This window comes from Agelaius phoeniceus, chromosome 11 (genome assembly GCF_051311805.1).
Source record: "Agelaius phoeniceus isolate bAgePho1 chromosome 11, bAgePho1.hap1, whole genome shotgun sequence".
Lineage (NCBI taxonomy): Eukaryota > Metazoa > Chordata > Aves > Passeriformes > Icteridae > Agelaius > Agelaius phoeniceus.
The window spans coordinates 16395618-16534827 of record NC_135275.1 but is presented as its reverse complement, the minus strand read 5'-3'; the positions used below and the strand labels follow the sequence as shown (position 1 = coordinate 16534827).

Sequence of the window (139210 nt, the reverse complement as noted above, 5' to 3'; positions counted from 1 at the left end):
GGGTTGGTACAAATTTCAGCAATAAATGCAAATGCAGCTTCCAAACCCTTTTGATTTTTCATATGGGCTCCAGAAGTCCAGTACACTTTGAGGCACGTGATTGAAAAAGAAAAAAGAAGTTGGGGTTTTTTTCTGCTTAGCCCAGTTGGAGTATGATTAACCATTTCTGACAAACCCACTGAGCTTGAGGGATGGAGCTACAAGTCTGTAAAATCTTGCTCCTTTGCCATCTGGCCCTGCTGATTCCCCTCTCTGTGCCTGCTGCCCATGGAAGCGGGGCCCGTGTGCTGACGTTGCTTTTGCGTCTCCAGAGCTGCTGAAGGTGACACCCCCTAAAGCTCAGGGTCAGTGTCAGTGGCTCCCAGGTCCCCTGGGGTCACCTGCAGTGTCCCTGGTTTGGCCAGGCTGGAAGCATTTTCTGGGCTCCTCCAGACAGCTGTGCTGCCAGAGCCAGCCCGGCACGCTGTCATTGTTGCTCACAAAAATAATTAAATCTAGATTGCTATGGTCTATTGCTACCACAAGTTTCTTCTGTAAAATATCTCTTTTTTCCCCCTTTTTTTTCTCCAGAAAGTCCTTGGCAAAACCCACCCAGTGTTACCATGGGATGGGCTGGTGCTAACCCCCATTGCAAAGCCAAGGTTTGCATCACATACTTGGCCATGGCTGGTGTGATGGTGGGAGCACAGCATCCTTCACATCCATCCTCCCCAGCAGACATGGGGGGCCCCTAAGGTCCCTGCATCACCTGAAACACCCCAGCATGACAACATGGCCCAAAAACCACTAGAGCTGTGCAGGGGAGCTTCTAGCACACCTAAGGCTTGTTTTTCAGGAAGTCAAAGGCCACACAGCCTTAAACCCAGCAGACACATCATAATGAGATGAGCAAAGCCTCTGCAGAAAAATCAGAAGTGTCAAGTTAGAAATATTCAGCAGCACCTTGTCTGGAAATTATCATCCACAGATAATCCCACATTTCCTAAAGGCCCAAGTGACTCTGGCATAGCCCAAAGCACCCTGGCTTTGAAAACCTAGTTGCTTATGAAGTGAGGGGCAGCATTGCTGAGAGGAGGGTTAATAAATTACCTCAGTTTGGTAAAGACCAACTGCTCCTGAGAAACAGACACCCGTTTACCCTCACAATTTAATACCCCAAAAGTCCATGCCTGTGCAGTAGGGGGCTGGCAGCACCCACCTGGCACTGCTGCTGTGCCCCCTCCCCCCTCCCCAGCCCTCCTGGGCTTTGAACTGCCCTGGTATCTCATGAACTTTGCTCTTTCAGGCTAAAAAAAAGCTCCCAGTTCCTTGCATTTACATACAATTGTGCTATTCTTGAAATCTAGGCTGTCCTCGTTCTCCTGAAGATCATTTGCCACCTATTAGATGACCATCCTCCATGTCCAGAAAAAGCTCATTAACTTAGAGCAATTCCAGAGGATTTTATTTTTAAGTTTATCCTTTTTTTCTTTTTTTCTTTTTTTTTTTTATGCAATACACTTTTAACCTAGATCCTTGAAACTATTTAGGAATTCAGATCCGGTTTGAGTACAAAGGGGAGTCACTGGAGAGCTGGGGCCCCTTTCCAAAAGCATCCACAAGTTTGTCAGAATCTCTGAGGAGGGAAGAAAAATTTAAAAGTTCAAATGATTTGAATTTGCTGCCTCTGCCCATCAACAATGGACTCCAGTGTTGTGCTATGTGTTAAAGCATCAGCTTCATCTGCAGCCAGGCTTCATCCTCAGCAGGGAGGAGCAGAGGAAGCCAGGTCACAGGATTTACCACCTGTGGGACACTGGCCCTTAGAGCAGGGACCAAAGGCAGCTCCACCTTTCTGCTTCTTCACTTCTTATTAAGCACTCAGCAAATTACCAGTTTCCTTGTTCTAGGCAAACCCAGTCAGTTGCTAAAGCATTCTCAGGAGAGTTTTCCCCTTGTAAAAGCAAATATTTATATCTGCTGTGCTCTTAGAGGCTCTGGATATGATCAACTCTTAAGGCAAGATTTAGCTGAAAGAGATGATTTATTAAAATGGATAAACAAAGCCCTGTGAAGCGAGTTAAATCAGTCTAAATAAAGCATTAAACTCTGAAGAGCACACATCAGATCCCAGTATATATCTGTAGGTACATATATCCCATGTAATTCCTGCAGTCAAAGCTCAGCCTCTGCACTGGGATCCCAAATGCACACCCAGGAGAAAGGCAGCCCTGAGCCAGGCCATGGGTACCTCAGCCCATGCCCTGCTCTCTACCAAAGCCAGCCAGGCAACCACTGCCACCCAAACACAGGGACCCCTTGGCTTCCAGCCCTGCCTGTGCCCCGTGCCTCAGTTTCCCCATCTCCAAACCTCCACCACAATCATGCTTTGAACAACAAGAAATTTAAAATCTGGAGTGAAGGAGGCTGGCAAAGGAGTTGTGATTTAAACCAGTGGCTCAGGGCTTGAGCCAGCTTTGTTGGCACTGCATGCCAGCAATTTCTATCAGAGTTGTTTCCTCCCTTAGATCTTTGCTGCTATAGAGCTTTAGCTCTATAAAACTTGGGGTTTTTTCTTCTTTTCTGTAAGTTGGGCCTTAATTGTCAATTATCTGCTCATGAGAATGCTTTCATGGCTGATGCTGGAGCAGACTCAAGCAGTTTTTATTCTGGTACTTGGATTAATTAGCTTTATTGGAAGAGGGAGGCAGGGCAGGGATTCATTCTCGCTGCTCATCACATATTCATTATTTACATTTTTCAGTATCCCAAGTAACTTGGCACAGAAAACAAATAAATGAAGACTGAAACATACACAAAACATCTGGAGCTGCTGCAATTCTGTAATTATCACTGCTCATTCACATTGCACAGAGTGCCTGTTGGAAAGGCCATTCATGTATTGGCCCAATGGAGATTTTTCCTGTCAGAGGCTTCCAATGAGCCCCCCCATCCTCCTGCCCCATCTGCCTGGCTTAGGTCTGACCTTGACTCCCCACCAAAAGCCAAAGCAGCAAAATTGCTCCTTGTTGGGAGCAGCAACCTCTGGAGCTCCTGGCCCAGGTGAGTAAACACAGCTGGGCACATCAGGGCTGCTGAATAATTTATGTGATGACTCTTCAAAATAGTAAATCCTGCTTCTTCAATCCCTCATCATGTGCCTGCTGAGCAGTTTGGGAATATTTAGGAAGTTTTACTAAATTCATAGATTCCTGTAGCAAACAGCTTTAAAATGTTGAGTGAAACACTTGCATCTCACACTGCTTTCTGTTCATGTGACCACAGGGGAGCAAAGGGGAGCCAGGGAGAGTCACTGCAAAATCCTTGAGGCTTAGATGAAAATTTTCAAGATTTTGGTCCAATGATGCGATGCTGCCCTGTGCCCCCCCTGCTGCTCTACACTGCTCTCACCCACCACTGAGGAGTTACATTAAAACTTCATCCTTGGGTAACACATGAGTGAAATGGCAATGTTTTTATATGCCAGGAAGGCCAGGCCTCAGCACAGCAGCCTTTGAATGTGGGGAACATCAATGAGACCTTCCAAAAATGGTGATGTGGCCCCAGCCTGGGATGGAGATGGCTCAGCTGGGAGCACTGGTGGGGTCTGCCAGCCTGAAGGGAAAGGAAAAGGAAAAAAGGGAAAGGCAAAAGGGCAAAATAAATGGGAAAGAGGAAAGCAGAAAGGCAAGGGAGAAGAGGAAGTGAAAGGGGAAGGGGAGAAGCTTTCTCCTCGCTGGGCACACAGCAAGGCAGCCCCTGGGAAGGAGCCCTAGAGCAGCCTCCTCTCCCAACACTTGGCCTTCCAGCAGTTCATTTTGGAATTCACAGTGCTGGGAATAAATGTGCCTGGCTTCACAACCTGGCCCAGTTGTGACAGTAGAGGGTTTTGCTCAGAGGAGGCAAATCTTTGCATATTTATGAAGATAATTGTTTACGGCAAAAGATACAAAGAGGAGAAGTTGATTTGGGATGCACAGAGAACTGGAGCAAACAAGCCTGGCTCCCCACAGGGCTTCATGCAGCCCCAGAGATCCCTGCCTTTAATGCTCCTGGATTGTTAACAGCTGGGAGAGGGTGGGGAGAGCTTTTCTAGGGGGAAAAAGGCAAAAATCTCCCAGTTTCACTTTCATAATTTGGAGTTTCAAACCAATGTTTATGACAATGTCATAATTGCTGAGCATCCACTGGGCTCAGGGAATAAAATTCCTTTTATTCATCTCCAATGTCAGGATTTGCAAGTGCAAGAGATTTTCAAGAGCTTGTCTCAGTCCCTGTTTGTATGCAAATCATGTTGTAACATTTCTTAGACTAAAAGACCTGATTTTTGCTGTCATCAGTCAAAGCATCTGTCAGCCTTGTCAGAAAAGAAAGACTTTGATTCTTTCAGGTCAAAACAACCCAAAATTATTGCTAGAATATTGAGATTGGTTTAAGACATGAAGATTACAATGAAAATTGCTCAATCCTCATTTTTCCTTTCAATGAAATTTAAATTTTGATTTTATTTCCATGTGCAATGCATTTTTTTTTTCCAGGTGACAGTTTTAAAATCAGAGTTCAGTGCAATATTCCAGACCTCCATAATTGGGCAGGGAGCAGTATTGGATTCAATCACATGTACAGGAGAAAACTGGGATGAGGAATGAAACAAGCTAAAGAATGGGCAAAAATAATAGAAAATTGAGTAGGAGTTTGTGCTGAGGCTTGAAGGCAGCAAGTGAGGCTCCAAGATCAAACACTTCCAGAGATGCTGTAAGCACCAAGTGCTTGGGAATAGGGTCCTCTCCAGGAGGTAAATCCTCTGTCCAGAGAGGATTGTGCCATTGTCCCTGCACATGTGGACCCCAGAAGATTGAGGTTTTGCTCATTATAAAAACAAAAAAGGGCTGCTTCAGCTGACCACTGTGACCACCCAAGCAAGCAGCCTCTGCCTGGCACTGAGCATCCACCTCCAGCACAGAAAACAGATGGATTTTCATTTACAGAGGCACAAGGCTCTCTCTCACCTGCCATACACACACAGACATCACAGCCTCCACCATTTATATGAGGAACTGTGAAGAAATAACATGTTATAAGAACAGCATGGATATATCCCTCAAGCTCTGAATGATAAGGCAGTAATCATTTCACCAAAGTGAAGAAAGATTTCCCAGCACTCTTTCCTAAAGATAAGCATGTTCTGGGATCAGCATGATACCCTCTCCCCACCAGCATGCACGTTTTCCCAGAGAAGTGATGCTCCCAAAAGCCACCACATTAACCTATAGGCAGAACAGCCAGTTCCAAATCAGCTGCAGATGTGCTTCCATCTAGCAGCCCTGATAAACACCTTGCCTGTATTTTCATACTGCATTATTTATTCATAGAACCCTGGGAATTGAGGAGCCTTGGGAGCAGTGGGAGGACACTACATACCCACAAAATAATATTTCCCTCTCACTGATGCATTACCATCACTTTCCCAGCACAGGACTGTGCAAATGGATTGCCCACCAGCATCTTCCCAGGCCTCTGCCCACCTGCAGAGCACACACTTCTTATTCTTCTCACAACGCAGCACAAGGCACAAGGGGCATTTTCTCAATTTAACCTTAACCTGATTGCTAATTTCCTCCCCCAGTCTGTGTGTATTTCAGAAGCCTGAATTTCTGAGGTTTGTGGCTGGCTACCTATCCTATCTATCTATCTATCTATCTATCTATCTATCTATCTATCTATCTATCTATCTCTATCTATCTATCTATCTATCTATCTATCTCTCTCTCTATCATCTATCTATCTATCCTATCAAATGCCACTTGCACAAGCAAGTTTGAACCTTTGGATGGGCAAGCACTTGAGCATGAATGTGAACGGTCACTCCTGGGTGTGCAAACATGACTCTGCAAGCACAGAATCTTAGAATGGTTTGGGCTGTAAAGGACCCCAAAGATCATCCAGCTCCACTTCCCCTGCCAGGGAACACCTCCCACCATAGGTCCACATGGCCCATCCCACCCACACACAGCTAGGATGAACAGACAGCTGCAATCATGGGATAATATTTTGGTGCCACAGAATTTTGCCCTTCTAAATTAAGCACATGAAGTGAGTAGCTGGTATAAAGTACAGCTGGATGTGTGGTGGTGGTGATTATAAACTCCAATTTAAAATGGGAGGAAAAAAGCCCAATGGCTTTCCTTGACTTCCCCCACATTTCCAAGGTCAGTCACCCAGTCCTGAATACCAGGAGGGAAATGCGAACACCTCTCCAACTGTTTTTGGAAAACTGAAACATTTAATGCCAAGGCCATTTGGTCCTTGTCTCCAACTTTGAGCTAAAAATATACTGATTTCTAAAAGGCTGAGGTGAGAAAAGAAAAGAGCATTTAAAGTTCTTTGGGGGAAAAGAAAAGAAAAAGAAAAGGAGATACAAATTCCTGTGAGATTTTTACCTATTTCATGCCACAGCTTCAATCCCATAATTAGGTCTCCTGTCACTTCACTTGATGCTCTGTCCCATTTATCTGCAACTTCTTGACCCTGTTTTCATATCTGGTAATATTTTTTTTCCATTACCATTCTCAAAAGAAGACAAAAAAAAAGGATTCTTGACCTTCATTCTGATAAGTGAAATATGTAAGAACTGTTTTAACTTTCAAAGGAGGTGATCATTGTGTCAGGGCAGGATATTTATAAAGTAGAATATATATATATATATATATATATATATATATATATGTATGCAGATGTATAGAGATAGATGATAGACAGATAGATAAATAGATAGATAGGAGAGGGCAGCACAGGGTGCAAGTCTGATTTTTTGGGCAAACCAAAAATGCAGGCAATGGCTGCAGTGAAAAGCTGGGGCACAGAGGGCACCTGCTTATCTTGAAATTAAATCTCAGTCAGAATTTATTAACAGTGAAGGACCTTCCTGCCTGTGAAATGGTACATGCTTCCAGGCAAATCCAGGCAGTGAAACCATGTTCCCAAATGCCAGATCTCAGAATAGATGAGCCTGATGTCAACTGCATCACCCTTTTATCTGTTTATTAAGTGAAGACAGAATATCTGTTGCAGAAAAGCAAGCCAAGCCACCTGCTGCCAAAGAGCCACCTTCCCTCTGCCACAGACAAATGTCTTCACAGCTAATTTATGCTCAGACTGTACTTCAAGTCACACTGTGCTTGCCAGATTTTGAAAGACCAGATTTCTCACTGCTACAACACAACCCCAAAAGGAGTTACCTCCTCCTCTGGGTATGAACACCCAGTGACAGCCACAGCTCCCTTGGAGCAACTCCTGGCCAGGTCAGTGAGAAAACCAGAGAGAACCTGCAAAAGGCTGAGCCAGGATTTTGGGACAGAGATCTGGCGTGGCAAACCCCTCCTGTGGCCGATCTCCTTTTGCAAATGTGCATCTCAAACATGTCTGTACTGCTCCCAACAGCTTCACCACCCTGGTGATGGGTCCTGCTCCAGCCACCAGCACCTGGCTTTGATCCCTCCCTGCAGCACAAGTGCCCAGGCTGAGGCTGCTGTTCCTCCCACCCCAGTGTCAGGCTGTGTGGCCATGTCCCCCAGGAGGGATGAGCCAGCAGCAGCAGGAGCACTTCACCTGGCTTACAATCAGTCCTGGCATCTCCATGGCAACTCCAGCAGATGCTGTATCCCTAATGGCTCCCAAGGAACCGCTGCACTCTCACAAGCAGCAGTTGCAATCAACTTCTGTCCTGGTCATCTCCAAGGGAGCAAGAGGATAATGCAGAAGAAATTATTAAGAGGCACTGAAAGCACTTTGAACAGTGTAATTGCCTCAACAATTCCTCTGGATTACAATTAGTCTGTTCCTTAAAATGCACAATATTTCTCTCAGCTTTTGTTCTGCTGCTGCTGCTCACTGCTGCCCTGTGCATATCAATGGAGGAGGCAGAATGGGACTGTCTCCGTTTCGAGACAAATTTCAGGAGGAAATGCCCTGGAGTGAGCATTTCCTCAAAGGAGAAAGGGCTTCAATATCTCTCTCGGCTGCTTCCCTCACACGGTGATGGTGGGCACAGCCAGGAGAGGGATGGAGAAGGAGCTGCCCTAACAACTCACAGGGACAGCTGGTCTTGGTGCCCCTCTGGATGGCAAAAGGGGCTGCAGCCCCTTGGAGCAGCAAGGTGGAATGACAGAGTGGGCTTCCCCGAGGCAACAAGCAAGGGGCAGCAGAAAGTCTGCAGCTGTAGCCAGGCTGAGGGACCTCCTGGCAGGCAGGGGGTGAAACAGCTCCAGGGTAGCAAAAAAACCCACAGCAACAGTAGGGGCACAGCAGGGACTGGGCAGCAGCAGCCCAGCTCCCAAACATGGCAGGGAAAGAGAGACCCCTTGGGATTTCTCACCAGCTGATCCCTGAGGGTGAGGGCAGCTCCAGGTGGGAAAACAAGGATGTTCCTGAGTCCTGGCAGGGCACACACTGGCTCTGGGCTTCCCTACAGCACAGCAGCAAAAGCAGCCAAGGTGGCAAGTTCAGTCACAGTGCTGAAGCAAAAAAAGAAATATAACCACCACAAAGAAGCAGGCAAAGCCCACAGGAAGAGCAGGATCCCTGGTTAGAGGTACCAGCCACGTGTGTCCAGGGGAACAGAACACTCAAAGGAAGGGCTGCCTCTCACCTGCACCCAGCTCCCTCCAGGAACCCCAGCTCAGCTCCCATTTATTGCAACAGCCCCAGAGCCAGGCAGGATGGGGGCTGAGGTGGGGACGGCAGCACCCTGAGCACTAACAAAACAAAACAGATCACAAATCCCCAAAATTGTATGGGATAATAAACCATCCCCAAGATGGGGACTGAGTGGGATGTGCCATGCTCAAATGGGGTTACTCTACCAGGACGAGGTTTGACCATCAGAACATGATGGATCCCAAATGCAAGCATGGAAAATCCAAAATCATTACCCTACTGTGCCTTTCAACTTCAGCATGTCAGGGGGAGAAGTGTCTGAAAACCTACTGGAGAGTTTTTGCAGTAAAAACACTAAAATCAGACTCATTGTAAGGCATAAAAGAGTCCTGACTTAAATTCTGCATGAAAGGCTCAGTTCTGCCCACAAGAGCACCTCAAATCCCCAACCAATGTGCATTTTTCCAAAAATCTTTCATAGGTGGATGATCATACTGCAGCAACACCTGAGGGATTTTATCTTTTCAGCTAAGTGAAAAGTGTATTTTTTTTCTCATGCAAACCTGCTGGGCAGCTCTCCCCACGGGCCACAATGACACAGGAGTTTGCACCCAGTACTGGGGCAGGAATACACCTGACCCCAGCCAGGCACCCCCAAGTGATGTCCCCCCTCAGTGCTGGGGTGCACCCCTGAGGATCACTGGGCAGGATTTAGCTATCCATCCTGCTCAGGAGCCAAAGGGCATTTCTGTCTCATGGCCCACATCTTACTCACCCCCAGGCTCTGTGGTGGGAGTTCTCCCTGCCAGTTCCTCCAGCTCCACACACCAGGATTTCAGAAAAAGCAAATTACGCTGGTTTTAGGGTTAACATGTTTGCACTCATATTCCAAGACTTGCTTTCACATCTATAACTCATTTTCTAGCATCTTCAAGCAAATTTCACACTGTTGGAAAAATGTCAAGGGTTTAATCTGATATGTGTGATACTTACTGATGCCACTAGGGAGGGAGATGATCGTATCTTCCACTTCCCATCATGTTTCTTGCAGGAGTGAAAACATGTCAGGAGAATTCACTGGGTTTCACTATACTTGGTACATGCAAATGAACACAAATCAAACTCTCTGAGGAGCACAGACAAATAACTTTGCATATAAAGAGACCCAAGCTTATGTGACAGAAAGCTTATCTGTTTTTTCCAGTTGCATGAGACACTCTGAGGAAATGTGGCTTTGCCAATGAGCCTTGCCATGGCTGTGACCTGCATCAGAGAGCAGGACCTGAAGCCTAGGACCAGCCTCCTGCAAGCCTCATGCTTGGCTTCAACTGGATTAAGAGAGGAATAAATATTATAGCAAGGAAAAGATGAAAACTAATGAATACATTGATACTGAGATTTTTGCTCAGATTGGTGTATTCCCTGCAATATCAGCAGGAAAAGATTCCTTCAAATCTGCAGGAATTCCAGAGAGGGCTTCCACACGCAGCAGAGAAGTCAGTGGCAATCTTGTGCCACACAACAAAACAAACAGAAGAAAGCAAGCAGGAATGAATGTTCTTTCTCTTCTGAATTGGTTTGAAACCCAGAGTTTAAAACAAAGTGGCTGCAGACTGGAAGTTAATGGTTTGCAGAGCTGTGGTGGGGCTGGGGCTGCCATGGGGTCTCAGAGAGGGGTGGCAGGGCTGATTTGGGCACAGTTGCCCTGTGTTCTGGCCATGGTTACTGGATGAGCAGCCAGCCCACAGAGCCATGCAGGAGAGTTTGTGCCACGAGGGCTTCGTGCCATGAAAACAGCTGAAGGATCTCAGCGTGCCCAGTGCCAGAGGAAGCAGGGACATGCCACAGGCTGCAGCCCTGGCTGCTCACACTGTGCTCAGGCAGCTGGGCTTGCACCACTTCACATCCCAGCAGAATGGAATGGCTCCAGGTAAGCCCTTTGCTGTGGCAAGTCCTTTTCTCTACTGAGAAAATAAATGCTCTATTTTAAACCTTGGTATTTTGCAAACAGAGGGGAAAAAAAAAGATTTAATATTTGAGTTTTGGTCTTAGCCTGACCACCTGCAAACCCAGGGCAGGGCAGGAGGTCGGGACAGGCACCAGTACCAAATGGTGGGGAGGACACCCATCACTGGATGGAGGGGACCAGGCACGTCAAATGTCACCCAGCCTGTCCAATCCAATCTCCACATTGCTGCTGGCAGCCCGCGTGGGCCTGTGGATTAAATTCAGCTATCACTAATGCATGGCATTACACTGATGCCCAAATATCAATCAATATTATTGACTTCAGTAAATTCTCCTCTGAGCTTATAACTGTAATTTAATTTTGCCCAGACCAAATTAGAAAAAGCAGGCTGCATGAAAGCAATATTCCTACGGCTTCATTTCGGAAAGACATTTGGATCTCAGAAATAGGACTTGAAGTGTTTGTAGCAAGGAATATGCTTAATTAGATTCATGTCTGAGAAGTCCCCAGCTGTTCTGCAGACAAACAGAAATATCTGAAATTTCTTCCAGCTCTATGGAGACCAGAGATTGGCTCCTCTCCCTGTTGCCCCAGTCTGAGAGATTCGCACTTATGATTATTATCTGGTGCTGTTTCAGACAATACAAGATGCCACACAATCTCTGAGCACAGAGCAAATATTCCAGCATTTGTTTCATGATTACTTCCACCCTGTTCACTTCAGCATCTGAAATATTCTTTGCTTCTTTTTTTTTTTATGTGAAAGGCTTTCTGGAAGTTGGACGTAACATACATTCATTATGAAATGAAAATACCTCATGTGTTCGGGATGGAAAAAAAATCCCTAGCTTTCAAGAAAGCTTTGTGAGCTTATTAAAAACAAGAGTGCTCACTATGCATGTTATTCTGCCAAATGAAAAATTCCGTCCTTGCTTCTCAGGCTTGTAAGCTGCTTTGTGTGCTCAAGACATCTCTTTCCAGTGTCCAGCACATTTTCATCATTAGTCCAACTTGGAATAAAATATTTGCTGCCTTGTACCAACAGAAGGGACTGCAGGGCAGCCACACTTTGGCTCCATCTTCTTTGGTGGAAAGGGATTCTGGAAAAGTCACCAGTGACAATGCCCATGCAGCCCTCAGACTTTGGGAGCAGCCCCCGTGCCACAGGGAACCTTCATACCCAAACCATGCATCTGGGGAGAGGCTGAAACAGGAACTGTGTGCCAAAACCACAGCAGGCCATAAACACCACAGCTCGAGAAGAGGCATGACTGCCTCCAAAATCCACATCCCTGGGGCACTGTGGCAAGTCCAACCACACAGGGAAAGATGCAAGTCTGGGAGCTTCAGTTCCAGATGCAATTTCCAGGCCCACCTCACCAGCCTGCTTACCTTCCCCTTCTCTTCCTTGTCTCCCCAATACTCACTCCAGCCCTTTTTTTAGGGGTCCCAGCCCCACTCCTGGCTAATGCTTTGAGACAAATCTGTGGGGCTTGGTGGGGGCTGGTCAATGTACAGGTTGGTCCTCCACTCCTTCTTTTCTCTAATTTCTTCTACTGCTTGTACTTCCCCATAGCCCATCCAACAACTCAGGCTGAGCTGGGAGGAGGTGTGGATAGACACTGTCAAATCAGGCAAGCAGCCTCTCACTGCCCATGGAGGAGCCCAGCTGGGCATCCTGGCACAAGCAGCTGCCAGGCTGCTGGGTACAGCCCTGAGCATGGGGCATTTTGGGAATAGAGCTCTTACCAAGGTTGTTCCAAGGAGCTGGGGCTGGATACACAGCAGAGCATGGGGACAGGAGAACATCAAACACCAGTGATCCTCAGGAAAGGGAGGTTAACCCCTTACAGCCAAGAGGGTGTCTCTGGTGAGGCACATCAGACAAGGAACATTGCCTCAAAGCCTGCTGCAGTTGGGCTGGATCTCACAGTGAGCAATCCACAGAGCAAGGATCAGACTGACAAAATGCATCCATGCAGATCACCTCCAGCAGCCAGTGGAACAAGTCATGGAACTTAGCCAGCAATTCACCCCATATGACTGCAAAACCCTGCATTTCATCTGACTAAGGATGAACAAACATTGCAGGAGCTTTGAAGAGCTGCTCTCAGTAACCAGCAGCCACATTCATTATCCCATGGCCACCTGAAATGGGAGCTCTCAGTCTCCCTTGCCACACTACAAGCCAAGTTAGTCCATTGGTCAGTGGTGCCATTTGGGTGGGCAGGTTGGTAATTTGGGACTATTCAGTACTGAATCACTCACAGCTCATGTGCTGTGGAGGATCACACTCTCTCTGCTGCAAGAGCTCTCTTTCCCCTAGTTCTTCATTCCCATTTATCTTACAAACAATTAAGACTCTTTAAGAAGATAATCAGTTTGGACTTTGAAGCTTTTTTCTCTGATCTGTGTTTTTTTCCTTTAAAAATAACTTCAAATATTGTGGCATTCTGGATGTTTTCTGTTTCAGTAACAAGCTGCTAATTGTAATTAATTTTATCATGTGGAAATTCAAAAATCTTCTCTGGATGCATTCCTTTGAATTTAGTTAAAAGGTACTTTTTGAGCTGACAATCACTTTGACTGTAGCTTGTGAGAAAGAATCAAATTTTAAACTTACAGGAAAAGCTCATTTTACTGCAGGGCTGAGAATCCACTGTCCCAGAGCTCACTGGCATTGAGAGGTGCTAGTGAGAGCCAGAGCAAATATTTCTCTGGGCTTTCACTTTCAAGCAGTATGTTTTAGATTACACTTAAGTGGATTCAGGAGAGGAAACTGGGGGTGGTGAGTGGAAAGGATGCAAGTAGGTAAGAATGAAAGGAGGCAGCACATGGAAAATTGGAAGGAAACAGTCAACTAAAGAAAAAAAAAGATGCACAAAAGGGGTGAGGAGGTACTGGCAGGATTGAGAGTAGATCATACAGAAAGCTCAGTTACACGTACCAGACTGAATAGATAAGGATAATAAGGAAATGTATAAGGCTAATATATCAAAGGATTGCTGCTGGGCACTTCAAAAATTGCTGTGAGTCACTAGAGGTGGGATGGAGAAAACAGGAAAAGAAGAATGAGCAAGAGAAAAACACCAAAATGATAATAACATTAAAAGATATTGAAATATATATTGAACAGTATACAGTTCAAAATATTAAAAGTATATTATTTTCATGTTTGAACAACTGTGCAGGAAGAAAGTGGCATCCTGTGTCCAGGAGGGAGGATGTGGCCAAACAGAGGCTGTGCCCAGCAGGGAGCTGGTGTTGGAGGATGGGGACAGGAGGCAGCCAGGGCTCAGGTCCTGCACAAACCCACTGTGCCCACCCTCCTCCTCCTCTTCCATCCTACCAGGAACCAAACCTGGCTCCACTGCACTGTGGGACAGGGGTTACCTTGCACCAGGTGAAGCTAATCCTTTGTGTGAGTCCTTCTGTGGACATTGTGTCTTCTTCCACCATCTTCCACCAGCCAGAATATGCTTCTCCTTTTGAGGATGGGATGTCTCTGCCCTCCAGATCATTACCATGGCAAATAGGCAGGATGCAACATATATTAGAGCAACCTGCAGAACCCAAGCAGTGCTAGTGGGATATAGAGAAGTTATGGAAATAAAAAATTGGTATTAAACATGAACTTCTGCACTCAGAGTCTCAAGTGGGCAAGAGCAATGGCTGCTTTGCAAAACAGCAACGGAGGGCAAGGCTGCCTCTAACTCTGGGGATAATTGTCATGGAAACTACAAGTAAAGTAGCACAAAATAGAAGTAGGTATGAAAAAGGTAGCTGAAAATAGCTGCTCTGAAATATTCCTTTGCAAAGGTTCTAGACATTAAAAGGCAACTGAATAAACAGCTTAGTAATTTTAGATGTTCTTGGAAAATGGATTTTAAAGGGAAAAATGGGGCAAACCACAGAACTGTGGCTCAGGGAACACTCCAGGAAAAAAAAATCTCTGAGAGAAAAATGAGTGCAAGTATGACTCCTACAAGATTTACAATACACATACATACAGATGTACAGACAGACAGATAAACTAATGCATATGTGTGTGATCACATAGAGCACAGAGTCCATATTTTTAAGTACATAGAGTGTGCATACATATATAGGAGTATATACAATATATATACACTATGGGGAAAAAAATACTGAAAAGCAAAGGCAGCACAAATGAAATCCTTCCTGCATCCAACTGAAGATGAGAGGGCTTCTCAGAGGTTAACTTGACTGAAGCCCAAGGCCTTGAGCAGGAAAGCAAGTTGTCTGATGAGTTGGACCAGTGTCTAAATGGCATCTGCCCAAGGATGGCTGTGACCAGAAAACACACAGAGAGGGTGAGATCCAGCACCCGACAGCAGAATGGATTTGTGCCAGAGAGCCTCCAGCCAACGGGGAGGCAGCGGCAATTCCCAGCAAGCAGAGATGGCCACAAACCAGACACCTTCAACTCTGCTCAAAAAAGCAGCAAACTGCATTTCACAAAGTGCCTTTTCCTTGCTCCAAGGAACACCTCCCTGTGCCAGACGGATGGTGGCACATCCAGGGATATTCTTCCAGCCAAAATTGCCAGTACAAGGAGCTGCAAGCACAGGGGAAGGAGCAGGGGTGCCAGTCCAGAGAGTGGAGCAGCAGGAACAGCCTCGTGGAATGGTGCTGGGAATGACAGGGCAGGATTCAGTGTGGACACAGAGGACAGCAAGTGAGATGTGGAGGTACTGTCATGCAGGCCACACTAGAAAAACATTAAAGGGTGGTTTATGCACCTGAGAGGAATGGATTGTGTTGTAACAGAGAAAAGGTTAGCTGGAAGAAGCTAAGAGAAGCAGCAGAATATATGTTACATCACTCAGCAGTACTTGCTGCTGGCTGGGACCAGGATAATCCCACCCCAATTCTTGTGCCACACTGGAATAAACAGTGAATTAACCAGGAATAACTCTGCAACAGCAAATTCTATATATGCCCTAGTAAGTGCCAAGCAGTGTGTTTGAGCAGGCAAAGACAAAAAGAGTTCAAGGTGAGTACCAGAGGTGTTCTGGGGCTCTGTTTGGGGCTGCTGGTGCTGTTGTTTGTTTGTTTGCCTTGTTATACACCTGCACACTAGGACTGTTATTCCTTTTCCTATATCTTTGCCTGAAAGTCCCTTAATTTCAAAGTTATAGTGATTTGGAGGGAAGAGGGTCATATTTTCCATTTCAAGGGAGGTTCCCACCTTCCTTGGCAAACACCTGTCTTTCAAACCAAGACAGTTTGTCATATCCACACCATGTAAAATATAATGATCAGTAACTCAAGTGACACCCCAAAAGGAGGCAAGAGCAGAATCATTTCATTCATTCACCAGAGGTGATTGCTACTCCCAAGTGCAAGGAACTGGGAAAAAAAAAGGTTCAGAGAGCAAAAGATGAGGAGAGGAAGGTCAAGGGAGAGGTGAAAGGAGAATGGAAATGGAGAGAAAAGTAATCCTAGCTAAGAGGCAATTCTAATCAGCCACAGAGAGAGAGAATTCAACACGGCCCCAGCTGCAGAGCAGTGTGCTGTGGGGACAGGAGGAAAACCGCACAGCAGCAGGGGCTGGATGCTGCAGCCAGTCAGGGCTTTACAGGGCACAAACCAGGTATTTATGAAATACCATGAGGGACAGGTTTCTTTACTTCTAAGAGGTTGAAACATAGAAAGATACCAAAAGGAATTAATTACATGGGATTTTTTACTCAGTAATGTCAAGTCGCAGCTCAGGAAGATTAAATATGCAACCAGAAGTCACCTACATTGACGTAATGCCACTAATAACAGTAGCATTTATAGAGGGCTAAATCACACTTCCCTTGCTTAAGGCCTTTCTCTCTGACCTTTGAAGGCTTGATCTCAAGAAATGATGTAAATCATCCGGAGAGTTTTCTTCACCTCTACCGGGTGAAGGATATTCCTACTCAGTGAAAGCAGAGTTAGTCTTGCAAATAAAAGAAAGAAATACACTGGAGGTATTTATCTTTCAGGGCACCCGAGTTCTCTGGTTCCCAAAGTCACTCTGTGCAATGGCAAAGCTCCTTCCATCAGTTGAGGAGGATCCTCTAGCACTGCACAGACTCTCAATTCCAGATGGTTTGAATTTTCTGCTCACTTATTAAAACCAACATAAAAGCCCCTAAAGTAACAATCCAGCTATTTTGACCAAAACTGGTTTCTCAGGCTAGCAACTTGCCCATTAGTAAAAGCAAAACATTTAGGGAGATCAGTGCCTGGGCACGAGAGCACAGCACTGTGTGTACCCTGAAATCCCACTCACTCTGGGACTCAAAGGTGTGCTCAAGAGAAGAAAACAAGCACCTTCCACAGTTAAATTGGTGTTCAAACCAACGGGCATTTTGCAGGTACTTTCCAAGTATTCAACTGTTTGCAGAAACAGTCAGAGCTAAATTCCCACATATTTTAGGGAAATGCCTTGTCCTGTGAACTTATCAAGATGTTCAGACTGTGGTCACTTCAACACTGGGTTTATTTTAGAACACAACACAATATTAAATCATCACACTATTGTTTGTGTCAAACACCCTCTGCCTTAATTAATAGATGTGTGCTTGGTTTGCTGTGAGATCTCAATAGAAATTGCACAACACTTCTCAGCCAAGTGCTTTTCCTTGCATGACGTGAAAATCATTTGTGTTATAAAGAGTGAAAAAAAATCCCAAACAAAAAACCCCAGGCTGTGTGTTTGAAAAGAAGCTGTGGAAAATACATCAATATTTGCAATTACAGTGGCAGCTGCTGTTATGTGAGCAGTCAGGGATGAAGGCTGCTTTTCCATGGATCCCATACCCCTTCTCCCCACTCTGCCCCATCCCCACTACACTGACACTCCCAGCTCTTCCTTCCTCTGCTCCTCACTCCTGTGTATTTCCCATCCCTCCATGCACCCTGCAACAGCCACACAGCAATCTTCCCGGCTGGTCACATTCCCTAAACAGCAGCTGAGCAGAAGGCACAGGAATCCCCTCACTGCAGGATGAGGGCAGGATGGTGTGGGTTAGCAGAATGGCTGATCCTCCCGGTTTGGATCTGCCCTGCCTGATCTCCTGTAACTTCGAGGAATTGGATGTCACTGAGAGCTCATGACACTGATCAGATTTGGTTCAAGCTCACCAAGGGCTTCAAAGGCATTAGAGCACAGAAACACAGGCTGATGGCAGAGGGTGTAATCACATGAGACTATTGCTTGAGAAAAAGAGGCTTAAAAAAATCATCTAAGGACAAAAGTCGCTCTGGAACCACAGGGAAGGCTGAGACACTGAGCTAAGGAGGAAGAAAATGGAGTAGCTTCCCAAGTGACTGAAAGATTTCAAATTCTTTGCTCTTCATTTCAAATTAAGTCAGTAAACTGATAACTATCACATCAACCCACCAACAACCTGAAGATTTTAACAAGCTTTTTGCCACCAGCACATATAAACCCCAGTGTATTCCAAACAGATGGTTTATTTAAAGATCACATTATATGTACTACAATCAATATCCAGATTATGCAGGGCTGCTGAAAGGAAAAAGATATCATTTTAGGCATGTAAAACCCCTCCAGTTTGGACAGAGGCTGGGCAAGAGTAATCAGCTTCTTAAAAATATAATGAAAAAGCTGAAGTGTGTGTAATTACCAGTGAGAGGCATTGTAGCAAAGTAGATAAAGTTAATTATACAGTGCAGGAGCGTTTTCCATTGATGTGGTAGTAATCATAGTCAACAGAGAAGTGCCCAACAGAAGGATCTATATACAATAGAAGTAACCATGGGGTGAAAGTGTACAGCACAAATTACCTAAAAAACAAAGGCAGACACTGACACATAGCTGGAGCCACCAAATTAATGCAGATTTGTGGATTTCTACACATAATAGGATACCTTAAACAGCAGCACACCTTACCTTGTGCATGGTACCCCCTTTAAAACTGTCACATCAGTCTGGAGGAGGTATCAATATTTGTGCTCCATGTGGGCCAGATCCAGCACCGGCCTGTGATAATATTGACACCATTTATCATGAGAAATACTAGGTGCTGTTGCTTTGTGTATGAAACAAATACATCAGTGGGTTGGTCTAGAGTATCTGTTTTCTGAAACTCAATTGATACTTAGGAGACAAGATGCAACAAACAGACCTCACTTGAATTCAGGCTCGCAGGCTGCCATTCCCGTGGACCCTCCTTTCTGCATTGTAACAGGCAAGCTGGAACACTGGATCTGAAACAAAAGGCTCAAGCATAAAACATTTGTGTGTGTTTCTATTTACACATCTCCATCAATGTCATTTCAGTGTCTCTTGCTTTGATGATGGGACAGACACTGAGCAGGATTTCACTTCCCTGTGCCAGCAGCGCTCTCTCCCACTCCCCATTCCAGCCATTTCCCCCAGGAGCTGTCACTTGCTGCATGTCTGCACCAAATCCACTGGGTTCTCACCTGCTCAGAAAGAGCCTCTCCCCTGAGATTTCCTGAGGCAATGGTGTTGAATATATCCAGCCCCAGGCAGCAGTATGCCATCACCCTTCCCTGCACCCAGGGCTGCCAGAGGTGTGGAGCAAAGGAAGAGGCTCCTGCACTGCCCCTACCTGTCAGTTTGATTTCTCATGGCCATTACACATTAATAGCTTTTCAGATCTCTAAGTACCGATGCAGGAGCCCTCTCTTCCCAGGGTAATAAACTCCCCAACATGTCTGTTTATTGGAATACCCTGACTCTAATGCTGCAAAAGAGTTAATTTGGACACTATATAAAATGCTGTCCTTCAAAACAAGGATTTACTGATTTGAAAATGTGCAAGGGAAGAAAAGACACTAATTGCTATGAAACAAATACTTGGCTGATCAGATGCAATTGGTAACAAAGAAAGGCTGACAAAAGAATATCAGAGAGGTTCAAGAGATACAGAAATCCCACTCCAAGGCATTTTTCTAGCTGTTTTTATGCTGGTGCCAGGGCTTGTTTAACACCAGCCAGCCTGTGGAGCTGCACTAGCAGAGAGCTTGACCCTGTGCTTTTCACTCCCTGCTGACACAGACCACAGTTTCTGAGAGCCAGACTTCCTGAGACAACAGCCATACCTATGCCAACAATAATTACCTAGGAAAACAGGCAGCTTCTAGGAGCTTATTCAGAAGAAATCAATGCCTAACACTTGTATGCTTATACAGTGCCACTGTGAGTATTGCTGTCAACACTTCCACTACTGAAGGGTGAAGAATGAAGCCAGATGTGATTCAAGTGCCATCTTTTCCCAAGTTCAGTTAAACCAGCCCTGCAAATGAAACAAATGCACTGGCCTTGAAGATGCCTGAGGATGACAGCAAGGAATGAAAGCGTAATTGGTATTGCTGAGGTGAGCCTGCAGCTCACAGCATGGTGGCTGCACACAAAGAGCTTTTTGTTAGAGCATGGACAGGTCCAACAGCTCCCAGGGCCCTTCATGCCTTCTGCAATGGGAATTAAAGGCACTCACAGCACTTGGGTCCAATCCTGGCTCCTGCTGCAGATCCTGATCTGCTGGCAGAGGATGCTCACAGTGCCAGGGTGGTCCCTGTCTCTGAAGCCTGGGAGAGCCAGGTAGGGGTGCAGGACCTCCTTGGAGAGGAAAGGGGAGCACTCTGTGACCTGCTGCTGGAAAGTGCCACACACCCTGAGTGATGGGAGCTTTTCCCTTTATGGGCTGGGAGAGAGGAGCCCCTGCACTCAGCAGGGCTGGACAAGCACAGGGATCAGTGACAGACAATTCCCTGGCTCCCTGGATGACACTGGCAAGCAAAATACTCATAAGGGGTATGTTATACATCCCTGCCAGCAGCAAAGTGGTGCCTGGTCTGCAAACCAGGCAGTGGCTGCAGAGGGGACACAGCAAGTTTTGGTTGGTCTGTGGCCCTGCAGAAGGCTGGCACTCCCCAAAGATTTCAGTCAACACTCAGCAATAGCAGGGCTTCACTTGGCACCCTGAGCAGGGAAAACAGCCCAGCAAAGCACTCAGAAGGCAGAGACACCGCGCAGTTCCTGCTCTGAAACACTGGCACCTTGTGGCAGCTCAGCCCCACGCGGACACGCTGTGTCTGACTGTCCTGCTGGACATCGGGGTGGCCTCGGCACGGCTCCAAGAGCCAGGACACAAGCAGGAGCAGCATGACATAGATGCATAAAAAGCCACCTTGCTCTGGGTAACATTTAGTAACTAACAGCTGGGGGAAGGAGGAGATCTGGAAATCTGAACTTGCACTTCCAGCCCTGTTTGTGCCCTCCCACAGCTACAAAAAAGGAGGGTGGCATCACTTGGCATGCCCATGATCTCTGTCTGGGGCACTGACCACACAAGATGTGTCCAAGGCAGGAAACTGCAAGGACTAAACAAAGCTCTTGATGGATGTGAGCATCACCAGGGCAGCACGGGGTCTGGACCCCTCTTGCAGCACATCCACACTGTCACTCTTCAAGAAAGAGGTACCAGGCCATCACAAGGCTCCTCACTGCCTGATGTATCTTCTAAGGAAGGAAACAATCATTTTAGATCCCTTTTTGGAAAAAAAAAAAAATTATTTGGATCCTTTTGAATCTGTAAGACCCCATTAACTGATGGTTACCACAAAGCCTTATTTCACCATTTAAATATTTGAGATATAAGTATTCTCCTGAGGTTTTTTTTTCACATTAAGTAGTGAATGTCACATGTACCCAGCTCGTTTTCTCCCTGTTATGGCTGAAATACACGTAAATATGAAAATATAGGCAAATATTTACAGGCAATAAATGCTGTGTGGGGTAATTAACTAGTGTTTCATATGGTAACAAACCAAAACACGACATTTTCAGTAATAACTAAACCCAGGAAAATTAAAACTCAGTTCCCTTACTCTTCTCACACCTAGCAGCTTATTTTTTAGCTAATTAAAAAGTGGCAAATCCAGAAATGGGAGAATGAAGAAATTTTTCTCCCACAGTACATAATGAATCTGTGGCTTTACTGCCACAATAAGCTGGGGATTCCAAATCCAGCGAGGCTGACAGGGTGTGGGTGTTTCTGTGGACAGCGAGAATGGCCAGAGCTATAATGGTTACGAATGATGTGAATTTTGGAAGAGGGCAGACCTCCAGCTGTGGCTGCAAACCAATCTTTATTAGGGATTAGGAAAAGAGCTATGGTGACAGCCAGGTTATCTGCTTACAAGGGAGCTGCACATACTTTCCACCTTCCACCCGTTGCTGAAGGGACTGTCTGCAATAACTCTGTGTTGGAGCTGGTTCAATTTTTTCCGTCTTCAATTTTTGTGAGCTAATCCCAGCTCAGCCACTCACACAAGCCACATTCACCCATGTGTGCAATGCCTGAGCACTTGGAACATCAGCCTTACTTAGCAGAAAAAACCCCAACCATCCTTTTCTTCCCAAACAAGGCATGCAAAGAATAAACAGCATTCCTTAGCTCCAGAGCACGCTGCCTAAGGAATAGAGCTGGGGACAAGATGCAGGGGAAAAAAAAAAACCAACCATGCAAGATGTCTAAAAGTGTCTGTCATAAATAAAACTAATTAATAGGCCTCTGAGCAAATGCAAAGGCCAAGAGGCAAAGAACATAAACACTGCTGCAAGAGATCAGCGTGCTGTTCCCTGCAAAGCATCACAGGCACCGCTCCTTGCGCAATCGATACAAAAGTGATTGTGGCTCCAAAAGAGGAAGAGAAGACAAAGGAAAAACTGACTGCTCCTAAAGAAACAAAGGGACTGCCCAACTTAAAACACAGTTTTTCCTTTATTTATGCTAAAATACTATAACTACAAGCCAATAAATGAAAGGGGGGTGGGGGGGGGAAGTCAAAATCAGTATAAAAAATACTAGCACTTATCAAAAACACAGCAGGAAACTGTTTCTTCCAGCCATCTCCTCAATAATTCATGCCCAATATACAGAAGCCAAGCTTGGGAACACACAGTGCCAAAACAGTCAAGGGAACTGTTTCTCCCATCACCCAGATGCAAAGCACAACTCCAAAATAGAGGCACTGGCCAAAAGCACTGTACTTAAACCCCAGTTCTGACAAATAACACCAAAACGTGTCTGGAGGAGCTCAGCTGTACAGCAAGCATGGTCCAGGAGGTTGGGTAGGATCCTCCATACCACAGGATAGCCCTGGGCACCCAAAAATGCCCTTTGCAGGACCCAAGCACCCTGTGCCTGCCCAACCAGCCAGCTGTGTTCCACTCCAAAAGCACCAGCTCTGTTTTTATCTTATTGCCAGCTTCCAAGAGAATACAGTGGGTGATATAAATAGAGTTGTAAGGACGAAAAAAGGGTTTGACTTCAACTGGGGATGAACCTCAAGGGCTCCACACACAGGGCCATGGAGGCACAGGCAATGCCCCCATCTGTAACATATGGCACAGACAATTTGTGGGCAGCCCTGGTGAGGAGGGAGAGCAGGGCAGGGCCAGGACCAGTGGGGACACGTGGGGACCAGCCAGCCCTTCTGCCACCATCTCCACTTGATGTTCCCAAGGGAGGGAACGTGCTCCAGCACTGATAGTGTTGGCTGTGTGAGGTCAGGAAAGACAAAATCAAAGATATTTAATAAACAGATGGAGAAGCGTCAAGAAAGGCAAAATGAGAAGTAGATGAACACATGCCAGAGTCAGGTATGACTTCCACACCATCCTGGATGAACTACACCTGAAACAAGGGCCATTTAGAGCCCCCATTATTTACTTTCTACTTGTTCTGAGCCACAAGCTCTGGTGTAACATATTCGAGCTCCTTTCTGAAACTACAGAGGCTACAAACCCACTTTTTCCTGTGACTCCTTCGGGGCCCGTGTCCTTCCCCTGTGCTCAAACACCAGACAGGCCCTTCCTAGGCCTGCTCAGCCTTGAGAAGAGACAACTGAGAGGGCTCCTCATCAATGTCTGCCAGTGTCTGCAGGAAGGGTGCCAAGAAGATGAGCCAGGCTCTGCTCAGTGGTGCCAAGCAATAGGACAAGTGACAACTGGGCACAAAGTGACGCACAGGAGGTTCCACCTGAAAATGAGGAAAAACTTTCCTGTGCAGTGATTGCACACAGGAACAGCTTGTCCAGAGGGGCTGTGGAGTCTCCCTCACTGGAAACATTCCAGAATCACCTGAACACAACCCTGCACCATGTGCTCTGGGATCACAGAATCATAGAATGATTTTATGGTTTTGGCTGGAAGGGCATTTTGAAGATCACCCAGTTCCAACCCTTGCCACTAGACCAGGAGCCCCTTCCAGCCTGGCTTTGGACACTTCCAGGGATGGGGCCGCCACTTTCTCTGGGTGACCTGTGGCTGTGACTGCGATTTAGCAGCTGTTTCTGTGTTTGTTTGTGTCCCCATGTCGCTTTCTGTGTTTGTTTGTGTCCCCACATCGCCGTGTCCGTACCAGGCCCGTCCCGCCGCTCTCCGCCAGGGGCCGCCCCGCTCCGCCCGCCGCCGGGTTCCTCCGGGCCGCCAGGGGGCGCCGCGCGGCGGAAGCGCGGGGCCGCTTCCGCCGGTCGCGGCTGAGTCACTGGGCCGCGCCGCCTGCCGCTGCCCAGCGCCGCCCGTCCTGCCGAGCCCCGGCCCCGCGGCCCCCGTCCCGCCGCCGCCATGCCGCTGGAGAACCTGGAGGAGGAGGGGCTGCCCAAGAACCCCGACCTCCGCATCGCCCAGCTCCGCTTCCTGCTCAGCCTGCGGCCCCGCGCGCCCGACCCCGCCGCGCGCGACGAGCTGATGGCGGCGGTGCGGCTGCACAGTGAGTGGGGCCCGGGGGAAGGCTCTGTGTGTGGGGGGGGGGGTTTGTCTGTCTGTCTGTCTGTCCGCCGGCCCCGGCTCCCACCGTGTGTCTGTGGAGCAGTCGTGTGACCGTCCGTGCTCATCGATCTGGTTATGTACACGTTCCCCCTCAGTCCGGCGTCGCTCGGACTCCCCCGTGGCAGGCCAAGGGCCCCGTGCCCAGCTCCGAGCGCTCTTCCGTCCTGCTGGGACTGCCAGAGCTGGGAGCTGAGCACTGCGGGCTGCTGTGCTCACAGCGGGATAATCACAGAACATCCTGAGCTGGAAGGGACCCACAAGGATCATCAAAGTCCAACTCTTGGTCTTGCCCAGGATGCTCCACTCTGCCTGAGAGCATTGTCCGAGTGCTCCATGAGCTCTGCCCTGGGGAGCCTGTTCAGTGCCCAACCACCCTCTGGGGCAGGAACCTTCTCCTGATATCCAACTGAAACCTCCCCTGGCACAGCTCCATGCTGTTTACTCAGGCCCTGTCAGGGGTTTCCAGAATGCAGAGGTCAGCACCTGACCCTTCACTTTGTCTCATGAGGAAGTTTTCGATAACTTTGAGATCTCCCCTCAGTCTTCTCTAGGCTGAACACACCACATTCCCTCAGCTTCTCCTTATACATCCCCTCCAGACCCTTCATTATCTTCATGTCCCTCCTTTGGATGCCTTTTAACAGTTTGAGGTCTTTCTGGTATTGTGGTGCCCAAAACTGCCCCCAGAACTCGAAGTGAGGCCACCCCAGTGCAAGATAGAGAAAGTGCGAATGAGGTCAGTGAAAGGAAGGCCTGCAGAAGCAGGGGCTGTGCTGTGTCTGGATTCAGCAGGTAGCTGGTCACTCAAGGGACATCTCTGGCATTGACAGTCCTGTTGTCCTTTTAGGAACAAACACACTCTCGTTGCAGCAGTGAACAGCAGAACCCTTCCTGATTCTCTTTCAGACATGGCTCCATACTATGAAGCCCTGTGCAAGTCTCTTGAGTGGCAGATGGACACAGATCTGCTGAACAAAATGAAGAAAGCCAATGAGGAGGAGCTGAAACGTCTTGACAACGAATTAGAGGATGCAGAAAAGATCTTGGGGGAGAGCGAAATCCGGGATGCAATGATGGCCAAGGCCGAGTACCTGTGCAGGATTGGGGACAAGGTTGGTGACAGCAGAGGCTTTATGGACTCCTAGAAAACACTGCATGGGAACCCTGCTAGCTGGGCAGGTCCCAGTGAGCACTGGGGGACTTGCAGAGCATTTTCTCTATGGCACAGCTCACACATGGCTGGCAGGTAGGGGAGGGTCTTACTGAAGTGTAAATTATCTAGAAACAAAACAGTCCTTGAAAGAAAAGTTTTTTCTTGGCAATGAGAAAAGTTTGCAGACACCATTATTTACTTTCCTTACACCTTTAGACTTTTCCAAGCTATTTAGATTGTGCAGCTGAATTTCAAGTTACAGAGTAGATTTTCATATTCTTTTGCTTTTAAAGATACACGAGGAACAGCTTTTCTAACTTGATTTAAACTTGCATACGTTAAGATTATTCAGAATGCATAATGTCAAAGTCACAACTACCAGTGGGAGACAGCACATGTTCTTACAACAGGTATTTTGTGAATGTTCTGGGTGCTTTTAACATTCTTACAGTAGCAAATTCTGTTTTGCCAGGAGGGAGCTCTGACTGCGTTCCGCAAGACTTACGACAAAACTGTGGCCTTGGGACATCGCCTGGATATCGTGTTCTATCTGCTCAGGATTGGCTTGTTTTACATGGACAATGACCTCATCACTAGGAACATTGAAAAGGCAAAAAGGTACTGCTGGGGTTGTCTGAGTGCACTAAAGCATTTTTGAAACAAGCTGTAAAAAAAGAAATGGAAGAGAAATACTTTTTTGTCCAGAAATGACTGGGACCGGTTGTGAGAAAGAGTCAGAGTGATGGGTGGGTGTTACTTTGTTTTAGAACACTTCCTGCTCCTGGATTTTTTTTATGGGGGCAAGAGAAAGGTTAAGATTTTGTGGTATCTGTTTTCTAGCAGCTGGCTCAATTCGTGAGCTGGCTCAGATCCTTGTCCAGCTCCCACTCCCACTTGGGGTGTGACTACTCCCAGTGGCACCGAGCTGGCTTTGTAAAGAGGGAGCTTTTCCTCTCAAAGCAAGAGTGGCATGGTGTGTTTTGGTGCCACTGGTAGCTTCAGTGTCTCTGTGCTCCCAATGTTTTGAACCTCAGCATTTCCTGTAAAAAGCTGTGGTTCCAGTCTCTGCTGCTGCCATGAGACACCAAGGCAGAGGAGGTTCCCACTTCCCTTGTTCCTTGGGCAGGGTTATTTTGTGTTGCCTTCTCAGCAATTTTGTCTCATCCCTGCCCTTCTTACAGCCACACCAGTTTTGTGCACATCCTTAAAAAGAGGCAACCTGAGTCTTTTTTTCTATGCTGCAGCTTTGATTTTAGCAGCAAAGGCAGTGGAAATCTGTTGCCACAGTCCAGGCTGACAGTAATATTTACCCACACATCCACAGAGACTGTTGTCACAGCTGAAGAGGCTGTAAACTTTTCCTTTCAGCTGAAACTTGCACTGTGTAAAAGCCTCTGGCCTCTCCTGTCCCAAGGAAGCCACTTTCCTACACCAACAGGTGTACAAAGCCTGGGCTGTTTCAGCAAGCTCTAACATAAACCAAGTTATTACCTCTCTAATCTCATGGTATCAGTTGATTTGTACTTGTTTCATATAACTTATTACATGACACATTTGCATAAGTAAATATTCTTTGTTCTATTTTAAGTCTAATAGAAGAAGGAGGAGACTGGGACAGAAGAAACCGTCTCAAGGTGTACCAGGGCCTTTACTGTGTAGCCATTAGGGACTTCAAACAAGCAGCAGAGCTGTTCCTCGATACAGTTTCCACGTTTACCTCCTATGAACTGATGGATTACAAAACCTTTGTCACATACACTGTCTATGTCAGCATGATTGCCCTGGACAGGCCTGACCTGAGGGAGAAGGTAAGGAGACCATGTGGAAGCACTGCTGCAAACTGACAGAGCCTTAACCTGTTCATCTCGAGGCTGAAGGGGATGGTGGTTAAAGATGTGTGTTTGTTTCAGGTGATTAAAGGAGCAGAGATCCTGGAGGCCTTGCACAGTTTGCCAGCTGTACGGCAGTATCTGTTCTCTCTCTATGAATGTCGATATGCAGCCTTTTTCCAGTCCCTAGGTAAGGCTGGCTTGTGTACCTCAACACTGCTTCAGATCATACACAACTTTTGTGGAGTAGCTACAGTCTAAAACTAGAGCTATGTGCAGAAAAAAACAAACTATAGAGATTTTTTCAACAGTAACCTAAAATTTTCTGCTTTGGTTTTTCAACCAAAGACAAATTTCTCATCCAATGAGCCTTGTGAAAGATTATATCTGATTATGTGAAAAAGCACTTTGAAAATGGCTATGAACCACCATCTTACCTGAAGAGCCAGATCAGGAAAGATTTGAAAGATTTCTGTGTAAAAGGGTGACACCAAAGAAGAGCTCTTCAGAAAACCCTAATTCTTTCCTGTTCTCAGACTGCTGGTTTTTCTTCTGTGAGAGAATACAAAAAAATGAGATATTTAGAAAAAGCAAGGAAGAACCCTTGATTTTGTGGAAGACTAGGCCTGATGAGACTGAGTTAAAGGGCAGCATCTTCCTATTGCCAGCCTCATCCCAAGCTGAGAACCGATGCTGTCAGGAAAAAAAAAATCACTTCAGTGCTTGGAAATCCTTGTAACTAATTTAAGAGCTAGTAGCAGAAAATCCATGTTGTGTCTTCCACAGTGTGGGTAACAATGTTTCTTCAAGGAGTTACATACCGAGTCTGCTTGTTACCCAGCTCTGCAGGCAGCAGGTGCAGCTCTTGCCTGCAGCAAGGTGGTCTCTCCCCCCTGAAAGAAGGGCGCTGTGCATTTTACAGGCTCCCATTAGCTCTGCCACAATATTGTTTGCATGCTCTTACACTCCTGGTTGCAGAACTGATAGAGATGACATGAATTTACTTCTCTTAGTGCAGAATCCCTTTCATATCCTGAGGAGTGCAAGAGTACAACATAGTTATGGTCACACTTACTAACTGGTGCCGTGTGTTTTATTTACTAAATAAACATTAACTAAAATATGACATTTCTTAGAAGTTACTGACTTCTTTATTTTGCTCCTTTCTTTTTGTTTTCAGCTATTGTAGAGCAAGAGATGAAGAAAGACTGGCTGTTTGCACCTCACTACCGATACTACGTACGGGAAATGCGGATCCACGCCTACAGCCAGCTCCTCGAGTCCTACCGCTCCCTGACGTTAGGGTACATGGCAGAAGCCTTTGGAGTCAGTGTAGAATTCATAGATCAGTAAGTTCTTTGCCCTTTCCAGTTCACAGACATCTCCATTTATACCTTTTAAATATTTATGGTGATCTTATTGCGAGTAAAAATCTTTGTTCACTTGTATTCTAAATATGCCAAGTTATGTTTCTATGGAAGAGTGTGAGAAACGGGTATTTTATTAATGACTTTGTTGTTCTTTATATTGCTCTATTTATTGACTTCAATGTGCTATGGAACTGTAGATTTTAGACAGCTTAGTTCACAGCTGTGCAAAAACTGAGCTGTTCCAACTTTGAAGATCTGCACATTTTTTGTACTCTGCCAGTCTCCCTCTCTCATTTTGCTTGGTTTCTGTTATGTGGACAGGATCTGATGTTTTTCACTTAAATCAAACAACTGCTGTCCCAATTTGAAATTATTTTCTAGAATAAAACCAGCAGTTTTAGATTATGATAAGAACTAAGTGGTGAGTGAAGTGAGAAACTGTCTTTTACTCTGTGTACATGAAGCACATTATTTTCAAATGCCTTCACAAGAGTTATTCTTGTTTCAGAGAGGTTTCAGATTTTCTAACATAGAAAACTTAAAGAAATATGAAAGTGCTTTAAATATTCAGAAATTAGTGTTTCAAGATAAACCAAATACCATTTAATTCAAAACTAATTTTTTAAAAGTCATACTAATGCTTATGTTTCCTGTAATTTATTATGAGTTGTAACTTACCTTACTCTTGAACGCAGGAATATTTTCTTCTACCATCAGTTCTGTAGACCACCAGTTGATTAAACAAAACAATAATAATAAAATTTTAAAAAATTAAATATCATTGAGATACTTTTCTAATTAATTGACTGGCATGAAGATATTTACCTCAGGATAAATTCTAAATAGCCACTCTGCATTACTGCTGCCTTTGGATTTGAAGAGTAGTTGATACAAAGCTCAGTGATAAGTTTCACTAACTCAAGTGCAGCACTTTGGCCTGAGGAGAAGGAACTAAGAGGTTTTGTGTTCAGGTCACTAAAAGGATTATTTTTGGGTGCAATGTCCAAGCCTTAATAAGATGAGGATGCATAAGACACCTGATGAAGATCCATAGGCTGTTGCTTCAGAAATACAGTGTGGTATAACAGCAGTTTCAGTGCTCTTAGGTCTACAAGTCCCTGGTGAAACAGGATTTAACTAACTTTTTTTTCTTTATTTAGGGAGCTTTCAAGATTTATTGCAGCTGGGCGATTGCACTGCAAAATAGACAAAGTAAATGAGATTGTAGAAACGAACAGGTATGTAACAATCCTGGAGGTTGTTTTTAACAGTCCAGTTGAATTCTATATATTTTGATGACATTTACTACAGAAATGTTTAATGCTTTGGTATAAATCATGTTCTCAGTTCTAACCTCCTGTTTTTTCCTCCCATAATTCCTAGGCCTGATAGCAAGAATTGGCAGTACCAAGAAACCATCAAGAAAGGAGATTTGCTGCTAAACAGAATTCAGAAACTTTCCCGAGTAATTAATATGTAATTTTTTTAATGCAAGGGAATGCAAAATTTAGATGTTTAAAACATTTTGGAAGTAACCTATAAATATATTGCATAACTTGGTATACTGTAGGGAAAAAAATAACTAGCAAGAAAGGTAGTGTTTTTACTTTCCATTTCATTATGTACACACTGTTCTGTTCTGGTGTATGGAACCCAGTTCATTTATTAAATGTATGATACCGTTGGTGATCTCTTGTAATGGACTTTGTTCCTTTCCTTGCCTGTACACCCAGTGTTCCATGTTGAACAGCAAAGCAGGCTCACAGCCTGTGAACACAGAGAGCTCATGGCCACTTCATGCTTGCTGTTTTAAGACTTTCTTATTGGAATCAGGGGTGAAAATAATCAGTTGCATAATAGTAAAGTGGCTAAAAATTTTAGTGAAGAGTGCACCCCGTCCATACAGGAGGGAGTCTTGCAATGAAGTGATTACAGCTTAAGGGAGAAGGAATTAGGATGCAAGTGATTGGGGTGAAGCAGTGATGCAACCACAGAAACTACAGGACTAAAACTTTGGGAACAACTGGAACAGAAGTAGTCTCTCTCTTTAAACTATTTTTTTGCAGGCTGTTGAAAAGGAAGCCAGCATGTGAGCAAAGCATTACATTTGTAATTATTGCCTGAGTTAGATCTGCAGATGTCAGTGATGGTGGGAGCTGTGTAGGGACTATGCAGACTGACAGAGCTGATCAGGTACTGCAGGGGTCACAGTTCCTTTCCTCCCAGCTGCTGAGGAGTGAATGTCTCACTAGGCTGCTGCCATGCTGATGACACATGGTTCCTGTCGTGGCAGAGCCTCCAGCAGCAGCTGCTTACCCTGCTGGCCTGCCTCGAGGGGTTTTCTCCCTCCTCCCAAAGAAGTCTGTGAGTGAGTTCTGTGAGCTTTTGATGCCACTGCATTTGGAACATTTACTGCCTGCATGCATTGCAGCTTCAGGGCTGGAAGGAACCCCAGCAGGTAGGTGTACCAGAGAGCAATCCTAGCATTTGGAAACTACTGTGCCACAGACAGGACAGCTTGGAATTTCCCCTGCCCACCCCTCTCATTGCAAGGTCATAGAGGGTCTCCTGTCCTGGAATCGCTGCTGCCTGCCTGAGGTTGGAGCCCTTGGTGCTGAGAGGCCATTCTATTCTCTGATGAACTTTTCTGAAACCCAAAATACAACCTCATGATTTTGGGGTTTTTTAGTACTTACTGGAAGCTGTTTTGGTTGTTTCCCCCTCCAAGCAGCAGCTATTTAGCCAGAGTTTAAAGATTTACATTTCAGATAGTACTAATTAGAAGAAAATTCTGATCTTTCTTCAGAGTAATAAACAAGAACTCTAGTTTACCATGTGTTCAGCTCTGAGTCTCTGTTTTTTGTGTTCACACAGATACCATTTCCTATTAAGTTTTAATTGATAAAACCCAATATTCATATTTTTCAGACCTGCAATAACCTCTTGTTTTTCTCCATCTGTTCCATGCCAGATAAGTAGAGCTAGCTAGGAAGGCTTTAATCAGTCTGACTTTTGGGAATATCTCCACCTTCCATAAGGTGCAAGTGTGAAGCCTATCAGAAAACCATACTGTCTTCATGCCTTCACTGACTTGAGGAATTTCTGTTTGGTGCATAAATAAATTTTCCTTTCCAGCATATTTATACATGACATGGCCTTAATTACCTGCATCAAAGTTTCCATTCAGCATATGTATTGCCATGTATTTCTTTAACTGTAAACTAAAGGGAATAGAAACCTACTCAAGAAAAATCAGGCTAACAGAGGCTTCATGCATTCCAGAGAAATCTTGCTGCTCTCTTAGTGTAGGTAAGAGCAGCAGAAAAAAAATGGAAATCCCTACTCTGTGTGGAAAATAAAAGCATTGCTAAAGCATTGTTTTAGTGCTCTAAGATACTTGCAGAGCTATCAACCATTTTATCTTAACTGTGGCCATCATCCTGTGGGAGCCAAGCACTTCAGAATCTGGTGTTCTCTGCTCAGGTGGGTGAAAAATAACATTCCAAATAAAAGTACACAATCCTACTACAGCAAAACCCCCCCTTTAAAGAAGATCCCAACTTGCCTGCACATTTCCTGGTGCCAGCCTACATCCTGTAAAAGAGGATCCAGGGAGAGCTTGGAGATTTTCTGGACAAAGATTTTTGTGCCACAGCCTGGTAGGAAAGAGTCACAGCAATTTTAGCTGAACCTTTTAAGGCTTTGTGCATCAGTCAGCCTGCAGGCCATGCCAGATAGTGGCAGGATAAAATTCTGGGAAAGGTGAAAGGCAGCACCTCCTGAAGCCCACAGCTGGAGGCACACGCTTTAGCCAGCGTGGCTGTTCACATTGTTCTCCTGAAAAAGAAAAAAAAGCAATCTGATACACAGGTATTCCAAAGAGCAGGAATGCTGAGGGGTCCAGGGTGGTCAGACCTTGAGCTGATCAAGGGCATAATTTTGTCTATTCTGTTGTTTTAAAATGCCTTCTTCCATCTCTATGTCAAATCAGAAGCATTAGAATTTCTACTTCCTGAAGTAATTTCAAGTTGATTTTTACTGTCCCGTGATCATGTTAGTTTTATATTCTGGTCTCATAGTTTCCCTTTATTTAACTCTAATTGTGAGCAGCACTCCAGACATAGGCCTTCATGCCTTGCTTTTGACACCTTTCCATGGATTTATAGTCCACATGCCAAAGTTGTACATTCTCTCTTGTAATTTAAGCTTGGGCAGTTCCTTGAGCTAATGCCATTCTCCAATTTCGCTTTGCAAGGCTGACTTGACCCTCTCTACAAGGTAGCCAGAACCAGACAGAGATTTCAAGCCACAGCTCGAACTTCTCTCTGCAATTCATTCCCTGCATTAATGGTGGGAAAGCAGGTGGGAAGGGCAGGAGATGGGGTGGTTTAGGATTTGTTAGTAAAGCTCTGATAAAAAGCAGTGGAAATGTCATTTCTGTGCAGTTTCTGGCTCACCTGCCAACACCTCTGGTGCTTCTCTTGCTGAACACCGGGCTCCAGAGCTCAAGGTCCAGCCTTGCAGGCCCGGGACAGGGCACTGGCTTTAGGAAAAAGTCACCTGTCATGGACAGGAAAGGACTCAGGTGAAGGGACCTAAACTGCAAAATGGAGGACAAAAAACTCCCAGCACTGTCAGAGACCACCAAACCCAAGCAGCAACACAGTCCCTGCGGATGCTGAAGAAAACTTTTTTGTATCAATTTGGGCACAAATACCAACACCAGCTATTTCTCATAGGCTTAGACAAAGCTTTTTAACTGCATTTCTCAGGCTGTTTTTCCTCCTTGGCAATAAAGTTTCAATCCACATTAGTTTGAACAAGTTCCTTAAAGGTTTTTGAAGTTTGTTGGGTCAGAAAAACCCCAAGCATATGCCACTTATCCATGACAAAGCTCCCATGCTGCTTGTTAGGAACGAATCCAGCGGCTAACACAGCTCTGAGCCAACGCACTGAAAAAAACATCCAGTCAAAATAAAAAGTCCCACGGTGGATCCTGCAAGCCACATGCATTTGATTATTTGTTGCAGCAGAACGTGATAATAATGCACCAACCGGAATTTGCATTTTAAAGAGCCAGGGCAAGCAAACCCTCCTTTGGGTTGCTTTGGTAGTCGGTGTAAACAAGGCGCCCACGGAGCGGCGCTCCGGCCTTCGCAGAGCCGGAGGGCAGGCGGCCAACTCCGCAGCCCTGATCCCGAGCTGCACAGCGCAGCCAGGGCCGGGCTGCAGCCTTTGAGCCCAACACTGCTCCGCCAGGGAGAGCAAACAGCTCCCAGGACGCATCTCCCCAGCTTTGATACTAAATGCAAAGGGCACTGACAAGATGTACAGATACACAAACCCTACACGCAGGGAACCTCTGACCCTGGGCTTTCATTGCATGCATTGGCAGTTTCCTACATCACCAAGTTACTGTCCCAAATATAAACTGGAGTATTTTCCTATGAGGCAGTAACTGATGGGAGGGAAACTTTTCCACCCGGTTCAGGGACATCTGTGCTTACTGGGTTCCACTTCAGCACCTGGTCAGAACTATTTTTCATCACTAACTCCTTTAGTGAGTGGAGTCACCAGAAGAGAGAACCCAAGGAGCAGCTCTGCTCTGCCCCTGGCATGGGGGGCACTGGCACCGCGCTGCACCAAATGCAGCAAAGGAAGGGGAGAGGGAGAATGTTCCAATTCCACAGAGCTCCAACAGCTCAGGGTTCTACAGGGCGAATGCACCTTTTTTCCCTTTCTTAACCTTGCCAGTTTTAGAGGACACTGAACCCTGTATGAAATGCAGTAAAATGCAGAGTTATTCCTTCAGTGTTGGAGCAGTCAGAGTCACGAACCTGCCTGAACATGATGCCAAGCACAGAGCCCTGCACTCCCACGCGCTCCGGGCTGTGGTCACTGGTACAGCTCTGCAGAACCAGCTGCAGCGCCAGCAGCTCGTGCAGGATGGCACAGGTGCTAAAAATTGATACTGGGAAGAAAAAGGATTTGCAAGAAGGGAAGACAAAAAAAGAAATTAAAATACTTAGTAGCACAAAAAGTAAACTTAGAACTACTAAAGGTGCTTTTTATAAAAAGACAAAGAAGAACTTTCCTGTTGTCTGAACCCTGTTTGTACCTTGCAGCATTTATCCTAAATATTATGAAAAACTTGTTTTAAGAGGGGAAAAAACCCAAACCAAAACAAAATAGACAGAATAAAGGAAGCTTTGCCACAGATGTCACTCTGAAGTCCTGTCCCAGTAACAGGAGCTTTACTGGTTTTACAAACTGCTCTGAAATCGCCCACGACACACGAGTCCAGAGTCACGTGCAGAGAAAAGCTCTGCAGGAGTGTTTCACCTGCTGAATCCACACACTGGAACTTCAAACTGTGAAAACACAGAAGATACTTTTTAGGAGGAAAAAAAATCCAGGAAACATGACGACTCAACATAACCACATCTGGGGCTGTGAAGGCTGCTGCTCATTATTCTGATTAGAAAATAATATTAAGTGTGAACCCTAAGTAACAGAAGATCCTTTGCACAGAAGGAAAATGCTGCAGAAGTGACAAAGGCACTGCTCAAAACCAGGTACCAGCCCCCTGTAGGATGGGAAGCTCTGAACCTCCAGGGCTGACTCACGATGCTGAGGGACAGTGACAGAATTTGACCACATCCAATTCTCTGAAATTAGTTCACATAGGCACCAATACAGATAATGTTTTCCTTTAATAGCGAAGGATTTTATAATGAAGCAGAAACATATAATATATTCCATGCAACCAACCTCATTTATTGAAAAGTCCTAATTTTATTGCCTTGTTTAGTAACATGTTTGTTCAACAAACTAATCTTTTTCATGAAGCAAAGCACAACTTTTTCTTATAAATAGTATAAATTATTTTATTTACAGAAACTTGTTACAAAACAAATAGACTATATATTTATTTTTCTTTTAAATATCCAAAGTAATTTTTCTATCCCATGACATTTGTTCATGTACTATACAGCAGCCAACACAGAGTTCAGCTGATCAGATGCTCTTGATTATGTATACAAATTATCAAACTATTCACACATTTTACACAGGAGATTGCTTTTAGAACCAGGCTCAACACCGAGCAAGATGCTTCCAAGGCCTACATTCACATTGACATTATGTAGTGCTCATTTCAAAATTATCTTTAAAACATAAAATATCTCGCACAAAAGGTAAAAATGATTATTTTCTGCTGAACAGTGAAACATTTAAGAATCTTTCTAAGCCCAATTCCCTCCTCCAGGACAGAATGAGTAAAAGACGAGAGATTCCTTGGCAAGAGAACTCTTACAGGAAGACAACTGCCTTAGAAATGTCATTTGGAAATCACATCTTTATTTTTTTCATGGTTTTAAGAGGTACTTACTAGGGGTTTTTTCTTTGTTTTGGAATACCAACAATTTGGAACATTTTCTAAATTATTTGACTAACGAATATTGCTCCCCCCCTTCCCAAAATAAGACAATTAAATAAACTGCTGGTTAAAACCATATTTCAAACCCTTGGCATTATACTAAATATGAGTTATCAATGGGATTGTTCCAACAGAAGGTATTCAAATTAAAAGATTTTACAAAAGCTACCAGCATAATTTGCTTTCTTTTGTGTACCCATCTCATTAATTTCAGATATATAGATATATGCATGTGTGTGTATATACACACACACACACATATATATTATATATAGGTGGAAAAAGCAAGCTCCAAAATTTCAACTGAACATTCAAGTCTTTTAAGGAGAAGCTGTCTAAACAGTCCAAGCTTAAAACTAGTTATATCAGGCACTTTCAGTTTTTCCGTTAGTTTTAAACCACATGAGACCCACACGGATGCGCACGCACACACACGCACACGAACACTAAAAAAAGAGAAGCAGTGTGTCACTTAGCTATGGATCTGCTGGGAGTCAGGCAACTGAGAAGCAATCAATGCCACATCAACCACGAGGGCTCTGGGCTCGGCCATCCTCGGCGTGGATCCACCCACTCCCAGGACAGGGAAAAGGGACACAGCTTTCACAAAACGGAGGCATCCCTTACATTGCAAAGTAGGCATGTTAACTATTGGCTTGGCAGTGAACCACTTCAAATTATAAAAAGGTATTTGCTTTTTTTTTTTTTAATTAATTAATAAATAAATACTAGATGATCTCAATTGTACCAAAACTGGATATAAGAAAAAAAGACCTGTGCAAAAATACATATTTAAATATGTACAATCAATTAACAAAATATGTCTTCTGAAATAGGGATACTTCAATATTTATAATAGAACAAGAAATTCCAAAATAAAGATACAAAAGTATGTTTTTTTTTCTTGTATAATTCTTTGTTCATCATTGCAGCAATTTTTTAGGTTAAGAAAACTGCAGGAGTCATAACGAGAAGTTGGAAAGACTATAAAAACTGTATCTCTTAAATTAATACCAAAATCTGTCTAGAAACAACCCAGCCACTGCAAATTCAATTTTGCAAGGAAAATTAATTTTAAGCTTCCTTAATTATTTACAGCAAGAGCTATGTGACAATAAAAGCTTCAGGAACAATGTTCTGCTTACAACCAAGATCTAGAACATAATATTTAGAGCAGGTCTAGGGCAGGCAGAATTTATGCTCGGACTCTTTGCTCCAGTGGCTCAAGCCCACATGGTGCAGGAGGCTGCACCCACTGGCTCTGGAGGAGCAGCCATCAGGAATTCACTTTGTACACATCTGCATGCTACTGAAGGAGCACAAATTTGCCATTTTGCTTTCAGATCAACAGAACCTTAAAAACCAGAGGACAGTTCAATCACAAACTCGCCAGCGCCCAATCTTACCAAATTTCTGTTTCCTTTACCTTTGTTTCTACCAGGAGTCAAATTGCACTTGTGACTGATGCTATCCTGAAGTGGAAGCTCTGCCCCAGGGACTTTCATCAGAGCATGGATTTCTCTCCAAACGTGCAGGATTTATTACACTTGGATTTCTTTTTGTAGCATTTCACTTTGGTTCCTTTTATTAAACCAATTGCAGTTCTAACAATCCTTTCAACAGGGCATCCTATTAAATACGAATCCTTTTTGTTCCTGAAAAGTTGTCTACTGTTTTTTTTTTTTTAAAGTTTGCATAATAAGTCTCTAGTACATTGCTTTCTCAGTGTGATCTTTTGTATCAATTCAAAGCTAAAGTGTCTGCATAGAGGCTTCTTGTTGTTTTGCTGTATAACAATGATTTCATAGGAAGTTCAGGAGAAACTGAAAGCATTGTTAGGTAAACAACTAAGCAACTGCTACTCAGAGTGGCTTTGGATTCCCTGATGTACTTACTACTTGCCACCAGAACGGGGAGAAGGCTGGGCTACGTGAACAGCTGGACAGGCTCAGATTGTCTCTTCTCAGCAATAGCTGATGCCCCTTTAAGGCAGAAAATAAAAATCTTCTTTGTTAGGATTTCATCTTCCTTTGCTTTGCCCCCTTAATAAAGTTTAGTCAGTTTTGAGCCTTTACCTGATGTTTAAAAACTTAACAAAAACATCCAGATGAGTCAAACCATAATACAATGAGCCCTTTGGCGGAATTAATTTTTGAGGTGTTTTAAGCAAGACAAAATACTTCATAAAAATTGGCTGGGTTATACAAAACTGTAAAGCCCCCCATGCTCATAAAGCCTGGGTGGGCCTGGGACGACTGTGATGCACAAACCAGTGCTTCACAGTGAACTCTGCTGTCAAATTGGCATTTATTCCAGAATTTTGACTAAAACCAAAAAAATCTTACTGAGTGGTAGAAGACATCACACATCAAGAATTTTGTTACACAAACAAGGCAGAAAGAAACTGACTTTTATGGTTGTTAAAAAAGATTTAAATATTTTAAAAACTCATTTTTAAAAGGGCTGATTTTATCTGCTGGAAGAGGAAGACAAATCCAGCCTAATTTCATCAATACAGTTCTTCTTTTAAAAAAAACAAAGGCCTGTGGTATACAGTATAGGTCAATAAATAGGTTCTTTGGGCATAGAGTTTTAGAGGTTATTTGCCTTTGTCTGTTTGATATTTTTGGAATTTTTTAAGAACAAAATTAACTTTTCTTCCACAATAAAATCTCATTCAAAAGAATAGAAAATAGGTTTTGTATCACACAAATACGGCATTTTTATACTTGTTTTCTGAGCAGTGGCCTCAAACAAGTTTTTCTGGTTTTGTTGGGTTTGTTTTGTTTTAAACTCCTGATAGCTTCTTATCCCAAATTACCTGCAAAAGGCTGGGCAAAACAGACTATTTTTTGAATTGTGCTATTTTTTATATTCCATTAAAGGAACATTGCTATAAAAAACACTAAAGCCATATTCCCTTCTTGAGGGCTTCTTTCCATTGTGCCTCACACATTTTTCCCCTTGTCACGGGGTCCTCTCCATTGAGGGTGTCTGTCTGGTTAGCTATCACCTACAAAAGACACCATCAGTATAAAAATAAGTCCACAGTAATGTTTATTTCCCCCCAGAAAACATTCGTTTGCCCAGCCAAACTATGTCAAATAGTGGCAAGATGATGTACTCCTGTAAGGAAAATCTCACAGATTTGTAGCAAACAGTCCAGACCACTGTTAACACTGATAAGAGCAATTATGTGGCTGAACTTCATCCAGTGTCCATTTCTAGTATATTCACTGCTACAGACATGGCTTCAGGGAAATTCCTTGTTTAAGTGACAGTCCAGTAGATTTCCACACCTGAGGACCATGGGAAGTGGGGAAAACTCAAGGCATCTTGGAGTCCAGAAATCCAGATGGAGGTTTTGCTTGTAGTGAAAACTGTCCAGTTTGTTTCTCACCTCGGTGCCTTCAGCTATCAGGGACGGGCCTTTGGCTTGGGGGCAAGAAAAGAGAGAACCATCAGTGCAGGCACTGAAAACAAACTAATTTTGTGGCTAACAAGAGCAAATTTGAGGGAAAATCTCAGGCACAAAGCAACCTTGATAACCTGAGGTTGGTCTCTCTGAGACTTGAAAATCCTCAGCTAAACCTCTTCCAAGCTGTAATGGTTTCAAGCATGCTTTCCTTCTTAGTTCACTCAAATCATATTTCTTTTTTACTTATATTGCCTAGTTGAAATAGTAATTATTAGGTAAGTCCAAAAATAAATTCAGCCATCTGAAGGCTTTTTTTCTTAAGTAAACACACAAAAAGGTGAAAATCTTCCTCTGTGGCTGAAACTGAAAATTAAGAAACCACTCTCAAAAAGTTCTTACCGACCTCCTGGCTCTCCAGCTACAGTGATTTCAGTTTTTAGCAGCAGAGAAAACAAAGTTTCTTGGATTTTTGATCCTGAATACACTACTTTTCCAGCGAGATTTGTTTAAAAAAAAAAATCAAAACCCCAAACTAATTTTTAAAATGAGATCTTACATACTCATGAGATCTGCTTCCTTTATAGCATATCTATTTGCCTTACCCACTAAAAAGGTTTATTATCTGATTTATTACATTTAATCTCATTATTACTAAGAAGTTAGTCAATGACATCTTGGGATAATAGGCTTATTTTATCACAGTATCACAGTTCTGTTATCAGCATCATTATGTTCCACTTTGTAGAATGTTTATTCCTGACACAGAAACAAGGAGTCAGGCTGAGGCACACAGCTCAGTTCCATGGCAGGCTGGCAAGATTCTTTTTTAAAATTATGGTTTAAAAATAAGAGGAATTAATTTTATCTGAAAGCAATTCACAGGCAACAGCATCTAAGGAATTTGAAATATCCCATTTAAGGTTTTTCTTTCCTAAAGTAAAGCTTTCTTATTTAGAACATTTATAAAAGTCTTGAATAAATGTACCATAAAAACACTCAAAATGAGTACTGGACAAAAAGAAGAACTACCTTTTACTCGAGCAGGACCTGGAACTGGCTATCTATTTAATATTAAAGAGAAGACATGAATTATAAGCATGTGAGGAGGCATTTCATGCTGGCTTAGTTTGAGACAAGATTTCCTACCTGATGAAACAGAGAATTGTTCATCAGTCCTTGCGTCCCTGGGATTGCACCAGTGTGTTTTGCATGAACATTGTTCACCGATGTCAATTTGGCAACTTTGTTTGATTTGCTGCTGCTGCTGTTGATGCTGCTTGAACCAGGTGAGCACTTTCTTTTCTTTCCTATTAATTTGTCAAGGGAAGTATGTGAATGTGAAAAACTGCTGTGTGAATTTACAGTCAGCTCACTGGACTGATGAACAAAGGGCCCTAAGGAGAGCGTGGAGTCGCTGCTGTTCATCATCACACTCATTCTCTTTATGGATTCTGCAGGGCTCCCAGTTGGAGGACCCCTCCCTGATTGGTCATGTTTGAGGCTAACAGAGTTAGCTTTGCTAGTCATACAGTTGAGGCCAACGCTGTGGGACGAAGCTGTCACTGAGGGATGATAGGAGGTCCCAGAGTTTCCAGAGTTAACCACACAGTTTTTTCTAAAGGACTCTGTGGAATGAGAAGGTGCGAGCAGTGCGGAACTGTTTTTACGCTTCTTTCCTGAGCCGCCGCTGCTACTGACGCTGCCGGTGCTGTTACAGGTGCCACTGCCAGCAGGAGATTCCTTAGGTTTAAAAGATTTGCTGGATTTCATTTTCTGAGGTTTGCTGGCCATAGGTGAAGGTACAGAGGAAAGCACTGTAGGTGTTGAAGGGGAAGAAGACACTTGTCTTGATTGCATACTGCAGACGGGATCCACGGCGCCCAGAGCAGCGGGGTTGGCGTTGAGCGTTGTCCCGTGGGATGGTACCGATTTGCTGCTCAGGGACACGCAGGAAGGAGACACCAACGCTGGCGATGACATAACCGTGGTGGGCAAGAGGAACCCTGCTGCACTGACACCGTGCTGAGAAGCAGGCAGCAGGTTTGTCCGATGTGGGGCACGGACTGATGCTGTGGTACTGGATGCTGGAGGAATTTTCCTACAGGTGAACAAAAAAACAAAGATAAAACCCCACATAGTCACATTCTTCAGACTAATACCCACATATCCTAATAATGCTACCTTAAAATGATTGTATCTTGGGGTTGATTAATGCCTCTGATTATGTTAAACTGATAGTTAATTGTTGCAAAAAATCTAAAGCACAGACCATTAACCTTCAGTCTGAACACAAGATTACTTTCTTTAACTAGAATCACAAGGTTCCATGTACTCCTACAACCACCAAGAAGAATCAGAACTCTTTCACTTCTACTCACTTCCACATCTGCGAATTAAGATGCTTCTCCAACATGAAGTCAAGTGCACATCGAATATGGTTCCACCGCTTGTCAAAGACGTAATAACCTCTTCCAATTTGCTGACTACCAAATGTGCAAAACTGAAAAGACATGATTTTTATTGGTGTTTTCTACTTTCAGTGACAACTCTCTGAATAACAATTTGTTTATGATAAATATGCTTTTAGATGTTTAAGTAGAAGATAAAAAAAATAAATTAAGAGTTTTTATGTCTATGGTCCAACAACAATTTTAAATTTTTGGCCTTGGTATATAGAGATAATTTCCTTGTCTTCTGATACTCCCATACTTAATTGAAGAAGTCAAATTTGATTTTAATCAAATCCTTTGATTAAACAGAGAAGGTTAGCAGTATGTCTGTTTATGTATAAACATTATACACAGGGACACATATTTATGTAACATCTACTTCTGAGGATCTACCAGCTACCAGCTAGAAGTCTGTTTCTGAAAGGAATATAATTTGACATCCAGGGCAATAAATTTGATTTTAGTTACACTAACTAACCTTTGTAAAAATTTAAATATTAAAATACCTTACTGCTATCTTTAACATGATGTTGGTAACTTGAGTAAAAAATGTATGTGGGTGTGGACAGGAAAGTCCAATAAGAAAATTGCACCAAAAAGACACTGTTTACTTATTCCAAAACCACAGCCCTTTAGAGCAGTTAGCAATTTCAACTTTAGTATTCTGGCATTTTGTTTTCTTTTAGACTGGGGAAGTGAGCTATGAACACATTTTTTTAGCATGTTTATTTTGCAACTAGTTAAACCTTCTCTGCCTACTAGGCCACAAAATAATTTTCTCAAAATATAGGGAGGGGGAAAAAAAAGAAAAAAGAAAGAAAAAAAGTATCACACACCTCACACAAAACCACCCCTAAAACCCCAAAGTAACTTGTTTACACAATTAGAGGCAGAGACAGACTGAGGTTAACTTTGCAAACGTACAGCGGCTGGTTGAGGATGATGACCTGAATAATGACAATCCAGTTTTTCAACAGGCTCTTCTTTTTCATCACATTCTCCCTCATCACTGGATAACCGAGATGCTGGCTCAGCTGCAGGCAAGGGAGGGTGTGGGGACTCGTGGACAGAAGGAGACTCGCTGGGGGCATTTCCACTGTGCTGGGCTGGACAGCCTGGAGGCCTGGCAAGGCAAGCAGTAACCAGGTGTTATTGAACCCAGTACAGTTAAAAATTCCACCCTTTAAGTGCTTATTATTACTGAGAGAAAGAAATCTGCATTAACAGATCCCTGGTGTTGCCCACGGTCTTGCAACCTGCCAAGGGCAAGCACAGAGTATGGTGGTACCCCTGGAAAAGCAGCGTTGCCCAATTGTTGCTCAACTGCTTCCACTGATTGCAAGTCAGCTTTTACTACTTCAAACAGTAGTTTTACTACTCCCTCCTCACCAGGAGTTGCCCTCAGCAGGTAATTGCTAATTGCAGACAGGCACCAGGCCTGCAGCAAACACACTGCCCCATCCAACAGATCCATATCGCTCCCTCATCAAGCTCCCAGTGTTCATTTCATACCACTGCATCTGCAGATTTTCCTTACCTTGGAAGACTGGGGGGGTGAGGTTTGGGTTTATTAGGTAATAAAGGCTTTGATTCTGTAAGAGTAACTCCATGAGAATTTTGGTGCAGCTCCTGGGAAGTTTTAGTAGGTGAGGGATGTGGTTCCCTGAGAGGGGGCATCTGCTGATGATGATCCGAATGTCGAAGAAGTTCCTTTTCCCTGGTTTTGCTTTTGTGCTCAGCTAACAACACATCAAATCGTTTTCTTCGACCCTGTACAGCCCTCCGCTGGGTTAAGGAATGTGTCTGCAGAACCAGGAATAAATCATTAATCCCAGGCTATGACATTTGTGGAAGTCAAACACTCAAAACATGTGTCAAGAGCTCCAAAACAGAGAAAATCATTACAGTCCTGGTTTAGTAAACAAATGGAAATACGACTTAGAAAACAAACTTTAAAATTGCTTGGTGGATGATTATATCCTTGTCTGATACAGAATAACAAACCCAGCAATTTGGTAAAAGGCTTCTTTCAAACTTCTTTTTAAAAACCAAACTGCCAAATTTTTAATAAGGTTAAGACTAGAACCAAAAATCTTTTTTTACATTGATATTTCAACTGCCAACTCCTGCAAAACCAAGAAGAGAAAATATTTACTTCCACTTCAAAAACTATTCAACAAAATAATGTTTAAAATCAGACTTTAATGGGAGACCTGAAAAATATTTAGAAAAGTACTGTGCTGCCTCCTATAAACTAATATATTCCTTGAAAACTAATGTAATCAAATAGATATTGAGGAATTCAAAACATCCAGCAGAATCCAGAGTCAGGGAGGACTCAAAGTTCTTTGAGTGTCCTGAACACTACAGACAGTAAGATGTGTATGTGTATAAATGGCACCAATTCTAAGTAAGGTGAAGTAAATGGAAGCTATTTTTTCTGAATTGTTTAAGTCAACATAATACCTTTTTAATATGGCACAAAGGGTTTGATTTGGTTCTTTTTAGTAGGTAAAAAATTTTGTCACATAATTCAGACACAAATAGCAATTCCAAAAATTATTTTATGAGTAGTATATTCTAAAGACTTCCTGAGAAATTATTTTACTCTTTCTTTTTCACTTTTGATTTGCCTATTTCTCTTGTAAAATCTTGCAGCTTTTCCCTCCTCTATTAGCAAAACAATTTCCTCCCCACTGTAATTCCAAAAGGGCAATGTGTTCAAGTTCAGTTCCTCTGGGTCATTAGTGCCAGCTTCATGTACCTTTGTTCTGTAGGTGGTTTATTTACCAGACCTTTCCTAAACTGAGGGTAGAGCTGCTCTGCAGGAAAGCACCAAAATATTACACAAGTGCAGGGGATCTGGATTCTTGGTTCCTTGGGAGCAAGTGACAGCCCTCTGTCCCCCAAGGGTTTTGGAGCCAGAGGAAACATTTTGTCAGACTGAAAGTTTTTATGATTGTTTAATTTAGAGTTTGACCTCTAGGTGTGCTCCATGGCTCTTTCAGGAGCTGGCTGCAGCAGTACAACCAGCAGCATTAGCATTTACACAAATTCCTACCAAGAACCTGCTGCAGACTGCTGGGGGGAGAGGAAAGAGTGTGAGAAGGGAAGAGCTTGAATTATTTAAATCCTGCATAAGCAATATTTTCAATGCTTATGAGGAATTTTAAAATTCATGATCTACAACTGGAAGGTTGCTCCCAAAAAGAGAAACACACTGCCCCTGCTACCTACATGTAGAGTGACACAGTTTGTTCCATGTCAACATCCATGTTTAAAGGGTTTATACAAAAATACAAATCTCCAGGTTACTTTGAGAAATGCTTTCTGAATAAATAATTAACTGAACTTCAAAACCAATTTCTTCTTGGTTCTGAGCAATATGTTTTGAGAGGTACCACTTACAGTGGTAATTACCAACAGCAAAAATTTGCAGTTCTCCGTTTTCTATCATGTTCCTCAAGAATTTGAATAAAAACTTTAGATAATCTTATCCTGATTCAGTTATCCTACCTTGCATGTTAAAGACCTAGTACAAGGTTTCCTGGTTTCCACATCAATGACACCACAGTATATATCAGGATCAAATTCTCTCTCTGTCAAAGACACAGTATTGAAAAGTTAGCAAAAGACATTTTGAAATATTAACATTTAGTTTCATCATAGAAATTAATCATATTGGAAACTTCTAAAATATGACACAGGCAAATGTACAAATAAAAATGCACAATAAAATTGTACAAATGAATTTTTCTACACACTCAGCAAGCTTATGGTGTGCTGAAATACAGATCTCAAGTCCACAAACACCTGTAAGCATCCTCAAAGGAGGATGTGACACTCCCTGTTAGGAGCAGAGATCACCATTATGAATTGTGACAAACAAATGGTGGGATTTTGTTTGTTGGCTTTGGCGTCAAGAACTTCTCTACCATTCTATTAACACTTAAAGTAATTGTGGTAAAAGATATAAAGAGCAGACTGGGTTTGCATTTTTCAGTTTATCAGGTGCTAGTTTTCTGTGTACATTTGGACCTTCCATATAGAAAGAAGGAAACTGAAACTAAAATCTTTGGAGATAGTAAGAATGTAATTTTAAAACTGTCGGCATTTGAGACAGGCATTTGAGATCTGTACAGGTTTCTGAAAGGAAACATCAATTTCAAGGTGTTTGCATCCTTAAAGTGTCTGCCAAATTATAGATTTAAATTATAATATTTAAAAACTCTTACTACAATTTACAGTATTACAGGAGTTTTAATTTACTTCTGGAACTTATTTCCATATACATATTTCTACTAAAAGGAATATAACTAATAATAATTTTAAAAAATTACCTGACAATCTTTTATGTAAAAATTTCCTATTATTCGTATTTTCTTCAGGTTTCTTTTCCAAAAATGGAGGCACAGAGAGAAGACCTTTACCATTCAGTATCTGTCCAGGGGAAGGCAAGGGTGGCTTTGGTATTGAGGGACAATTAAGGCCAGTCTTTATTGAGGAACTCACAGTAGTAGAACAAGTTGGACCAACAGCAGCTTTCAGTTGGGCACCATCTATCTTTGGATGAATCTTTTCCACTTTGACAGATGGAGTCATACTGTTATTTATGAAAAAAAAGAGAGAAAAATTGGAAAAAAAATAAGCTAAAATATGTTATCATTTAACAACACTCTGATCTATTCCCAATATAAATGCAAACCTACCTCCTACTATCTTTCTAATTTTCACATTTCTTATGATATCCATAATCTCTCCTGTCCTTTTTTCCCTGACGCTTCAGAGTGTCCAGGGACTTCAGAAACCATTATTTCCATTCATGGACAGAGAGCATCACTGCAAACTGTCCAAAGCAACTGCAATGGACCCATTATGCCCAGTGAGAAATGCACCATTCTGTAGCAGTAAATTTTACCAGCATTGCTGTCATCTCACATGTGGAGGTTGAAAACCACCTGAATCAGAGCTAAAACTCCCTTATGATCAAAGTATGCAGATTACATCAAAGAATTAGGAGCCTCTAGTAAAATGACCTTTATTCATGATGATTTAAGATGCAGCTTTGCAAGAGTTCTTCCTCAGCACAGATACGAGCATTAACTATAACCTTTGACTAAGCTGTGGGAAAAGATCCGGAGGAGTTTAAAATTATTATCTTCTAAACCAAAAACACTCTGAAACAAAAGGAAACTTTCTTGACATTGCAGTGTCTATGCAAGTAACGACATTTAACTCTCTTTCAAAGGCACACTCACATTTTGTCATGGGGAGCTTTGCTGTGCTGTACCGAATGCAGTAACCTGTTGTTTCCGCTGATCTGCAGCTTGTCTTTGGGTGATTTCAACAACTTGGAATTTGATGATGATGCACTAGTACCTCCACTGGATGAACGACTGCTCCCACTTCCACTGCTACCTTTGTTTTTTGAAGGGAAAGATGAAATGAGGGAAAATACTGAAGAGGAGGGAGGAGTCAAAGGCGGCTTGCTGGAGGAGCTGTGTCTTCTTTCTGAAAGAGTGAAAAGGGGTTTTAAGCTCCCATATAGAAAGAATTTGTAAATACTTCATGTCATTTACTCCATTAGCATTTTTCTTGTATTGTCTTGGGAGGTTCCTGCCACACACAGAGCATAGAGGATTCAAGCCTTTCTGTAATCCATGAGGTTCCACTCAAGGCTGGTCTCCAGAGGGTTACCAGAATCTCTTTGAGCTTTGGGAGCTGCACATCTCAGCCAGTAAAGCTTAGCTTTCCCTCCATCTCAAACAATCAGCTCTGGACCTCAGACACACAAACCCAAGAGAACCCTGTCCTTAGGCCAGGGAAGCCAAAATATCACATTCCCTTAAAGGATAAGAATTATCTGTAAGTATGTCTCCCAATCACCAAAATTATATTGAATCCTACATTTTCACTTTTACTTCATGACAAACTTCTGGTATGCTCTACCAGACCTCCAGTATGAAGCACCTCTGGGAACATCAGCTCAAATACTGACCTACACTGGGCTGGTTTTTGTTTGGTTGGGTTTTCCCCTCTTGTTTCTATTTAGCAGCAGCATCAAAAGCAGCAACAGATACTCTTCTACAAAAACCTGAGTATCTGAATTAAGAGAGGTCAGATTCCATTACTGGACGTGTTTTTTAATTAACACCAAACCATGAAAACTTCTATGTTGCTAGCACCAGTTCAGGTAAAAGTGTCTATTGTAAGGGTAGTTCTTTAGAAGCATGAACTCTCAGAACACCTGGCAGCTCCCAGCTCTGCCTACACAGACACAGTGATGGACCCTGTGCTCGCTGACACATGGACACCTGTGATTCCTCGAGGATCTGTGTCATCAATACCTTCTTAAAAGACACTTCTGGCAATCAAGTAAATGAAAACCACAGATCTAAGAGACACAAGAAAGAGGTCTGTCAGGAGAATGCAAAGGCAGTGGTAACACCTCTTTTGCAGCCAAGTATTGTTAGAGGTGCCCAAATCCACCACAGATCAATCTCAGGATCACCTTACAGATTTTGACTCAGTGAACTGTGGAAGCAGCAGGCTACTCATGAAGCTACAAATAGAGCCAAGAGTGACAGCCAAGTCCAGTGCAACCTGTGCAGAAGCCTGTGACACTCTGGGAAATGTAAATTAGTACATCTGTGTTCTATGACCTATTTGGAAGTAGCACTTGAAATGTGTTCATTAGCTTAGAAAAATTAAAATAATGAATTAATACAGAGCTTGGACTAAGAAAGAAACGGAACCAACTCCTGTGTGTTTCTCTGTTTAACTGCAACAATGGGTGCAAACTACCTAACAAATCTTCTGCAAAATACTCATCATTTCTGGATTGGTAATTACCAAGAAGTGGAGAACTCAAGTGTGAAATGCCCGACAAAAATAACAAACAAATTCAGTAACTTATCATCCATCTCAAGGAACAACTGCTTTAAAATTGTAGTATTTAAAACAATTAGTTATCAAAATCATCCACTCAGTTTTCTAGAACAGCTGCCACTGAAGAGACTGTAAATGAAATATTTTAGCATATTTATGCTCTAGTAAATGCCTGTGCTTCTAGTATGACGCAGTGCTTATTGCCAAATGGCTTTTTATAGCAATGGCAAGAATCCCTGAGCAGCTCTGTTCAGTTACTATTTGAGGACTATTAGAGTTCAGTGATGCTACACCCTGTGACATAATGAGAAATCTTACTCAATGCTCTTCCACATTCTGTATATTTAGAAAATTCAAAATCCAAATGCTTATGACAGTTACAAAAAATCTCAAACAAGCCAGTGGATGACTAATGCAATCCTTGGGAGTTTGTTATGATGACGTTGTCTTTCTGAAGGAAGTGAGAGCATTACTTTCTTGAAAAAAAACCTAGCAGATGAAAAGAAGAAGGGACTAGAATAAAACTGACAACCTCCTTGCATTCCATCAATTAGGAAGAAACTAGACAAAATAGTAATCCCAGCTAATTTCTCTTCTGGCAACTGCAAACTGAGATGCTACTGCTATTTGCACAAATGTTCATTCTACAGGCTCAACCAAGTGAGTTTAATAGAAAGTGGTTTAAATTGGTGGTAACAAAAAAAATAAGCTAAGAGAACTAAGGCTGATCACACACAAGTTTACAGTCTACCTGTCAGAGAGGATTTCCATATACAGACACACCCAGAAAAAAAATCCATCAAATTAACATTTTTAGAATTCTGGGACAATTTCTGAAAGAGATATTGTAACACTGCAGGGCTCTGAAATCTTCACTTATCACTTCTGTGCATAACCACAACTTATGTTGTCTATCAACAAAACAAGAAGAATTTTCAGCTCATTTTTCATAACCTGGCTAGGCCTACTTTTTTTGTTGACATACATACAAACAGAGGTAGGGCTGCTACTACAATTTGCTTATATTTAATGTTTTAGTCTTTTTATAACATTCATGGTTTTAAATGAAATCTACTTAAGAACTGCTTTGCAAACCATGTGAAGAGCACTGAAGTCTCATCTTAATAGAGAAAACTAATATTATTTTTGAAACCAGACGTGTTAAGAATTGCATATTTGATCTCATGAATATAGTCACAGACAGATTGCCACAGTTTTTACTGGAAAAATGACTACACAAACTGTCACTGAATAATCAAGACCACCATGCTTTTGATGCTAAGCATATTACAATAATAAATTCTACTAATCTTCTGCCAATTTAACATAGTTCCCATTTGTCATTAATTCTGTCTCAGCCCGAAAACATTTAAAAATATAACTATCTCCAGGTGTTCAGTTTTCAAATTTTAAAGGCTCCAATCACATCCCTTTCCTTCACATAACTCTTAAGAGGAAAACAATTTTTTAATGTCATGATTGCTTATATAGCAGATCAAAGTGATAGTCCCATTTCTGTGCCTGTGTATGATGATTCTAAATCCTAAAATTTAGGGGAAATAGGGGTTTTATTGTTGTTGTTGCTTGGGTTTTTATGTTGGTGGTTTGTTTTTTTTGTTTGTTTGTTTGGTTGGTTGGTTGGGGTTTTTTTGTTTGTTTTGCTTTTTAAATATCAGAAAAAAGTAAGTTTTGGCTTTGGACAAAGAACCCAAAAGTCTTCCTTGATGCCACAGCACTGGAAAGAATCTGATCTAAAATGACAGCTGTGTTTAACACTAAACTTTAATAGGCAAACTCCTTCTTAAACACCTTTGCATTTCTACAACAGGTTTGTGACACTGTGGAGAAGGGCTGGGCAGAGTTAGAAAGCTGTGAAGAGAGATGGCATCCCATGTCTCTGCTCCATGACCAGGATAACTGTTAACTATCAAGCTGGAAAAACACAGCATCTCTGTGCTATAGCTGAGCAAGTATTATATATGCATCAAGGCAAAGGACACAGGACTTCCTGATAAAATAGATATTGATAATATAGATCTCTTCCAGAGCTTAAAAAAGGCTTTACCTGGCCCTTAGTCTGGTTACCAATTTTCTTGGGTTTACAAATCCTATTTTGCATTGTCTATTTCCTACTAAACATGTAGCAATCTCTGACAAAGTGCAAAAAAGTAACCTAGAAGGGGCAGGAAAAAGAAAAAAGATGGAAAAAAAAGGAGAGAGAGAGAGAAAGCTTCTTATTGTGTTTGGCTACTACTGCTTACTCTTCTATCAATGAGTAAACAGTTGGACTTACTGTGATTCATAACTTATTGCTATATTAAAAGACAATATCCTTTTATAAAAAAATATATTTTTCATAAAATGCCACTTTCTTTGCCGCATGCTTACAAAAAAAATTAAGAAAAAATTAATTTAAGAGCAACAATAATCTTAAAAATTTAAGACATTCATCCCAGGTTTATACTTATTTCAGAAAAGCCAGCAAGTATTTTGTGCTGTTCATTCTCTCTGGGCATCAATTAATAGCTTTGGGCAGCAAATACAAGATGTACAGATCAAGTTTCATAAACCCATTTTTTTTATACCGACTCCTTACATAAGTACTGGGCAAAAAGTCAAAGTGCCCTGTGTCAGTGCTGGTGCAGCTGCAGTACAAAGCACACCCAGGAGCATACACATGAGTTTGGTTCAGCTAGACATGCTGGAACTTCAGTGAACATTCAGAAAAAGAGTTAACACACATTAAGAGTATTGTGTAGAGTAAGTGTTAGAGTATACTTCTCCAACTATAGGATTAGATGTGCATATTGAAACAAAGCATTAAAAAAGCTTTATGCTTAAGTAATTGTTATTTCATGTCTGTATCACAAAGTGTAAGCACAATAATCATGAAACTTAAACTTGTCCTTTTCTCTAGCATACTGAGCTACTGTGTGTCTTGTCGTCTGAGAAATTTAGACAGGCATATTAAAACAAACATCTTCTACCTGAGGATAAAAAACTTATTTTCTGTCAGTAAGAGTATTTCATCCCTAGAATAATGGAGACCCAGTTGGAGAGCTAATTGCCTTTCTCCAGCAAACTCAGATCCATGACATGACAGCAGAGCACAGACACTGCTATGGAAGGGCACCTCAACATAGCTCCAGATTTTACTCAGCAAGCAACTAAAATCTCCTTTGCAGCTCTAGTCCTCTAGTCTAGCTCTGATCTCACCATGACAAAGATAAAAAAAAAAAAAATTAGGTCCATGAGGATTTTGCAGGAGAAACTGGGAACTAAAACAATCACAGGCATAGCAGGCAAATTACTCCTCCTTTGCTGCCACCCTGGCAGTGTGCAGCTGCTTGGTCTGTGCAGGAGCTTGATCTGCTGCTCACTCACTTATTGCTGCTTCATTATCCTGCTCTAATCACGGGACCTAGATACCAAGGATTCTGCCTTAATCTTCCCCTGATGTCCCTTTAATCATGCCATCAATTCTGTGCACACTCTAAGTCAGGATGAGGTCACTCCAACTGTGTGGTGTTTGATCTTACACATTCAGTTGAACAGAGAGGAGCTGAACAAAGCCATCTTCACTTCAGCAAGGTTACAAACCAGAATATTGATGGAGCCCAAGCAACCAGGATGACAGACCAACAAGGCCTGACAGGCACCAGTGCTTCTGTCGTGTCCTGAGATGCTTTGTCTCACTGTTTCATAAAAAACCATTGGTTTGCATCTGGCAGCTGATATTACTGGTTTATCAGTGTTAGCAAAACCACAAGAAGAAACCAAGTGACAGTCATGTATGCTTGTAGCACTAAGAAACAGCCATATATAATATCTTTTAAACAGATAATGGCCAAGCAATACTGAGGCAACCTTATGTCTTGCACTTCCTCACTTGAGAAATACTCAGCACAGTAAGTTTATAATTTTCCTATACATTTATTTTGGAGAACTAAAATCTACTCACAAGTGATCACTGTGCAAAGTATGTTCAATAAAGGTGTGTTGAATTATGCATAAACAGGGTCAGTTTTTTGCTGCCATTGAAGAAAAGAGAGGGAGAAATGGAAAGTGATCATCCTCACTAGTAAGATTCTGAATGCCAACTTCAGTACTTTGAAATATTTCAAAGAGGAGATAATTATGTAACTATAATTTAGGCTACATTATGATTTTGATGGTATAACTACAGCACAGCCAGGATGGGTTTTAATTTCTCTAGTAACACACAATACCTGGGCAGGAATGCTGTCTCCTCTATGGTACCTGCTGCAAAACAGCTCCAAACCCAGCACACCTCCCCTGAGAGCCAAGATTGCCACCACAGGAAAGAGTGAGGAGCAGATTGCAAACACAGTTATTAGGAATATAACAATAAATTAATGTATTTAAATAAATAACCTTCAAGTATCTCCCTTTCCCAACTGCTGCCCCTCCACAACCAGTTTTCTCGGTTTTCCTTATTTGTTACTAATCCTTTCAAAACCCCCTTGTATTCAGCACACAAATGGTTCTGTAATCAATTTCCACAGGATTTAAAATTCCTCTGTAAAATACATGGGTTTTCCCCTGAAGCACCAAGCACAGTGCCATCCCAAGTCTGCAGACAGCCTGGGCTTTTCTGTGTTGTGTAGTGGCAAACTGGAATTAAGGACACTCCCATCAGCTTCGCTTGAGCTATTCAGAGTCCCCTCAGACCAGTAAAACTCTTCAGAACAGGGTGGGAAAACTGAGAGAAGCAGGACACTAAATTATTCATGGAGCAGAACCACAAGCAAAAATGGAGCCAGGGAGACCTGGCTGTTGGAACATTTCCCCTCATCACCCAGAGAAGGATGTTCACCTCATCCTCCTCCTTGCTCAGGCAAACCCAAATCCAAGGGCTTTAACATCCAAGACCAAACTTCTGGTACAGTTCCCCAATGAACTTGCCAAGAAGTGTGGTCAGTAACTGTCCTATAAATCTGTTAGGCACTGAAATACAAATATGGCAAAGTTATTATGGAAGGGCAGTAGAGTGTCTCAGATGGTAATGGGGCCATGGAGAGATTACAACATCCACACTATGAACACTAATCTCTGTAGCCTGTTAATGACACAACAATACCTGTCTGATTATAAGGCAGGTATTGAGTAAGTAATTCTTCCACTATTAAAAAAAAATAATTCTTCTTTGAAATAAACTTCAGAAGAGCCACAGTGCTGACAAACAAGAGCATCAAACAGACAGGGGTAAGCAGTACAGATCAGCAGTGCCTCAAGATGCACTGGGGGTCAGCTTTGACACTCTGGGTCAGCTTTCTCCAAAATACAAGACAACAGTTTTCCAGCTGCTTATGGTTACCCTGAATGACAATAAAGAAAAGCTTCAGTTTTTCAAAAAAAGGTATAAAGCAAATTCAAAATAAATACCTCATCCCAACATTATTCCAAAGTTTTTATTAAACTTTGGTAAACAAAAGATTAATAAAGAATGGTGCGTTAAAATATGCAAATAAAAAAGGGATGAACCACCAGCTAATTTCTGCTTTTCTCCTAATTTCTGCTTTTCTTGCTCTCAGCCCACTCTCTACCCAGAAATTAGATTTATATCTCTAACACCACGTTCTTCCTCTTCAGCAGCAACAATGTTCCTGAGAGGACCTTATCACATAATATAATACTGTCATGACTTCAGATGAGCTCACCTATCCAAATGCCTGCCTGGCTTTCATCTTCCCAATGCTTCTATTCACACCAGATTGGGAATTAAATGTTTTCCCCTGTAGCTATTTCTTTACACCTATGTTGACTGTCAGACTTAGTTCTGCTACAAAAGAAAAGGTGCTGACAATGAAAACTTGCTTAACAGCTGTTAGTGACCCAAAATACAAAGGGGGCTACAGCTAACTCGAAGTTCTGAAGATGGGTATAAAAGAAAGGCCTTGAAATGGAAAGCTCTCCACACAAAAGAGATCAACAAGAGGGAATTGACTTTGAGCGTGGAAATGGGAGGAAATATCACAGGGTGTACACAAAAATAGTGATGTCAGCTAAGGAAATCACATTCTTTGATTTTGTCACTAAGAAACTAGAGGATAAAAAGACACTGAGCACAAATATTTTTCTTATGTACTGCATGACTAACTAGTGACATCCACTGCCATGATACAAGAGCTTTGTAAGATTAAAAACTAAAATATAAACACGTACACAGCTATTTGAACTGGCCAACCTCAAAGCCCCTCTCTGCTGATGGAAGTGAGGACGGAGCTCCGGGGCTCTCTCTGATGTCACACCCATGTCTCATCTGTCACACCTACAGATGTGCAAACCCATGTGCTTCCCTTTGGCAAAGAGGGCACTCCACACTGAGGGGCAGTGCCCACCTGCAGGAAAAACTCAAGATATGAGAACAGCATGGGGTTCTGCCTGCACTGCTAGCACCCCTCTTTCTGTTCTGAGGTTTTAAGCACGAAATGTTTAACTCTTTCACAATGGAAAAGGATGATGGGAAGCGAAGCAGTGGTATTGTAATATTTTTCAAATTTCCAAAATTTGAAATCTCTTGAAATGTAACCATGCAATTTGCAATATCAATAGAAAGCAAATAACTTGGTTTCTTCTTTTAAGTCAAATCCTTACATTACTTTACCCCAATTAAATGCATAGACATGGGAACATTAGTATTTAGTATCTGTGGTTTAGGATTTAGTATTAATTTCTAAGTTTTACCCAATTTTTAGGCATTAGCAAGTTTCGAAGGATAAAAAAATACCACTGCTACTTATTTCATTATCACTGATCAATCAAAATTGGCATTAAACAACTGTTTTCATGTGTAAAAACACTGGCCACGTTAAACTTTACACTAATTAAAAATTTACTGCAGCAAAATCCTAGGGAAATCACTAATACAGTCAAATGAGGGCACAGGCCTACTGTGCCTGCACAATAGTGTCTTTCAAATTAAATATTACCAGCCTTTTCACACTTCCTTTTGAAAGAATGGAGCAATGCTGTGATTAGGATGTGCTAACTAAAATGTTTGTGCAGTTTAACCTTTTAAATGAAAAACATGACTGCACTTTACACATGCAGGCTGTGCCTGCGTTTCCCATTTCCTCCGGAGCCCAGACCCTCCTGCCCACAGCCAGCCATCCGCAGAGTGTAACACCAGCGTGTTTGCCCTCTGATTTACGAATTACACGGGCGAGCACGCCCAGGAAAACAAGCTAAAATGAACACACTCTTACTAGTTTATTTAATTAACATTTTGATTAACAGCTGCCAATTTATCTAAGCGGCTGACGGGACTGCAATCGGCTGTCTAATGTTTGATTGCTATTTTTTTTTCTCTTGCGAGTCTCCCCATCTGAGCTGTGGCTTTTGGGGATTTTCAGGTTTCCGCGGGGAGCGAACTCAAAGCAGCAGCGTCTGGCGCTGTGTGGCACTGCCTCTGCCCGGCCTGCAGCCCTAAGGATCAGAGCTCCGGGGTTTGTCCCTGTCCGTGGCCAGCTCGCTGCCCGCCCGCTTTTGGAGCCGTGCCAGACGGCTCCGGTGACATTTCAGAAGGGCTCACGGGGCCGCTTGCAGTGTTTAATCCCTCGCTGTGGGATTTTCCACGCCGTGCACAGAGCTCGCCGAGGCCCGCGGCTCCGCAGGCAGCGCCGCCGGCCGCAGCCGGGCTGGCCACGGGAGCTCCGGGCTGGCCTCGGGCACCCCCTGGCCACGGGAGCTCCGGGCTGGCCTCGGGCACCCCGCGGCCACCAGTGCCCCCAGACCTCTGCCCAGCCCCGGCTTCACCCCAAACTTGCTGCCAGCCGCTCTGGGGGTGGCTCCGGCGCTGGTCAGACACAGCCAGGCCCAGGCTCTGTGGATGCTCCTGTGATTCCCACCGAGAGCTGCCAGGCCTTGCCAGCGGCTCCAGGACAATTTCTCCAGAAACGTGCCTGTCACCAGCCACCCCACCGCGGGTAACACGGCCCAGCCTGGGGACACACGGAGCTGCAGCTCCCTGGGGTATCCCTGCTCCGAGGGACACACAGTCCCTGCACCCTGGCAGAGACTCCTGCTGTGCTGTTCCAGCAGCAAAAATTCACTATTTACTGGCCTGAACTTCCAGATGGGTCTCCATGTCCCAAGTCTCCATGCTCTGAGGTCTGACTGTCAAGGTCTGATTTCCACCCAAGCCAGGACATGGACAGTAAAATCTAATTTTTACCAAATGATTAATTTCTGGACCATTTCCTAAGAAATCACTTATAAAAATTACAGCATATCTGCTGACAAAAGGAATAGGGAAAACCAGTTTGTGGCTTTTGCTCTTATTTTAAGTAACCATAATCAAAGCTGAAATTTTTGGTCTTCCCTCACTTATCAAATTACACACAAATTCATTTTTAAAACCAAGCAAATTACTTTTTCACTAAAATAAGAAGTTTGCCAAGAAGAGAGGCAGCTGGCTTGTACAACACCTTTGTGTATTAGCATCAGTGTGTTATAACACTACTTTTCATCATTAAGAAGGTTTAAACAGAAGAAGGGAGTACCATTTCAGCAGACCGGGCTTTGTTATGGTTGGGGGTTTTTTTTCTTTATTTAAAGAAACTTGCAGAAACCTGGAGGTTACTGCTCCTATTACCAAGCTTAGAAATTAATACTAAATCCTAAACCACAGATACTAAATGCGAACGTTCCCATGTTTATGCACTCAGAATACTAGACAACAACCAGCTCCTCTGTGGCTACCAATTTCAAGAAGTTGACAGTTCATGTCACCTACCCATTAATTGTTAATGACAACTGAGAAATACAAAGACACTTCCTTGGATTATGCTGTTTTTAAAACACTACTCCTTCCACCACTAAAATTAGTACCAGAGGCATGTATGTTTTTAAAGGATTTGTTTCTACCATACACCCTTCTACTTCACACCCATAATTAAAACTGGATAAGTCCCCAACAGATTTTAGTGGTTCACAAAATTCTTGACTTCAAAATACTATGTGGGGAACCAGCACTGATGTATTTGTTAGAAACTAGGATTTTTACTCTTTGATTTGACTCATTCTTATTTTAGGGACAAGAGGGCAAGTAAGATTTATTTTGTTGCTTGTTCCACAAATAAACTGACCAAGATCAGGCAATGTAATTCCCACATGGAACAATGCAGAAAGCTGTCTTCCTTCTGGGTAAGAGTGAGGACAAAGAACCCAACTGCTAAGAAACCCCAGCAGCTGGGCATCAAGGCAGGAGCTGGAATGGAAGGGAGAGGCATAACGGGACACTCACACAGGGAGAGCAGCCTGGGCCCATGGGAAGGCACACAATGGCACAGAGAATACAATGGGATTTTTTGCCTGCCTATGTTATAGCAGGAGGATATATGCCAACTGCCTCAATCCAGGCATTTTTACCTACTATTTTCCAATGTCTAAAGGCTTCTGAGTAACACTAAGCAGTAAATATTCACAAGGTTTCACCTTGAGATGGATTGTGCATGTGGCACAGTGAAATTATGTGCTGCCAGCGTACTGTGACAAATGCAAAAGTAATTTTACTTAACGTAGTAAAAGCAACCCATTATGTAAGGCAATGAAATTATTAAGTTCTTTTCCTGGTACTAAATATTGCAAGAGGTTTTATTTTCTAACAACAACACTTGAAGCCATTGAAAAAAAAAATCTCCAAAACATCAACAGCATTAGATTCAATATAAACACTCATACCATCAGTTAATACCTGAGTTCAGAAGGCTAAAATGAGCCCTGCAAGCTGTGATAATGCACTGTGCAGATCCATACACAAAGAACACCCACCTGCACACGCCGCTCGCTCCCAGGGAACGAGGCTGCAGAAAGGAGACTCCTGCTCTGGCATCAGGACAGTGCAGGAGGGAGAGAAGCAGTTTGATATCAATCACTGCAGAGAACCCAATTTCCAGGTCTTTGGAGTTACACGATCACCCAAGAAGGACAACTTGAACTGTGCCAAAACCATTGCAATGGAAGAAAGTTTGCTTCCTACCACTCCAGATAAAAAACAGCATCAACCCCCTCCTTTTTTTAATTTTCTCACTGAACACATGAAACACAAAAAGGTATTTATATAATTTGTGATGCTATCACTACACACACACATACAGTAGCTCCCTTTTATGAATGAGTACTGCAGAATGTCAAGGAACTGAAAACAAACAAACAAGAAAAAAACTGGGGGAGTGGAGAGAATCCAGAAGTTGAAGTATCCTGTGCATTTTGCATTGCCAGGAAAAGTGATTTTAAGAATAAAAATATTCCAGCCAATCTTTTACTTGCATTACATTTCTTGTCTGGTTTTGTAAACTGAGATAAATGCAGGTCTATCATATCTCCTTCCACTTGTCTACATTACAGTGTTCTGTATGTCAAAATTAGGCTGATTGTAGTAAAATTGAAGAGCTGGATTTGAGATAGTGCCCTCCCACCCCCTGCTGGGAGATGTTCTGAAGATACTGGTGTTTATCATTAACAATAAAAGCAGCATTCAGACAGCAAAGGTAGGACTTCTTGGTACTGTTACAGAAGGAAAGCAGGAAGATCTTTGCTGGCTGGACACCATGAGCACATTCCAGCCCAGTCGTGCACATGTCTTATTAAACTGGCCAGCAAAAAAAAAAAAAAAAAAAAAAAAAAAAAAAAAAAAAAAAAAAAAAAAAAAAGTAAAACACGACATGAAACCTGAAGCTCTGTCTATGCACAGAACAGGAGGTGGTGCAATGGGAGAGTGATGGCAAAACACACAGGACAAAGCCACAGACAACCAGGCTTCACTGTCTTCACCACATATTAAGACTCACTTATCCTTTCTCAAAATTCAGCAAACTCAGGCACTGGTTTCACAACCACTTTAAACTGGCTGCTGCGAGCTAATACTGCCACAGGCAAAAAGCATTCCTGCCCTCTCCCCAGCCCTGACCACTCAGTCTGAGCCTCTGCACCATCTGCTCTGTCCACAACAAAGAGCAGAGCCATCCGCTCAAAGGCCTGACAGTGTCACAGAGCAAATGCCTGCCTGTGCCAAAGCTGGCAGTGAACGGAGCGAGGACTAGCGAGAATTAAACTGTGACTTGATCCCAGGGAGAGGGCAGCAGGCGCAAGAACTGGGCACAAAAACCAACTGGGTTGTGAGCTGCAGTAATGATAACTTTGCCAGTTCCTAGAAGCGTTGAGGGGTACATAGAAAAAAATCAGACTCCCAAGGAATTTCATCTGATTGATATCAACAGTGCATAAGCTGGGCTTGCTTACACTGCAGCCTGCTTATGTTTACATTTAGTACTGTCTAAGATGATTTTGTTGTAAATATTTTGCTTTAAAGAGATTGTTTGGTTACTGGCTACTATTATTATTCTTCCTGGAAGGAAGAGAATAATGGGCTTTGAGCCAACATCAAACATCTTAAAGTTGATCAATTGAGGACTCCAGCATTGTTACTTGGAAAATCAACTTTGCTGCTGTGGGGGGGTGCATGGAAAGAACACTTTGATTTGCTACATGACACCACACAGTCAGCCTTAGCAAAAGAGCAGCAAAATCACAAAAAAAGTAATGCTACTGCCTTGTATTTGGAAAAGAGGGCTCTGAAGTACCAGCATGAATTAAATTCCCAGAACCTCCAGAACCACATGGCAATGGATTTTGAAATACATAGATTTTTTTCACTAGCAGCTGAAGTGTTTTACATACTGCAGAACAAAACAAATATACTGGGCAAGATTACTGGTTTTGATGTTTTCTTTTCCAAGTGAGCAAGCTTAGAAGTTCCTCAGGTTTCAGAAAACTGGAGTGAGTCCAAAATAAAATAGATGACTGAGTACAGAGGAACAACTTGACAGGCTTGTTGGTGCACAATCAAGTGACAGCATTTTATGCCTTAGTATCAACTCCACTTACACAACATGCTTGTTTACACCAGAAAAACAAAATATAACTGCTACTCATGCAGCACATGTGCACACATAGAATAAAGGTTTCTAGACACAATTATGTCATTTCCAGGGACTAAAATTAGGAAAGGACATCGAGTCCATTAGATTTCAAGTGTACAGCCACAGCTATTGTGAATCTCTGCCACCTGGACAACTGGGACAGGGCAGAGGAAATAGCAAAGAGTCCAGGAGCTCTGCAGGGCTTTCACCACATCCTAACTATCTGCCAACTCCAGCCTTCCTAGATATGTTCTTGTAATCACAGAAAAAGAAGATAAGCATGGCCCTAAAGGTCGGTGCCCATCCTCAGTCTGAGTAGAGACGAATCCCACAGAGATACAAACTTGGCACTGACCAGTTCCTACATGTCCTTCTCAGTCTGTGGCAAGCAAGATGTGAGCATCAAGCCTTGCAATACCACACACATGTATAAGTTCATATAATTTCTATGGCTATTAAAGCAGTCCCAGGTATTTTTAGAAGCTAGTTGGTGGATTGCTTCGTGACCCACAGAATGACCTTTGGTCAAATAGTACATGTCACTGTGATGGGAGGGGACTGAACTGTGGCAGTTTTAAAACCTTTCCTCTGACCTTAGAGGACAGGAGAGAGCCAGTGTGGCATCTTTCCAGGCATATACATGGTTACATGTGGCTTGTCAGAGGCTGCAAGCCAAAATGAAAATGAAGAAAATGAGTGCTAGCTAGTCCCATGCCAATGATGAGCAGGGCCAGAGCTTTCACAGAGTACTATAGGGCTTCTCATTATACTCTAGAAAAGTGAAGGAAGTAAAAACGATTTACTTCATGAAGCCCACCCTAATACAGTAGAAAACCAAAATGCTTAAGAACTCAGGTGACAACTTCAGCCATGCAGTAACAAAAGAAACACAGCCAATTTTCCTCTTAGCAAGAAGAGCCATGAATTCCATGTGAGTACCATATGTACCATCACACAGTGATGAACAGCTCTTAAAACTCCCAGTGTACATCACATAAAAATGACAGCTCCAACCCAGCTCTACTGATAATCTACAAACATCGGAAAGTTTTAGGCTCAAGGTAGAAGGGTGCCCTGAAAGGGGAACAAACACCTTCTATCTAATGCACAGAATTCACCACAATGCTCCACAGAAACCAGGGCTTTTCCAAGAGCCAGACATGACAAACAGGTTCTTTGCAACCAGTAGGGTCAGACACGGAGGACACAGCACAAAACCACTCCTGGCCTGGCAGAGGGAGAAAATCCTGTGTGGTGAAAACGTGGGAAGGTGATCTGGCTAAAAGAAAACACTTCCTTTTGGAAAGCTACTTCATATAGAATGGTGAATTAAAGGTTTTGTGACAATCTTGCCAAACAACAAGGAAAAACTCAGTTATGTAGGAACTGCTTCAGCCCTGCAGGAGCCTGGTCTAATTGCATCCTTTACAAAGCAGTGCAGAGGGAGAGTGTCATACCAACCTGGGCAACTTGTTATCAGGGGAAGAGAGAACAGAAAATAGGACAAGAATCTCTTGACAGTGGTCCTTCTTTCTCTAATGCAACTTGGTGAAACAAAACAGGATTGCTGCCTCTGTGGCCAGCAGCACTCTGACACAGCAGAACTTGCATAAGGCACAAATGTTTTTCGTATATTTTTTTGGTATTGTTGAAAAGATTAATCTGCTTCCCAGCTGCACAATAACTGCTGGAATATATACACAAATTAGAGTAAAAATAATTATTTTCTATACAAACACTACATTACATATTTGTTTCATCAATAGGAGATAATAAGGTTTGGAAGTATTTTGGCTGCTACTGCCTGAGGTAACTAATGAAGGCCTATTAGACAATAATATTATCACAAACTTACATAAAATTACATATAATATTTATCTATTCCTGTTTATTTTCTACATTTAAAAAAGATGTTTTTAATTGATCCATACTGTTATGGAGCTCTCACAGAGTTGGATAATGCAAGAGCTAATCAAAGACTGCTACTGAAAAGCTGTTTGAATATTTGTTACAGGTAGACACGACACACCACTTAGAAATCTGAATTGCCTTCCAGGCCATTTACATTATTTGGATATAATTATTTAGTGTTAAACTGAATTAAGCCTAATGAGAAGCTTAAAAAGGTGGCATTAATTGTATTATTTTGAAAGTGAATTTCACCCTGCAGTTATTTATTAACTTTAAAAAAAGCCATGTGGTTATTGATTGCTCTGCATCAATAAACTTACAGGTTTCATTGTATAGAAAGCGTTATACACTCCCTCTTCTGGTTATATCTTAAAAACACAGTTTCTGGACTTAAAGTGTATCATATGTTAGTTTTTAAGTGTATCATATTGCTTGGAAGAAAAAAACCCTCAAGGAAGTATCACGTTTCTTTTTAAAAAGTCAGCAAACTGGTGATCAAAAGCAAATAAATAACAGGTGAAAACTACTTGACATAATGCCCAACTAAAGTAAGTAGCAGCTACTTTTTAGCTGTGTCTAAAACCAAAATGTTATAGATTTCTTTTAATTTGGTAAGAAAAGTATTGTCCCAAGTCTTTCTGAAAGCTTGACTCGTGCCTAATGCCTGCTTACCATTCAGCGCACTATTGCTGTAGGTGAGAATGTAGATTTTAAAATCCTGCCTATTTTTCCAGAGGTGGCGGTTGAAGTTCCTGCAAAACATTGTTTTTATGTTGGTCCAGCAGGGATAACTTTTTTCCACCTAGTACACTACACCTCACCTTCCCTGGGGGGGCATTCTTCTAATAGCAAAAGCTGCTGAAGGCTACACATACATCCTACTGTCTAAAAAATATTATTCACAGTATGGAAAATGAGAATTGTGGAATAACATTAAGAAGTCCAATCAGAAACAGTAAAAGCAATGCAAAGCTAAAAGATGAACTAAGTGCACACACATGCATGTATCCATCTCTTCCCTTGATGCTCAGTGCCTGATAAAGCCAGGAGATGTGTCTCAAGAAGGACACATTCTTGTGGCCCTCACCCCCCACCAAAATGTGCAAAATCCAAGAACATCACAGCATTACACAAACCACATTAATAGTATTGCTGCCAAAACATTGAGAGAGGAAAAACTTGTGAAAAAGCTTTTGTTTGTTTTGCCCTGTTTAGCCTCTCCTCCTTTCTACCACTTTTACCCCTTGTTACAGAGAAATAAAACCACCACTGTACCTACTTCATTCTCGCTCTTCCAAGGTCATTTTGTCCTGCCTTCCTTATTTATCTTCCTCCTTATTGTCTTCATCTCTTTCTTTTTACATGTATTTTACTCAAGTTCTTTGTTTTACATTTCCCTTTTTAGCTATTCCCCAGTGTCCTCTCTTTCCCCTCCTCGGACACACACAGACTGCAAACCACTTAATTCCAGCTGTGCTGAGGCAGCCCTGCCAAAGCTGGGCACCACTGCCCCAGGCAGGTACTGCAGAGCCAGCTGTACTGGGTGCACTGGTACCTTCACAAGAAGCAATGTAAATGATGGTTACTGATGGGATTTCCTATCTGTCCTATGAAGTTGTGCTTGCAGAGAAAAAGAGACCATCCCAAACACAGCAGTTGTTCAAGAGTCAGATGCTGGGATGAGAGGGTACTGTCTGTTCAACTGGAAACTATGTACTTCCATTGGGGGGGGGAAAGGCAGAAAACCAACCAGAAATTATTTTCTTCATGACAGTTCAATACTCAAAACAATTTTATAAGCTTCCCAGAATACTCCTCCCTGGAATCACAAAGTGCTGTGGTATTCACTGAGGTTTGCAGTTCTTGGAATAATCTACACAGTTCATGAGAACACACTTCTCCCCAAAAAACAAATGAGAAAGTCCTTATAAATAATTCATCTGCATGTGGTTAGCTTTTGAAATTAAACTACTACTAACCCCACCCTCCAACACCAAGTTTGTATCTCCATGGCTCTGACACATTCCCATCTCTCCAGAATGGCAGAAATTAGTCTTTTTTTTTTTACTTCAACTTGGGCTTCTTCTGCCTCCCCAGCTCTTACACAGGTTGCAGCTCTGTTCTCCTGCACCCAGCTTAGGGCAGTGTGCCAGAGCCTGCATGCCCATGGCCTGCCCTCAGTGTGTGCCACCTCCCCTGGCTGAGCTCCAGCCTGGAGGAGTGGCTTAGGCGGTAGAAAGAACCCTTTTAGCTGAGAAGGAAACCTTCCAAGGATGTGGATCACGTAAGCTGATGCAGAGTGGCCTTCCCTGACCCTGCAGAAAGTCAGGAATGATGGCTGGGAGAGCTGTGTCCTGCTCGTGACATTTCCTCTCACAAAATGAGTTCTGAGTGATGAAACTCAGCCTTGATTCTAGATCAGTTAAGTCCTCTCATTGTCATTTTTTTGTCACTAAACCAGTCATTTTTAATTGTAGACCTGATGCAACTATCCCACCTGGCTACCTTCAAAGTGAAGCTGTAGTCATATACACTCAATAACAACTTTTTATTGGAATTACTTGTTCTCTTTGGATCTTATTCAAATCTATTGATCAACATGCTTTCTCCCCCTTGCTGAACTAGTGTTTCTGTGATAGTGAACATGGCATTGCTTCTTCTTTTCCCACCAAAATAAATATTTATTTTTCTTTCTTTCCACTTGTTCTTCCCCATCACCATTTATTTTGAAAAGAGAGCAGTCAGTCCCAGTGCCCAAACAAATACCCAGCAAGGAGATCACTATAAAAGAGCAGGGTTCTCATGAAACCCTTGCATAATTTTGTATGTTAGACTAGTTTTAAGTATTTTAACATTTCAGTAGGAATAGAAAAACTATACTCTCTCTTCAGCCAATATTAACCCAAAAGGATTTTTGCATCTAGATCTGCTATGGCAAAACAGCATAAAATTAATTTCACATTAACCAAAGGTAAGACGAGCCTAAAGCACATCAAGCACTTGAAGTTTGTAGTATTTTAGCGCACACATTGCTGTCGAGAGAATAACATAACTTACATGGTAAGCAGTAAACTGAATAATCAGTATCTCCTAAATCTGAAGCTGAATGTCACCTTTTTTCTTAGCTGATACTTAAAAATAGCTTTATATCTTCAACCAGAGCTTGACAAACTCATGTACCCACAAAAAAGGAGGAAGTTGTACTAGAAAACTGCCATCAATTTCTCCAACAGACTCCCTGTGCTTTCAGGCAATAAACAAAGACCACAGCCATTCTGTGTACAAAAATAATCTTCTGCATGTGAACAGTGTGTGATGATACAAGTAACCACAGAACTGAACTCCACCACTCTGTAAAATCTGCATGTCACATTTGGTATTCAGCTAATGGCTTGGGGGTGCACATTTCAAAGCTCAAAGTATGTTTACTGAGTTTCTTTCCACGTTATTATAATTTCTTATTTAATTATGCATTATTTAAAAATGACTAAATAGCCAGCTGAAACTTTTCCTTCTGAAACGAATCCTGTGCTGACCTCTGAGCACATTCCCTGCTATATGCCAAGATGATTCTTGCAAAAGCTACAGAATTTCACAAATTTCTACTAAGAAATTAAGCTAGTTGTTGCTGGACCCACAGATTAAGATCCAGCTGCTGGAACTTGGACTGTGTGGAGGACTGTGCATTTAAACAGAAGCTGCCAATGATAATTTGTTAAAACTATACATTAACTGGAGCAATAATATGCCAAATGCCACCTGTGCATGTTTGGCAATATGCTTAGCAGATTGCTCCAGCACAGCTGTGACATACCACAGAATATTCAGGTTTATTTTGGCTGTTACACTTCTACAGAAGATCACTGATACCCAAGAAAATTCTTATGATTTATAAAAAACCTTTTTGCACTGCTTTAAAAAGACTTTAGTGAACAGTGGACATTAATTACTGAAACAAATTGCTTGCTGCCAAAAGTATGCAGGCCACAATGAAGACTTATCCCTCCAAAATGAGGATGAGCTCAAGCAATCTCCCACGAGAAAAAAAACCACACACTCAAAAAAAATATCCCAAACCAACCCAAAAACCAAGCAACAACAACGCAGTCCTCAGGTCCAATGGCTTTGGAACAAGATTCAGTACATTCCTTTCTTTTCTTATCAGCTTCAAACGCTGCCTTGTACAGACACTTTGACTTTGTAATCCATGAATTCATGCTAAACATACTCTCTTATTCTACTCTAAACAAGCAATACATGCACAACAACTTAAAAACATTAAATATTGACAGATTTTTCAGAACAATTAGCTGCTGCCAAATTTAACAAAAATACAGTAGGACAAATTTATACTCAATTCATAGTGTGAGAAGAACCCAAACATGTAACACTGCAGGGACTGTAATACTTAAGTTATGTATGATACACATCCAAAATACATCAGCACACCAACAGAGATAGTTAACAGATCATTTTTCTCAATTAAAATCACAAGTATCCCGTGCTCTCTCTGAATCCAGGCACTTAACACCAACACAAAAAAAAATCCTTTAGGACTCTCAAAGTGGAGACCTATAAATGAAAGGTGGGTGTGGGCCCTGGCTGAGGGAGGAAGGGCCTCGGTTACACAATCAGATGAAGGAGAATCATAAAAGGCAACAGACTCAGAGGATGGTCCCAAGTAACCAGCAAACATCTCTTTCTCTACTGCCAGGATCTGCCCTCCAAGTAAAAGGTTGTGTGATGCTCTATTCCAATTCCACAACTTCCTAGAAACCACAACAGATGATGGGCATATCTGTACAGTAACCCTGCTTCTGATTCATACACTTCAGGTTTAAACCTGCACTGATTGGAAACCAAAATGTTTAAGCAATTCCCCATCAGCTTTCAGGACAGCAGCAGCAGGCAAAGCTCCCGGTTGTTGCTCACCTTTGCCACTGTGCCAAACCCATGGAAGTTAATCAAAACACTTGGCATAGCTTTTTAATGACTCAACAGCCCAACACACTATCATCATCTCTTTCCAACATGTACTGTATTCACGGTTTTCACAATCACTACATGAGTCACAGGCACTCTCAGTGTAAGTTTTACAGGTAGCCTTCATTATTACTGCTGAGAGTTTAACCCTACTTTGTATTCATGGAAACTAAGGCACAGAGAGGGAAAAAAAAACAGGCAAAGTTAGAAGGAAGAAACCCCACAGATGTCTATGCTGATGCTACTTTCACACTGCTGAGCTCTCTCCTAGCCACAGAGCAGCCCAGCCAGGGCAGAGAAGCAGCTCTCATTAGCCAGGAGGCTGATAACCACAGGGAGATGAGATAAACCCGTGGAACAGCTGAAATGCCAACAAAAGGTCACACAGCCTGAAAACCACGGCACTTCAGGGCTTCCACGAACAACCTGAAATAACTGTCACAATGGCTTCCTCAAAGAGCAGCCTTTGGGGGCAGCACAAGAACTGTATCTACCATGTCTTGGGGGAGGAAAGAACAGAAATCAAAGGGAGACAGGCACAGCCCACTGTCCTGAGGAGTGAGACAGCTGGCACACCATCACCCAGGGTGTAGAGAAATACTCCTGCAGAAAAACACTTTCTGGGAATGGGTCATCAAGATAAGTGATCCCAGGTGCTTCACCCACAAGACTCAGTGCCTGAACATTTTATCTTTTTTCCATCTTTCGCCTCTGAACTGATCTTGACTCATCTAAGGAAGATGCTGATACCATGAAAGTGCAGCCATTCACAAAGCAGCAGCAGGAACAGGAGCAATAAAAGGGCTGCAATCACTCGCCTGACCCCCACAATGAAAACAGCTGTGATCTGACAGAACAGAGGATTTCTCTTGAAACAACTTTTCCTTGGCTAGCTTGCTCCTGCCCCACCATGTCCCCAGCAGTGCTGCCACCCTAAGCCAAGGGCTTTATAAAGCCATTGGACTGCACTGCCAGTTACTGTACACAGGCTGGAAGGAACACCACAAGCTGACTTCAGATATCTCATTATATTGGATTGCTCTTAAAAACAAACCTGCACGTGGTGTTATGCATACCAGCTTTACAAATCAAGCATAGTACACATATCAACACCACTGAATAAATTATTAAAATGGAAATTCATAGCCCAGACATATGCTTGGATTGCCTAAACAAGTAGAATTTTATTTTACATTAGTATCTCTTCTAGTCAAATGCATGAAATAGAAAAGAATCAGTTAGATAAACAAATCTGTCATTTGTATCAATAAAGTATTTTACTAAAAAGGTTATATATTCTAATTAATAAGAATATTAACATTTAAATTATTTCTGACTACTTATGGTCCAGAGAAAAAAGCCAGCATATGTCCTGCAAAGCACTTTCAGCCTACCTAGTTAAGTAGTTTATCACAAATATGCTTTGGAAGAAATTAATTAGCTCATTAGGTTTAACTAATAGTTTATTTAGCTTTCCTTTGACAAAAGCGACATTTTAACAGATCATATTCTACTACTTCAGAAAACAAAATTTCACATGACAAATTTCAAAGAACACCAAGTACAGCAACACACACCACCAGGAGCTATAGAATATTTTAACAGATGAATACTTCTCTGGCAACAATTAAAAATAAAAGATCCTAAGAACATAACAGAAAGATACATTGATGGACTGCAACTTTTCAGAATTTTTCAATTCCTGAAATCATACCATCAATAAAAAATTTAATTCAGGGTGAACTGACTGTGGTGAATCCAAAGAGTGCTTTACCTTCTTGTTATCATGATAACACACTTTTTGTTTTAAAATAACCATGTTTTAAGGACTTCAGCGATTTCCTTCTCCTGAGCTATACTGTTTAAAAAAATAGATAATTGTCTGGTAATCAATCACCTGCCATATTTATCAGCTTTCATATTTAATTTTCTAAATTAAGGGACAGCTGTGAAAGGATTTAAAAAATGGGAAGGCTGATAGAAGGCTTTGAGAACTAGTGCTACACAAAAATCACCAAGTCAGCCTTCTTACCTTTCTGAGGCTATTAGATTGGCAAACTAAGGTCCCTTAATGACATTCACCCCACCCAAGCCTGTTTTTCTCATCAGAATGACCCCGCCTGTTTCCTCTGCACGCCACAGCCCACGCCAAGACTCTTCATTGTTCAGAACAAGCTTAAGAAACACTAAGAATAACCTCATCATTTCTATCCACTCCTTCTGCACTTCACCTGAAGTATGAATCTGCCACTGATGTAAGGCTTGTATTAGAGAAATTTTCCCATTTAGGGACCACACTTCTATAAAATGATACAGAATGGAAACATTATGTTAGTATTTATTACGACTTTTAAAATTACTTTCCATACCTTCATTGTGCAGTTCCCTGTTCACTCTTTGCCTCTTAAATTGCAAACAGTGCTTACAGAAGAGCTGGAATTAACTTCACATAACAAGTCTAACAGCAGTCCAAGCAGCATTACAAGATGCCATGTTTCCATGACCATACTCAAGACACAATGCTGCACCTATTCAGCTCCTGAGCTGCTTCTGCCACCTGTCCACAGGGACAAACACAATGCTGCTCTTCCTACCAGACACCTGCTTGTCAGACAGTGTTTGGAAATCACCTGCTCATTTCATAAAGACAAACTTAAGTGTCTGCAGCTACCCACAGCTCTCCGTCACTACAATATTACTGACCTCAAGATGGAATATTCAATATGCCATCCCTCAGAACTTGGTATCATCCAGTCCTCCCCCATAAATTTATTTTTATCCATCAGAATCGGTTTAATATGATATTTTAGAAGGAGTTGTTGGACATCTTAAGTTGATATTCAGTGACACATGAGGAATCTCACTGGCAAGGGGTAGACTCATTCTTGGCTAGTGGAAAGGCTTACAGCGACCAGAACAAGAAAAGCAAGAAAAGATGGCCTTCTCTTCTTCTGGCTCCCAACAGCTCTGGAGACTTATATCCACAAAACCATGGGTTTAAAAAAAATTATTAGTACAGCCATCCACAGAATAACAAGCAAACTATTGAGAATTATGACACAAAACCTATTCAGGTTATTTTCTGAGTCACGCTGTGTGACACAACTGCAGGATCCAGCAGCAAGGGTAGGGCTGTATAATCCATAAGGCAATATAACAAAAAGCCACGTTAGAGGGAGAAAGGATAAGAAGTTCACCCTCTGCACAGTCAAGAAGGCCCTTCTCCAGTCTCGAGGAAGCAGAAGTCACCTTTTCTTGCCAAAGCATTGGATTATTTAAGGTGCACAAAAGGTTATCCCTTTTTCTCACCCCTAGAAGAGGTTCCCTGCCCATACCCAGCTTATATCCTATAAACACCAAGCCAACCAGTAGGGGCACTGGCCTAGAGAAAAGAGAGTGTACAAATACATGCACACACGGGGAGGAAGGATTAGTTCAGAAGATGTTTTGTCCATCATGTGTATTAGGAGTTGATCAGAAAACACCTCATGAATTTCTTAAGAAACAAAAAGCTGGATTCTAAAAACCCTCTTATCCAAATATTTGCATTAAATTGTTTGAGGTTAATTTCTAGTCTTGAGAGGAGCATGGAAAAGCAGAACTGCCAACCACCTCCAGTCAGGCTTGGAGGAAGTAAGCAAGCATTTGAACTGGCACAGCACTTCACATTTTCTCAGTCCTCTCTAAACACTGGCCAACCAACACAACAAGAGCTTCCTTATATAGTTTATATACAAAACCACTGGACCAGTAAAACAAATACAAATTAATAATTCTGAAAATAAATAAATAAGCTTACTGGCTATTGGAAGCTTACTGCATTTTATAAATTTCTCTGTAAGTTTAGCTTTCATTTCTAGTTCACACTGTACCAGAAGCCATGTAAAAATAATCTGTATAAATACACAAAGAGAAATGACACACAGAGACACAAACACTACACATATTGGCTGTGAAATACACTAGATATGTCATTTTGAAACTAAACTGTAGCTATGCAGCATTTCAAGAAAACAAAAAAATAAAAAACAGATCTTTATGTAACTGCATTAAAATGTATAAAATTATTAAATACAGGTTATGTTCTTTGACATTTTTTTATAATTTAATTATCTATTTACCATCAAATTTTAAAAAAAAATTGCCAGGCTTAATCCTGATTTAACCTCACCCTTAATTATTAAAAATAGTTAAGCACTTACCATAATGTGATTGAAATGCCTGTGGTTTTACGACCTGATTACAGTGGTTACACATCACCAAATAGAAATCATCATGAGCCGGGCAAAGACCAAATATTGGCATATCTAAAAACAAAAAGACAAAATGGCATCTCTCAGCTGCTGACAATTATAGAAAAACAGTTTAATTACAGAGCCATGACACTAGTGTTGAATCAAAATTTTAGAGACATTTGTATCAAATTTGAAAATGAGGGAAAAAAAGAGCATGTAATGCAATAGATAATTTTGTGCTGGAGTATTACAAAAGCAAAAATCTTACTACAAAGATAAATGTAAAATGAGTGATTACTTGTAGAAAACATCTATTATAAAACTGATTTAGGACTGATTATTTTATACCAGATGCAATAATGCAATAAAAAAAGACTGACTTCAATTGAGACAAACACCACAGAAGAGGGGATGTTTTATGTATTCTGAAAAGGGCTTTAGATTTTATTCCAATGTCATTAAATGAATTCAAAAGTGAACTTCATTTGCTATTTAATTTTTTTAAACCATTTTAAGCACACAGTCATTCACCGGGCAGAATTACATGCCTAATGGTTTTATTTGTTTAACAGTGCATTATAGTCCAGCCATCTGCTGCCAGAGATCCATGGAACAGCTACACAGGAGACAGAACCAGAGATAACAGTATGTCAGAGCATGTGTGGATTGCAGAGATAACACACATACTTGGAGACTTTTACAAATAAAATTAGTTTCTACAATTTTACTTTGAAGAATACAGTTTATTAAGAATATATTTAACAGTTATAACTGCATTCAGAGACTACTGGAGCAATAAATTCAGCATTCACTACAAAACTTAAAGGTATATTACATTTATATAACTAAAATGTTATTCAATCATTTAAAGACAAAAAATGGAAACTGCAAACATAATATGTGGCTATGGATCTGTAACACTATATAAAGGTTAAAAATTGACATAAGCAAACTTATTTTCTTATAAAAACCCTCAAGTAATAGATTTATCTTAATAGAAACTTAGAAAATGAGTTAAACTTGTTTACTTTTGTGCTAGAACTGACCCCAGAATTTTTACAGCTACTAATTTGCCTGTGTATACTTATAGCAACATCCACTGCTTTGTCCATTAACAGAACAGAAATTATGAAATAAATTGAGTGTGTTTCACATTAAGTGTGCCATGATTCAAGGTAACTGCTCAGAGAAAGACACCATCAGCCCTGTCCACTTTGTTTCTCACAGACAGAGAATATATCCACACCAAAACTCCTTCCAGAATTAGTATGTATCTTCATCATAAAAATTTCAATACTTTTATTTAGAAGACATAAGGTTTATCCCACATTTTCCACACATCTTCCTAGTGCTACACAAAATTAAGCATGACACCTGCAATAACAGCACCAACTGGATTTTGCAGTTGGATGTCAATGCAATGACCAAAGACATCTAACTTGGCTGAGATCACAGTTACCCTCACCTAAATCACAGACACTTTTTCACAACTGAGGTTACATCAAATAAACATCTCATCTTGTTTGCACTGTAAGTAGCAACTCTTGTTTATTTATTTATATGATATTTATTGAAAAAAGCATGAAATCCTGTGACACACCCAACTACTGCAAGCCAGGCAAAATTAGTAAATATATGCTGAGGGGAGGGGGGGGGGAAATCAGATAGGAATAATAAGCTTCTATTTTTCACTATCCACTTTCTGTGATTTAATATCAAGCTATGTACGAAAAGACGCATAGGCTTAAATGTCATTGCTAATATTTCATGCAGGAATATTCCCTTTGGGTATGCCCATGTATCCAAGTTTATACACACAAGCAAATACTCCAGGGTCACTTTCACCAATAGCTGAGGTGAATGGGACAGTGACAGCATGCACTGCCTGATATTTACATTGTTAACAGCCCACAGAGACGCTGCTCCTGCCTGATGCCCACACAACTGTAAATCCACACCCTGGAACCTGTTCCCATAGCTGTGCCTTTCAGACCCTGCTGGATTCTCAGACTTTGCACCAGCTTTACTCAATGCAGGGGGAATTGTTAACAGCAGAGAAGGACTGCAAGATATAGCACTGCTTCAGACCAGTCAGAGACACCACATCGATGTGCCATCACTCTAAGAAACCTTCCATGAATATTTGCTGGTAATACAGAACTGCAATTTTAAATGATAACTGAGACAAATTGACAGAAATTGATGTAAAAATAAAGTGTTTTCCTAGTTCAGTTTGAGGATCCCAAGAAATTGGAATAATTTACAAAGGTCCTTTACACTGTGAAATGCCTTCAGTTTTAGAATCTTAGCTCCAGGTGACAGAAAGCAATGACAATGCCAGGAGAAATACACAAACTCACAAAGGACCATTCTAAGAGTAAAATCACTTGACACAGAGAAAAGAATTTGCTGCACACACCAAATCACAACCTGATTTCAAAGGAAGTCATGCACAAGACTCCAGCCAGATCACACAAATCAATGCAAAAGGTCTTGAACCCCACAGTGGTCTCCTACAGCACTGATACCAGAATAACAACTCAACCAGGGAGAGAGTAGCAAAGGTAAGAGGCCTAAATGCAGTTTAACAATGGCTTTGAAACTGTAAAGAGGTTTGACCTAACCAAGATTATTTAAGGCTACTGGAAGAGACCTGAGCTCACATTTCCCAATCCAGGAGCCTCATTTTTAGGCAGGTAAGCTCTCACATCTTTAATGTGCCCCATGCCATTAGTTGAGCAGGGCAAGAGCAGGTTTCAGGGAAATCTTACTTCTCTTTCTGTGTTCCAACAGGACAAACACCTATGTGGCACTGTTAGGGAGTGACAAATTACCAGGAGTAGGTGATGGGTGCCCAATTTTTCTGTCCCCCTGTGAGCCATTTATCAAAGTTCACATATATTGTGCAGTTGGTATTCTAGCATCTAATACTTGACACCTGAGCCACTTCATGACATGCACATTCTCTGTTTAGAAGTCTAATGAAGTTTCTAGTATTTCACCAGTGTCATCTCAATGCACTGTCACTCTGGGTTTGAAGATTACCTTCTGAAATACTTCACTTTGTAAAGCCTGTGCCTCTCAGGGAAGAGCCTGGCAACTGTGATTCATATGTTCCTCTTTCAAAGCTGGGCTCATTTAACTCTCTCCATCTGGGAATATTTTTCAAGGTCAAACTAAAAATTTAAATCAAGACCTCAAACTTTCCATGTATTTTTCCATAAATACAGTATTCATTGTATCAACATACAGATACTACTATAAGAGCTGTTAGTTACATTAATTCTATTAACACCAGAAAGAAAAACAACTTCATTTACCTCCACAATAGGAAGCCTCTGGACACTGATCTCCAGAATTCACTTCTCCTTTCAAATGTAACTGAATTTTTAGAAAAACAACTTTAAATGATGCATTACTGCACTCTTTACCAAGAGCAGAACAAGCCCATGCCATACACAATTCTGAGATAACTGCATCAGTTGCTGAGCATGTAATAAGGAAAATGCTTCTTACTTGGAAAAGGTCAATGTAGCAGCATTTTCTAACAAAAAAAGAAAAAGCAATAATGGATAATTTGGCATACTGTACATCAAGTAAAATGGAGCTCAGCATGCTTCATCTGGAAAGTTTTCTTACACTGATCTGCCATCTTTTCTTCTCTGAAACACATTGTGGAAACACACAAATGATTGAATATTTTCTTAGAATTTTCAGCATTCTCTTTCAGGACAGCTACACTGAAGAAACTCATGCTCATTAAAACTAACTGTGCCTGCATACTCTCAATCCCTCATTTCTATTACTTAATATCACACATAACAGAACACATAAAACAGGCTGAAACTACCTCAGAGAACAGGCCAGCAGCTTGCATTTAATTACCCACTAGATTTCAGTGACTACCACAGCTATCTATTTTAATTGGATTTTTCTTTTCTAACTCCCCAAATGTATCAAATTTCCTATAAATCTTGTATCTTTTCAGACGGGGACCATTGCACAGTCCATCTATCCTAGTACCTAATAAGACAACATCCCTTCTAGAAATGAAATTAAATATCAACAAAAAAAGTGAGGCTAAGATCCTCTCCAGAACAGCAACTGCTGGAGGAAAAGAGTAAAGGCAGCCTGTGTGCAGAGACCAGAACAGCAGTTTCCTATTTGCCAGAAGTCTGCTTACTGCAATTCAAAGAAGGTGGAGAATGAAAACTGAATCAGAGAAAGAGAAAGCAATACTACCAAGAGGTGAAAGGGCAAAGAACAAACTATCAAGGTTATAACAAAAGAATAGAAAGCTTGATCAAAAAAAGCAAAAGGAGTATGTAAAAGTTCTGCAGAAATATTTTTAAGCCAGAGCATTGCTAATGCTCATTCTCCCCTATCCATTCTCAGCATAAACATCTGCTTATTAAGATAAGTTTTAAAGTCCAAGCCTGATTTACAACAAATATGTACATGCTACTCATCACTAAGTGTAATTTGACAATGGACATTGTAGGCTGATGCCTGATGTGAACAGTAAAATGTTTTGGCTACAAAGATTCACAGAACAGCATAACATGCCTTCACCACTACACCAACCTGGTTATACTTCCAGAAAAATTTTAATCACTATAGTTAGTATTAGATGCATCAAAATCACAATGCCCTACACTATTAAATTTATACTGACAGCCCAGATATAACTCCCTATTATCTTTACAACCTCCCAAACACAGAATTTTTTTTTAGTGGAGTCTGATCCAAATCCACCTTAAGTAAATGTACCAACTTGTATCAATTTACTAGGTTTTACATTAAGACATCAAGGAATTGTTTCAAGTACTATATAAGGAAATTGTAAATAGATTCCATTATTTTGAAATGTTGCCAAAATCTGGATTGTTTGAACTATTTACTTCACAGTAAGTTTAAATTATGTCCACCAACAGCTATCTTGAATACATTTGCTCTGTACTACCTGGGTTTTGTCTTCTCATTAGAAGGTAATTAGTCTTGATCACACTAAGGTAAAAAATATGCCAGTACACCTTGTTTTAACTTAACTACTAGATCTCTTTGTCTAGAGGCACACTTGTAGTAGAATTTTTATTTAAGAAAACACAGCTCTCCACTAACATCTGAGAAATTTTTGAAAAGGGTAAAAAACACCAGAGTTGTAGTAACAAAGTAGTTGACATCTTGGAGGAAAAGAAATTTTGTGATAACTCTCATAATTTGCTTGTAACACATGTCTCAGGTACTGTCAGATCCTGATAAAGTAATAAAAATATTTCTGTTGTTTTACCCTTTATGGCTGTAGTGAACATGTAATTTAGTATGTGAAAGAAGATAAAACCTCCCAGATTACTATTTTTAAGAGTTTGTGATCTGAGGAAGAGGCACAAGGAGGGAGAAGGAAGGCAGCTAACCAGCACTGAGGACCACATGAAACAAACTGTACCAAAACCAGGCAAATTTCAGAGAGAAAGCTCAGCTCTGCTACCACCAGACTTGGAGCCAGCCCAAAAACTGAAACTTCTGCCAAGAAATCTGCACAGCAGGTAAGCAGTAGATTCACTGCTGAATCTATTGCTGACATTAAGTGTCAATACCAGGTATTCTTCAGGGAGAAGGAGAATCTTGGCTGCAAACTGAGGCAGCTACAAACAGCACTGCAATGTACCTTAACTAACCTGGTTATCTTAAGTAAAGCTCTCATCTATTTAAGGTAATATAGGTCCTCATTTTGACTGATATCAATGTTTTATTAAAAAAAATTAAGTGATCCAAGTTAGGTCCTCGAAACTTCCTTTTTATACACAGATACTTCACTTTCTGCAACTAAACCATCATTTTCTAAACAATATCTTCCAAACTATTTTGGAGAAACACTCAAGTGCTTATCATTCATGAACAGATGTGGTTTTGTATATTTATCAATGCTGACGTAAAATTAAACTACTGCACTTTTTTTACTGTGTACCATGCAAGATGATAACAAAAGAAGAATATTTCTAAACACATATTGTGAACAAAATAACTAAACCCATATAGAAATTAGAGTACTCTGGTTTACACAAGTTTGGAACCAAAGCAAGAGATTCTAGCAAAACATACTTGAGGGTATTCTGCAAAATTTCAAGTAATGAACACTTAGGTATTAATAGAACACAAGTATTTTATGAACCATATGTGCAGGCCTAACCAATTTGTGCCTGCAGAGAACATACATATAACCAAATGAACAAAACATAAAATGATCAAATCTACACCCAGAAACACTGGTTTTTAAAAAAATCTCTCCCATAAGGTTTATGCTCATGTTGCCTCAGATACAAAACAGCCTTTTAATACAAAATAAAACAAACCAAATGCACATTCCCATATCTGAGCTGTCTCATTTAGGTTCAGAGGGAAGCACTGCTGAAGTATTTTCTTCAACGTTACCCTTCTTTAAAATTCCTTGCCAACTCCACTCTGTACATTAAATAACTTACATTTCCTGCACATACAGCTTTGGAAGTCCAGCTACTTGAGGGGACATTTGAAAGGCAGAGCACTCCTTGGGTTCTGAGAACAAGTGCATGAACTTTGTTTCACTGGTAGTTGCTGATTGATCAGCTGAAGGAAGGAACAGCTGAAGACTTGATTAACTGTTTTGACTGTGTTTTCCACTTCAGCAAATACAGCAATTACCCAGCATTTTATTGAATCCTCAAACCTCAAAGTTTTGGCTCAGGGAAATGACTTTCAGTTCAAGACCAAAAAACCCCACTATCTGGTTTAACTAGGCACAGGAGCTGCATGACAAGATTTGCTCACTGTCATAAATCTCTACTAGTGTTAGAACACTTGGTTCATCTCTAAAAGGGGTGTCCTCTCTGTTTGGTGTCCTTTCAAAACTCAGTTCAGTCTGTCTTTCCAAAGCTACAGCTCTCTCGATTTTACTTTGCTTTTTCCAAATTCAGATTGCCCTGCTGAAGGGGCAAAGGATGACCTACCTCTTTTCCATAGGTGCAGCTGTGTTGCATTCCCAAAACCCCATCCCCTTGAGCTTCACCTCCAGCAGGAAGGTTTGCTGCAGGCAGCAGCACTCCTCTGTGCACACACAAATCCAAACAGCCATCCTTGTGCAAGGCTACTGGCACAGCAATTCCCCCAGAGCCCTTCCTCCCTCTCTCTGCCAGGATGCAGATTGAAACACTAAATTTTAGTTCTCTAAAATTTAACAGTTCTGGGAAATGTCTGTGTCTTTTATCCAAGGATAAAAACTGAGCAACAGATACCAAAGAGAAGTGTGTCATGCACACGTGCACCTGCAGCCTACTGCACAGCTGGGAGTTCTAATTTTAGGCTCCCAAGATTTCAATGTTCCTGTAATTATATATAAAGCATATTAAAGTAGACATCTAAGTATTTAGTTAAATTCTTTGTACGTGAATTCATCTGCACACAATTAATTTCTTTGAAAATTGAACACAAAACGCATGTCAAATTCTTCATTCAAGCTATTAAACAGGTTTTCTAAGTTGATGGTACAGAATAATAAATAATTTCAGTGAAGAAGCTTACAGAAGATTGTCTGTAGAAAGACTGATGAGTAAATTTCTCAATGAAACACAAGGAGCATATTTTAATCTGAAAAGCTTTATAAGTCTCCCCACTCACATCGTATCCTGTTACATCAATTTTTCATCAGCAACTTGAATGAAGTCAGTCATCTGCAAAAACCATTCCCATTTACTTTTTAATGAGTTTTCAGGCCTAAAGATATTTTTAATTTCTCCAACCAATTTGTATATTACACAAATGTTGAACACATAATTTGTCATGTAAGATATCTTCATTCAAAGTCATGCATTATTTTTAGTTGGCATGATCTCATAGTGCCACTGCTGTATTTTGGGAAAGCCAACAAACAATTATTTATGTTTTTCTGTAAAAAACCCAAACAATTCTAAAATAGCTTAAGGAACCCTCAAAAATTAATCGAGTTTTGCAATTATGACACAAAAATGAAACTGGATTCAGGGAATAAAAACCCTATAATTTGAACAGTAAAATTAAAATCTGGACTAAGCTATTATAAAAGTGTACACAGAAACACTTCAATTATTATGCAGAAAACCTACCATGAGGGGGGAGAAAAGTTCTGGATAAGCCACTAGTCAAACACAGCCTCAATTAAACTGAAATAAATCACCAATAGAATATTCTAAAATGTATCTTAAGTCACAGCCTGAAGCACACTGCAATTATGAATTGTTCTAACATCAACAGGTTTGGTATTTTTCTCCTGTTTCACACACAGCACTCCATGTACTCTGCAGCAGCTGTACTTCTGGAGTAGGAAAAAGGAAGTTTGTTTTATTTAAACCTAAACTCACAGTTTACATAAAGCTGCAGAAGTATTTTGATACGACGTGACTGCAAGGGGTGAACGTGTTCCAGGCTTCTCAGCCTCTCCCATCTCCTACCTAGGCATGCTTTTAAGGGAAAACAAACCTGGTCAAAGTGTGGCACTTTTGCCACTTTGCTGACTGTCCACATCCAGCCCTGTGACTGGGGGCTGGCTGCAAGTCAGTAACTGCCAGAGCACAGCAGTGACAGCCACTTCCATTTACACATTTTCTTACTAGTGGGAGCTGGAGGAACACAATGTGCCTGTGACTACATCTCTTGTCATAGAACACTCCAAAATTTAGCAAAAATTTTTTCCCTGCTACCTGGGACATGCACAGTGCTCATCTTTCCACCTTTTCCCTCTCTTCCCTGCTGGCCACAGCCCCAACTCCTGTGTGACAGCAGCAAGGTGTTAATTCCTTAACTGTGCAAAGACAACACATCTTTGTGCAAAGAACACTGAGTTTTCACATTATGCACATGATACCTGAGGGAGCAAATCAGCATATTCAAAAAAAAAAAAAGTAAGGAAAACAACACACAAGGACCTGTCAACTGAATTGTATATCAATATTTTCTTTTATTAGGCAAGCCAACTACCTAAAACCACCCCACCCCTGCCACTCCCATTTTCTCCATGCACTGGAACATCCACCTCAAAAATAAGACTGTTTCAATCATGCCTCATACAGCCACAAGGAAACTAATGCCTGTTGATCTTCACATACCAGCTTACACTTCCTCACTCCTCTCAATTTGGCAGGCACTATTAGTTTTTTCAGTACAATTTACTTCCTTTGCTTTGCAGATTTACTGGGACTTCATTTGATACAATAAAATAAAAATAATGTAAGTTGCACAGCAACAGGCATATAAATGTACTATAGCAAAGAAACCCCAACAGCACTGTGATAGTCAATAAGATCAGAAGATAAAGTGTAAAATAAAATAGTGTTTTTGCTGTTATAGTGCAGTAAACCTATTTACTAACCTACTTGCTATGTATTTGAACACACATGTAGTTACACACAGTATTTTGAACCTGGCTATTGCATACCTTTAGACAAAGAAATGTGACTTTTTCAATTATCTAGCTGAGGAACTGGTAAACCCTGAGTCTTTATGTCTTACAGTTGATATATTCCAGCACATACAGAGCTACTGTCGTCAGAGATTTCCTTCCAAGAGGGGACCCACCTGTTCAGAAGGGTTAGGCTTTAAATCTGTGCTAGCTGCCCTCTGACACACAGTTATATGAATTAAATAGGTAAGCAGGGAAAAAAAATCAGGCTACACATTCACAGAATAAGGTCAGTAATTTCACTGCTGGTTATTTGTGATATAACACAAACACAGTTCTGCCTAAAACATCTTTGTGGAAGTGAGTTTCTTTTATTGCTATGGAATTTTGAATTGTTCTAAAGAAGAAATTTGGGGTTTGCCTTTGCATGTCACCTACCTCCTCTTTAGATTAAACCCAATGCTATCCTTATTCCAAGATGTATTTCTTCACTGTTAGGAGATATTTGCCTTATTTTTGGATCCTGTCTTCACAAAATCTTCCAAAATTCCATCTCCAAATATTACACATAAAATACATGATATGTGTGTTACAGAGGAAAAAAAAAGACTTTGAAAACACTGGGTGAACAAATTTGCATCAGGTATTATTCTTCCATATCTGGCACTGGCTCTCCACTACTGAAATCACCAATTTCACTCTTCAACAGAAAGGGGTTGGGAAGGACTGCAACTTGGAATATTTTTAAATTAAGATGTATTAAAAAATTAAGATAATTTAGATCATATTATACATGCAGAAGATCTGAAAGGACTGAACTGTTTTAAAGTAATTTTTCTGCTCTTTCATGGTCTGGGCCTCTTTAACATAACCAGAACACCAGCCCACTTGTGATGCACACAGAAAGTAACACCTTCAGCAGAGCATAATAACAGCAAAGGAGAAAAGAATTTGCTCAGACTACTTAATGTTTTGATTTGGTTGGTTTGGTCCAACTCACATTTTTGACAGATACTTCTAAGACTACTTCCCTCCTCTGGTCTCTCTGCAGGTAACAGTACCCATCACACTTGGGAAGAAGGTATTGGATATGTATGAATGCACCTAAACACACAGTGGGAGGTGAAAAAAAGAACTTTTCTCCCTTTCTTAGGCCAGATAGGGAGCAAAATGCTCTGCTCTAAGGAAAACTACTGAAACAGGCACCAGCTTTAATTTGTAGACATCTCATGTCAAAAAGGACATAAAACCAATAAACTTTATTATATAAGCAGCACCACAAAGTGATCCTTATGCAGATTCAAGATTAGACATATTCAGAGCACAATTGTGCAATAAGACACAGGCAAGTGTGTCTTGTGTGGTGTCCTGCTCCCCCAGGAAACCCCCAGACCTCAAGTGGTGCTCCTGATGCATTGTGTTACAAGATGAAGCCTATTTGCAAAGGGGAAATCACAGAAGACACATGGGGTCAGTATTAAGGAACAGGCACAACAGAGAACACCGAGTTGGTATTTCAAAAACACACAGAAAAGGACACTTCAGAGCACCAGTCAACTGCCCCTGGATGACTCAGGATAAAAACAGTAAGATTAAATAGACAACAGAAAACTCAAAGGTAAACAGGATCCTTTGATATTTTAACAAATTTGTAGAGTTTACCACCCTCCAGTACACTGAAAACAAATAGAACATCCACCTTCCTGAAGCAGATAAAAGATAACTACTGCAAACATATCCAGGATAACAAAACCACGGTTTACAACAGAGGCAGATCCTCTGCCAGGCACAGCAGTTGTACACACATGACTTTCAGGACCCAGGCTGGGATCTTCAGCTCAGGCTCACTGGGAGACTGAGGCAATCTCTACTGGTGCCTATCCAGGGTAGGCAGGAAGCCAAAGCTGCTGCTGCCAAACTTGTTGATCCAGTCCTCCCTGCGCTGGCCCACAATGCACTGCTTTGGGTTTGGAAACGGCTCAAAAGCTTTTGCTTCCAGCAACAGCGTGGAACACGTGGGGAAAAATGCCAAAGGAGTCCAAGAAAGAGCATTGCCAGGCCACCATGACAGTAGGGACACCCCAAATGCTCCCGTGAGTCAATGGCATCACCCCGGGCACGGCGATGACAAACGACGCCACGCTCCCTGCAAGGCCTGGGTCACCAAGGGCAGGAAAAGTCCTGGAGGGATTAAATTATAAATAAAACTGCTGATGCTGCACCCTACCATCATGTCTTCCTATTTCATAATGAAGAGCACCATCTACCCAGGCTGTGATTTTTGCCCTTTCCTGGGACAGGGCCCTTTCTTCACATTGTTGTGGCTATCCATGAGAATTTTGGATGGTGTCAGCAGGAGGACAGAGAATTGCACTGTTGCACAGAGAACCCTTTTTGCATCCCAAGCAGTTGTAAACAAGCCTCAGATGAGACATGTTGACAGCACACTGAAGATTTTACTCCTGTGCTCTACCCTGAGGATAAAAATAGTTTTCTTATCTCCAAGAGTATCAAGCTAACACTTCAGATCATTAAATTCAGGCCACAAAAACAAGAAAAGAAACTTACAAGTTTTATTCCAGCAAATGACACAGTGGTCTGTGTCCCTACGTTTCAGGGCACAAGGTGGGAGTCAGGCAGAACCAAAAGGAAACTTCATAAACAAGGACTGATGTGTTTAGGACTTCTCCAAACACCCCATGGAAACAGTGGTGCTGAAACAGCCAGGCACAGTCAGCTGGTGTTAAAACAGATTCTACAGAAGAAATATCAGACAAGGAGAGGGCTCTGTCCAGCCTAGATACAAACCATAATCAAACTGTATCAGGTACAGCTCAGACATTGATATTTCCCCCTAAAAATCTCACAACACAACTGGTAGAAAAAGTCTTCCTCAATCACTTGGCCACAAAAAGCCCCAACCCCGTATTTAGGACAAGAATTATAATCACATATTACATTGTCTTTGGTAGGTAACACAGATATATTGAATTTGGCTTAAAACTTCTCCTCTGTAAATTACAAACTACAATGTAGAACAGAAGTTCCTTAACAAGCCGGATTTGTAGGCAGTTGATTTGAGTAACACAACTTCACAGAAATGAAAAACAAATTTGCTTTTGGGAATTCATCTTTAAGTACTTTTATGAAATAAATGCTGCCTATTAGGAAATTAATTTAGGCCTTTCCTCTCAAATACTTTTATTTAGTACCAGTGAGAGCAGGACAACTGCCATCTCTCTTAGCTGAGCAGAACAGACACATTCAAACACAGATTCTATGTTTTAAAAAACATATTATCTGAACATCTGTGTTGGTTTTGCACAGCCTGGTTTTTGGTAGTGGGGGGCCACAGAGGTGACTTCTGTGAGAAGCTGCTGGAAGCTTCCACCATGCCCAGCAGAGCCAGTCCCTGATGGCTCTGAGGATGGACATGCTGCTGGCCAAAACTGGGCCAGTTACAGAGGCTGGTAATGCCTCTGTGATAACAGATTTAAGAAGAAAATCAAAACAAAGTGGGACACAGTTTTTTCCTAGCCAGAGAAGAGGAGGAGGTGAGAACATGTGAGGGAAACAACATGGAGACACCATGGCCAGTGAAGGAGGGGGAGGAGGTGCTCCAGGCACCTGCAGAGATTCCTCTGCAGCCATGGTGAGACCATGGTGGGGCAGCTGAGCCCCTGGGGATCCCCAGGGATGCAGAGATCCACCCCCAGCCCCTGGGGATCCCCAGGGATGCAGAGATCCACCCCCAGCCCCTGGGGATCCCCAGGGATGCAGAGATCCACCCCCAGCCCCTGGGGATCCCCAGGGATGCAGAGATCCACCCCCAGCCCCTGGGGATCCCCAGGGATGCAGAGATCCATCCCCAGCCCCTGGGGATCCACAGGGATGCAGAGATCCATGGGGAATGCAGAGATCCACCCCCAGCCCCTGGGGATCCACAGGGATGCAGAGATCCATGGGGAATGCAGAGATCCATCCCCAGCCCGAGGGGGAGCTGCCCATGCTGGAGTGGGTGGGTGCCTGAAGGAGGCTGGGATCCAGCAGGAGACCCACTGGAGAGAGGGCCCTGATTCCAGGCTGGAGCAGCCTGTCCTTGGAGGATGCATCCCATGGAAGGGTGACCCACACTGCAGCAGTTTGGGAGGGCTGTGTGCCCATGGGGGATTCACATTGCAGCAGGTGCTGCAGGGCTGCTGCTGCTGAGGGTGGAGCCACTCTGGAGAATTCACAGGGAACTGTCCCCCCTGGGAGGGACCCCACGGCCTCACGGGGGAAGGACTCCTCTCCTGGAGCAGCAAAAGAAACCCTCAGTGATGAACTGACCAAATCCCCCAGGCCCTGTCCCCCTGTGCTGTTGGTGGGAAGGAGGGAATGGCTGGGGGAAGAAAAGGTGTTTTAAGGACTTATTTTACTTCTCATTATCTTTGTTAGTAATAAATTCACTTCGTACCTCTAAGTTGAACTTGTTTGGCCCTTAGAGTGTTTTCTCCTGGTCCTTATCTGAACTCATCAAGCCTTCATTAAATTTTTCTCTCCTCAGCCCAGCTGTAGCAGGGGAGGGTGAGTGAGAAACTGTCATGGGTGCCTGGCATTAGGCCAGTGTCAAACCATGACACTATCCTAAATCCCAAAACTGTATTTGTTATAAACCAAAGCCTAGAAAAGCCTTCTAGTTGTCAGAGGCAAGTTAAACTCCTGTAATATATTTCTAGAGTCATTCTAATTGAACAGGAATGAAATAGATAATTTTAATATTTCCTGGGAAAAGTGGAGAAATTCTTTGGAAAATGTATTATTTTGAAAAGTGCTTTCCAAATTATTTTATATGGCTGTCTCAATAATCCAACACCCACACTGTCTGATTATTGGGAACACTTTCTATTCCTTTGACATATCCATCAAAAATACTGCCAGTTAACCCAAATCTTTGCAGCATTTGAGGCTTCTGGATATTCCACACAAGTATAGATTTCTTCTTAAGGGATAAAAGGAGTATTTGGTATGGAACACATTTATGTATACTGTATAAATGATGCTTCTTTCTCCTTTTACCATAATTTGTAACAGCCCTCCAGTAAAAGATAAAGATAAATGATGCTGTAAGTCTTGTTCAGCATAGTAACACAAATTCAAATGGCATTTTCTCCAGTTCACAGAGTTACTAGGAACCACCTCAGGAAGGTTAGAAAAACTTCCAATTTCTATTACCTGGCCTCCTGACATAACTAATTATGAAAAAGGAAATTTTTAAAAGAATACTAAGTAATAATAGTAACAACAACAACAACAACTAGTTCTTACTTGTTTAGTTTTTACAATACACCACTTACAACTGGGCCTGATTTACACTGTGGTTATTCACTGACATGACATCTTTAACACTCAGACATAACCAACACACAAGATCTATTATGCTATACAGTCTTGTAGGCAGACATGCAAAAATCAGATGAGGTTCACTCTCAAAAGATACATAATTAAGCACAGTCCAATGGGTTCTAGATTTCCAGACCAAACACATGATGGAAAATTAAGGTTCTCCTTTAAGCAGCCATCAACTTGTTTTGGAAACAACTTTACAGTTAGAATACAACTTTATTTCACAAGTGTTTCACTCAGCAGAGACAGGAGCTGCTTAATCCAGCATTACTAGGAGGAAAAAAAAAAGATTGTAGAACCACACCCTAGGTGTAAACTGATACAAATTTTCCTCTGTAGTTTTGCCTGAAACAATAGCCAGAGGGTGTAATTTAGGGTATATACACCTTGACAAAGCCATGGCTGTAATATCTAGGGACAGACAATTAAATGTTTGCATAGTGCAGTACCTTTGGTGTCTGTCTGATGTGGGGTTGCACTGAACATGGCTCTCTCCTCTCTCACCCACTGAGCCCCTCAACCTGGGCCTACATTCTCCCTCCAGTCACAAGAAAAACTCTGCTGACTTCAGTGGCTCACAGCAAGATCCCACATCCCCAGGTAACACTTGATAAACCATCAGAACTCTCATCTTCCTACTCACAGCACCTACTATGCCACTTCTGCAGTCAATGAACAAAACCATAGACTGAAAGTTAAATTTATGAAGGGTAAAATACAACAGAATTTGATGTCCATGGAAAGCAAACATCCAATTTACTGTGTATTTATCAAAGGACTTGATTTTCAAATTTAACTCTTTAAAGCCTCCACACTTCATTTTAAGGCAAGCTGCTGTAGGACTTCCAGGCAACTGTATCAGTGAGAAAGCATCCAACCAACTTGCTTGCAAAGAAAACAATGAGAGCTCTAGATTTCAAAGCAATATGGACTTAACCTCAATTGCTCCCTACAGGATTTTAGTCCTTCAGCTCTTTTGTACATATTTTCTTCAGTGCCAGCTGAGAAAGCTGCATTTTCTGTTGCATTACAGACAGTTGATGAAGATTCAAGTCCTGCTTAGCAACAGAAGGAAGAGCAGATCAAGAACACTGCATGTTTTCTGCCTATTATAATCCCCCCAGCAGAAAAACAAGGCATAACCAATTTTCCTTTTCCCCTTATATTACCAATGAAGTTTATCCATGGGCTATGCCAAAGCTATCAGAAGTGGAGAGCAGGGTGGGGGTGAACTTGTAAATAAACCATGTTTCTCATGTGGAACATGTTACCACAAACCAGCTTATTCCACAGGGCTGATGGGCACGGGCACACACAAGTAACTGAGCATTTGAGTATTTCTAATCTAGCTGAGTCAATAGCCCAGAGTATTTGCCATCTCCAAACCCAGCAATCATGACTCCAAGCCATGTAGGAGCAGCTGCATGTGCAGTTTACTTTGATGAAGTCACATCCTGTCATACCCTGTAGTAGTACCTGGGCTTTCCAGGGTGTCTGACCTGTCACAAGAACCCGTGTGAGAGGCACCAGCACCAGTCCTGCCTCACAGCTGCACACAGCCTGCACAAGCAGGGAAGGATTTTCACTGAGCAAAGCCTTCTAGCAGTGGGAACACAGATTACAATAAATTTATTGCCTTCTGTGACAACTGCTTTTATAATCATGCTACTCTGCTACATTAGACTCTGAATTCCCTTTGTCAGAATTCAACACTTGCTGCTAAAAAACTTGAAGTGTAAGTACAAAGCTCTATTCATCTCTGTGCTGTCACCTACATTGTAAGAATGCCTAGGAAATAACATTGAATATTATACATATGGGGAAGTTCCACAGCAGTGGATTATTTCATTCATTACACAGGAGGAGAAACAATTTTCAAGCATCCTAGAGATGATTTAGAATAGTTAATTACAAGTCAAATATTACAATGGTTTGTGAAAGATGAAATCTTTTCCGTCTTGTAAGAGACAAGAGATCACACCTATCCCCAGACAACCTTCAGCAGTTCCAGCCACAGGCTGGGCATGGCCAGGAGAGCTGTAAGAACTGGAGACATTCACTTTTATAGATCTGCTGCAATGGAAGAAATACCTTGTAAAATAGTTACCTTAGAGAGAGTAATCTGCATCCTCTTAACCCAATTTATTTAAAAGTATCCTTCACTAAGCCTTTTTGTCTTTCCTGCTCTACTTAGATGACAAAGTTACCACCTTGTATTAAAGTCACATTTCTACATATTTTTTACCTTGTTCTTTTCTCACTGAGTTTTTGTTGTTAAATATAGCACAGAAACACTACAAAAACCAATCTTTAACTAAGTACTACCAAGACATCACCTCTTCTGCACAGGGATAACCTAGCTAATCATACATATCACTTAAGAAGGATTAGATAACAGTGAATTCCTGACTGTTATGTATGTTTACAGACAACTATTTCAAAAATAAAAAAGAAAATATCCTGCCTCCTCACATATTATGGACAGACCAAGACAGTCTTGAGGCTGCACTTGCAGCCAAAGTCCCCAAGGCCTTGCAATACCACACTAATATTATGGTAATGCCTAAAACCTGCCAAGTATCTTTAAAACATATGAGATGACACAGTTCTAACTTGCAGTCTAACATCACAATATTCTATTTATAACACCTGACTCATGCCATCAGAAATAATTAAATATTGTAAACAGAACTTAAATTTAAAGGAAAAAAAGAACCAAGTAAAAAATTAGGGCCAATCACTGCAGACAATTTCAGAAGCATCCTTTCAAATTGCATGTTTTTCAAGCAATCTCATAAAACCTCCTGTCTTCCTAAACAGTTCAAAGCAATCTTAAAGTCTCTCTGCAATTGTTTTACGATAACCAGTCCACAAAACCTTAAAACAATTTGTGTAAATAGTCAATTAAAATGCAATGAAGTGAAGAAGAGATTTATCTGATTACAGACTGTGAAGAGCTATGCAGAATGTCAAAAAAGAAGCATAGCACCTTGTACTGCTATCTTAAAATATTTATTTTGAATTTTTAAAAATTCTCACAAGTGTATTTGCAGGTAGTCAAGGATTACAGAGCCCTTTAAGCATCTCTCTGATATGATCTGACACAACAAAAAATCAACTCAACTAAGCACCTCCCAAGGCTGAATAAAAAACAAATTTAAATTTGAAATAAGATGCTGTCTCTTACTTGTATTTACAACTTAATATTGGAACAGAAGTTTCAGCAGTGCTTTAATTATTTATGGAACCTGCTGCTGGGAAAATTCTAGACCTTGGGTCTATGTGATAAAGATGCTTCTAGTGAGCCTCCCAGGCCTGGATTTCACTGCTCAGCCCTGCCCAGAAAGAGCTGAAGAAGAACAAGGGTTCATCACATGGCTCTTAGTACTGTCACAGCTCTGGTAACTTCCATTAATAGCAATTAATATAATCAAACCTCAAAGCTTCTGCTGAATGCCCTAGAGGTTCACAGAGCCTTTATTTTTTTTATCCCCAAGATATATTAACTGTCAAAGATCAGAAGTTCAGCTGTTACCAGGTGACACAACGCTGAACAGAGTTTGCTCCCACCTGCTCTCCTGACTAATTCCTACTGTCACTAAACCTCTCAGAGTGCCTTCTGAAGGTGCCCACCAAAACCTGACAATCTGCATTCCCACAGAAAACTCACTGCTTGCTTTATTAAGACAGAATATTCTAAAAGCTGTAAGACTGGTACTGTGCTACATCACCCCACAGCCAACACCAATTCTGACCTGGGACCCAGGTTACAGATGTTCTGTCCTCCTCCTCCTCCTCTACTTTGTTGCCAGTTAACTCTAAGTTATGGTGACATTACAAATGAAGTGCTTGATATAGACAGCAGCAAGGGATTCACCTCTCAAAGGATGTAACACACCCAAAAATACCCAAACAAACTAAAAAAGGGGCTGTATGTGTGACTGAAAGAATGAGGTGCTTAAGCTCTAGTAAAGACACCACAGTTTCAGCACGCACTGAATACGCTTAAAAAAAAACCCACTGAATTTTAAATTGTCTTGCCAAATCTCTTTTTCTGTTCCCCATATTTTTATTTTCTCATCTGAGATGCCATAGTTTCTTTTCTTATAATTTTAAGTATTTCAAATTTATTTTATGAGTCAGTATAAGAATACAAGAGACTTATCCCAACCACTTCAAAAGGGTTGCACAAATTAATAAGTAATGGTGTATTTAATGATGATGTACATGGGTTGTATCTCTCTGACTCTCAAATACAGATTTGGGGGTGGGGATGGCTTGGTTTTGGGTTTCTTATTTTGGATTTTTTCTCCATGTTCTTGTTTTATTTAAAGGAACATTCATGACAACCTTTAGCAATCGGTTGAGGGGAGAGTCAAGAGTTCTTTGGTGGTGGGAGAGGGTTAGGACCTCAGCCCCAATAAACAACTTTGGTTCTCACTGTTTCTATCCACAGCCTCTCTACTCTTTCACAGAGCAAAATGAGCCAACCTGTTGTTAAATTTTGCAAGAAGCAACAGTTGCCTCTGTTGAAGCCTGTCAAAGTTACCACGCATGAACTATACACTCACAGGCACAGCTCTATTTAGAGATGCTCTTTGCAACAATGGGCTAGAAAAATCCTTAAAAGCAAACTAAATTCAGCACAAGTTAGCAAGGATCTCCAGAAAAACTGTTTCAAGCACTGATTACGAGGTTTGACATGAAAGAATAATTTTTTTTCAAATCAAACAGTGTCAGGTACTACAGACACATCAAACTCCTTTTAAGATCTGCTGCACCTCCAAGATGAACTGAGTGACTGAAAACATTTTGGCTGCATCTGATGGCACTTGCTCCCACTATCACACACGTTTGGAAGATGCACTTCAGCAAAGTTTCATTTTAAAATACAGGAAAAATGCATGAAGAGGATGAGATTTTCTGCCTTGCTGTTTTGGAATTCATCTACATATTACAATGCAACATGCTATCCTTGCTTCATCACAGCACAAGTGAGTGGCAGGGGATTCACACCTTCAGCTGGTTCACAAGGCAGTAAGTAATTAAGCGACTGCATGAGCCAAAAGATTGTCACATCAATTACATATGAAAATAACTAATGAGCACAATTGCTTCTAACATGTTCTTACCTTGATAGGATTGCTCAGCAGAAGAAGGTTTCAGTATACAAAGTCAAAGTAAAGTTTAAGGCTTATTTTAAAGTAAAATCTTCCCATCCCAATGGGTATCCCTCTCTCACTTCCATCTCCTGGGGATTTTCCATACCAAGAGCAAGTCAAGTCCATTGGGCCCATATCTTATTCCTGCAGCTGATTTCTACATCAAAGCTCAGTGTGGACTGTTACTGTCTCAAAAAGCAATATATAGAAAAGTATCCAGCCAGTTTCTCACTTTGATGAAGGTCAGTGAGGATCCCAGCAAGAATGATTTAATATTATGTATTAGCAGAACAGAAAGCATGTAAGAGCAGTGAAAAAGAAACATGGAAGTACATGGAGACACAAACACTGGGAGTTTGGGAAGCCCAAATTCAAATTCTAGTTCTTACTTCAATGTGAGCTTGGTTATGACAAGGAGGGTTAGATACAGAAAAAACCCCATGTTTTCTGATCCCTGCATGAACTAGCATCATTAACAGGTATTAAGGACTCATCAGGCTTCACAACCACTAAAATGCTGAGAGAGGAGCTGCCTGATCAGCAAATACAAAGTGCCACTGACAAAGGTGTGTCTGAAATTCTGCTTCTCTCCACTGCTTGCCCTGGAATTACAGAGTTACATCCTCCTTTATTCCTTTAAAATAGCATCCATCATTCTTTGCCTTTAAAGCTTAACAAAAGGAGAGGCTGGCAATGTTAAAGCTCCTTTTCTAATACAGGGTTACAACAAGAGGAACACTCACTCTTCATTCAGGAGACTCAAACTCTCAAACAGGAGACTTCAGCTGGTGAGGCTGAAATCCACCTCCTGCCAGCAGGCATGCTGAGGATGAGGCCTTTCCTACCATGAGATGCAGAGAACAGCACATGGGAAAAGAAACAACTACCATCCATAGCCCAGTGGGGACACAGGCCAGTGGGAGCCTGACAATTGTTAAATAAAGAAAATGGTTCTTGGTTTTGAACCCAGTTCTAATATGTGGGCTGTAAAGTCATGTTCCTTCTTCTGCTCCCTCTCCAGGCCATGAATATTTAATTATTTTATGCAAACTGGAAGAGTTGCAATGCAAGGTTAAATTAGCCTAAATAACCTTGAAATCCTTTTGTGAAGTCGGGCCTCAGAGTCAACTCCCAATCTGTAGAGAAATAACTTTCTTACACAAGGAGTTCTGTTGTTACTTGTATTTAACGTACTGTGGGGTACCACGACAAAAGTCTTGAGGTTAAAGTGGATTTAACAAAATTTATATTTTTGGTTCATGTTTCTCTGTTAAGAACCAAGGTTTAGAAAGTCCAATTACTTTATACACATCTGTTCCTCAATTTTGAATGCAAAATTCTTCCTGGGAAAATGAATCATTTACAGCATTTTCAAAGTTTTATTTGATAACACATACATATGCTGGCATGTTTGGTGCTCCCCTAGTTCCTTAAGTTAAGTTAATCTAAACTTTATTAATAGTATTTTAGCTCTATTTTGTAGCAGGCCAAGCTCCCTACAGGCCAGCTACAGGTATATGCCAAGTCAGTGTCTCATTCATATGTCATAAAGCAACCAAAATAAATAGACTTCTGGAAGCCTGACAGGGCTACTAAGTTTCACTTTTAATTCTCAAAGTATTTTATGAAATTCCTTCAACTCACAACCCTACAAATCATTCACATGGTTGGAGTCAGTGCAGAAAAGCTGTGTCTCAGTGATCAGCCTGCACAAAAACAGTTTCATGATCTCTCTCCAGTGGGAAAAAAATAGGATAGATTATTCTTTACCCTGCCAGCTAATCTTTAGAATCTGGAAACCTTAGATGCTTGCATTTTAAGAGGTAGAAATAAGAGCAAATGTTTGAAAATCCTTATTGGTAAAATCTTCACTAGGATAATGTGTGTGTTTATTGTTGTAAATGCTTTTTTAGCATTTGAATGATTTGCCTATTCAGAAAAATGAATTACATATCCAGCACAATGATTAGATGGGAACTTGGCAATGAAGTAATGAAGTGATTTTTCAAGTGCCTAAGAACTCACAGATACACTTAAGAAGATGGCAAAACAACTCAAGTGAATCTGCACACTGCAGCACAGCTGCCTACTGCATCTTTCTTCCATTCCCCTGACCACTGACTGATTCTAGAAACTGCACTTTCCAAATTTTAGCAACGCTGGGAATTGTACAAAAAATAGCCATTTTGATTCAGGCTCAACATGGATCAGTGCCTCCCAATCCTGCCAGCCTGTGCCACCTTGCTTTAGGTTTCATTTGCTGCTTGCAGCTCACAAGTCACTAAGTGCTGAATCAGATCATCTCCTAAGGTCGCTGGCAAGTTCTGCTTCCCAGGATTGTAAACCTTATCTACAAACTCAGTCTTCCATTTCTACAACATCAAATAAATGATTTGGGTCTAACTGTTCTAGTATTTAAAACAGCTGGGCCTGTTCTCTGGTACACGTCTCAGGCACTCGGAGGGAACCAAGAACCAAAAATATTAAGAAAGGTTCTAAAACTTTCTCTGTTCTAAAACAATCATTAAACTAGAAAAACAAACAAACAAAAATTAACATAATAAATCACACTCATCATTTCCTTTTTTCCACTGTCTGTTAGAAAGTGAATAATAATCTATAGCTTTCATTCATCATCTGCTTACAACTCCAAGTAGCATTGTTACTCTTGCAAGAAACTAGGCCGTAATGGGCTTTTGCTAATCACAGGTGAAAGGTCACTCTCATTTAGCAGAGTACCAAGCAATAAACATAACACAATGACATGACAGAGGAAGGGATTGGTATTGAAATACTGACATGGATTATACCAAGAATAAAAAAGATTGCAACTCAAGAGAAGATTTTATCAGTGTTGGTCACAGAGCTTCCTTAGGACTATTTATAGTCTAAAGAAAACAAACAAACAACATATAGAAACACAGTAAGGACAGACTATGCCCTAACTCGTCGTTTTCAAAATACATATTAATTAAATAATTAATAACCAGTCACTGACAGTCCTAAATCCAAACCGACAGGAAACTCTGACCCTTTCTCTTTCCCGTGCCTGCCCCTCTGCAAGTAGTTATGAAGAAGAAAACTTCTCCTTGCACTTTTCCTCAAGAATGAATTGCACTCACCTTCTCGGCAAAGTCGCATTGCTTCTCGGTTTCTCCCGTATTCCTTGAAACTTTCTTCTAATGCTGTTCCTAAAACCAAAAAGCCACAAGATTTCAATCCATGGAAAAGCCAGAGGGTAGGACTGACCCCCGCTCGTGACCTGTATCCCGTTCCCCCGTGGGCACCGTAAACACGGACCGGAGGCACCGAGGGCTCCTGGGCCCCGGAGCCGCTGTCAGCGGCGGGGATGCCTCACCTGCGGCGGGAGCTCCCCGCCCCACGCCGAGGCTCAATCGAGGGCAGGAGGTGCCGGGCTCCGGGGACCGGCTCCGACCTCCTCGCACCGTGTCCCGGATTACAGGAACTGGGGCAGGCGCTGCCCGCTCCGCGCCGCTCCCGAGCCCGCCCGGGGGGCGCGCACCGCACAACGAACTCGGCCGCGAACGCCGGGGGTGGGAACGGACCCAGGCTCCCCGCCGGGCCCGGCACCCCGCCGTGCCGTCCCGGGGCACCCGCGGGCTGCGCTGGGGACGGCCGGGGGGAGGGGGTGGGGGTGGCGGTGTTGGCGGCCACTCACCGTCGTTCCCGTGAAGTTTAGCAGCATCGACCCAGTGGCTCCAGGGCTGCCCCAACATCGCCTCGGGGCTGGGCAGGGACCTGCGCTCCCCGACGGCCGCCATTGCCGCTGCGGTGGCGGCGGGGCCGGCGCCGCTCCCGCCTCCTCCGCCTCCTCCCTCGCCGTGGCGGGGCCGCCGCTGCCGCTGCCTGGCGGCCGCGCCGCGCTGCTCCCTCCTGACGTCACCCGCGGCCCGCGCCGACATTCTTTCCGCTGCTACAATGTAACGAGAAAAGTCAGCGGCCGCTTAAGGTGGCGCCCCGCTCTTAAGGCAGCGCCGCGGCGCTGTCAGCCCGCCCGCTCGCTCGGCTTCCTCCCCGCGGGGAACCTGCGGCCCTGCGGCGGCGCCGACTCACCTCTGCGGCGGCCCGGGGGGCAGCGCCCGGGTGCCCATTATTGTGCGGGGAGCGCTGCCTTCCTCTTCACCGTGTAGGTGAGGCGCGCTTGTGTTCGCGCTAACAAAGCGGCCGAAGGGAGCGGGGGCGAGCGGAGCTACGCCGCCTGCCAGGCGTACCCCAGCTCCATGGGCCGCCTCGCTACCTCGGCCCCGCGACCCTACAAAAACAACGGCCGCATCACAACCCCGCCTGGCACCCGCTGCCCCGGCCAGGGGGGCGGACCGGAGGGCGACGCGGCGGGCGGAGACGGGCGGGCGCGCCCCGCCCTCGGCGCCGGTCCACCTTAAAGCCGGCGCCTCCTTAAAGGCAGCGGCGAGCAGGAAGCGCGCTCCGGGCGGGCGCGTCCCCGGCCCCCCCGGCTCCCTCCCGTCCCCTCCCTCCGCGGCCGCCCGGCACAGGGGGGACACCGAGCGAGTTTCCTGCGCGCTGCTGCCCTCGCTGTACCCGTAACCTGTCTCCCAGGGGGAGGGCCTACTCATTGTTATTTCACATTTCTTTTTTAAACAGTCCTTTTTTTTTTTTTTCTGCCCCTTGCCTAAACTTTGCGATGACGTCGTGCCGTGTCAAAAGCGAGGATTAAAGTATGCTGTCGTACCTGCTAACTCCAAGTAATAAAGTCTAAGCTTTGCAAAATCAAGCTCTTTGATTAAATCCCCTGGGTTTAGAATTAATTTATCACAGAGTTTTCTCCACTAGAATGTTCAAGTACCAATGTCAAACTGTCAGGTCATGATCTGCAACGATTTCTGGCCACACTTAATGCCACTGTCAGTAACACATCCTCGAAGAACAGCTAAAAATATGTAAATGTGATTTGCTGCCTCCTCTCCAGGTACTCTAGAGCACAGGACTGGCACTGTCAGTGGAACTGCTGACAGATCCCATACATGTATTTGCAAAACCAGACAGCAGAAATCAGAACTGTAAATAAATTTGTTTAACCTGCAGAGGTGCATATACACTCAGGCTTAGCTAATTTTCATTTTCTATTTCGAGTGTGGGGCTATACAAGCTAGAGATGTTTCTTTCCAAATTTATGCATATAAAAGATCTATAAATTCAAGCTCATCAGATGGAATAGCATAGGCTGTAATTATAAGAATAGTTTCAGTGTTCCACCCAACTGATAATTTATGTCACACTCAGAATGTATCTCATAAAATTGCAGACCTAATACAGAACAGCTAGCATGATTTTTCTTTCCTCCTGATCAACTTGAAGTCTAAGTTAGCTCCTTCATAAAAGGCCAACACCATAAAATTTAGGTAAAGAGAGCAATACTGACTTCTACTGCAGACATTTGCAGCAGGATTAATTATCAAAGGCCATCAGCCTCTTGAGCTGGGCCCTGATGTGTCAGACAGTTACACTGCCCTGCCTGTAGATTCCCAAAACTCTTCATCTTAGTCTGAGAATAAATAAAGGTGTTCATGGAATAAAGATGAATGGAGTGCATTATTGAGTAATTATCAAATAGCATACTTTATAATATAGAAAACTACTTATAATCAAAGCTAAGAACATCACTGGAAGAAAAATGTCTGTCAGGTGCTGAACAGCTTCTGAACAGAACCTCAGCTTTTTTTGTGGTGTAGAAGCCAGATAGGAAAACAGCCTTTGCCTGATTGCTTTCAAGCTTAGTTCTTCAACAGTGCTTCACAAATGGAGTCTAAGATAGTATCCACAGCTGAATGCAGACTCCAGGCACAGGATAAAGCAAGTTCCAGGCAGATCTATATTCTCTGTGTCAAATATTTTCATTTATATTACAAACTTCATTCATGCAGCTTTCCTTTGTCCTGGAGTAAGCTGTCAGAAAGCTGCCTCAGCTGCAGTTTGAAAAAGAAACCTTGATATGTCCAAGTGTCCATCAAATTCATAAAGGGTTTTTCTATTATTTACTTTCCATAAATCATAAAGCAAATATAGTGATGAGTGACCAAACAGAGTCACAGACCACCATCACCTACCCTTTAACAGTGACAGAGTTGACCACGGCAGATCAATTTCATGTTCACACATCACGATTCTTTTCTTTAAACATCACCAATTGGCAAAAATTACATCAATTAACTAACTACATTAACAAGCCAATAGATTATCAACTTCTTAGTTTCTAAAGCTGACACTCATCAAGTTACTCAGAAGTGCCTCTTGCTTCAGAAGTGCCAGCCACACAGGTAAAAGCACACGCCACTGTTATTTCATACAGCTCTGATTATCCCCTTTATGGCTCTTCTCTGCTCTTTCAATCTGGCTGTTGCATTTTTAGCCTCCCTCTTTCACAGCTTTTATTCTCTGCCTATATATTCCCACTCAAGATCTAATTCTGCAGCCTGGGCCTCGGGCTGTCCTTTAGTAAACCTTCCGCTGCTGCAATATTTTCTCACTGTGCCGTGAGTGCATCAGTATTCCAGCAGAGGGAGGGAAGTGGCAGCAGAAGGATCAGTTCATCAGTTCAAGTGCACAAGACCGATTAGTCAGACAGCAGGAATAGGGGCAGATGAAAAACTAATTTTACAGGGCCTGGAAGTGGCGAGAACTTTCTTTCCCCACAAAGTCATTAGGCTGAATACGATGTTTGGGCTCTTTAAAGCACACTAGTTCAATTTTCTTACATTGTTTCCATAATGCTGTACGTGGATGCATTGATTATTTTAAGTAAAAATAGGGAAACCCCTGAAAATCCATCATGTTAGAAGGAGATCAGAATTGAAAACACATGTACAAGCAGTAGACTTTAACAGAGGTGGCTGTTACAAATCTGAGACATCCGGTTAGAAGAGCTGTCATCCAAAGCTCCCTTGGTGGTCAGCAGAGAGGAAGGGATACTTCTGGGATCAGTTTGGTCCCTCCTGGTGCAAACCACTATTTGAAGAAGCCCTTCTCTTCCCACTGACCACAGAAGTAGCCATGGATGACCACACACATAAATTAGACACCTGCATTAGACATCCAGAGTTAAGTGGGGTGAACCTGGCCAGAAGTGGGGAGAACATTCAAGCGTGTAAAACTGCCTAGAAGCCAATACTTCTCTTTAACACAACAAAAAGGAGCTTGGAAATGCCCTTGGTTGGTTCTAAGGACTTATCTGAGGAAGCAAAATAGCCCAAGCAGTAGCATTGGGACTGAGACAATGTGTGAAAAACCATGAACTGCTCATACCTGTGAATGAGAACAAGTATTTGGAGTACAGAGAGAAAGCACAAAGAGGGAGTTAAGTTAAGCTCAAAGAGAAAGTAGAGAAGGAAAAATATGAGGCAGGAAAACAGCAGAAAACAGTGGATGATATGACATAGAGAAAACAGTCAAATAATTATGTGAAGAAAGCATAAACAAACAAAACATATAACACAGCCTGCAAAAGCAAAGAAAGGAGACAAAAATAGGAAACAAAACATACAGAAAAGGAAAACTCACATTTTTAAAGCTCACTAGGTAGATTTAACAATAGATTAAACATGGCTGGCAACACTATGATTAAATGTATGCCTACAAACAGCATGCAACTGCTGAAAACTGCAGCGGATGGTTGTTTCATGGCATGACACTGCAGGCATTTTTTCACCTGTACCAGCAGGTTTCATTCTTTTGCCAGGTGGTCCAGGAAAGCCGTTCAAACAGGGAACACCTACTTCAGCTGTTCAGTTAGAATCTGTATGACAGCCTCTGTATAGGACCTGAGATATGACAACTCTTAACTGGAATGAAAAAGGAAGGATGAATCTGCAGCCGAACTCTTTCAAGAGCAGAAGTACAATGATACCATTCACCGATGATTTTCCACAATGGGAGTGAAAGGATGTGAGAGTTGAAGTGCAAAGGGAGAGACAGGGAGAATCCACAGGGCTGTCACTTTATCAGTACTCAGAAGAAAGGAAAATAGTGAATTCACCAAACATTTGTCAAGGAGAAGCTTTGAGGGGCATTATGGCACTAAACGAAATCAAGTAAATTAATTCTAGCCAAAGATATGAAATAACCAAGAAAGGCATAAAAACTAAGAAGAAATGTCATTATTTGTTGGTAGGTGGGATTCAGGATGAAGTGACAACTCAAGAAGCTGACATGCTGAAGTCCTGACCTCCCATCACCTTCTGCTGAAAATACTGGAATGGGGAGCACATCCTATGCATTTTAAAATGTATCTCCAGTATGAGAAATGTAAGACTATAACTGGGCAAATATGGAAGCAAGAGATAAAAAGTTTACATAAATCAAAACATCCAGATGAAGACAGAACTACCTAGCCATAACAAACAGACCATTTAATTTAAGCCCCATTATGGCAAAATATTAATACACTAAGAAAAACACATTATGGTTATCTGTAGCTCACTCTGACACCCAGGAAATCAGCAACTTCTCCCTTTACAACTACACATAGGATTGTGATCCTGCAAAAATAATACTAATCATAAGCAGCACACAATAAAAAATTATATAAGAAATCATGCTAGTTTATTATCCTTTTTCCCATGGATCCTGGATGTTGATGTGTAATTTTATTTATGAGTAACGCTTCAAAGGTGAAACTGGAGATGCTCAGAAGAATTGGAATACAGCTACTTTAAATGCTGGAGTATAAATTATTGTGCATACCTACTACAAACCACCTATACCAGGGGAAATAAGAATATTATTAAGATTAGAGAACTAACTTAAGGTATCCTTTTCTGAGAAGGAAGAATTGGGGAATGGAGGCAAATAAGTACATCTGCAAAAAACTCTTCATTAGGGTGAGAATGCAAGAGATGCCCTTATATGTTTATCCAAATATCACAATAACACTATTACACCCAAATTATCAAAGAATGTTATTACCATGTATTAAGAATCTAGCAAAAGACTACAACCACTTCCTTTAGTTAATTTTCAAATATGTCAGTGATCTAAAGCAGAATAATGAATAGAGGAGCACAGATCTTTGCCCTGCTTAATGACACCACATAATGTCAATTCTTGAAGGGAAATTTACAGAGAAAACACTGTAGTGATACAAAGTTTCCAAGTGTTAAAGGTAAATAGGCAAAACTACACAAAATGCATGCAGTTAATGATCTGGAAATCAAACTAATGTTTACTAATTTTACATAAGGTATTGAAATTACCTTTTGAATTTGGAAATGTTAAAACTATTTCAGCAACCTAACTGTGCGGATGAATCATTTTAATCAGAGGAATCAAGCAGGTATGACCTTTCAGATTCTCATTTATACACAGAGAATATGATATTAAAACTTAGAATTACTCAAGTACACAGCTGTTCAGGCCAATTACAACAAAACATTAGTGCTGGATTTCCATTTATTGAAACCAAAGCACTTGATGGGGACAATTTGGTACTACTGATCTGCTGGAACATAACTGCCATGCAAGGTTTCATAACCCTGCCTGGTTTCTTGCCAGTTTAAGACTCTGGGTCCAAGTACAGCTCACAGCACTTGAGTTTCTTGAAGGGAAGCTGCTGAGGCCCCATAACTTCTGATGTGCTTTAAACATCCAACCAAGGATCCTAAGAACCCTGGCACAAGGACATTTAAATTTAAACTTTCTTCTCATGTTTTGACTGCTGCCTGCTGATGCTTTGCTGATGCTACCTGCTCTGACCACATGCTTAGCAAGTTAACAACAAAATATTACAAAAATTGGACATGGGCAGGTCTGTGGGACTTGACAGGATGCACATGAGGGTGCTAAGAGAGTTAGTTGGAAAGGTCACAGATGGGGAGCATGAGATTGCCAGCCAACTGGCAAAACTGCTGTGCTCAAAGGGTGGGAATGGCTCAAAATCAAATGGCAATCAGCCACAAACAGAGCTCTTTGGGGATCAATACTGGGCTCATTCATATCCAATGTCTTTTAGAATTATCTGGATGATTGGAATAAATACATTGCCAAGTTTGCAGGTGACACAAAAACTTGGAAAACAAACAGATCCACCCAAAGTGTCCCTATGCACAGAGATTGTGACAGGCTGGAAGACTGAGCCACTTCAAGAGACCCATAAAAAAACTGGACAGGGTCCAGCAGAAAGCCAACAAAGAGATTAGAAGGTTGCAAAACTTTGTGAAAAAATTTAAAGAAATTAGGTTCATTCAGCCTAAAGAAGAGAAGATTCAGATGAGATGTAATCATGGTCTTCCAAGAAGTAAAAGATAATTATAGAGAAGATGGAGGTAACTCTCTTCACAAGGAACAAAGTGATAGGGCAAGAGGCAACAGGCACAAGTTGGTTCTGAAGTTCTGTCTAGATGCAACAACACAATATTTACTGTGAGGACAATTACATATTGGAACAGGCTGCCCAGAGAAATTGTGAACTTTCTCTTGCCAAAAATATTTAATCCTTAGCTTGACCAGGCCTCAGATAACCTGCCTTAAACAGAAGGTTGGACCAGGTGATGTCCAGAGGATTGTTCCAATCTAGACTTTCCTAGGATTATATGAAAGCCTGATAGATGTTGTGACCCTATTCAGTGATGAGGAGCAAGGAAGTAGAAAGAACAAAGCCAGTTTTTGCACCCAGACACTCTGGGCTCACTAAGACAGCCACCTCTCAGGTGGCTGGAAAATCCAGGGAAGCATTTTGCTATAAAAACTTCAGGTATTACAGCTTCAAATGTCACATATTGCAAGATCCAGACAGTAACAAACATTCCTCACAATCCTTGAGCCCAGGCTAACTCTGCCACTTAAATAAACTCTGCAGGCCAGATCCATGCTAACCAAAATGGTCCTTTCTGCTGCTGCAATCTATTCCAAAGTATATTAAAAGATGTTTTGCCCAGCAAATACTGGCCAGGCTGTAATAGTCTGGATTCTTCATATCTTTGCATAAGAGTGAAGTCTTTTTTTTCATGGAGTTAAGCAAAAATATACAAAATGGTGAAATGCACATGATGATATAGAGTAAAGATAAATGTAAGGGAAACAGAGAAAGAAACAGATAATCTTTCAATGAATTAGCAGTACCTGATACAATAATCTGCACTAGCAGCCCTTCAGACAAAATTTCAATATATTATCATAATTTTCTGTTTTCCTAGCATTCTGCAATGAACACTAGTCATGCAGAATAAACCCACTGTGTTAGGCAACTGTACAGTCTATCTCAGATTACAATTCCACTTTCTGAACTCGTAAAATAATAGGACTGATGCAGGTGGTAGGCTATGGCATATGCCAGAGCCTAACAGCCTTCAAATGCTTTAACATATCATGGAAACATGTAAATAGAAAAAAAATAATTATTCAGAAAAGGAAGATTACTTCTTCTAAAATATAAAAAATAAATAAATTTAAAATATTGATTCTGCTATATTCCCCATCTGCCACAATTTACTTTTCCAAATCACCTAATTGATTGAAAGATATAATCCAGCTTAGTTTTATCTAAGTTTGGCAGTTGCATGCCAAGTTGAACTCCTTCTAGGCTGACTGCAATGTCACTTTATTTCCCACTGAAACATACATTAAACATCTGCATTTAAAAAAGTCTCCCCACTGCATCTGATAACACTTCAGACTTGCTCTGCAACCCTGCAAATTTTCTGTTCTCTATGTTTCTCACATCTAGAGACTGAGAATCTTATGCTTAAGGAAAATATTTGGTTAAGCACAGCACAGTACCTTGAAAGTATGGTGAATCGCTGGGTTGATTTATCAATTGATCTTCATCTGTTCAGATTTTGGAAGCTTTTCCTAACTTGTACCTGATTAATTCTGAAAGAAAAGAAAAGAAAAAGAGTACAGCACTAAAACATTTGAAACCTCAACTCTGTTTCCTAATGATAAAAGTGTCTATTTAAAAACTAATATGAACCACTTTATCAATTTTACAAACAGAGTTTGTGCAATGGATTTCAAACTGAAAGGTAAGCAGGGAGCTGTTATGGTGTGTTCTGTCCAGAGCAGCTCTCTAAATGGCAGCCTGACATTACCACAAAGGCATGCATCAGATGAAACCTCAATCTTCAGCCCAGTTACCGCACTCGCGCCGGCTCCCGCTGCCCAGGTTCCTGAGCACGCGGCCGTGCCTGTATCACACACTGGAAACACAACAGTGCTGGCCTTTCTGCACAGGGCTTCTCTAAAATACAGCATGAGCCCAACAACAGGGGCTCTCAGCATGCAGCCACTGACAGCTTCACCACCATGCCACAGAACGTGGAGAGGTAAAAATGATCCCTCACGTAATCAACATCAGGGACTATCCCTGCACCACCGATGAAGAATTTAGAGAAATGTACAGAAGGAGGCCTTCCCACAAACAGGACCTCTATCATCTCAAGCTCAGGTTTTTAAGATCCTTTCATTCAGTGCTTATAAACTTGTTTATATAAACAAAACTTAATCCCAGTTTGGTTTCGCATAAATCAATGCCAAACCGGTTAAAGCTAAACCAAAGCCCTGTTAAAACTTAGAAAAAAGTTCAACTATTTTTGTGCACAGGTTATATTTAAGACCAATTAATTGACTTTTACAAGTGCTTCTAAATCAAACTGATTTTTTTTTCATCACTAAAAAGCCATGAATATACATATAAATTAGCCAGCCTAGCACTGGGACTGGATGACACTTCAGAGATATTTTTTTTTCCCCTTAAAGGACTAAAGTCCAGACAAGAGGAATGCATTCCAAGAGGGCACCCGAGCTATTCCCCAGTCTGTAGGGCTTTGCTCCAGTGGAAGGTGCCAAATGAAGCTTTTCCTGCCTTCTGGCTCTATCCTCTGGGAAGATGTCTGCCAACTAAGTTTACATCTTTCAAGTCTTTTTATGCACTGAGGATAAACCCTTTTTTCATCTTTTCCTTTAAACTGCAGCAAAGCAGCTAACATTACCTTGACTGAGATCCTCTGGAGATATATTTACTATTTCTAAGATTGACTCTGCTCAGTGACATAGCTGATCCTAAGAAGAACATCCTTACTTAATTATATTCTAGTTACTTCATAAAATCCAAATTTCTCTTGTTTTCAAGAGAAGAAAGACAAGACTTGAGAGCAAGTCCAATATTATTTTTTTCTCCCCTCTGCAGGCACTGTTTTGCATTATGCTTAATAGAAGTGATTCTTAGTAAACTTCTACCCTAGTAGAAGTCTCAGAAAATGCTTGTTACACATACAAATCTCACTGAATACTGCAATATAAAACTCTCTGTTCAACTCCTGATGCTGCTAACTAAGAAAATGCTATGCAGTGTTTACCAATTTCCTTTTTGTTCTTTAGTAGTTTAGGACAGGAGACTCTGAACTGATATGGATCATCCCCTTCCCAGCAGATCATTCAATGTTTAGCCTCAAAGTCCCAAGCCCTTCAAGCATATGACCTACCTGCTGTGGAAGTAATTCCACAAGTGATTTCCACAAAGGAAAATCCTCCTCCATCTCTAGCCCAATTTCTTTAGGGGATATGAGAGCTTTGCATGCAAAACATTCTTTCTTTTACCCTGATGTAAGTGTTACTTTTTTATAAAAGGCAAGTTGTGTTGCTTCATGCAAAAATGAAAACAAAAACTATAAAGCAGAAGACATCTCCAAAGACTTACAAATCTAGAAATAGGGTAGTAAGAAATGGACAAGGGCGAAGGAAGGATCAGCAAAAATTTTATTCCTGTGTATGAACGATCAGAGCATACTATGTCACCACCTGTGAATTTTGCTGTAGGGATTACACCTGCAGTTGAGTTTGAAAGAAGTTAAAAGAGTAAGTCTCAAAAGAATAAACTGACAGCTTAATGACCCTTTAAAGAGAACTCTTTCTCTGGATAATGGGTGGCAGAGAACAGGAATGATTCTTGTCGAGAATTTACAGCAGGTCAATTACAACCACAACTGTCAGCAGAGAGTAACACAAGGAAGTCATGGGATGATTGAGAACAAGCCAGGTGGAGCTCCCTCCTTGGTACCCTGGAAAAGGGAGAGCTGGGTGAAAGGTGGAAAAATGACCAAAAAAAGCCAAAACAGCAATCCAGGAAAATGGAAAAAGGCCTGCATTTCCAAACCAGTGAAGCATTATGTCACTCTCATTGCCTGACTATCAAAGAAACTTGGACAAAATTGCTGTTTGATACTTTGAGGAGTTACTGATATGCAAGGCAGGGAACCACAGCCTGCAGAGCAAAAGCTGCATACCCCAGCCAAAACTGTATCCACACAGATTACATATAATATAGGCAGAGTTACAATTACAAATGCATATTACCCATTTAAGGGGAAACACATTTACACAAAAATTGTAATTGCAAATCAACTCATTAAAATACAGAAAATGGAAATGTATGTGATGGAGCATCCCTAACTTTTGAAAGTATCAAAACTAATGCCTCAGCTATCCAAGGTCCTTTAACTCTGTTTATTTTCAGGTGCCAGAAATATGCACCAAAGAATGTGCCAAAATTTTGGAACACTCTTTCCCCTATGTTGCCCACTAAATATTCAAATTTAAGATAAAACACGAAGGCTATATTTATATAAACAAAGCTGTGGACAGGCAGGGTATAATCACACCCAGCTCTAAGTATGGGGATAACCTCAGGAGGTCTGCCCCTGGAGAGGCAGGAGCAGGAGGGGTGTGCAGGGAGCAGGAGCAGGGCAGGGCAGCCCAGGGGCTGCTCTTAGGGCCAGCTGGCAACTCCAGGCCAAACCCCAGCAGCTCCCAGGCTAATCCTGGCTGTGCTGGAGACTGACTCTGAACCCCCCAACTGCAGAATCTCAGGGGCTCAAAGGGGGTATCAGAACCACCAGTTGCATAATTGGCCCTGCCAGTCTCTCCAGGAGACACAATTCTTCACATCTTCACAGACTGAGAAATAACTACCAGCTGCATTCAGAAATTAAATACCAAACTTCCATAAACACCAACTGCAAAATTACAGCTTCTCAAGATTTCATGTATTTCCTATGTATACCAATAGCAAGTGCTTCTCAGAATTACCTAAATATTTACTATTATTTGTGCAAACATAAATGCAACAGAATATTTGGTGTAAAACATAATAATGATACAAGTTATTCTGAAACTATTTCAAACATAGGTATCTTAATTAATAATGAGAAATTTTAATAACTAATCTTTTAGTTACTACATAACTAATACCTTAATCAATGGAGAAGCAATAACACCTTTTGGATAATTGACAAAAATTGCAAAATGATAATGCATAGCAAAGTGCACTTGATGGATCTTAACTCTGACTACTGTAATTTTCTTTTGTCTAATGACAACAGGCAAAGACCAGCATTCATTATCTTTCTCAACAAATCATGTCATCACTGATTTTATCTTCCAACAATTTCTCTTTTAACTTAGAAGTCTTCTTCAGCAGCAAGATTAACAAAGTCACAAGAACGCTTTGCATATTCCACTTCAACAATTTCAGTAAAACCACACAAAGCATTGAACAGAAAGGTAAAAAAACATACCTAATTTCAGAAATAATGCAAGATTTTCTCTAAGCAAGTATTTTGTCCTATACTTCAAAACACCCACATCTAGCAGTATTATATATGCCACGATTTATTTCAAAGTTCAATTCCTAAAACACATTATCTTATTGCAGCAAACTAAGATAAATATGGACAGTTGAAAATATATTTATACATTTCTTTAAAAATGGCATTTATATATGTCTGTAGAGAAGAAAAAGATATGTTCTGCATTTTAAGCCACAGGAATATTTCATACCAATTACAACTTGTATTACATCAGAAACACAAACAATGAAAGCCTGGTAGTTAGCAGTAAGACACTGGACATCAGGATTTTCCATTTTTAAAATTTAAAAAAAAAACCTGACTGGATCACTTAAAAGGGTGCATGAAGTAAAACAATAATGAAGTAAAAAGACTAAGAAAAATACACAAACATATAATATAAACATACTTTTCAAGACAGAAAGGCACAGCTAATCAAGGCAATTGAGAGTACATGAATAATAGGATTTGCAAAATTTATTACTGAGCTTCTCTGTTAAAGGTAACATTATTCAAATGACACCGTCACAGTTATTGCAGATTAAGGATTTCAAATTAGCTCCTTGTGTATATCATTATTTTGAGTAGCTGCATTTTATCTGTCTAATTTTAAATTACTGCAGGCAGATGAAAGTCATCCTAAAATCTGACTCATAATTCAGGTACCATACCACTAACCTTAACAGAGATGCTGGTTCCTACACAGGTACAACACTATTCCCAATGTAAACAAAGGACACTGGCATGCACCCCAGGCTAAGGATGTCAGCATTTTTCAGACACCTTTCTGACTGTTCCATTTTATGGTGATGCAATATGACCTACATTTTCAACGGCCAAAGAGAGACAGAGAGATAGAAAGGGAGGAGATAGAGAAAATAAAGACAGACAGACCTTTGCTGTCCTTATCCTCTACCAACTACAGCTTTAACTGTCCCTCATGGGGGTAGTAATGGGCAAGAATAAAAGCAGAATAACCTTATCACAAATTCTGAATGAGAAGCTGAAAGATAGGCAAGTGTAAGAAACAGCAAGATTTTTTCCTACAATCCTGTGAACAAGTACATAGTGACACCCTCAATAGGAAAGAACAGTAGAATCAATAATTTTATAATCAACTGCCAGAACAAAGCTGTCTGCAATACAGATGCATATTTTACTACCTTGTATTTCCTCTCATGTTCCTACCACTTCATTTCCATGTATTCCCTTAAGATCTCGAAACAAAACACAAAATAATCCACATCATTATCACCATTTTTACAGAGAGAGGAATTGAGGAAGGAGTGATTTGCCTACAGTTACACACCAGGCCTAAGGCAGGCTTGGGAACACAAAGCATCACTCTTCATTATCTCTGTCCTCTGCAATCTATTAGGGACTGTGATACCTGTCACTCTAATACATAATCTTGACATAATACCAGAATTATCTCTATCTTGTATTTCTCGCACATGAACTTCACACAGAAATCTGTACTAAATTATTATTAATAATCCTAACTCTCAGAAAGCTTTCCCTCACAAATGATGGTCCATATTTCTCAAACTGGCTCTGGAAATGCACTTGGCTGAGCTGTAAAACTCAGCTCTGGAAATGCTAATGGTCTTTTTCATTATAAACATGTGAAAATATAGAACTAATTAAATCTTTGGGTGGTTTTTTTTTGTGGTTTGTGTTTTTTATTATTCTGCAGCTAAAGCACCTTTATTTTCAAAAATCTGTAGTTTTCCACAGTTAAAACTAGAATTTAATAAATTAAAAGCTTGTTGCTAGGTTTGTATTAAGCAAAAAATCAAGATATTTTGATTTTCAGTTATTCTTCCTTAGGGCAAAAATATCCTGCAGAATTTCTGCAAAGCACTTAGAGCTGGTAGTTAATACAATATGCAAAATAATAGTAAGTAATTTCTTTATGTTTAAAACTGAAAGCCAAAACATGATCTTAAGCATATCTCTGTACATCCAGAATTACTTCAGATCTTTCCAAAGAGATTCTTGGGATTTGCACATAGATAAACAAGACTGTAATTTGGCATGGTATTTGAAACCAGAGATCAATAAAATGTATAGACTAATCCTGGGTTTGAACTGTGATTTTATGATAACAACAGCTTTCTTATCAAGCAGCATTCATCTCATGAAGCGCAATCAGCCCTACACAGCGAGGGGTGAGAAACTGTTGCTCATTTGCTTGAGTGCTTCTGCCTTTTCCAACAGCAACTTTCTATCAAAATGTTTAGCAGTGAGCAGTTAGGGAGGCAAACAGCACCTACACCAAGAGTGAGAAAGAAAAAACTTAAAGCCCATCGTATTTTATAGAGCAGAGACACGGAGAATCAAGAGACAGACAGCTACCAAATATGAAGGAAGGGAAATACCTGTGTAATGATGGGGAAAAGCTTGGAAATTGAGGAAGGATGGACACTGCAAAGGGAGGGTGGGATGCAGGGGGTAGGGTGGAAGACACAAGGTCTTAAGTAAAAAAGAGAACTATTTCTCCTTCAACACTTGCTCATAAAGACTGTAGGGAAGTCCTCACTCAATTAAATGAAATTACAATCACACATTTCTCCACTTCTATTATCTGTGACTGCACTTTGGTCAATCTATTTTACTCTTTGAAACTGAATTTAGTGAAAAACTGGTATTTCTTCCATTATAAACAAACTTATTTATGTTAATCTAGGACACAGTCGTGCTGATATAAAAGAAATCTCTTCCATATCGTCAGCATTACTAAAGCTCTCCTTTTTGAATATTTCACTTCAATATTTTCTATAATTTTTTTCTTTTATTTTTTCTTCCTTCAAGTATCTTTGTCACAGTTCAGAAGGGAAAGAAGCAAAAGTGGCACTTTTATTGCTGTCCAACACCATAAAAATTTCAGCTGGAGAAGCCAATCAGTGCAGGCACCAAGCCCAGTATCCATCCCAGAACGAATCTTCCCTTTGCCTACCAGTGACTGCCACCTAGAGCCAGAGTGCACCAAGCAGGACAGAAATAAATGTTACAGCAACAACAGGAACGTCAGCCTCAGCCAAAAGAAAAATACAAACAAGGAACTCACACTCTAGAAAGTTACATCCAACTGAAAAGATTAAATTAGTTAGGTTTCTCTTCTTAGCATGCCTTCTGAATAATGAGCATTTGGCCCATGTCTCCCTGTTTTTCTCTGCAAACTGCTATTTTGTTATGCATATTTAAGTTACATATGTGGGAACATATATATAAAATAGCATTATACTGCTTTTCAAGTAAATCCTGTGTTTCATTTTGTTTGCTAAGAAATGTGCTGGGCCATGCTAAGAAACTGACTACAGAATCTCATCATTAGCTGAAGATGCAACAGTGACATTTCAAAGACTACCTGTGTTAAAATGCTGAAAAGGCTTTAACATTCATGACATTGGTGATATTAATAAGACAAGAAATGTCTTTTTAGTGGCATGAAAGTTAATTTAAAAACCCTAATATTTTCATTTTAAGAAACACACTCATACTCACCCAAATATACCAGTGGCTTGAATGTCTACCAAAGCCCACCCAAGCAAACAGCTGCTGACACACTATAAGCTTAACACATATTTATAAACTGTATTAATTCATAGCTGCTTATTATACTGTGTAAAATCATATCTTTTTCTAACTACTACTTATGTAACTATTAATAAGGTGCCTAAATCTCAAGCATTAGTCAAACAACCACAAGATACTCTTTAACAGAATAAAAGGAAGGATTTTTTTTGTTATCATTTACCTGGAGAATATAATAATTTGCATTTTAAAATATTCCCAGTAGCAGTTCCCTTCTCTGCGAATTATACACTGCTGCAAAAGCAAAGCTATGTGAGCGTTAGCATATTCTTTAGCTATTAAAATAATTTATTAGCTATGACTAATAATGCCTTGTGAAGAAATCAGTTCTCCAGTTTCCTCACTCTGCTGCTCATGGACAGGCAGACTGGTAACAGAGCATTAGAAAAACAGAGGATTTCTTCTCACATTTATCATTCCATTAGATACACAACCTCCAGGTTCCATAGTGTCCCTCCTTTTACTGCTAGTCCCACTGAGAAATTAATTTTTCCCAAGGGGAATACATGTTTACAGATAAAATGAAATTAAATGGAATTACAAACCTCACTGTTGAACACAGCTACCTACATATGAACTAAATGTCAAGCTGTAGTTACTGAAATCAACAGTTTGAATGCAGCCAGCTGGAAAAATTGCTCATTCAGATCCACACTCAGGACATACTTTCCCCCACAAGGCACTTCATGAATCCCCATCATTCTTCCAAGCAGAATAACAACTCTGCAACTGGCCTAGATGCAACACTGCAGCAGAGAAGAATATTTAAACAGAAGGATGACAGGGACTCACTGTAGAATTGTCCTGGAGGATGACATGAAAGAACTGCCAAAAAACCCAAACCCGCTGAAAAACACAACCTCTCCTTGACAACTACCACAGCTTTTCTTACAGATACAACAAATTCCACTTGAAACAGAACTGATGAACAGGTCACAGAGCTGGAGAATAGCTCTCGGCATGATCCTGTTAAAATGTCTCCAGTTAGAGATCTGTTAACCAAAGGAGAGACACAAGGAACCTCCAAAGGTCAGCCAGTCCCTCCCTCAGCCCCAAGGCATGATAACTAAGCTACCTGGTGGGAACAACACAAGGAATCAAACCTGTTCTTAAAGACCTGGGGCAATGGATAAGCCATTGTCCCACGGGTGATTATTCCAGCCTTTCAATACTTCCACTAGAGAACTGTGTTTGTCTGTGATCAATCTTCATTGCTCGAATGTGACCTATTTGTTCCTCCACCTGCCACAGCCCCCTGCTTTGCAATGCCCTTCAACAGATCTGTGTTCCCACCCCCTGAGTCCCCTCTTTTTTACCATAAGGAATTTTGTAAGGAATTGCATTCTTGTGGCAGGCACACATTGTTTATGCATTCTGGTTTTTTAAATCTTCAAGCAACTGCACTGGCATCTCCACACCTCCTCTTTCTTAATTTCATTCAATACAGACCTGATGTCCTCCATGTGTGCAGTTAATGAATACTTTATTTCAAAACTAAAGCAGATCAAGCAGACCTATTCTCACAAACTCAGAATCCTTAATATTATATAGATTTACTTTGGGTTTTTTTGTCTAAGTTTAGGAAGCTCAGCTAGAACACAGCATGCACCTCTACTCTATGCAGTGATTTTACATAGAAGTAAAACAAATAAAAACATAGATGATATTCCTATCACTTAAAAAATTCAGGTCCTGTTCATGAGTTAATAAAATGTCACTATTATGGTGGGAGCACAAATATAAAAAAGAGGTTAGCCCTACTGCCCTGCAACAAAACCATGCAATTCCCCATTATTATCAGAGATGGTGCTCAAAGAACAGCTGTGAAAAACCAGAAACACAGAAAAATACTCAGCAACTGGCAAGAAAAAGTCATAAATTTATCAGAAAGCTTCAAGGTAAATCTTCACAAAATATGACCACATGAAAGTGAGGTTTTTCTTTTCTATATCCTCCAGTACTCTATTTATGTGTGTAAAGTCTCAATAGTTATGTTTTCACTTTCTGAAGTATTTCTTCTTCTAAGGCAAATATCACTCCTAAGCTTTAAATTCTCTGATGACAACAGACAACTGTATCTCATCTCAACATTGCTCTCGATGAGACACTTGCCTGGGAAGATCTTTGACTCCAGAGATCATGGAATTTCCAATTACTCCTCCCTCCTTTCTCAACCAAAGGATAATGGAGCATAGCCAAGTCTGGGCCCTGCTGACAACTGGATTAGTACAAACCATTCCTTTAACTGCACTCACACATAGTTAAGGTGATATTTTCCTATTTCGTTGTAAAAAAAAAATTGCATTTTGTTGTGAATTGCTGTACATTTCTTAACCACAACACACAGTGCTGTATCCTATCCACCTCCCAGAAGGTGCCCTGTGCTAGGGCTGCCTGTTACTTATTTTTCCCCAAGCCATGACAGTTATTGCAGCTGCTTAAAAGACACCACCTGCACAGAAGCCAGCAGAGAACAACTGCTTATTCGAAGACAACTTAACTTTTAGAAGCCTTTGTAAAGAAGCAACACATTCTCACAGCATCCAACTCAAAAAGAAGATGCAGAGCAGCAATTTCACTAACTGCTATTAGCAGAAAGAGAAGAAAATGCAGGTTGTAAAATGGCTGTCTTAGAGTTGAAACTCTGTGCCAAATTTAGTAGGCTAGTCCTAGAAAGACTGGGAGGCAATTAAAAATTAAGATTTGATAAGAACAATCCGGTCGTTGGGAAATTCGTTACCTGTATTATCATCATAAGTCTACACTAACATTTGAGAGGATGAGTAAGGTTCAAAATCCCTTCAAGGGCTTGCAGGACCAGGAGAGACTTCTCTAAACATTTGAAAACAACAGCTCTTGAGCTATTTCCTTCCATTTGTTTGATGACATGAACTACAGTGGCAGTCAGTCACTCCTTGTGCAAGCCTTTCACATAACAACAGGATAGAAAAGCTCCACCAGAAAATCTGACAATAAATATCCTCCTATTCCAATCCAGACAAAGTGACTGCAACTCAAGTGCAATTTGGGTACTTCTAAAATTGAATTTCAAACTAATGACATTAAAAAAAACTCCTATGTTTCATTTTAATATACACGTGCACAATTTTATTTCAGGATATGTTATTGTTCAACACCATCCCAACTTTTTATATATACACACACAGAGCAAAAACCACAAGCAGTTCTCAGAAATGAAAAAAAACCAAACCACCAACTCATAACTGCCAAAGTGACACTGGAATGAAACTGAAGTGAAAATATTTAGCATGAGCCACAAAATCACAGGTGCATACTTATTAATAGCATGGCTTTGTTTTACTCTGATCTCCTACAAGCCAATCTTTATTAATCTAAGTTATAAAATCCAATTTATCTGCATTGCCTGTTTCATTAGTTCAATTCTCTCTATGTATAATCAAAATTTAATTTTTTATTAAAATAAAAGCTAAAAGCAGAGGATCAAAAAGAATTCGTGGTTTTGAAGCATTCTGCATTAATGTTTTGCAAAAAAAAATGCAACAAGCGAATCTGAATTATTGTTTATAAAACATTATAAGAAAAAGTTACCTTGTAACCTGCTTGAAATAAAACATTGCAAAAATAGATACACTGTTACCTACTTTCATAACTATTACTAAAATAAATAACACTTTGGGCTTAATGTTTTGGGTACACATATAGCCACTTCCAAATCTCAAATGAAAATGTCCATGTATATATACATACATATGGATACACACATACTTTATAGATAATGTATTTTGTGTCCAATTCCTCTATTTACTGGTGTTTGACATTAGCTTGTCTATTTAGCTTTTGTAACTCACCAAAACATTTTTTGAAGCAGATTATTTTATTCCATCATTTGTTGGGGTTTTTTTTCCTGTTCCTTATACTTTTCAAGCTCAAATTCTATCCCTGATGGAAATAAAGTACAGAAATCACCAGAGAGAAATCACTTGTACATCTTTGAATAGAATCTGACCTGCAATGCAAAAATTATCTTGATTGTTCTTTTCTTGCACTTCTGAAATTACTGGTTTGCTCTTATGAATTACTCCCTTAAACACCTTAGTCCTCAGCCACTGAATATCTTTTGTGTTGGGTTTCACTGCTGTGTTCAGTCTATCATTCTGACAGCAACACCACCTTGTAATAGTCAACAGTGTGGTGATTACAAAATTCACTCTGATGGAAAGAATTATGGGCATTAATCCCCTCAGGAAGGAGGATAGCTGGGTTGAAGCCTCCCACACATGTGGTGAACAGTCCAGCAGATAACAGCTCTGCTAATGATGAAAAGGGAACCAGAACCACCACCACCTCCTGGGTTTTGAAAGCAAAGATTGACCTTTGCTCCCTTTTTGAAAGAAAGGGCTTATGATCCTAATTTCAAGAGAGCGTGAATCCAAAATGCTCCCTGGAGAAAGGTGCTTAGCCCTGGCAAGAGGCAGGATTTAAGCACATTCCTACTTCAGCTACTGCATAGAGAATGTGCAGATTCATCATCTCCTTCAAGCCTTTCTGGCTGGTATAATTTTAACAAAACACCAACAAATAGTAAAGAATTTGGCTCCCCACCTTCATGGAAACATGACCCAACTGGCCTCAGGCAGACCAGCCTTCCCTTTTTGACCAGCTTGAGCCACAGCCTGGATCTGCCCCTTCTGGGTCTGACAGTCTCTGCTGGAAATGCCCAGTTATCCTCTCATCACATTTCTCTTGAAATATTTGTTTAAACCATCTGTTTAGACAGCATTTGAACCAAGTTTAGAAGCTACATTTGGCACAGCAAAAAAAGAAAGTGAAGAGAATTTGCCATCTTCCTAAGGCCACAACTTCACTTTGGGGTTTTACGCTGTTTCCAGTCCTTATTGGGAGGCTAACAAAGTTCAGTGTTTTCACAGGATCACAGAATCATAGAACCACTGAATATTATCAGCTGGAAGAAACCCATAAGGATCATTGAACCCCAACTCCTGGCCCTGCTCAGGACACCCCAACAATCCCCCCTGTGCCTGAAAATATTGTCCAAACACTCCTTGAGCTCTGGCAGCTTTGGGGCCATGACCATTCCCCGGGGAGCCTGTTCCAGGGCCCAACCAGTGCCACCTGTATTTCATTCAACATTTTACAAACAAAAACCTGAGCAGGCATCACCCAAGCATGTAATCATGCCTCCAATTATTTCTCTTTCTCTGCTTGGACTTGTACCTCAGAAATTGGGAGTGAGAACGTGCGTCAGTGTATCATGTTCAATGGGAACAGTAAATTTTAGTGTGCTTGAATATTACCCACTGGCAGAGTTTCTCTATTACAAGAAAATAAACCATTAAATAATCCAAAGCAAAATAAAACCCCAATTTAAAACAAGAAGCAGATGTTTATCAATAGACCTGATACCCTTTCTCCATCTCCTGAGACAGAAGCCTTTCTTTCAACATCTCCACATGATGTTGCCAAGCTCAAAGCCTTGTAAAATTTCTATGCCTTCTTTTACAGTTTGGGGCTGCTTTTAAAAATTAAAGAAAACAAACTTAACCAACCAAGTTTTTTAAACTTCAAAAAGCTGACTCAGAAGCTGTGCAATAGCTCTGATTCAGCTTTCTTAGCTGAGTCAAAGCATGTGGCCACGTGATTCAGAGAACACCGCTCTGAAGTCGGGCAGGAGCTCTTTCCAAAGGAGGAAATGCCTGGTTTCCCTTGCAAGCCTTGTGCAAAGTTTCCTCAGTAGCACTAACAGTTATTTATTTAAACTTGATACAAGTCAATATGATATTCACACCTCTCTTATTGTTCATCCAATGCTTCAAACCACCGTTAAATAAAAATATTTACCATTTGGCCCAATGCCAGCGAAGACAAATTCTTCTAAGTCAGTGGTAAAACCTCATTAAACATCCACTTCTTCCTCTGAAAACCCTGGCACAGCACTGATCACTACCACAGCCATGAACTGAAGGGCTGAGGAAGGAAAAAACAAAAATATGTTCTCTTTCCTTAGTAAAATAAAATAAAGTGAAAACATCCTACCAACAAATTAAGAGAATGCCAGATAATTGACTAATCCTCTGAAAAAACCTCCAAAATAATAAAGTCTGCTTTCTTACAAAACACATGAAACAGAGTCCCAGAACAGCATGAAATGCCACCCCAAAATTACCTGAGTCACTTTAAATCACAGAATGCAGGCATCATGTGGGATCTCCAAGCCACTGCACAGGCAGTCTATAGTGTTAATGATTTTTAAATCACAAGAACATTCTAACCAGCTAATCTGTCCTGCAGTGGCTTCATGGCACAGAGCTTCTCCAGACACCTGTTAAAACACCTTGACTTTCTTGCTATGTGGGAATCTGCCAAGTCCCTGGGAATGGGTATCATGACCCAGGGTGCCACTCCTGCTCATCCCACTCCTCAAACAGAGCCCCTTTTTGGCACACACACAGGACACACTTTCCTTTGCATCCCTGCACCTGAAAGCTCTGGCTCCTACACTTGCAGTATCATGAAATTTCAAGCTGAGTTTGACAAGCTTTAATAAATTAGTCACAGATCATCCTAAAATGTACAATAATTGATCCTCAAGCTTCATAAATATTCAGTAGGATCTGGATATGAAATTTGGAAAGCTGTTACATAATTCCTGTGAAGACAGCTGAAAGAGGACAATATCAGAATGCCACCTGTGTAATTGAGATTAACTAAGACATAGAGCCCTTACTTAGGAAAAAAATATTTCAAAGAACCATGCAGCACTATTTTTTTTATGACTAAAATAAGCTTTTCTCCCTTCAGGAGAAAAATAGTAGTGATAAAATGTCTTTCTAATGAACAAAAAATTTCCAGGACTAATATTTTTTAAGATGCTTCCATCAAAACTTCTGGAATTTTACAGGCTTCTTCCAGTTACAAAATAAAAAATAAAAAATGAAAAATAAAAAATAAAAATTAAAACCCATACTATAGACCACAACTTGTGGTTACACTATTATGTGATAGGAGCCTGGTTTTTAAAGTATGGGATTAACAGTACATTTAATCAATCTTGGTAACACAGGCAGTAGACAGCAAAATTGATTACTGTTCACATAATAAAATGTTGCATTTTAAAATTATTGGTTCTATCACTACAGTCACAACAAGTATTTTCACCTCCTTTTTCCCATTCTGCTGTAACTCTATGAAAATGGGCTGGCTCTGCAGAAACACAAGGGTCCATGTCAGGAAAGCTTTCTACAAGGCTAAGAACCACTCACTACTTTTTATACCTCAACCACTGGGGTGAAAGATTTCAGGTTTATCTGCCAAGAGTGACTATTTTAATATCTGCAGAATTAGACAGCCAGGGCCTTAGAATTCTTACAGAACAAGATGACAAGCTCTTGGAACACTGATGCTAATTTTCAGAAAATGCTGAAGCCACAGAAGACTGCAAAGAAAATAAAACTCTAACATAATTTAAAATGAGAAAAACAGTCTGATAGGTTAGCTTGGGATCAGTCTTGCACAGAATTCTGGTATATAATCAACAGAAAGATAAAGGATGGTGGTAAAAAGTAATGCTAAACATAGACTTACAGAAAATAGGTCTCGCTAAATAAATTTGGTATGGCTTTCTGACAAGAATATAGGTTGGACTGGATAAAAATACCCTGCAGTTTCTGACCTACTATACTTAGATCTCTGTAAGATTTAGTGCTACACAAAAGTCTGATTTAGAAGTTAGTCAACATGAAGAAAACCTGGAATCTAAAACCACCTCATAAATTATTAGGGAGGCTAAAGAAAAATATTTTAAATCCACCTTGTCAATAGTTAAAAACTGTTTTCTTAGCTCTTAAAAATCATAGCTCATTATAGCCTGGAATACTATAAAAAGCTTCTTCCCCTTTAACTTTTTGTGTGGTTGGGAAAAAAAATCATATACACACAGAGTTAAAGAAAAAGGGAGGAGGAATACAGTCACTTTAAACTTTTGCTCTCATAGATTGTTTCTCAGGAAAGAAAACTTCAGCACTAACAGATTTCCTCAATAAAAAAAACATCAGTGCACTTAAAAGCCATATTTTCAGGAACAAAAAAGAAGTATACGTATGAAAAATCAAAGCCAGTTCCACACACGTGTAACATCTTGCAGTACTAAACTTACCTAGGTTATACTTCTTGCATCCAGAGTCACCTGGAAACATTACAGAGGATTATTTAACACTTCTGACAAGGACAGATGTGCAACAAATTATTATGTATAAGCTGCTCCAGGGTCTTACCATATGGCACACATAAAAGAATTCAAGGAAAGAGAGAAAACTGTGTGACATTTTACCTTGGTTGAAAGCACACACAGGTACTTGTTCCAAAAGAGCTGGCACAGAGTCAGGTGCTATTCCCTGTGAACTTTTTCCTATTGTGTGAATCTCCACTATTGATGCTTTAGGGAAGGTCCAGAGCTACTCAGTGTTTCTGCTGGTCAGTTGAAGGATTGTATAAAAGACTGTAGCTGATAGAATCTGCACAGAGTACCCAAAGTGGTGAAGGACAAATAAGTAAGAGTAAGTCAATCCTGTTCCAAAGATCTACACCATATATCACAGTGAATTAATGACAAAGACATGGCTGTATACAGCCCTGTATACACTGCACTGTATACAGTGCAACACCCTCAGCACATGAGAAAAGAGGGTTGTTTCACACTTAAAGATAAGGAATTCTACTTGGAAAGAGAGCAAAGCAAATCAAAAACTCCTAAGACACAATGAATCCTCAAATGCATTTAGGAACCCAGCAAGCTGGAACTGGCTTCCCAAGCAAAAACATCCCATGGATATTTAATATGTCAAAATAAAGCAGGAGAGAGAACAGGCAGTTGCATCAATACCTAGCCTTAGTGAGATTCTTCCCCATGATGATGTATTTACCAAGTTCTACTTGTATTCTAAAGGAGAAAAGTTAATCAACATTGATGATGCCTGAAAGCCCTGTCTTAAAAAGAAAAATAATGGCTTTGTACTCAAAGTTGTTCTTATGAGCTTAAGACCAAGAACAAAAAATTTCATAGAAGCTCGTAATTAGTAACACATGAAGAATGGAACAAAAGTCATTAAATATTATAAACTAGTCATATGTACTGCTGTATTCTAAATTAATTACTCAAGGACTATCTATTTGTCATTCTGGAGACCTTAATAAGACCAACTGACTAAGAGTGGAATGATGAACAAAAAGTGAGAAAAGATTGTATTGGATTAAATGACAGAAAATTACATGGAAGTTCTGAGATTATTAAATAAATAATTGTGGATTTTCACCTACAATAGTCTTCAGTTCTGACCAAATTCTCTCTGCGATAGGGCTCAGAAAATGGAAAGAGCTCGGAGAGGTGTAAGAAAAATATCACCTTGATTAAATGGGATGTTTCAAAATGCTTAAGACTTCCAAAAGGAAGTGAGTGGATAAAGAGGAAAGACAGTAACTGTACAAAATTTGCATAGAGAAGTTCAGCTAGGTCTTCTTCTCATCCTTTAGCAAAATACTAGGCTGTACCATTGTGACCAAAGCCTTAAGAAAAACAAAGATTTTAGTCAAACCAACTAAATAGCAACATATCAGAGTTCACAGAAGTGAGCACCTTCAGTACAGCTTACATAGTTCATGAATGCATGGCCCATTCTTTGGCCCAAACCTGGGTAACTGGATAGTTCGTTAGGTTTTCATATAAAATGATATTCCCCACCAATCACCTAAGAGTACATAAAAACTTCAAGAGCAGAATCCACTTATCCAAGTTTCCCATATTGGAAACGCTTTATTCCTAAAAGTTCTGGCGGAGTTTTAATGACCACTCCCAGTAATGCTTCCCTACTAGCACCTTCCAAAGGGCCTGATCAATTGCCTATTGAAGACAAAGTACTGACTTGAAACAATCTACAAATCCGTAAAGAGCTGTTAAATGCCTCTATCCAGAACAAGAAAGCGCCTTTTAATCCCTCACAGCTCTAAAACCAGGAACTAACAGATTACAGCACATATTAACTTCGTTCTTTTCTCACCCTGATTTTCCCCACCACCCTAAAACTGTCCATGAATAGCGCTAAGCAGAACAAGGCAGTGAGCCACTTAATGTCCAAACCAAAATGAAGAGAGAATAGAAAGGTGTCAGGGTCTGGCAACGCCTCAGCTACTGTGATATACACTACAGTAACATTACCAGCACTGCCCAAGCATCCAAGCCTATGGACCAAAAGCCTCCAACTCAACACATGGTAACACCTTAATAACTCTTTTCTCCAGATGCCTCTAGCCACTTTTTCCAGCACCAGCTTAGTTTGCCAGGACAGGAAGAAACAACTATTGTTCCTATCTGCTGATCACAGTCAAACTCACCAGGAAACATCAGAATAATTTTTGGCACACCCCAGGCCCTACTGCTTGTCCTCCCAGCATCGAGTGGGGATGAGCCCAAGGGCAGCCAGGGGAGGCCAGCCCAGCTCCCCGACACCTGCACCATAGGCACGTCCTCCACATCCTCACCAGGGAAAGGCACCGAAGAGCCAGTGCTCCCCCTCCATCACCCACAGGGGCTGGACAGCCGCCACAGGGGACCCACCGCCCTCACAGTGCCATGTCAATGACACTGGGCACCGTGACGGGACCATCCGCCTGCCCGCTGGGTCATGGCCAGCACGGCGGGACCGTCCGTCCGCTCCCCTGTGCCATCGCCACCATCGCTGCCGGTGGGACGGCACCACCGCGGCCGTGCGGGACCCGGCGCGGGGAGCTCGGCACCACCGAGGGCGATGGTGACGGCACCCCGGGAAGGACACCCCGAGCCGGGGCCGTGGCGGGAGGGCAGGAGAGGCGCCCCCGACCCCGGCGGCCTCGATGGCGCGGGACCATGTGCCGGGGGCATGGCGGGGCGGCCGGGCGGGGGGCGGCGGGGCCGGTGCGGGTGGCGGGGGCGGGGAGGTGGAGCCTGGCTGCGGGACCGCCGCTTCCCTCCCCCGTCGGGCGCTCACCTGGCGGGGCCGCCCCTCGCCAGGGGGCCGGTTCCACGCGGGGCGCGGGGCTCGCCCGCCCGCCCTCCCCGGGCCGCGCGTTCGCCGCCCGCCGGCTCAGGCCCCAGCAGCCGCCGCCTCCCCCTCCATGGCCGCCGCTCTCGCCGGCTGCATTGTGGGAAGCTGACCTCACTCGCTGCTGCCGCCGCCCCGCCGGCTCCGGCACTCGCCGCCATGGGGGCCGTGACCGACGGTGAGACCTCCCTCCCTCCCTTTCTCCATCCTCCTCTCCTTCCTCCCGCCCCGCACCGCTACCCCCGCCGGGGTCCCCGCAGCGCCGCGCCCCCCGCCCACCCTCCGGGGAGCGGCTGCCGCGGCGCCCGGGGCCGCTCACCCCGCAGACGGGCCTCCATCGCGGCCCCGGCCCCGTGGCCCTCCATGCTCCCCCGGCGCCGCGGCTCAGCGGATCTGCCCGCTCTGGCTCCGGGAATGGTTCCCCGAAGGGCCCGGAGAGCCCCGCGCGCGGCGCCGGGAGGCGGCGGCCATGGCGTGAGGACTTAACGGGAGTTTTTCCCCAGATGAAGTTATCCGCAAGCGGCTGCTGATCGATGGCGATGGAGCTGGCGACGACAGGCGGATCAATTTGTTGGTGAAGAGTTTCATTAAGTGGTGCAATTCCGGATCTCAGGAGGAAGGGTATCTGTTGTTTTGCTTTGGTTTTTTAAGTCTTGGAACTGCTTAGCTTGCGTCTCAGCGGAAAGCAGGGCTCGATCCATTTGGAAAAGATCCGCGTTAAAACGCGCGCAGCTGCTTTTCTTTGGCTCTGTGGTGTTTCCAGGACTAACGCCGAGGACTGTGCTGGGAGAGGAGGGCTACAGACGGGTCAGGAATCACTGAGGGCTGCGGGCCGTGGCCTGAAATCTGCCAGCACCGCTGGAATGCCCTCAGGATTGCTGTGCCTGCTGCGTGATCCAGCCGGGAGTCCCGCTCTTATAACAGGATCATGACTCGGATATTTTAGTTGGCAGTTCTGCGTTTGTTCTGTTAGGGAAGGGAAGTACTGCTGGTATTTCTGCTGCTGTCGTTCTCTCTTTTTTTTTTTTTTAAGTCTAAATTAGTAAGGTACGAGTGACAGCCTTCTGTGGGGTCTCTGTTAGTAATGGATATAAATTCCCTGAGATCACAATATTACCAGTGTGTAGACAGAGAAGCACTGCAGTATTAAAATACTAATTTGGTGGTCACAGAACCAACCCGAGCTGGAAAATTTAAAATCTCTTGGTCAAACTGCTCACTGCTTTAATACCCAATTTACACTGATAAGGACATGATGCTGGAATAATGTATACAGTGCTTCTAACTGCACTTCCAAAAAATTATACACTGAATCTTTGAAGTGTTTTCTTTATTGAATGGTTGTTATTTAGCTGTCCCTTAAGCTGCATGAAGTTGCTGCTTGAGAGTAAATAAATGTCTTGTCTGCTTTCAGATACAGCCAGTACCAACGAATGCTGAGTACTTTATCACAGTGTGAATTTTCAATGGGAAAGACTCTTCTGGTGTATGACATGAACCTGAGAGAGATGGAAAATTATGAAAAAATCTATAAGGATATAGGTAAAGACGAGAAAATGTTACTGGTTTCTGTTTGAGTGTTTCTCTTCTGAACAAGCTCAAGCCTGGTGGACATAATATATACATCCGATGGGTGGTTTGGAGGTTTTGTGGGTTTGGTTTTTTTTCTTACTAGATAGCACTCATATATGTGCTGTAAGCATCTTGTAATTACATAGATTGCATAAAAACTAAAGCTTTTTTAACCTATTGATATGTATATAGTTTTTAAGTTGATGGAGCTAACAAGCCACCATGTCACAAACAACTCTTTTATAGTTTAAATTTTTATTTACATGTATTGTTTGAATTCAATATAACTCCATATCCTTCTCTTTCTTTTTTTTTTTCCTAAAGAAAATAGTATAGCTGCAGCCCATGAGAAGATCTCTGAATGCAAAAAACAAATCCTGCAAGCAAAAAGGATTCGAAAAAATCGCCAGGGTAAGGTGCCATATCTGTATTTACAGTGTTGGGCTTCATTGGTTTGTTATCTTTTACATTGTATTGGAAAATAGATTCTAAATTTTTGAATGTGCAAGGCATCATGATTACTGTATTCAGCTTCGTGGGTTCCACTGACTACTGAAAGTTTTGGGTGGATGACACAGGCAAGATTGAACCAGATCTCAATGACATGCAGCATCAGGAAAACCTAAAACAGTGTTCTTTCTGAACACCTGTTTTAAGAGGTGTATTTTTTCCCTACTTTTAAAATTGTATACTCATAAATCATTGAAACCTGTAACACTTTAAAAGATGAGCAGTTGATTAGAAGCAAAAAATTATTTTTTCATGATAAATGAAATGCAAAAAATTTCAGAAGTATAACATGAAAGGTTTTAAGTACAACTGTTTGATCAATGCTGTGGATAATTTTGAACTCAACTGGAAATTAAAATAACCTTAACCAGTAGGAATATGGAGTTCTTACATCTTCACAAACATAGGTCTGAAGTGTTGGCCTTTTAATATGTTCTGTCCAGTCTGCAGCACAAATTTTTCCAGGTGAATGAGGTAGTTATCATCTGTATGGTCTTCCGATCAGGAAATGGCTGTGTTAGTTACCTGTATAACCATAATATTATTCTTAATGTGTAATAGTTTTTTTAAAAAATCCTAAAAATAAAAAAAATCCATGCATGATTTTGTACTAAATTTTATACTAAATATTTTCAGAAATATTTAGATCAACTATTTAAATGTCTTTCAGAATATGATGCATTGGCCAAAGTCATACAGCATCACCCAGACAGACATGAAACACTGAAGTAAGTATAAAACTACATTAAATTATAATAGAGCAGTAAACTAGAAGTCACCAGACTTGACATTTCCTTGATTTCAGTTTGACTTTTCCTCACATTTATATAATTTTTTTTCCACGATAAAAACTTGTTTTTCTGTGCCCTTATGAGCTTTCTTTAATCTCCCATCTCTATGGGTCAGAAGCATTGCTAATTGGTCTGTAGTTGAAATTTTTCCACTGAAAAATTAAGGTGAATAAGTGAACTGAGATGTAAATGCACATCTGATGTCAGTTTACCTGTGAGTTGCTCAGAACAGGGAGATGGTGGGAAGTCCCTTAACTTGCACCTGCCAGATTCAGTAGAAATGCATAACACACAAGCAAGTAAGGTGGAATGGCAGAGCAGGAGAAAGCTCCTAGGGTTCTTTTTTTTTTTTTACATTTTCCTTCTGGTTGTTGTTCCTGCATGCCCAGTTATAAATGGCTGCGTGGTGTGCCACACATAACCTGCCCTGGCATGCAGGGCAGACCTACCTGTTGTCCAACTCATCCTGTGTGTAACTCACAGTGCTGCTTGTCACATTCTGGGTTTGCATCACTGTCTGTGCTTTTGGGGCAGTTGTGGGGAGATTATTGAGCCATACAAACATTCCAGGATTTATTGCATCTATGAGTTTGTTGTTCTTAAACTGATTAAAGAGGTGGTGTGGGATTACTGTTCCCATGTAAGTGCAGCTGTGCACTTATCCCTCTTCCCACTTTCACTGAAATTGCCAGGGGAGGATGTCTTTTCATATTCAATAGCCTTTCATAGCAAATGGAACTGATTTGGTTATACTATTACCCTAATAATAGCATTTTTATAGCTATAAGCCACTCACAATATTTCACACATTTCTTTCTTGTATGTTGTTTTTCTGTGCCTTGATTTCATTACCCCAACTTTGATTATTACAGGCAATTCTCATGAGACTTGACTACTTCTTACTTCATTAGTCAGCATATGACATTTATCAAGTGAGGCTTTAATAAAGAACTACCAAAAATGCAGTTTCTCAGATAAGTCAATTAAGAATAGAAACAACTAAATGAGAGAAGTTATAACTGCCCCATTCCTGGAAGTGTTCAAAGGCCAGTTTGGATGGGGCTCTGAGCAATCTGGTCCAGTGAAAGATGTCCCTCCCCATGGCAGGAGGTGTGAACTAGATGATCTTTATGGTCCTTTCCAGCCCAAACTATTCTATAATTCTGTGATAAATGATACTTTGTTCTCTTATGGGATGCTGGATTGTTTAGGTTTGGAGGGATTATTCTAAGTTTGCTTAACACATCCGAGCATAAGTTTCTAAAGCAAAGCTAGAAAGGGTGGTGAGTTATAGCTGGTAAGGATGCAGTCTGTAGGAAAGTACACAGAAAATGATACAATGAACCAAAGGCCACCCTTAATTCAGAACAGAGGAAGCCTCACTAACAATGTCACACACTTCATGGAACTCTTAATCACTAAAAACACTTGAGAAAACTTCTTGTGAGAAGAAACAGAAGGGTTTCTTGCAAGAGTTACATTTACAGCTTTTGCAGGTTATCTGACACAATAGGACAAAGTTTAGAAAAATACTTTCTTTGTGCTTTTAAGAGTCTGTTTTTTTGGAACAAGGAGTCATACAGCACAAAAGAAGCTGTTAACAGCTTAGTCACAAGTAGTGCACAGGAGCCAATTCAGGAAGTGATAGGAGCAGAAGTACTGAACAACACTGCCCACAGTGTAATTAGATGCTGTATCAGAAGAGCTGTTCAGAGAACCAAGAAATGACACAGCCTTAGAAAAAGAGATATGAAGGTAAGAAGGCCAAGAAAAGATTCTCTGGAATGTAAAGTAAAAGGAGTAAAATTCCAGATGTAGCTTGGATATTACTAGGAAAAAAAAAAAAGTCTGTCCTCTCACAGTCTGCTTACACCTGACAGCACAGTGTAAACAGCAAGATTTGGCCAAATGGAAGTTTTTCAGAAGCTAGAAACTAAATGCTTCCAAAATCAGTGTATGAGCCTATAAACTGAAGAAAGGAGTAATGTCACACCCAACTCTCTCAGGTATTCCCATTGAGGTACCAAGCATGCTGGCCCAGAAAAAGACAACACCCTCGGGTAGCACTAAAATCACCTTTTCCCATCCACAGTGGGGTACTTAGGACTGGAGGGCTTTTTGTGGTTCCCTAGCCAGACTAGTTGCAGCAGCTGTCAATGGCTTCAGGAAAAAAAGGTTGATTTCCTTGCTGACCCCTCTGTGACTCTGCCTGCTAATTAATCAGGGATATCAGCCTCAATCCACTTCACCTTTAAATGAGCAGTTTGCTGTCATTGCATGGTGCATAAATTATGATAGGCATTAGAAGTAGAAGGACCAAACTGGAGGTTTAGCTGTAAGACTTGGTGCTCCATTCTCATTTGAAAGGCATATTATGGTACCTGCTGTTCTTGGCCTCAAAAAGGGTTGGTCCATGGTGAGCTCAAGTGAGAGCAGAAAGTTCATCCTCCAGACTGTGGTTGGGCACTGAACAGGCTCCCAGGGAAGTGGTCACAGCACCAATCCTGACAGAGTTCAAGGAGCATTTGGGCAATGCTCTCAGGCACAGGGCATGACTTTGGGGTATCCTGTGCAGGGCCAGGAATTGGAGTTGAGGTTCCTTGTGGGTCTGTTCTGGCTCAGGATGTTCTAAGATTCTATGAATCTGCTTCTTTGACTTGTAGGGTCAAGTAAATAACATATTGTGTCAGGACTGAATTGTTCCAAATTCCCAGGGCACAACTGTATTCCAGCTTGGAGGCCTGATTTTTTGTAAATATCGTGAAATTACAAGTTGAGAACATAATAGTTTAAAATTACATGAAGTGACCTTACCTCTAAATCATTTCACTTGTTTTGTTTACATAAACAATGTCTTTTAGAGTTCTTTCTCCTCTACTCAGAGCAAATCTGTTTTGCAAGAATTTTACAGAATTTTTTAAGAATACTCTGACAATCTCTTTTCAGGCAGCTAGAAGCTTTGGGAAAAGAACTGCAAAATCTTTCTCACATTAAAGAAAATGTTGAAGATAAGGTAAGTTTTTCATAGAGATGGTTATATAATAATTTATTAGGAATACAATTAATGTAGAGCCTGCTATGGGTTGTTTGGCTGTATGTGCTCTCTGTTTCCTACAACATGTATTTTATCATTCCAGTTGGAGCTGAGAAGGAAGCAGTTCCATGTTCTCCTGAGCACCATCCATGAACTTCAGCAAACCCTGGAGAGTAAGTGCTGTTCTTTGGTAATAGATATAACTGGGTTGTGTTTTAGCAGATCAAAAGGAATCACAGCTTCCAGCAGGGGGATGGCTCTGTGCAATTGAGGCTGGTGACCTCTTGCATTGGCACAATTTTTTCCCAGTAGTAGTCCAGAGCCTGAGACTGCTCTGAGCTTTTTTTTCTTCTACAAGCTACCCACTGTGCCATTTCCTGACTAGCTTCAGGTTAATTTGTAGGCAGCAGAATTCTTTAAAATGTGAGGATGAAGAATAGCCATTTGAGGTGGTTTTTTGGTTTTTTTAAAACAGAAAGTATTTCTTACAGAGAGTTATTCTTGTGCTTATTTCCAAATTTCATTTTATAATTCCTATTCCAGTAGTTTTGAACATGTCACTACTACCATGGCATCATTTGAGGCTTTACTAAAAAGAAATTGAAATACAAGGAAGGTAAATGACAATCTACTCAGACTGTGAATCTGACAGAGCAGGGACTAAACCTGTCAGACACAAGAGCTAAATTCAGGAATTAGTTGTACTCATCTTTTCTCATACAAATACTTAATATTTTCAAATCAGCACTAACTTTTTGTGCTCCAATATGGGTAATATTGTTTTAAATATTTGCTGTAGATTTTCCCTGTCTTTCAAAGACAGAACAATTGGTACAGCCTCTGAGCATGACCTGATTAAATGCAGAGATGGCTCTAAGAGCAGACTTTCATTCTCTAAGGCCATCTAGATCTTCTTAAGCAGAATGAACTGTTAATCCTAGGTGCACTTTAGCAGAAGGTTATTGTTATTATGTGTTAATAACACTTGCTTAAGTATTACTCTTGAAGATGCATTTTCATGTGAATATATAGATTACTTTTCAGGATTTTGTGAAGGAAGTAGCAGTTAAGTGAAAAACACAGCTTCAGTATAAAATGAATAAACCATTAGCAGACAAGGAGAAAGAAGGGGTTAGAAGCAATCTGGTACCATTTGCTTCAATTGACACTATAGAATTTACCCCATTTTTCCAGTAACAGCTGTTAGAGATAACATCCTTAAAAACTGAAGGATTATTTTGTTTGTTTGAACATAGCATTTTTTAGAGTGAGATACTCAACTACACATTTTAGGCGATCAAAATAAAATATTTAAGTGGGACAAAGTTCTGCAATATAGTCTATATATGACCAAGCATGTTTGACTAACAGTAATATTGAATTTTAGATGATGAAAAACTTTCAGAAGCTGAGGAATCACAAGAAACTCAGATGGAAGCAGAGGCCAAGCAGTAGATGTCATCTGAAGACTGACAATTACTAATTAAGAAAGTCCAAGTATCTTCACATTCTGTTGAAATCAACAGTAAGAGAGATGGAGCTGGAAATAGTTTTCTACTGCTTCTGTGAATTTTTCTACAAAAATACATTTTGCATATGTTTCATGGGAAAAGAGTTGCAGATGTTTGCAAGCAGGCACTCGGTGTTAATCCACAAACTTTGTAATTTGTGACAAATATACTTTGTTTCACAAAGGATGAAGCTTTTACACCATACTTGTGAACTAAGGTGTTTGTAAAACTTTGCCAATAAAAGGTGTTTTCACAGATTTTCCTATTTTTAGTAGGGGTTGAGCCTTATAATAAGGGCTTCTTTTTTCACATGGCATCAGACTGAGGGCAGGGCATCTTTTCATGAGTCCCAGCTTCCATACCCTGTTCTGGATGGGACCTAAATCTGAACTAAGTTAGCTCTTAGTTTTTTTAAGTTGCTGCCATTTAGAACTTACTGTGACTAGACTAGAATTTGATTGTTTCATATAAAATAAATTACTTCTATAGAATTAATGCTTGTTAGGTGTTATGAAAAAACAAAAATTATACTGTACTAGCTTTAATTTTTTCCTCAAAGTGATGCAAAGAACTGCAACAATCCAAGCCTTGCTCTGCTGTATTTGTTGTACCACATCAATAGTCACATTTTGAAATGGCACATTTAAAGCTTCAATTTAAAAGCTTTGTTCTTGAAGAACCAGGAATTCAATCCCAGTACCATTTATAATCCACTTCTGGATTTTGTCTGTCAATTGACTATTATCAAAATACATCATAATTTCTGAAACAGATGGTGGAACCCTTCTTTTCTCATGATGAAAAACTGAAGCAGTAGAGCAATAATCATGATGTTAAAGAATCAGAGATACTTTTGTTATTAGTAGGCCAAGTGGAATCTATCCATCCACCTGGATCAGCCTGCTGTCTGAGCAATCCATTGGGAAGTAACAGAAATTTCAACCTTCCCCAAAAGAGAAGAGAATGGAATATGCTCTATATTTTGTAAGGCAGGGAGGAAGGAACAAGGAGCAGAAGAAGGTCATGTTCTGAAAACACGAAATGGAGCCTTCCAGTGGTTTGGGTAAAGGAAAACACTTTGGATCTCACTCAGACTGTGCCATAAGCATACCTGGTTCAGGTGAAATAATAATGTTACATGGAACAGAGCTGCTGTCTCACTGGGTGACAGCTGAGGGGGATTTCCACAACTGAGACTTCAGACATTTATAACCTAGATGCTATGTAATTCCCATTCTCAGTGGATCTGGGTGCATTGGGCTGAACAGACATAGCTGAGCTTGTTTTGCTCACATTCCAAGTTTGCTAAAGGCAAGCCAGCTGAATGAGAAGTCACACAGCTTCAGTAGCACAGTGCAGCCCTGAACTAATGAGCTGTCAGAAGTCTTCTAGTTCACAGCTGGTCAGCTCAGAACACAGGGAAGCTCAGGTCTGCCTGATGGAGCCTGTACAGACATGCATTGCTTCTCATGCACTATGAATTTGGCCAGGTTGAGGGGTGGCTAAGCAAACAGCAGGCATTTAGTAGAAGTACACCATGAAAAAGTATTAAGTGTACAGGGTTTTCCCCCTCATAACAACAGGGAATGGTAAAATATTTTGTAAAGCAGCAACACTAAATTATTGCCAAATCAGGGAGGAGTCATTGTCATGAATTACAAAGATCATAAGTGACAAGGACTCAAGGACAATTTTAAAGCATATTAATTTTTTTTTTTTGTTGAAGTGCCTCCATGAGCTATCTGGACTGTATTTTGATGCAGTATTCACCAGTTAAAAACAGTCTCTGTACCAGCGAGAATCTCAAACTTTTCTATTCATTGTTTTACATAATCCTTTGGAAATTACTTGGATCATCAAATATCTTATCTCAGAACTTGCACTGCTCTGTATAGAACCTGACCAGAAACATGCCAACACCTAAATCTGATAAGGAATATTTACAGAGAATAGGAGTTGTACTCAAGAGAAGCAATAGAAATGCATGGCAAAGGAATATATTCTAGTTCAAATTACAGTGATGCAATCTTGAAAATAAATTACTGCCCTGGAAAATCGAGTTGCCCTAGTGCAAGGTGGCAACAAGAAAGTGATGTCACCAGGCCAATCAAAGAAAAAAGTAACATCAATTCATTGCAAACACAGCCTCAGTGGAACACCTAAAATAGTTGCTCCTATTTTTTCAGTATTTATACCTCTAACCTCTTGAACATTAGATTTGTACCAAAAAAGAAAACCAAATGGAATTAATATACCAGCCAGTATTTAACCTGCCTTATAAGCAAGACTCCATAAGTTTTTTGTGTGTCATTTTTGCAGGGCACACACGATGGTCACTGTTCCATCCCTGCCTAGAAAGCTCTGCTCTGTCATGCTGCTTACCTGCATTGACTCTAAATGTACATGTATAAAAACCTAGGTACATAAATTCAGAATCTCAACAACCACACTATTTTAAAAAGCTGTTTCCTGGATTTATGATTTTCCTTGACTCTATCTAAGCTGAAAAATTATATGCTTAAGTGGTCCATCTCAGTGCCCTTGTCATGTGGTTGCAAAAATACAAGCAGAAAGAGAGTTGCTGAAGTGATAAACTGACATTTTCAGTGCCAGAACTTGTTTCTCTGTCCTGTCCAAAGGAGAGCAGCAGAGGGAGAGTGGAACATTGGACAGAATTGGCAGCTTGGGCAGGACTTGTTAAGACAGATTGAGCAAGTTTCATGAAGGGATAGAAGAAGGAGGAGAAAGGATGTCGCCATGACACACTGTCAAATGATGGGATATCTCTGAAACCATGCTAATTTGAAGAAAGTTGCTGCCAGCAAAGAAAATTGCAAAAAAAAAAAAAAAAAATCCCAAAGAGTTATGAACTAGAAATTATGAGTTGAGATACTTGTAAGTTTTTCAGATATCACAGCTGGCTTGTACCATGCTTTCCCTGCTTTACTCAAGGCTCAGGTGGGTTTCCTTTTCACGCAAGTTTAAAAAACTAAGAAAAGAAATCAGAAATGCAGGCAAGTACTGTTAGTTCTGCTCTGGCAACCTGTGTGGCTTTTTCTTTCTAGACTAGCTGCATTGGGAACACATCCAGTGTATGAATCACTTTATAGATCTATATGTAACAGACCCTGGGGAAAGCAAGTTAGCAACAGAGAAGTGCTCCACCTTTTGTGCTTCACCCCAATTGTCAAACGTGTTCTTGGGTTACCTCAGCCTTCATTTCCCAAGTCTGTTTTAATAAAGGTTGTTAGCACTGTTGCAGAATTCCCTCCACTCATAGCCCAGGGCTACACAACACAGGGCTGTGTGTTGTTGGGCACTGTGCAAAGGTTGTTGAAAGGCTGTTCCTGTGTGCTGGGCAGTGCCACAGCTGCCAGGAGGCAAAGCTCTGGCTTGTGTCCACCCTGGCCTCGTGTGATTCACCTGCCTGCTGGCAGCAGGAAAGTATCCAGCAGGAGCTGGCATGGCAGTGTGAGCTGTTCAGTGATGTGCCAAAGGCACTTGGAGAATGGGACACCAGGACATCCCAGCCAAGCAAGATCAGCATCCTTGTACCAAGGAGCTTTTCAAATATTCAAGAGTAATCCTAAAGCCAGGGATGCAGTGTGATGTGGACTTTGCCTGGGCTAGAGTCCTGAAGGGAAGGATGAGGGGCTTACACCTCTGTGCCAGGTGAAACGATGGAGGGCTCGTTCAATAGAAAGAGGAGCTCTGGACTGTCCTGGCCAGAGGCTGCACTGTTGTGTTGGGCAGCCATTGCTGGCTGAGTGGCAGGGGCTGGACTTAATCGGGGAACCCACGAGGAAGGAACTCGGGGGACAGACTCGTTTTCCCACACTTGTCACATGTATGTGTGTGCAGCGTTTGCGAGGGGCGCAAACCGCGCGGCTCGCGGGAGCGGCTGGCAGCGGCGCCGAGGAGGCGCTGCGGGGCGGGGCCGGCAGGGGGCAGCAGAGGCCGGGCTGGGCGGGCGCGGCGCCTCCCGGGATCCGCGCATCCATCCCTGCATCCCATCCCTGCATCCCATCCCTGCATCCCATCCCTGCATCCCATCCCATCGGCCCATTCCCGGGATCCGCGCATCCATCCCTGCATCCCATCCGTGCATCCCATCCCATCGGCCCGTTCCCGGGATCCGCGCATCCATCCCTGCATCCCATCCGTGCATCCCATCCCATCGGCCCGTTCCCGGGATCCGCGCATGCATCCCTGCATCCCATCCCATCCCAGTCCTTTCCCGGGGTCCATGCATCCCACCAGCCTGTTCCCAGGATCCGCACATCCATCCGTGCATCCCATCCCACTGGCCCTGTTCCCAGTGCTTCCCGGCCCTGTGAGCCCTTTTCAGACATTTCCTTTTTTGTTTTGCTGCTTTTTCCCAAGCACAGCCAGTCCTGCCACTGTCTGGAGGGGTTAAAACCCTGGAGAATCATGGAATATCCTGAGTTGGAGGGACCCACAATGTTCACGGAGCCCAAGTCCTGGGCCTGCACAGCAAAGCCCCAAGAGGGTTTTCCCTGCTCTCCCCCATATTTCATTTTCACTGTGTTGCCTGAACTACCCTGATTATCAAATCCTCTCTCTAAAGCGCCCCAGAACACATAAAACATTGCCAAGGAACAGGAGGTGCAATCCCAAAACCTCCACTCTTTGGGATTCCACATGATGCAACACAAGTGTATCCAATACTTCATTTTTCTGCTGATTATGACAGATCCCAGACCCTCCACGCTGCCTCCCCCATGCAAGGGCTGTAAGAGCAGTCTGACAGTGCAGCAGGAGCAAAGCACCCTCTGGCATGCAAGATTCTCCTGCCTCCAACACATCCAGCCCCATCATCCTGAAACCAGGGCAAGAGTTGTTTCAGGATCATTACATACTGGTTTGCTCTGAATTTGCATCATCATAGCGAGAAACTTGGCAAAAGTTTGCTAAAAGCGTTACAGAGCATGAGAGTTCCTAAAATATTTAACAGCAAAGATATGTGTTTTTAAATTGCTTTCACAATAAAGGGAAAATAAAAAGTAACTACCTGAACAACCTTTTTTTCATGTTTTGTCAGTTTGCTGACAATGAAAAGTCACCATCAAGAAAATTTAAAATGATGGTTTATCTCCAAGGAGGAAAGGAGTTGGGTCTTCTCAACACAAAGGTTTCATCAGAAGTGTATGCTGGAAATAACAGTGTGTGCTGCATGTAACAAATAGGCCCCACTAGGACCCTATTTGGAATAAAATGGGGGAGCAGACAGGCATATTTGGGATGTGTTTGGGTTTGACTTGCCAGTACTACACATTCAGGAAGAGTCAGCAAATCCCTCTTTGAATAGACAGCTTATATTTGTATTTAGCTTGTGATGGTTTCTCTCTTTTCCTCTTCTTTACTGCCTAACCCACCAAACCTGCCAGCTGCTGCACTAAGCACACCAAGGGATGGCAAAGGATCTCAAGGGAAAACCCTTGTGTAATCTTGTTCCAATACAATAAATATCCAGCATATTTACCAAATGTAGAGAGGTAAAAAGGGGATTTTTGCTCCACTGTATCATCTCTCAAGATGCAGGCAGTCCTAAGCTTGACAGGACTAAACCCAGACCCTAATCCTACAAGAACATCAGCTAATACTGTGCCATCCTACAGCAAATCAATGACAGAAAACTGTTCACCTCTATCTCAGGCCTCTCACATCATGCTAATTTGCTAGATATCATATAAGGGCTGCAGCCAGCACCCAACAAGCAAGTTTTAGGGAGGAAATCACACATCTCCTGCAGTCTGGGTAAGGGGCTGTGCAGAAAATGGTGCAGGGAAGTTGCAAAACTATTCAGATTAAAAAAAAAAAAAGTAAGAAAGAACAAAAACATCACAGCATAGTTAGAAACCAAAATCCTGAGGGAAGCAGCAGGGTTGTTTGGCAGCACAGCATTTCCCTGCAGTTTGCAGTGCTGTGCAAGCCCAGCCTTGGTGACACAGCCAGGGGCTGCAGGCTCTGCCCAGGGCTGCCTGCTCCCTGCTCCCACAGGCCCAGGCCTTGCCAGTGTTTACTTGGCCTGGGGATCCTTTTAAATCCAATGTCACAGGCTTTTCAAGTGTGCCAGTTGCTGCTGCAGCCTGGTGCCAGCTGATAGATGGTTTATGCCACTAACAGCGCCTGAGGAAGGGAATTGCTAAAAAGCACTGGGAATATTTACTTTCTCCTGCTAGTGCAAGTGGCAAGCAGAGGATTTCAGAACCCTTGTAACCTGCATGCAGCCAGCTGCAGACCAAGCCTGGCTGGGGGCAAACAGAAACCACGGGAGACAGTGCCATAGGGACAAGCTGCTGGAACACAACAAATGCTCAGGGCAGAGTGCTCAAAGAACAGGCTGCAGCATCAAACCCCGTGCTGCCTGCAGGGACTGACCATGGGAGGGATGTCAGCAGCGGGCTTATTGTCTTGGAAGAGCAGAAAGGAAGCAAAAAGAAAAGAAAAGCAAAGCCAATTAACTGTGAGCTGATTGTCCATTCCTTGTTCCCTCTCCAGGGCAAGACCTGTAGCCTCTCTGTGTGCATACATGCAGGCAATATGTGAGCATTTCCAAACACACACATCCCCTGCACCTGGAAACCTTGCAGATTGCTGGGTACACTGTGCAAAGCACATCTGAAAGCTTAAATTGATTAAATCAACACACATCTCTGTGACTCCCATTTTCTCTGACAGTAGCTCACCGCCTCACACCCATCACTACCACAGCTTCTCAATCCAGCCAGCCCAGAGTCCCCTCTGCTGCCTCCACTCCCACGCTCTCATCAACAATGGAAACACAGAGCCACTGTGGAGGAGTAAATACTTGGTATTATTTGTCTTGACACTTGGGGAAGCACTGGAAAGTTCAGCTACCTTGCTATTTCACATTGCCCTGTTACCACCCATTGTCAAACTTCCTCCTGCTGTTTGCTTTGCAATTGCTTATCCCTTGAGGCAGAAGCGGGAAGGAGACTGGGCACATGGAGCAGAGAGCTGCAATTTCACTGAGAAACAATAGCACCCGAGCAAAATGTACTGATTGCATGGATGCATCAGCATAAATGAGACAAGAAACATTCCCAGTTGTGTTATTTCCAAATTGCTCCCTGCCAGTCTCCATGCCTGTGATTAACCACGTCAGACTCAGCAGGCTGGGTTCAGCACCCTGTCCTTTTCCTGCTCATTAATTCCAGCAGCTGTCCCCAGGGCGTGAAATGGCAGCAGGTTTTGTTTGTTTGCTACAAAGCTGTAAAGCTCCGTGGATGGTGTGCTCAGGCCAGAAAGACACTGAGTCACAGTGAGCTGTCTGTTCCTGGGGCTCCACAGCAGCTCCTGGTGTGCTCTACAGCTCCCACACTCCCTCTGTGGATGCTGCATCCCTCCTGCACCTGCTCCTCTTTGCCTTCCCTTAGCTCACATGGAAAAGGTACCTAAACTGGCCTTATAGGATCATGCAATTATTTCAGCTGAAAAGACTCTTGGAGGTCTCTAGCCCCACCTCCTGCCCAGAGCAGAGCCAGCTTCATGTTTAGGTGAGGTTGCTCTAAGCCTGAACCTGGGTATTTGAGTGTCCCCAGGGATGAAGGTCCCACTGCCTCTATGGGTCCTGGTTCCAATATACAATCACTGGGAAATTTTTTAACCCCTAAGTTAGAGTACATCTCTGCTACTGCTCATTTAGACAAAGCATTGAACAGGTTAAAAAAGGTCCCTCTTTGGTTTTCCTTGCGGCAAAATAGGAGATGAAGAGTTAGAGCTGCACATAAGACACGACCTGAGCTCTCAGGCAGTGTTATTATCTCCCTACCATCAGTGCAGCCACCCCAGCTTTTCAGCAGCCAAGGGGAGAGATCAATCACAGGATTTATCATGTCAGATTCTACTCTCAGATCAGACTGCATGGCTGAAAACCTCACCCTGATGCTTTTCTTTCTGGAAGCAGTTTTTCCTGCAGAGTGACCTGCAGAGCACTCACACAGTGCATTGCACTAGCAAGGCACACTCCCCCACTAGCAGAGAAACGATGAATGTACCCTTTCCAATAATATTTTATTTGAAAATCTTGAAGAAAAATAATTACTCATGCTCCCCATCAGAAAGGCAAAAAATTAGAGTGGTGAATGATATTGTAGCAGTGCCTGTAATTAAGGAACTGGCAGCATTTTAATTACAAACTAATATCTTCAGTGGCTGACGATCCAGCTGTTCAGCAGACCCAATAAAAGTGAGATTGCCAGTTCCAGAGTTACAGACCAGCAATTAAAGTTTTAGGGAGGTTTTCTGTACTTCTTGCTAATTAAGATGTGTTTCTTGCTTGTTAAAGGCTTTGGGGACGTTTCAGTAAAGTCCTTATGTGAATGAGTAGTAATTTCCTTTCACTTTCAATGATTCCTCTGTCACAACTTTGGGTGGGGACATCCTAAGGACAGCAAGTGTCTACCAGGCTTTCCCCCATCACACTGAAGCCAGCTCAGTGCTGCTTTAACATTTTCCACCTTCAAATCTTTGGTCCAGCTATTGCCCAGTATGACCAAGCAGCTTAGCTAAACCCTTTTTAGAGGGTACCTCAAGCACCAGGGGTGATTTATTTAGTTATTACATAAAATTTAGAACTAATTTTAAGTTAGTTTAAAATTTTAAGCACCGAAACATCATTAAGCAGAACAAGGCTAAGAACTCAGCAGTTTGCAATATTAAAAATGCTAAAAACAGGATAAGCTTTATCACTTCCCCAGCTTCTGCTTCTGACCCACTGCAGAATGAAACTGTTGTTCACTGTATGTTTTTCTTCATTCAGGAATTTAGAGAAAGTTTTCAGATGTTGTAGACATGGAGTCCCTCTGGGCTGTCCCTACAAGGATTCCCACTCTCCAAGGAGCCACCAGCACATGGCCCAGAGGCCACCAGTGATGGGCCCTGAGTGTGCAGGTACCAGATATTGCTGGCTGCTCCCAGGACACAGAGGCCACAGCAGGAAATGCTCATGGCAGCTGATTTACCTGCCTGCAAGGTGGGAGTGTGCAGCCCCTCCATCTCCTGACACCCAGCACTGTGGGCTGTGCTGTCTGCCCCACACAGTCAGCCCTGCCCTTGCCACAGAGGGACAAAGCCCAGCCAGGACATGGCCCCTCCTCATCTCCCTGCCTTTTCCAGCACAGGTCTCCAGTGAGGATCAGCACACAGCTTTTCCCTCACCCCTTGCCTGGGGGCACCCAGGGATGCTCACACTTCCCACAGGGATGTTCAGTGCATGGAAATTCCCCCACTGGCATGCACTTCTGAGAACACATTTCCACCCTGCAGGCCTGGCTCAAGGCAGGGATCCCCACAGAGCTCAGCAGAGAAAACCTTTGGGAATAAAAACCTGCTGAACGAGACCTGCTGTGTCTTAATTGCACAGAATCAGTATTCCCAGCATCACCAACACGAGGATGGGAAAATAAAGATGTGAAGCCTGTCAGGCAGGGAGTTTATCACAATGCACCCAGTGCAGTGCAGAGGTCCCTCAGATGGA

The 139210-nt window shown here is 41.7% G+C and overlaps 3 protein-coding genes across 10 annotated transcripts; 2 read left to right on the top strand and 1 right to left on the bottom strand.

Moving 5' to 3' along the window:
• Positions 1-24109: 24109 nt before the first annotated feature.
• On the top strand, positions 24110-30472 carry PSMD6 (proteasome 26S subunit, non-ATPase 6). Its single transcript, XM_054640029.2, has 8 exons — positions 24110-24372; positions 25338-25543; positions 26057-26202; positions 27173-27392; positions 27495-27603; positions 28594-28762; positions 29944-30021; positions 30167-30472. Exons 1-8 carry the CDS (start codon positions 24228-24230, stop codon positions 30261-30263), a joined length of 1170 nt encoding a protein of 389 aa, XP_054496004.1. The 5' UTR covers positions 24110-24227; the 3' UTR covers positions 30264-30472.
• Positions 30473-35477: 5005 nt separating this feature from the next.
• ATXN7 (ataxin 7) lies at positions 35478-122778 on the bottom strand. 8 transcript variants are annotated; one of them, XM_077184369.1, is made up of 13 exons: positions 122589-122778; positions 103756-103848; positions 95687-95941; positions 95130-95198; positions 72019-72123; positions 47348-47600; positions 46430-46692; positions 45606-45688; positions 43627-43892; positions 43014-43212; positions 42018-42139; positions 40786-41737; positions 35478-39656 (listed from the first exon to the last, which is right to left on the bottom strand). In XM_077184369.1, the coding sequence occupies exons 3-13, from the start codon at positions 95928-95930 to the stop codon at positions 39639-39641; spliced, it is 2574 nt and encodes an 857-aa protein (XP_077040484.1). In that variant the 5' UTR covers positions 95931-95941; positions 103756-103848; positions 122589-122778; the 3' UTR covers positions 35478-39638. The 8 variants fall into 8 exon arrangements, with proteins under 8 accessions (XP_077040484.1, XP_077040483.1, XP_077040485.1 ...); XM_077184368.1 differs by lacking the exon at positions 122589-122778 and adding an exon at positions 122216-122355; XM_077184370.1 differs by lacking the exon at positions 122589-122778 and adding an exon at positions 122216-122355 and having other exon boundaries at positions 95687-95938.
• Positions 122315-129944, top strand: THOC7 (THO complex subunit 7). Its single transcript, XM_054640104.2, has 8 exons — positions 122315-122447; positions 122773-122890; positions 123684-123811; positions 124166-124252; positions 125022-125079; positions 128089-128155; positions 128280-128349; positions 129564-129944. The coding sequence occupies exons 1-8, from the start codon at positions 122429-122431 to the stop codon at positions 129629-129631; spliced, it is 615 nt and encodes a 204-aa protein (XP_054496079.1). The 5' UTR covers positions 122315-122428; the 3' UTR covers positions 129632-129944.
• The last annotated feature ends 9266 nt before the right edge of the window (positions 129945-139210 follow it).

Coding starts and splice junctions, on each gene's coding strand:
- ATXN7 (XM_077184367.1), bottom strand. Junction 46,693..47,347: donor AAAGCTCCCCATGACAAAAT/GTGAGTGTGCCT, acceptor CATAAATAACAG/TATGACTCCATCTGTCAAAG. Junction 42,140..43,013: donor ATCATCCTCAACCAGCCGCT/GTACGTTTGCAA, acceptor ATGTCTTTTCAG/TTTTGCACATTTGGTAGTCA.
- THOC7 (XM_054640104.2), top strand. Junction 124,253..125,021: donor GATTCGAAAAAATCGCCAGG/GTAAGGTGCCAT, acceptor AATGTCTTTCAG/AATATGATGCATTGGCCAAA. Junction 128,156..128,279: donor AAGAAAATGTTGAAGATAAG/GTAAGTTTTTCA, acceptor TTATCATTCCAG/TTGGAGCTGAGAAGGAAGCA.
- PSMD6 (XM_054640029.2), top strand. CDS start 24,228: ATGCCGCTGGAGAACCTGGAGGAGGAGGGGCTGCCCAAGAACCCCGAC. Junction 28,763..29,943: donor AGTGTAGAATTCATAGATCA/GTAAGTTCTTTG, acceptor TTCTTTATTTAG/GGAGCTTTCAAGATTTATTG. Junction 30,022..30,166: donor GAGATTGTAGAAACGAACAG/GTATGTAACAAT, acceptor CATAATTCCTAG/GCCTGATAGCAAGAATTGGC.